The sequence below is a fragment of the Cibotium barometz genome, chromosome 29 (genome assembly GCF_041138505.1).
Source record: "Cibotium barometz isolate CiBa-2024 chromosome 29, ASM4113850v1, whole genome shotgun sequence".
Classification (NCBI taxonomy): domain Eukaryota; kingdom Viridiplantae; phylum Streptophyta; class Polypodiopsida; order Cyatheales; family Cibotiaceae; genus Cibotium; species Cibotium barometz.
Genome location: NC_141074.1, coordinates 46967617 through 47111795, shown reverse-complemented (window position 1 = coordinate 47111795; position 144179 = coordinate 46967617). Strand labels below are relative to the sequence as shown.

Below are 144179 nucleotides of genomic sequence, written 5' to 3'. Positions count from 1 at the left end.
TAAATGAAGGGCATGTGAAAGAGGTTCTATTTGAAAATCTACTGAACCTCTTTGTTACTTTGGCTTTCTCCACAAATAGCTGTGTAAAATCTGTAAGGTGACAAAAATCATGGTCTCCGATACGAAAACAATGAGCTTGAATTGACATTTCAAATTGCTTGTACTCATCTTCAAGAATGTCCTTTAGCTTCAACAAAACATCTGAAAGAGAAAACCTTGGATTGAAAATCTCCACTGCATCAATGTATATCTTCATATCATGACCATCTTGCAAAATAGCATTCAAGAGTTTCTCACTTGGGCTTTCTTCAACAAGTTCATGTCGACCCGCAACACCTTTACTCATTGAGATATTTGAGAAAAATGCCTGAAAAATTCTGATGAGCCAGAACGAAGCGAAAATGAAAGGTCCAAAAAAATTGGAATGCCTCTATCGCTTGGTGCGGGCTTTGACAATTCCAAGGTCTCGAAATAAATTTTTAGTTTTGCAAAATAGGGCTAGGAAGAGAATACGGTGCACAGCTTGATTTGACGCAAATAAGTGGTCCAAAACTGGGGAAAAAAATTGAAAGTGAGTTTTGAAAAATATATGTTGCGTGATTAAAACACATTAAATAGTGACCGTTTATGCCACGTGGCAATAATGATTACATGCCACGTGTACCCAACGGTACTTTGTACGACATATCCGAGGTATAAAAAGTTAATATTATTGAAAATATTCATATTTTTCTCCGACACTGTATCAAGCGAAAGCAGCCTACCTTTTATTTCCCAAACCTACTTTTCCCATATCAAGCGATTTCACAATTCCCTGCCCGAATCAAGCGATTACGCCTATCCGAGATCCTTGGATTCTCCTTATCGCTTCGTTCGAGACTTCTAGTTTTCTTTATTTCCTGCCCGAATCAAGCGATTACACTCATCCGATTCTCTTGGATTCTCCTCATCGCTTCGTTCGGGACTTCTACTTTTTTTTTATTTCGTGCCCGAATCAAGCGATTATCACTTTCCATTATCTTTGGATTCGCTCTATCGCTTCGTTCGGGCTACCTCATTTCTTTGTCCTATTATACAAATCGCTTCATCTGGTCTCTTTTTTAAGCTTCAATGGCAAGGACAAAGCAGACTGCAAGGAAAGTCTACCCACCATTGGAGACTGAAAAAGCTGAAGACAAGCCAGGACCTTCCAAACAAGAAAAGCCTCTTCCAAAGCCTCGTGCGAGGGCGACAGCAAGAAAGAGATTGAATTATCAGGTGAAGTCCTTAAGAGAGATAAGAGCAGCACAGAAATCTACAAGTCTTCTCATCCCTCGACTGCCATTTACTCGGGTTGTCAGGGACATATCAGAAAGGTTAGTTGGCAAAATGAGAAACACAAATCTTCAGAAAGTTCGATGGGAGACCCAGGCCCTCATGTGTCTTCAAGAGGCTGCTGAAGATTTTTTAATCGACTTTATGAATGATGGCTACATTGCTGCTGCATTTGCTCATAGGATCACTCTTATGAGCAAAGATTTGGTGCTGGTGTCCAGACTTAGATATAAGTTTGACAAAGCTTTGGAGCCTATTCCAAGTCAAGATATGAGAGCTTTTGAAATTCTTAATATCCCTCCAGCAAGGCAACCCAAGCAATCTGTTGTTATTGAAGATATTTCTCATCCTTATGATACAAGAAAAGCTCAGGATATCAAAGAAGAAGTTGAAAAAGAGAGAGAGCAGGAGAAAATTTCAGAGGATGCCATTCTTTCTCAGCAAGCTGAAATTCTCCATTCATCCAATTCAGAGCTTTATCAGAATGTGACAGGTCAAATGATAGTAGATGTGTCCATGCCTGGAGAGGATGAGGTGTATTGTGACATTGCCCCTGAGGACACAAGCATGCTTGTGAATCCTAATATTGAGATATCTGACACAGTCCTCTTCATCTGTCTGAGGTTTGTGTGGATTTGCTTTTGTTTTCTTGATGAATTTCTCAGAAACCATATTTTGTTGACATGTTTTGTTTGTGTCTCCAGATGTCTTATGAGGGATCTTCATGAATCAATGGCTGTGCAAGTGACAATTCTTGATCCCCTTGTTACACAGTGCCTTTTCAATAGGCAAGGGGATCTTGCAAGTTTTCTCAAAAACTTTGATATGCTTACCTGCAATTACATTGTGTACCCTTATGTTGAAGTGTAAGACTCATACTCAATTACCTTTTGCCTATTATAGACATGACAGTATTCATAACTCATTTCAGTACTCATATTATCACAGAGGCCATTGGAGTCTTATTATCATCAATCTATTGGATAGAGATGTGATCTTTATGAACTCTTTGGCATCCATCCATGGGAGAAGTAAAATGTAAGAATCAACTTTTCCATGGGTTGACCCTCAAATTTCTTGCATGATTTCAATTATTTGGTTGACCCTCAAAATTTTATGTTTGCAGTGCTGCCAAACTTATCTTGAGTTTTCTAGCTTCTACCTATGTAGACTACAAACTTGAAGATTTTAAGTACTTCAATCAGGAAGTTCCCTTGCAGAAAGACTCAACATCTTGTGGATGGATGGTTCTTGCTAATGCTTGGAGATTTCTTGAGTCAAGATTTAGAATGACAACACTTCCTGTAAGTTCATGAATGAAAACCATTGATTGATTTAGTGAATACATTTAGTGACCTGTTTTCTTACTTTCTTATTTTCTTTTGTCTTAGTTGCATGAGTATCCAGATTCTTGGGTAAGTTGGGTAAGGGAGAAGGCAGTGTCCATGGTTTTGAGCAGATCCATCAATCCATATGATCCTGATTCTCCCTTTCCACCTAATAAAGGAGCCAAGGATACAACTTCAAAGAAAAGGAAAAGGGAGAAGAAGGAAAGCAAAGACAAGGATGACTCATTCAAGAAGGAAAAGACCTCTGCCAAAGAGAAGAAGAAGAGAAAGAAGAGCCCTACCAAGAGCAGATCTTCCAAGGGGAAAAAGAGCCATTCTAAAGAGAAGAGCCATTCTAAAGTAAAGATCCCTCAGGCTACAGAGAAGATCCCTACCCCTCCTGTTAAATAGAAGAGCCCTAGCCCACTTGCTAAAGAGAAGACCCCTAGCCCACTTGTTAAAGAGAAGAGCCCTAGCCCACCTGCCAAAGAGATGAGCACTTCACCAGCTCAAGGGAAGACACCTATCAAAGAGAAAATCCCTAGTCCTCCTACCAAAGAGAAGAGCTCTTCTCCAGCTCAAGAGAAGACACCTATCAAAGAGAAGACCCCTGTCAAAGAGAGGAGTGCTGCTAAAGGTCTTCCTTTTCACTCACCAGTGAAATTTAAAATTCAGAAGCGTCGTTTGTCCAACAAAGGTAGTAAGAGGGCAAATGTTGGCTCTCCATTAAATTTCTTGTTCATGTTCCCCAAGAAGACTGCCAAGTCTCCAAGGCCAACCTCCACCAAAGAACCTTCTCCAAAACCAGACCCCACTGCCAAATCTCCCTCGCCAACACGTGAAGGTCTCAGAGAGGAGCCCAACTTACCACCATTAGGGGAATTCACTCTAAAGTCTTCCTCTCCAACACCTCAAGTGCTGAAAACTCCAGAACTTGAACCTCAATCAGCAAAATTTGATCGAAGCAAACAGACGAGAGAAAGATTCTCTAAAGATGCAGGGTCATCTCATGCCAAAAGGAAAGTTGATTTTGTAGAGTGATTCCACATATTGGATTTTGTTTTGTTCATTTTGTCCATATGAACACACCCTTTTTGGGACAAATTTCTGTACTTAAATTCAGTATCAATAATTTGATATTCAACTGTTAAACCTTGTTTTGTGTCGCGAACAATTTGTTAACCAATTTTGTGAAGAAGTCAAGACGAAATCTAGCAGAATATATTGATTACATTATTGGAGAAATCCTTTTCAACTATACAAACTTGCCCTTGCAAGTGGCTCAAATACAACTTTTTTTGGGAGGAGACATGTGATGCATGAGGTTACACTCTCCATCCTTGTACGGATAACAATATCATCTACTTTGAATCTATATTCAGGTTATATTTCATCCAGAAACTCAAGCGACTCTCTAACATGTTGTAGTCGCCAGTTTGATGTTACTATGAGTTTCCTGGGATCTATGAATGGATGGACTATGATGTTAAATTCAAACTCTGGACAATTCTCTTCAGAATCCAAAGGGACCCAACTACCAAGCTTGCTTTTCCATCTCCTATAGTCATAGCCCAAAACTAGGGATTGGCGACACAGTTGGTATGAGATGGACAAAGAATTTGGGCTTACTCTACAACTGATATTGTCCCCCATATGAAAAGTTTCCTTGGTACTCCATCCTTCTCCAAGTACAGTGTCCAGATCAGTCAGAGATAGTCTTCTATTAAGCCACATCGTTCTTGTCCTCTCCAATTCCATTGTTTTGAAACATGCCACAAAGACATGTATAGGCAAGAACCATTGAAGTTTAATCCTTCTTGAAATCCTTCCAGGAGACATTGCTTTAAGAATATCATCTTTGATTTTGGATTTGAAGCTTGTTATGGTATTTGGATCAGGAACTTTCCATTCTAGTGACATTATTGTGGGAATAGGTATGTCATACAATTCTCCATGAACACCTTCTCTTGATGGAACCCTGTATTCTGCAAAATACACAAATAAATCCACTGATTTGTAAAATGAAGGTGGTTTGTCTGCGTACATGACATCTGCAATCCCCTTGTGAATTGCTTTGAATGTGCCACTTAAGCTCTCAACAGGCTGCCACTCCACAGCTGTTGACGGAAAGATAACTGAAATGAAACAAACAACAAATATATCAGAAAGAGAAATATTGTGTTGTATCAAATAGATAAAGGTTTGTTGAATTACAGTAAGAATGGAGAATTGGATGTTCATCCAAGTTCAACACCATGTCTTTGGCCATGTAGACATGTTGAACTTTTGCAAGCCAGCCATTGTCGGTCACTTTGAATGCAAGAACACGACCTTTCCAATGGGATTTCACTTCATTTCGCTTGGTTCTTTTCACCCTGTGGGCACCTTTGCAAGAGGGAAGCATTGTTACCCAATCATTCACACGAAAAGACATGGGTTTCCAAACACCATCTTCTCTCGTGTTATGAAAATCACAAGAAGTTATATTATGAGAAGGACGACGTGAGGACGCCATAGAAGCTCACAGATAAGAGAAAAATAGTAAATCTTTTGAATAGTGAATCTTTTGAATAGTGAATCTTTTGAAAGTGCAAAGAAAGGAGAATAAACCATATGCCAAAATGAAGGGAAGGTGGAAAGTAGACGTCTGAAAAATTTGGTGTTTTGTCATTAATAGCGTTGTTTTCAAGGCCTGAAAAGAGGATTTCGTATCTTCATGCTTGATTTTTTGAAATAAAAAATGGAACAAGATGTCACTATTTTGGACCCAAACTTTAATGTTAGCCATCGTAAACGTCTAAATTTAGCCGTTTTAGCCGTTCGCCACTAAAATAGAACCGTTAAAAGGACATTTGGAGGAGACAAGAATGCCATACTTTTGTATACGTGTCAATTCACAATTGGACAATTTCTTAATCCTTAGATTAACAAACAGCCCTTTTCTAGCCGTTTTTGGCCCTAATGCATATATAGTGGATTTCCTACGATTCTCTCATCCTAATAGAGGTAGGGTGCAACTGTGAGCAATTTCCTAGTAAAAAGTTGCTTTGTGTATATTATGACCCCTTAAGCCCTTGGTTGGCTATAATAGCTAGAGGCCACCCCCTCATATATATAGTGGATTTCCTACGATTTTCTCATCCTAATAGAGGTAGGTTGCTTTGTGTATATTATGACCCCTTAAGCCCTTGGTTGGCTATAATAGCTCATATATAGTGGATTTCCTACAATTCTCTCATCCTAATAGAGGGAGGTTGCAACTGTGAGCAATTTCCATGTCCAAAACGTAGGCATGTCCACAATACTGAGAACAGGTGTTTCCCCTCACCAGTTTTTGTGGTCGGATGTAATCTATACAGGATTAACCACAACCCCACCTCCCTCCACGTGGGCAAAGGAGGTGGGGCTATTTCAAAATAACCACTCCTCCTGCAAGCGTGAGGAGGAGCCAAATCTCACATCTTCCAATGAAATTTTGAATTTGAATCTAAGAAGATCTCATCTCACATCTTTCAATGAAATCTTTGTATACATGCTTACATACCTATAGATACACACACTTATATATATTATGTATGTATGTGTATCTATAGGTATGTAAGCATGTATATATAAATAGTGTGCATGTGCATGTGCATGTGTGTGTGTGTGTGTGTGTGTGAGAGAGAGAGAGAGAGAGAGAGAGAGAGAGAGAGATTACATGTAAGTTGCATTTATTTGAGAGTGAGCACACCTCACCACTCATCCCTACCATTAAAATTTAATCTAAAATTTAATTAATTAAAATTATGTATATGTGTGTAAATCTATTTAAGTGTGTGTGTTTGTGTGTGTGTGTGAGAGAGAAAGAGAACGAGAGATAGAGAATAAAAAGTATCTTTTAATAAAATATAAATTAAAAGAGAGAGAAAGAGAATGAGAGATAGAGAATAAAAAGTATCTTTTAATAAAATATAAATTAAATAAAAAATATATATGTATATGTGTGTATACATGTGTGTGTGTGTGTATTTTTATTTACATTTATATATACATACATACATGTATATATATATATATATACATATATATATATATATATATATATATATATATGTTTGTGTGTGTGTGTGTGTTTAGATGTGTGTATGATATATCTATCTATATATTTAAAAGTGACCACAACTTATCACCCATCTCCGCACATTAAAATTTAATCAAAATTAATTAAATTATATCGATGTTTATATTTATATTTTTAAATACATGTATATATGTATAAATATATGTGTCTATGTATAGGTTTATGTATCTAAAATATAATATTGTATATACTATATATTTACATATGTGTATGTGTGCGTGAGAGAGAGAGAGAGAGAGAGAGAGAGAGATTGAGAGAGAGAGAGAGAGAGAGAGAGCGCTTCTATGTGTGGGAGAGTGTAAGAAGAGAGAGGTAGTGTGTGCATGCATGTGTGTATGTGTGTGTGTGTGAGAGAGAGAGAGAGAGAGAGCACGTGTGTATATGTGTGTGCATGTGAGAGAGAGAAGTTTCCGTGATAGAGAGAGGGAGAGGGTCATGTGCATGTGCATGTGTGTGTGTGAGAGAGAGAGATGGTTGTAGAGAGGGAATAGTTCTTTTCTGGAACCTTGGTCGGCCCCAGCAATCCGAGGGTGCAATACTAGTTCTCTACAACCTCAAACTCGCTTGCGTTTAGAGCGCGTGGGGTTTTTTTAAAGGCTCAAGCGAATCGCCAAAAAGCAGGTCTTTTTGCTTTTAGCTGTTGATGGTATATTTGGTGTGGGGAACAAGGCTTTTCATCTGCAGAACGAGAGGAGATCGGGATGACGAAGCTGGAACCCATGGGCCCCAAGGCCATCGCCAAGCGCGACAAGGCTCGAGCCCGCCAGAAGCTCAAGTGGTACTGCCAGAGCTGCAAGAAGCAATGCCGGGATGAGAATGGATTCAAGTGCCACTGCACCAGCGATGGCCACCTGCGGCAGCTGAGGCTGTTCGGGGAGAGCTCGGCGGCCTTCGTGGAAAGCTATTCAGCCATGTTCGAGAGCGCGTTCCTGGAGCACCTGCAGCGGAGCCACTCCCGCACCCGCGTGTCTGCCAACGCCGTCTACAATGAGTACATCGGCCACCGCCATCACGTGCACATGAATGCCACCAGATGGGCCACTCTCACAGAATTCGTCATGCACCTGGGCAAGGAGGGCATTTGCAAGGTCGACCAGACTCCCAAGGGCTGGTTCATTGCGTACCAGGGCAGTACGGCGGAGGCTCTGCTTCAAGAAACCCTTCAGAAGAAGCGGCGCAAAGCTGACATGGCCTATGAGGACAGGAAGGAGAGAGGCCTCCTGCAGCAGATCGAGACGGCTGCTCAGCAGACATCCATCATCCCAGCTATGCCTTCTCTTTCCATCACCCCCGTCACTGCAGACAAAGTTTCCTTCTCTCTCCGCCCTCCCCCAAAAGGCCAGGCCGTCATCGGCAAGCCCTCTTCTTTCCCACAGGAATCCGCATCCACTGCAAGGGCTGCCGCCGCTGTAGACTCCTCTGAGAAGCAGCAGAGGTGCTCATGCAAGGGCGCACCCAGCAGAAGAGCCAACTGGATCTTGGAGGGCCTGGTTGTCAAGGTCATGGCTCTCAACCGCTACTACAAGAAGAAGGGAGTCGTGCAAAAGGTGCTGGATGACAAGCATACTGCAGCAGTCCAGATGCTAGACACGGGTGACATACTCCACGTTGACCAGGCCGACCTTGAAACCGTCATCCCTCATCTTGGCGCCCTTGTCAGAATTGTCAATGGTACCTACCGAGGCTCCACCGCTGAGCTGCTCTCAGTTGACACCGCAAGCTTCTCCGCAGCTGTCCAGGTCGAGGGCGGCCAGGTTCTACCATCGATCGACTATGAAGACATCTGTAAGTTCGTTTGAGCCCTACCCTGGATGCAACATTCCAGTGCCTTATAAGCTCTGCGCCCTCTTTTGCACCGTGGCCCAAGCTCGGGTCACGGATTTCATGCTAACAAAAAGACTCGAATAAGCTTCAAAGTATAGGAATAGTGTTTGCATGGGAAACCATTGATTTCATGCTAACAAAAAGACACCTCAGCTCCAATGTACATCAGCTTCAAAATATAGGAATATACTGTTTGCATGGGGGGTTCGAGCTTCTCCAACCCCCCTTGGACTTGTTTCTTATTTGAATTTCATCTTTGATTTCGATCTTCTCTTACATAGCCATGTCTTTGGTGTGCTTGTGTGCATGTGTGCTTGTCCTTTGTTGGACATGTCATCTTGAGCTCTCTTTTGTTTCATTTTATGCCACTTTTTAACCAGATATTTATATGATATTTTTAGGGATATTTCCCATATTTCTTAGGCTATTTTGGGCATTTTTATTAGTCGTGGACATTTATTCTCTAGTGCTACTGGCCGCCTACTCTACATTAGATGTATATAAGCATAGCCATTGTGCTTTCATAATTCATTCAATACATTCAATACTTTTTAGTTCTTGGCTCAGTGTTGGATCTCTTGGCTGTCTACTCTCTCTTGTGTGATCTCTATTTGCTTCCGCTTCATATTCACATATTCTCACATGGTATCAGAGATCTTGTGCTTCCACAGATTAGCAAGAAGAGTTTTCAGCCTGTGTTTTTTTTTCCCCCTCTCTGCTCCCTTGGTGGCTGCATCTTGGAGATCTACTTCATCGCACAAATCAGCATTTTTCTGCTGCATTTTTTTTCCTAGCTCTCCCTCTCGTCTCCTAATTTTGTATTCTGGCCTTACCTCGGACTAACGGTAGCATTGTGCACTTGCTCCATTAGCCTCTCCCTCCCTTACTTCATCGTGCATTGGGTCGGCTCTCGTCTTCACCCGTGTGCCTTGATCTCCAGTAGGAGTATAGTTCTACATCTTTCTTTCACCTCACCTACCATCTAGGGAGGAGTGGGCCACCTCCAGGTACCTACTTGTAGCCTTTCTGTCGTAAATTCAAGAGGAGCATTCCATGGCTTCTAGACCGACTGTCATCTCTTCATCCATTCCTCAACTTCCCAAGGAATCTATCTTAGATGGAACCAGTTATCTTGATTGGGCACTACAGATAAAGACTCTCCTTCGGTATCATCGGTTATGGGGTATTGTTTCTAGTACTAATGCCTTTCTCGATGCTACTTCTCCTCAGGCTGAGATTGACGCCTGGGTTGACAAAGATGCAAGGGTTCATGCCTTTATCTTCTTCAACATAAAATCCTCTATTGCTCGTCAATTTGATGACAATGATGAGGAAATTGCAGAAGAGTTGTGGGATACCATCCAGAGGAGGTATCACCGTGAACTCTGCTCAAAAGGTAGCCTTGGATAATTAGCTCTCCAATTTGACGATTGTCAATACTGCAAACATCATGGATTTTGTTTACGGAGTTCATAACCATTGAGAAGAAGCAGTTGGTCTCTTTGGGGAGCAAATCTACCGACGAGGACTTTGTCAATCAGCTCCTCACCAAATTGCCCGACACTTTCTTTGCTTTTTTTGATACTATATCACTTCTTCCTTCTACTCTTGATCTACATATCATCGTTGGCATGCTTTAGGATAGGGCCATGAGAAAGAAGACCAGCCAGGGTACTTCCGAGACCCTTCTTCAGATTAAGGGCAAAAGCAGTCCAAGGTTTCCATGAGCAACAAAGGTGACCACAAATCTGCCAACAACAATCCCTCTCACAAGGAGCTTACTTGTCATTATTGTGGTCTCAAAGGTCACATTCAGACTGATTGTTGTAAAGAGAGAAGGTGGTTCTGCTAAGAAACCCTCCAATCAAACCTCTTCATCCACTAACCAAACTCAAAAATCCTTCCATCAAGGAGATTGTCTTCGTTGGTATTGACGAGCTTCCCTCTGACTCATGTTTTTTCCACCTCACGTCTTACGGATTGGGTGGTTGATAGTGGGTGTACTACTCACATGACTCCTGATAGGACCATTCTTCATCATGACATTGGTCCCAGCTCTTCGACGGTGTCTATTGGTGATGCTTTCAACTTGGAGGCCTCTTTGGTTGGTAATATGCAACTTAACTCTTTCCATGTTTCCAAGCTCTCTAGCAATCTCCTCTCAATTTTTCGGAGGATATGGTGTCTACTTCGACAATTCCATCCTCGAGATCATCGACACTAGCACCTTGCAGATTGTTGCCACAGGTATCTAGGAAGGTGGTCTTTATCGGTCGAAGGACTTTGGAGGCTCTTTGACTGAGTCCCAATCTCATCCGCTGTAACTTCTTCATAGCTATCATGCCTTGGTAGCTCATGTGGATACAGATTTGTGGCATGCTTGGTACAGGCATGTGAATTATACTTCTCTGTAGTTGTTTTTTTAGCAGATGGTCGAGGGTCTTCCACCATTGAAACCCTCTCACTCCACTTGTGTGGCTTGTCTTCATGGCAAGCAACACCGAGATGCCTTTCCTCATGAGCCTACTCATAGGGCTTCTCATATTTTGGAGCTCATTCATATGGACCTGTGCCGCCCCATGCGGACTACTATCCAAGGAGGAGCCAAGTACTTTATGCTTATTATTGATGATTACTCATGCAAAGTTTGGGTTTATCTAGCTTTCTCCTGCTTCCAAGAGTGGGTGAATTTGGTTGAGATTGCAACCACACAGAAGGTTTGACAAGTCTGCTTTGACAATGGAGGAGAATTCATTCCCAAAGCCTTTCATAATTTTTTCTCAAAGAAAGGTATAAGCCATCAATTTTTCACACCTCACACTTCTCAGTAGAATGGTGTGGTTGAACACAAGAATAGGCTTGTTCAGGAGATGGCCCGTACCATGCTTTCTTCTTCTGATCTTCCTCTCTCTTTCTGGGGAGAAGCTGTGAGCACTGTTGTTTACATCATCAACCGTTCTTCTCATACGACTCTAGAGGAGGCGTTTGCTCTTCTGTTTCTCATTTTAGGGTTTTTGTTGGGAGATGAGTTAATAGTCTTTGGGGGGGTGCTTTTTGCTTGCAGCCGCATCCTCTCTCCCACAACGGTCACACAACATTGGAGCATCCACTACTAATCTCTTGTTTGTTCAATGACCGCTTGGAATGCTTGCGTTGAGGGCAGCTTCAGCCTCCCTTGCTAGAGTAGGGACAAATAGTAGGTTAAAAAAAATAAAAATTATAGGTGCGTACAAGCAATTATGCAGGTTCAATGGCTCACCAGTGATTGTAGTTAAAGTGATTGATCCAACACCTTTGATAGGTAAAAGAGCATTGTTGGCACACACAATTGTGTGACCTTTTTCAATAGGCTTCATATCCTTAACCAATGACTTAATGGATGTAATGTGCTTAGAAGCACGAGAATCCATAATTAAAACATTATGAGATGCTATAGCTAAGCAAGAGTCCTAGCCATTAAAGAGCAATCCCGCAAAACTTGCTGGACAAAACTAGCTGATTCATTTGCTTTTGAATCTGCAACAACATTGTTGGATGTTCTATCGTTCTCCTTTTTCTTGCCTTTAGCTTCTTTGGCTTTAAAGCTTGGGACAATTTTCAATGACATGATCATTGGCCTTACAATAATGGCAAAATGTAGAGTCCTTTTTCTTTTTGGACTTTGAATTCCAAGAAGAAGAAATGGAGGAAGACTGTGCAGTTGGTTCTTTGAATTCCACTGCTTCTTGCCTTTCTGTTTATCCTTTGTGGAATAGGCTCGATCATTGCTAGAATCTTTAGCACATTCTCTAGCTTGCTCTTCTTGAAGAAGTAGAGCAATCGTCCTCAATGATAATCTGAGACTTGTTTGAAAATGAAGATAGGACTTTGGCAAAGTGTTGAGATCATTTCTTTGTCTTCAATGATCTCATCAGTATTTGCAAGTTGTTCTCATAGATCTTGGATCCTCGTCAAATACTTGTTCATGGAGCCACCTTCGTCCATCCTCTGCTCCATTTGCTTTTTGAGATAAGCAATTCTAGTGTCATTCTTTGCTACATAAAAAGCTTCAAGAATATCCCATGCTTGTTTAGCATGCCTGCAAGATTTGATATGTGGTATGATTGGCCTCTTGCAAGTTAGAGAGATCACAGAAACTGCTAGAGCATTTTTAGAATTCTCTTTCTTTTGTTCAACTGTAGGTTGGGGTGGTTGTTGTGTCCTTCTAGGTGTAGCAAGAGCTACGTTTGCTGGTCTGACTTCGTCATCAGTTACGGTGTCACATGTGTTAGAATTTGGTGCATCTAGTGTATTTGGGCAAACCCTATTTTTGGGTATTTTATGTAATTCTTCTTGTGTAGTAGGTCGTGGACCAGTCGGCGTGTTCTAGGAGCAGTCGGCTAGGTCACATATGCACTATATAAGGAGCAGTCGGCTAGGTCACATATGCACTATATAAGGAGGCCTCCGATATCTCACTTTAACAGTTTATTCCCTTGCACAAGTTCAACACTATCTTGCTGGCTAATTGCCATTGTAAAGCTTCTTGCTATTATAAAAGGTGATCTTGTCCACAAGCTCTCTCTACTCTCGCTCTTGTTCAGTTTATGCTTCCACCTGTGCATTCTTCAACATGCTATCATTCGCTTAGGTACAGGCTGCTCCATCCTTCTGCAAATTGCTCACTGTCTTCAATTGTGCCTTGCATTTTCTTCCATAGCTTCTCCCGGCTGCTGATCAGTGAAAACAGTGGCTGCGTTTCATTAGTTTGCTGCGTTTTTTGGTCTACCCAGCCTTCTGTTTGTTGTTGGCCAGCCTTCTTTTGGCTGCATTTCTTCTACAGAGGCAAGCTCTGAAGTTTTCTGGTCCAGCTAGAATTCTCCTTGTTGTCGGCCAGCCTTACAAGCTGCGTTTTGTCCGGTTCTTGGAGTTGTGGCTGTGTCTACTGCTTTAGCATCAGTTGTGGTGTGCTTCTTGCATGTGGTGTTGCCAAACAAGTGGCACTACGTCTCCTTCCTCCACGAGTCCCTACCCTTCCGGTAGGAGGTTCTTGGTGGTTTCTTGGATTGTTTTGCTACTGTCCAACCTCTCTCTCTCTCTCTCAGGTTTGAGAGGGGGCTGATTGGTTCTAGAGCCTCGTTTCGTTGGAAAGCACTTGAGAGGAGTCTTGGAGAGTTGAGATTTGTGTTCTTTATTACTGTGGATATGGCGCCCCCTTCTACGAACAAGGATGACAAGTTGAAAGGACCCAACTATGCCCATTGGAAGCTTCAAATGCGAATTTGGTTCATCCACAAGGGTTTGTGGGATATTGTTCAAGGCACTGAGAGGAAACCTGAGCGTCCTCAGAGCTTTAGGGGGTGGACTCAAGATCAAGAGGATGAATTCGTTGTGGAATTACAAGATTGGGAGAATCGAGATTCGAAGGCACATTCAGTGCTTGTGCAGACCATCACAGAGGAGGTCTCACCGGCCATGCAAACTTTCACCAGTGCTCATCAAGTATGGTCTAAATTAGAGGATCTCTTTCCTCGAGATTCGTCGATGAGGGCAGTTACCTTTCAAGGTAGCTCTATGTTTTGTTATTCCCTGTAGGCAGTTCTATGTAGTCGTTCCTCATGAAGACCAAGGTTATCCATGACCAGTTACTGGCTATATGTGTTGCTTTGTCCTCTGCTCGGCTGGCTGCACTTATCCTCACCAAGCTTCCCCTGGACTATGATGTGATTTTTTGATCTTTGCGGTGCCAAGTCACATCCACTCAGTTGGATTTCGATGATCTTAGCTCCCTACTCTTGGAGGAAGAGTCCGTCCTCGTTTCTCAGGGTAAGTTGAAGGTGTCTCTCAACAGTTCTGATCAAGAACTTTCCACAGTTTAGAAGAAAGGTCGGAGTCGCTGCTTCTATTGCGGGAAGTGAGGACATCTGTTCAAGAAGAAGGACAAGACCAAGGGCAAGTCTTCATCTCAGAAAAAGGGCAAAGACACAACGCACGGCAGTGATACAGATTCTAGTACCACTTCTAGGGCTCCCGGGCGCTTCCGGCTCGAGAGGACCCAGATGGTGTACTTCTCTAGTATATACATGTAGTTTCTCCCATCTGCTTCTAGCCAGAGAAGGCTTGTGGGCAGAAGAGGGGGTTGATTATAGCTCCACTTACTGGTGCATAGGAACCATGATTCGTAGTTCCATGCATTAGACATCTGGCAGGACATGGTTATCTTTAGTATAGCAAAGATTATGAACTGGATCTGCTCCGAGTTCATTGTTTGAGGCTTTTGGGATGTGATGTGTTTTTCGTCCACTGTTGTGGGGATTATGGGCGCGGTGTATCCAGCAGCTCATCATCTATTCTTGGAGTTCATTGCACACTTGTGTGTCCCTTGCCTTTCATGGATGTAGTATTGCGGTGGCGGGACATGAGATGTATACCTTCCTGGATGGGTTTAGCGGATACAACCAGGTTCTCATGGCACGAGAAGATCGGGAGAAGACGACTTACATCACACTAAGTGGGGGGCCTTTGCTTCCAATGTAATGACATTCAGCCTAAAGAATGCCCCGGCCACTTTTCAATGGATGGTACACGAGATCTTTGCGGAGTATTTGACTTCGTTTATGAGGACCTTTCTGGATGAGTTCAGCATATTCAGACAGAAGTGCTTGCACCTGCACCATTTAATGTTGTGTTTAACAAAGTGCAGGGAATCCCGGTTGTGTCTAAATCCGACCAAATATGCATTCACTAGGGGAAGTGGTATGTTGCTTGGGCACATTGTTTCAAAAGAAGGCATTGCCATGGATCCGTCTAAGGTGGAAATCATTTGAAAGGCGGGTGTACTGGCCAACACAAGCAGTTGGTCCGATTTCTAGGGTAGGTTAGGTGGCATAGTTGGATGCTCCGTTATCTAGCGGATGTGGTTGTACCGCTTAATGAGTAGCTCAACAAGGTTCCCATAGTGTGGTTGAGAAAGTGTGACCTGGCGTTCCGACGGTTGAAGCTGATGTTTGCAACTGCTCCGGTGGTCCACAACCCCCTGACTGGAATCTTTCTTTCCATGTGTTTGTGGATGCCTCGGATGTAGCCATTGGTAGTGTACTGATGCAGCAGGCAGAGAAGGGGTGGTTTCGGCCAGTATACTATGCCAGTCGGAGATTGTCCAAGGTGGAAAGGAATAATTCCACCACTGAACAGGTAGCATGGGCAATTATCTACTCTATAACCAAGTTTTGGCACTACTTGTTGGGCGACCGGTTTATTTTTCATGTGGATCATTCGGCCTTGCTGTTCTTGGTGAACAAACCTAATCTGGCGGGGAAACTAGCCAGGTGGATGCTTATTCTGCATGAATTTGAGTTCACAGTGGTCCATACACCAAGATCTAAACATGCAGTGGCTCTTAGGTCGTTCATGAGCACTTAAGCTAATTAGAGCGAACGGACACTTGTTTGATCTAACGAAGAGAATGCCATGTCTTTGGAGGCTGTAACAGGATGTGAGAAAATATAAAAAGAAAAAAAAATGTGCTTGCTCATTAAGGAGCATTTAGGCAATCAGACATGGCAACAATAGAGAGATTGTTAGGGAACACACAAGAACTGAACCCAATGGCTTACATCTTCGAGCCATTAAGATCTATGCCCCAAATGCACCTCTCACTACCATTTTCCATGCCAACAACAAGCGTGTCATTGGGTTTTACACCCCCTGTAACTTCGATCCCACACCGAGCTTTGGTCCCTTACCTAACATTCCCACCAATCTTATAGGTACAAACCTTTGTCAACCCCTAGATGCCCACACCTTAGATATACTGACTAGTCTAGGAAGGGGGGTTACCCAAGGACTAAGTGAGTCCCTACCCAAAAGAGCACTCACATACGGCCTCAGTGACTCATACAAACATACAGCTGTACAAATTTCCAAAATTATGGGCAAATACGATGGCACAACTGATCCTATTCAATTCATACAAATGTTTGCACAACGATGCGAGGCCTTTGGAAACCCAAACTGTCCCACTAAGGTACATGCGTTGAACCTATGCTTGGAGGGAAAAGCTAGTCGATGGCTCATCACAATGATGCCGGCAATCAAGACCAACTTCAAAACCTTGAAAATAGCCTTTATCCACGGTTTTTCAAGACAAGGTGATCGGTGGAGTGCAGCGGAAGAACTCTATTCAATTGAGCGTAAACCAAACGAAACCATTAGAGACTTTATCCTACGAATAAAACTCTTGGACTCACGATGTGAGTCATGGAAAAAATTAAACGATTTTCAATTGAAGAGATGTTTCATGATAGGATTAAAGAATAACAGCTTACACAACTTGATCATTGTATTTAACTTAGAAACATTTGATCAATGTTGTAAAGAAGCACTACGTTTAGATGACAACATGCTGGAAGATGATCATGTTACGGGATGTTCCTCATCTAAACCAAGTGAAGCAATGGCAAAAGAAAGATCATTCCTCGAATTCTATGCAGCCTTGCTTAAAAGCTTTCAATCAACATTTCTAAGAGAGGATGAATCCTTCATAGCCAAACATCCTTAATGCCTCTACAAGTGAGGAGAAAAATGCCTTGTGTTCAATGCAATCACTACGATCATCCCAATCCCCATTGTACTTCCATGCCCATAGTCAGTGACACTTTGCAACTCATCTGTGAACTATGTGGCTAAGATTGCCCAAGACGAGTTGCTTCAATGCAACTAGTCTCACAAAATACATCTCTTAACACATTAAGTGTACAAAACGAGCAATTGTTCATGGTACCCTTGAATGTGCTTACACGCTTTACAAGCCAAGGCATGAGAAACGATCAAAAGAATGCAAAAGACTACCTCAATATGGGTAGAAGAACATGCTTTAAAGCAGAATCCAAAAGAGAAAACAAAACCTTCTAAACCCAAGAAAAACAAGGAACAATAAACTATCGAAACCAAGGTTGAACAAGAGGACAGGGAAAAGGATCATGTGGAGGACATAAACCCAAAAGTGCCGAAAGCTATACATGATGCAGAAGCATCCACCTCAAAGGTTACCCCACAAACCCCAACTCCCATACGTGCGACACAAGATACAAAAGCCCAAAAGAGAATTCGATCTCGTCGCATGGGCAAATATAAAGAAGACCTAATGATCCAAAGAAAGTTAGAAGATGAAACAAGTTCTAGTACGTCACTAAGTGAGAATGAAACAAGTTTTGACTCTTCACCAAGAGCACTTAATAGACCAATCAAGAAACTAGAACCTGCCCAACCACCCCAAATTGAAAATCATGATCATATGACATATGCAGAACGCAAAAAGCAAGCTCGGGAGAGCATGCTTATTAGTATGGTTGATTTTCTTACAGGATCACCGGTTGTGATTGAGTCTCATAATGCCAATCCTAAAAAAATAGCCAAAATACAAAATCCATAGGAGTATCGCTTTCCCTTTCAAGAGGAAGATATACTCTCTAGAAGAGTCATTTGAGACAGATTGCACAAATTATGCGGTTGAAAAAGCACGTAAGGAATTTGATGAATCCCTTACAAAATTAAAGCAGTCTCTCAAAACCTCATTTGAAGGAATTCTCTTCTCTCATGGTGGTGAAGCCAGCATAACATCAGCACTTGCACCTTTAAGGGCTCAACATGAGTTATACCAAGATATAAAGAGCTCCATAGAACGAGATTGTGAGGATTTGCAAGTTTCCAAAGAAACATCATTTAGAATTGTTAGAGGACCAAGTGTGCCAGTGTACACATTGGGTACTCTTGAAAAAGCTAAGAGCCAAAAAGAGGATGAAAGTGAATGGGAATATGAAACAGATACGGGATCTAAAGCTGAAACAAAAACTGAAACATTCATGGTTTCTCTTGAAGATTATATCATGGTATGGTTAGATTTTCCTATAGAAAATGATGGTTAGATTTTCCTATAGAAAATAATGTTAAGCACAAATGCGCATTGATTAGCCCTCGAGCTAGTCATAACATCATGACAATAGATAGTTGGGTGTCATTGGGACAACCTTAACTCATCCCTACAGACAATGGTCTTGCAAGAGGAGCCAATGGACAAAAAATTGAAGTTTTTGGTTACTTTAGCTATGCTACTCAAACAATCTGTGGAGATGTGGAATTTACATTCCATATTACCCTAGATTTCCTTGAGTATGATGTCATCCTTAGTGGAACTTGGATACATGACTCGTATTCAATTGATGAATCCATTCAAATAACCACTTGAACACTCCTGCAAGCATTGTACAATTGCTATTATGGGAGGAAGAGACCTTGGAGGAGCTAGAACTTCCAACATATCTTACTCAAAAGATCCTTAGGATTCTGGTTGGATTGGAAATTTCAAATAAAATCACCACAGCTCAAGCATAGCTTTATCCAACACGAGAACACAATTTCATGACCCTCGAGTTATGGGATTTGTTAGGTCAACCAACACTTATGGCTCATCCTGAAAGAATTCCCTTTACACGACTTGAACATGCCATGTTTGGGCTACTTTGAACATACAATGTATATTGAAACTAAACCCCCTTACTTACTAAGTTTTTTGTGGGTTGAGTATGTGTTCGAAGTAGATTTATACTTGGGTCATAAATGGACTGTTGTTGCCCAAGCACCACTGTGCTTTGCCAGTGATAGGGTCATCATGATGGTTGAGTATGTATTGGAAGTAGATTTAATCTTGGGTCATAAATGGACTGTTGTTGCCCAAGCACACCACTGTGCTTTGCCAGTGATAGGGTCATCATGATGGTCCACGGCACAAAGTTAACAATACCATACTGCAAGGAAGAGGATCCAATCCTAATGGATTTCTATGATGTTGACGCAAAAAGTTATAAGCCTCTTCCACAAAAGCCTCTCTACACAATGACCTACCATCTGCATCAACGACCAACTCTAAAAAAGCATCTACTCCTTCAACCCCATCCTCACCAACAAAGTTCAATGCCAATACCTCGCAATCAGTAGCTATTCTTGAGGAAGTTCCCGCAGTGCAACCATCTATCTCTAACAAAGGAAAATCCCGGAGCCTATGCCTCTTCATCGACAAACCTCACCAAAGAAGAAAATCGGATACTTGAAAGCCTCATCATCAACAGCCACTGCATAAGAGACTCTAGCCTCATCATCGTCAAAATACCCATGAGTCTCAAACCTGCAACCTTAGTGCCAACCAATGTCAAGGAGGGCCCCAAACCTTCCACATCAACCAAAAAGAAAACTCCACCAAGACAACCAAAATCAAGGTATCTTAATGGTATCAAGATGTGGGTGGAGAAGCAGCTACTTGTAGCTCAAGAGGCTACTACGAAGGTGCCAATCAAATTTGGGTGCCACGACAGTCAAAGCCTTGTCCTCAACACAGCACTCAGAGACTAAGGAAAAATAAAAGTACTTCACAAACTCGTCCACAAAAGCCTATGCGAGTTCCTCAAAGAACTCCACCAAGTTAACAAGTGTGGGTACCAAAAAGATAACTATAAGCACAAGGGTACTACCAAGATAATATCAAATCTTGGATTCCCAAGCGCATCAAAAAGTCCCCTCAACCTATTCAAAGAAACAAACAAAGGCATCAGCTATACTAGTTTACAAGAATACTATGATGGTAATCCTATCAGATGGTTGCCAAAAATCAAACAACGTGAAGAAAGCCTCACCACCGACTTCAACCCCAATAGCTTCACCTAAAGTTTGACAAGAATGGAGGTGTAAGCAACACCAAGCAAGTCACTCAACTACTCATGCATTCAGCACCTACACAAGAGCTTGTGTGTTTAAGCAACCCCAATGGTAACCAACCAGCAGTCTTATCTACTGCCTCGATAACATTTGAGCCAAAAATTCAAGAATTAATTCCCACGTCTGCAATAGAGACTTATGAGCACATTAAAGACAAACTCAAAATGCTCTTTTCACCCCTTTGGATGTCAAGCGTAAGTGCAAAAGCTACGCAATAAACATAAGTACCTGTTCTCTAAAAAAGGAGAGTAGCCACAAGAACCTGTTGCTCATAAGGTGGTAGTAGTTAAAAAAAACACACACAAAAACAAGAGAGTAACGCATATGGTAACTCCCAAGGTTCTTCAATAGCCATTATATTTTGTTAAGCTTATCGCTTACTATTCTTTTGGTTGTATTAACGTAGCAGCTGCTCCATGAGTACATATCCATACTCATACATAGGAGAACATTTGCACCAAAGCCTCACCATCGGCAAATTCCAGGTACATCTCTGGATGGGGGGACCATAGGGGGCGAAAGCCTAGTCAATGGTACAACCCATCACTTGGAATTTTCCTTCAAATAACAAACCTCTCCAAACGATGCTACCATCTTCAAAATCAATGATCTCCAATCCTTAGTGAAGATATCTATATTAGCCTCGTAAGTCAACGTAATTCTTTCAACCTTTCACCAACAAGTGGCTACTTCAACACCATAGAGCAGTTCAATAAGAGTCTATATGACTCAATTCTTATACTTCATGTATATCTGCTTCATAAGAGCACCTAAATATACATAAAAACATTAAAAGCACATGGAAAGAAGCATGCAAGAATAGGTCCTACTCAACAACATTTGACAAGAATCCTGCCACACAAAGAGACATCATCGAAGGCCAATTTCTTCAAATGATGAATGTCATCTCAATGAATCAAATGAGGAACTGAGAATCACCATCTCGCTCTGATGATTCTGTCTACATTCCTCCGGATCCTTCCCTCTCTTCTCTCCCATTATTAACATCTCTTAGCATCCCCACTAACACAAATCACATGTAACCTTGCTTATGATTGTGCCCAAAAAAAGAAAAAGAAAAAAAGTAAGCAACAATTTTTTTTTTAAAAAGCATGCTCACACAAATATAAAATGCCATCACTCGCAAAAAAACCCCACCCCCCAACTCCATTAGGAATTCCCAATAAACCACTAACCTCTTCATTCACTAACTAGCTTTTTTTATTCCTTTCGAAGGAACAAAGACCATTGAAGGTCACTCAATATTAAAGCCATCGACAAAGCTTGCCCATTCTCCCCACACAAAGGTCTTCAACGCGATCACGAGGATGCGATCGCCCATAGGAAAGGCGAGATGCTAACCCATTCCTAGGGTTAACAAGATATATTGCCATTATCTTACATCAAGGAGTCATGGTAGATACACCAAAGGGTCTTACATTCAAGATATGAAGCAATGGTGTCCAAAGCTACAATTTGGATGGGCGCCCGTAATGGTGTGACACAGTATATATGGTGATTCCCGCTTCAAGAACGTATGGTAGCAAGTTAGAATGAAGTCCTAAGTGATGTACTTCATGGATATATTATGAGAGTAGTCATTGTAATAGCATTAGGCCTCTTATGAGCCTAAAGTGCTCGGCCAGGCACAGTTTAAGTGAGTGTGAACACTTGTGGCCATGTATATAAGTGAATTTCTCTCATAATACAACATACTCTCCCATTGTGCAATTGAGTCTTACTCTTGCTAATCCCCTTGATAATATCTCCCTAATGAATGTTAGTGAGTGTGTGTGAGTGATGTGATGTGAGAGGAGGGATGAGTACTCGTAGTGCAACGCGGCGATGTGACAACGCTGGGAGGTGCAATGGAATTGCTTCATAAGGAGTTGTAGAGCTTGGAGACCTCAAGGGTTATGAGCTCGGCCATTAGAAAGATCCTTCTCTCACGACAGTTGTGATTCACCACATGTAATCTCTTGGTGGATGTGTTTCAAGGGGAGTTAGGGTGAGCCATAACAGAGAGAGAAAATAGAAGCCCACCAATCAGCAAGAGGCTAACGTAATGTTGGAAAATAGCTAAATGCATATAAAAATACATTTAAAAATTTTATAGTATATTAAAAAACCACCGTATTCATCTAAAAAATAATAACTTTTTGGAGAAAATGACTACCAATGGCATTCAAGATGCCTGACAAAGTACAAGGCATATCTTCTAATACTATAGAGGAGGGAAAAAATTGAATGCTCTCCCACTTTTTTGGTCTTCTTCTTCACGTCTACTCTACTCATCAGCCTGTTCTTCTCTCTCTGATCTATTTTTTTAGAAATGACTACAACCCATCACTTCATATCATATCGGGCTTATTGTGAATCTGAGGATATTGATGAAACAATTCAAAGGCCAAGGAGACTAGAATAACAGTGCATTCAATATTTGTCTCCAATACAGTCAATGAGCAGAACTAATGGATTCAACTTCAAATAAGTAAGGGAACCTAGGTGCTTATGCAACCAAGAACTAGAAAGCTTTGAAACACTAAGAATATTTACAATACATCATGGAAGGGTAGAATCAAGGACTTCAAGATAGAGCCTAGGAAAACAAATATAAAGGAAGTTCTTGTGCAGCATGTCTACATGCCCAAAGAGCTTGTGCTTAGCAGAGCAGGGATGATACTTCATCCTTACCCCGACACAGATTAAATTGTAAGCCACTGACCTTTGATTTAATGCAATCTTGTTCTTTCTTATGTTTGCATTCTCTCATTCAAGTTCTCAATGTTTTATGTATGTAGATGTATATCCCTCCTCCTATGAAGAGTGGCAACCAATTGAGTGCATCATCGGGATCATGAATGTGTTGCATGCACACATTGGGCAGCAGCTGCAATATGAGGGGAGAAGTGCAAGAAACCTTACAGAGGCAGATTTTTTTTTTAATGACCACTTCTACTTTCTATTGGATAGAAACAACACCATTGGGCATTTGTAGAAGCTGCCTCTCGATGGAGAATGGAGCTACCATTAGGAAAAATTTGGACCCAAATTAGTTCCTTTAAGGATTTCTACACAGTCTCTCTCTACAAAAATGGGCACATGGTGAAAATTTTACAAATTAAATAAGAAGTGAGTGGAGTTTGGATATTTAGAATCTACTCTTCGAGAATAGGATGATGGAAAATTTTGTATATTTAAGAAATCTCCAAATTTGGTGATGATGTGACATGTTACATGCCACAACATCACCAACTTTGGGGACTTCTTGAATATGTAAAATTGCTCATCGTGCTATATGTCATTGGAAAGGTCTCGAATAGTAGATTCTAAATGTCCAAACTCTGCTCACTTTTGAGTTGATTTGCAAAAATTTCACCGTGTGCCCATGTTTATAGAGAGAGAATGTGTAGAAATCCTTAAAGGACCCATTTTGAGCCCAAATTTTTCCTAATGATAGATTGGTCCATTCATGATTCGTCTATTATAGAATCTATTAAGAGCAAGCTTTACACAGATGTGCGGTGGTCACTACAAGGTAGTATACCCACACGGGTAGTGAAAATGGTCTTATATATGCCAATAGTTATTTTTGTGGAGCTATTCAATGTTTGTCAAGTGAAAATTACAAAAACAATATTTTTTTGCAGAAATTTAGAACCTAGTTTCTTGGCTAAACTACTTGATGAGAGCTGGGATGGGAAAGTACATTCAGAAGTCCATTGTGAGATCACATTAGACATAGTAAATGTTAAGTATATGATAGCAACACAGGCATTCAAAAGGAGAACTAGTTCCAATGGATCAAGAAGCTGCAAGTTTGGAACACAACAAGGTGATAAATATTGAAGTTTATGATCAGACCTCAACCTTGTTGACACAGTCATTTCACTACGAGAGCTATGTAATCTACTGCAAATTGAGGAAGGATATTACAAATGATTGTATACATGAGCTCCCATCATAATATCTTTTCTTTCACAAAATGGAAAAAAAAGTGTTGTAGAGAAGAGAGAAAACAATTTTGTGTAAAGATCCGCAGAACAAAGTGAACATCATTCCTCTCTAACTATAATACTTTTGTAATTTTGAGCAAGAGACACTGACTGCCTTTTCAATAATAGACTATTATTGTCAAAGATGATCAATCTCTAAAATTGGGAAAACACTTCACTTTGGTTTACCACCACAAAATTGGACCTATAGATCTTATCTATTTTAATAAGTGTACATACTAAAAGAATTGAACTTTCTCCGAAAGAGTACAAATATTTTAATTGGCTTACATCAATTTCTTTGTGTGAGGGTCAGTACTGTGTGAGGGGGGCTCTTCCTCAATGTCTTTTGTGACCAGGTACAGATCTGTCGAGTTCTCTTTGTGTGAGGGTCAGTACTGTGTGAGGGGGGCTCTTCCTCAATGTCTTTGTGACCAGGTACAGATCTGTCGAGTTCTCTTTGTGTGGATTAGTAGTCTCTACTATGTTTATGTAAGGTTTGAACATCTCCCTAAGGCACATGTTGGTGGTGTTTCATTATGTGTGGGTGTGTGTGTGTGTGTGTGTAGGTTTCTCTCTCTCACATATTGTGCTTGTCTGTTTCACTCTAATATGCTCTCTTTCTTTCTAACTAGATGTTTGTTTGTGTTTTTTTGTTTCAGCAACAACAACAATAAGGACTTCTAAAGTCAATAAGCAACCTTCCCTGCGTAGTCTCAAAGGTAGGCTAAATGTAGCTATTCAAGCTTTACATTGCACATGATAGTTGAGTGTATAGAAGAAGGGATTTCCATAATATAATACTCATTATTTTAATTATTGTGTATACATACTTTTTCATGTTTGTTGGAATCTTAAGATTTTTATATTACGTTATTAGTCAAGGATGGGAAGGTTCTTGAACAATCGATTGGAGTGCATGTTGGAGTAGATTTTTCATAGCAGGTTGTTGCACATCATGGCGTTACATTGGCTTTAACGCCCCCTAATGAAGACCAAATTAAAAGTCTTGAGAATGTGAAGAAGCAATCCATAAAGAAGCGAAATGCAGTGATCCAAAACCTACTTCAATAGAACCCCCCAATAAGCACAAAAAATGTTTTCGACCCGTTCTAGTGTCCCCAAGCCGAAATGTCGCACAAGCAATTGTAGCGTTGCTACCATCTTACATTATACATTTATAAACTTCAGACCAATTTACATCTTGATCAAATTCTAAATGCTTTTCAAATCATTATTCTAACAAACATCATATTTATGAAGTTGAAAAATTATACAAAAACTAACTTGTCTGTATATGAAAACTCACTCGTCTATATATGCCAAAAAAATGATTTACAATAAAGTTACATTTAAATTCAAAGGAGCCTGTGGGGCAGACTGGGAGGTGGGAGATCAAGTGGGATTTTCTATAGGAGATTTCCAGGAGGGCGCTTCAGATGTGGGAGTTTGGGAGGGTGCTTCAGATTGTTGTGCCGGTGGTGGAATGGGAGGAATGGGAGCCCTAGGAGCTCGAGAGGAATGGGAGCCCTAGGAGCTCGAGAGGAATGGCATTTCGCAACAAGGCAATCGATTGCATCTGCCCAAAAATTGCAATCGATTGCATCTGCCCAAAATTGCCTAACATCAAAACTTGTATAGGATCCCAATGGTGGACTCTATAGGAACAATATAAAGCTGGATAAGCATTTAATGTAGAATACATAAGAAAACAAATACTAATTTAATAGAACCTACATCGTCTTGTAGCTGGATAAGCATTTAATGCAGAATATATAAGAAAACAAATACTAATTTAATAGAACCTACATCGTCTTGTAGCTAAACTTGTAGCTGAAAAGTCCTCTATAGGAGTAATTTCGCATTTAGACAGATCCTCCATCCACGTGTGGGAGTCAGGTTGTATTAGAGCTTCTACTCTACTCATTTGTATATCCAAAAAATTGTCTTGAATCAAAGCCTCCCAAGCATTCAACATTTTCTTAACATACTTGAAAAATAAGCTCATTAAATATTCATTATTTAAAAGTTTTAATAGGTTGGAGTTGCCAATATTTCTAACACAAACACTTACAATTGGACATGTCTGTGGTAGCGTGCCATCAAGTTGGCTAAATAACAAACTCTGGTGCGAAGGTCAAAAAGGACCAAGCTCCAATGGCTTCTGCAAAAACCTTAAAGGCTTACAAAAAGATCATTAATGATTTTATCATGTATAAAAATTATATTGGTACTTACATTTCATGAAGCCAAAAAAACAACATGGAAGGGATCCATGTAAGTAGGGAACCAATTCAGGATATTAAAAAAAGAGACATTTTGATCATGCAGTCGTGTCGTCAGTAGTGGGTCTAGCAAAGGCACATGACTCTGCATTGGAAATGGTAGATTTCCTATAATCATTATGCAAGAAAAGAAACATATCAACCCTACAGGATGAAAAGAAGTTAAGATTGTACAGATGTCTCGCTCTAGCTAAAATAAGAAACTCTTATGAAAGAACAGGCAACACGATTGAGCTTGTAACCTCACGTCGATAGTACTCTTACATCATTTGGAGAAAATGCAAAAATTCTGGTTTCTTGCATAGCATATAAACAAACACTAAAATTGGGGACGTGAAATCGCATCGCCTCTTCGTTCTATGCATCCAAGTTATCCAGCAATTGTTGTCTTTGAGCCTAGTGGCATAATGCTTTGAGCTGTTCAGCTGCTTACCGTTCTTGTTGTGCTTGTTATTCACCCATCTGTTCTCTCTATGCAAGTCTAACTCTCACTTTTGAGCTAAAACGAGTGTCCCACTCATGGGCCACTTCTTCTACTCTCACTCCATCCCCCTCTCTTCAAAGGGGAGGGATCTCGAGGTTCGTGAATTAAGAATAGGGAGAGGAGACAAGAGACGGTCGTATCTATAGTGCACTCGCCGAGGCAAGTGCATGTCTTTGTCCATGACAGTCACGCGATGTGCATGTGCTGCCAAGATGTAGCTATCTTGGGAAAACTCAATCAAAAAATTCTTTTCGTGCCTCTTGAAGAAGATAGGAGAGGGTTGAGGGTTGCCACCGTGCGTGGAGTCCATAATGTTCGCAAATGCCACGAACGAGTCTTTGGAAAAGTAGCTTAGCGATACATAACTACATACATCTCATTACCTATCTAAGCTCTGTCATCATGCCACACTAGTGGTAAAGCCTTCTTTGTCTGGAGCTTTCCTATAATTTGGAGGGCTTTGAGGACTAAGCCATCTTCTTTGCTACACTAGGATCACCAGTTGTCCTCCTAGCACTCTTTTTTGTTCAGACCATCTTAAACCACCACATAAAATGCAATAATGGATGAAATAAAATAAGAAAGGTTAGAAAAAGAGTAATTCTGTATAAATCACCACAACGTGAATAGGTCTTTTCTCGTATGCCAAAGGAGCACTATCACGTTGTGATGATTTGTAAGAAAGTAATAGTATAAAAATTATGAAATAACAAAAACAGATATTCTGAATGAATTATCTTTGTGTATTGAGATAGAATCACCACAATGTGAATAGGCCATTTCTATGTGCACAGAGACAGCCCTATCGCGTGTTGTGATTTGCGTTAGAAGTCAACTTGAAACAATATTATTTTTGTCCATTGAAATAGATTCACCACAATATTAATAGGCCATTTCTACATGCACATAGCCCTATCACGTTGTGGTGATTGTATAGTGTAGACTTTATGAAAGAACAAAAAATAGATATTTTGAATAAATTATTTTTGTGTATTAAGATATAATCAACACAACGCGATAGCCCATTTCAATGTGCACAGAGACAGCCCTAATTGCATTGTGGTGATTTGAAAGATAGATGTTGCATGACAAATGAAGATCAATACAAGGATGCAACAAAAAAGACACTTAGGGCTCTTGAAAAGAGTTCAAAGTTGTAGATGAATGTGGGAGGGGGCTTGACAATTATCCCACATGGGAACTTTTGGGAGTTCTAGAATTTTTGTATAAAAGGTGGCACATTTGAGAGAGGGAGCACACTCTTTGGTCATTTGGTTGAGAGGCTCATAGAGAGAGCTTGCTCCATAGCTCCTTCTCAAGTGCTCTCCCAAGGCTCTCCATCTCCATTCTTGTTTCAATCATGTACTTTCTATTCTTTACATTTTCAATGATATGAGGTTTTGGTCTACACTCTTGCTAATCTAGATTTCTTAATGATGTTTTGATTTGTGAGTTATAGAGTGCTTGTGATGAAGCCTGTGCTTGAAATAATGTGTAGTTGAGGCTTGTGTGATAGCTCTTTGCATATTAGGTTCCTTGCATAAGTTGCATTTGTGTGCTTAAGTGTAGCCTAATCTTGATGCTTTGATTATGTAAGATTGATTGCTTGAGTGTTGAGAAGGATTGAGTAGGACTAGAGGTCATTAGTGTGTGGTTAACTCTTCTTCTCCCATTCGGGATAGCCTCTATGCGCTAACCGGGTTGCATTCACGGATTGACAAGTGTGTGGGTTGGAGTGTAGCCTCCGCTATGCTATGATGTCCCAAACAATGGCGCCGCTGCCGGGGAACGCACACCTAAGTTAGTGAAGGGTGTTAACCATTACTTCTTACTAAGTGCTCTATTGATTGCAAAATCGTGGATTAGAGTAGATTAGAGTAGGGTTTGCAAGGGCATTGAGTGTGTGATCTCAAGGGCGCCTTGTGTGCTTTCGTTTTTTTTATTAGAAGCAAAAAAAAAAAAAAAATAATTAAAACCTCTTTGCGGTAGAGAAATCCCGCCATTAATCGGATTTAAGCACTCTCTGTTGTTGCATTGGTGACGGGGTTGGTGAGTGGGAGGTAGAACATTGGAAGCGGTTTTTTTCTTTCTTTCTTTTATTGTTTTGATTTGTTGCTTGTATTGTTTTGATTTGTTGCTTGGTAGAGAGGCGTCCGTAGCAAAGAAATATATATATATATATATATATATATATATATTGATATATATACGCTGAAAGCCAAGGCTTTGAAGCCGGCGTGAAGGCTGTGTAAAGAAGCCTGCGAGGAGAAGGCGAATTTAAAAATATATATATATATCTATATTTTTAGATATTGGCCGGTGGCAGCAGCCTGTAGAAGCGCAGCAGTGGGGGTCGACTGGCCAGGCCACAACTGAAAGCAAAAAAGGAAGGCGGCTGTTGACTGGCCGTCGGCGGGCTGCACGACCTGCGGGAGAGGTGTGGAAGGCTGGCCGCGCAAGAAGAGTGTTGACGGCAGCTGCAGCTGGCCACAGCTAAAGGCAAAAAAGTCAGGCGAGGAGGGCCGAGGGGCTTGGGCTTCTCAACGGTAGCGTCCGCACAGCAGGGGCTGCTACCTCGGCCGCACGAACAAGGCAGCGAGAAGGCGCAGAAAAGGGTGGTCGACGGTGGCGCAGAAAAAAAAAATTAAATAATAAAGTGGCCGTTGCGGTGGCCAACGCAGGTGACAAAGGAAGATGGCTGAAGCAACTGGAGGCGACTGGCAGTAGAAGGTGGCCGAGCGAAGAAAATAAGGCGGAGCTGTGGGCGGCGCTGTGGAAGCGTGAAGCTGTGAGCAGCCGGCAGATGGTGTGGACGGCCAACAGGAACGGGGAAGCGAAGCAGCAGACGGCGTCTGCAGTAGGCGAAGCTGACGGTGGCTGGAAGAGGAGTAGGCGACCGGCAGCAGCAGCAGCAGAGCTGAAGGCGACTGAAGCACGTCGAAGAGGAGGGACCTGCGTGTAGCTGCGTGGAGGTGGATCACCACGTGGGGTAGCATCGAAGAGGGCGAGCGGCGCGGCGACAAATCCGGGGCGCGAAGCGGTGGAAGAAGATAAGGTAGGTGGTATTTTTTTTTTAATTAATTTTTCAATGTTTTTTTGTATTTTTAAATAAAACAAAAACAAAAAAATATATATAATATTTTTTTATTAAAAAAAAGAGAAAAAAGATTAAAAAAACAATTAAATTTTTAAAAAAATAGATTAAAAAAGAAAAAGAAAGAAAGAAAAGAAAAAGAAATTTAAAAAAAAAGAAGAAAAAAAAAGAAGAAAAAGAAGGGAAAAAAGAAAACAATTAAATATTAAAAAAAATAGAGAGAAGAAAGGAAAAAAAAATATAAAAAATAAAAAAATTAAATTATTTGTTTTTTTTTAGGAGTCCATATTCTTTGCATATTTTTTATTTTATTTTTTCATTTCTGTAATTTTTAGCATAATTAGAGTGATTTGCATTGTTTTAACTTTTTGTTATTAAAAAGAAAGACAAAAACAAAACCAAAAAAAATAATTTTTATTTTTTGTATTTTGAAACCATTGTTCATTTTTTTCAATTTCTGTAAAGTCTTGCATAATTAAAGTAGCTTGCATTTTTTATTTTTATTTTTGTAAATGATGCATAATTAGTAAATTCATATTTTTTATATTTGGCACGAAATTTATTAGTTTAAAAAAAAAACCAACCAAAGGAGAAAAAAAACAAAAGAAAACTAAAGAAAATTTATAAAAAAAAAAACAAAACAAAACAAAACAAAAAAATAAAAAGAGAAAAAAAAATTGAGTATTTTTTAGGAGTCTACTTTTTAGCATAATTTGTAATTCTTCATTCTTTAATTTTTTGCATAATTAGTTTAACCTGCATTTTTTAATTTTTGTAACTTTGTGCATAATTAGTATCTTTTTTAGTGTGATTCATAATTTTTGTGTTAAAAAAATAAAAACATAAAAAAACATAAAATCATTTAAAAAAATCATAATTAAATTAAAAAAATATAGGATAGATAGTTACCCATATACTCATTTTTAGTTGCCTTTAGTGGTTAGGTAGGGTAAAATATATATATATATATATATATATATATATATATACATATATATATATATATATTTTTATCAGAAAAACAAAACACAAAAACCAAAACCAAAACAAACAAAAACAAAACAAAACAAAAACACATAAAAAAACCAAAACAAAATTATTTTGACCTTATGCACTTGCGGTCGGGACGTCTTGTAGATTCTGCCATAGGGCCTAGGGCACCTTCTAGAGTACCTACGCAAGAAAGTGGGACCCAATCGGTAGGAAACTTGGAAGATATTGCTGAAACCCTTTCTGAATCTCAATCCGATACCCTTTCCTCTAGAACAACTAGTTCATTGTCCATGGACAATCTAGGGCCGACAAATAGTCATCCCGTAGCCCCAAATAGGACACCCTCAAGATCCTTTAATCCATTTGAAGCCGACACCATGGGGTTAACACTCAATGTGAGACTCCAATATGTCTACACAAATGCTCAAGGAGCTGAGATCTTTAGGGACCCACAACAACGGTATCTTGTTAAGATCGCCGACATTTTCTCAGAACTTGATAGAGCACCTCTAGTCAATGACCAAGGTAACATGTACATGGGTGGAGATGGTGTTCGCTACGAAGTCACCTACCATCCAGAAAAGGTAGACAAATTAGGGGAGCTCTCTAAAACCGAGTTCTTAGACTTATCAGAACTTTCCAGAGCAAGGGAGTCTAGAGATGACTGGCTCATCGAGCCGGACATGCCTGGACCATCCAATGCCCAGTCCTCAAAGCCATCCATAGATGATTTACTCCTTGTAGATCTAAATTTGGAAAGGGATAGGAAAGGCAAGAGCAAACTGGATCAGGGGGCTGAATGCCAATGGAAGTTTGTACGACAAATTCCTGTGACAAAGGTCTTACAGGATGACCAACTTCAAGAGGTCTATAAGGACTCGTTAGAGGGATATTATGCCACAACTAGATTGCCACAGCTGGATCTTCCTCTAGCTCATGTGGTGGTAGTTGAGAAGCTTGCAGGACACATGAACAGAATAATTGATAAATGGGCCAATGAATACCGAACCTTAGATTGGAAAGAGATTCGGGAACTCACGTGGAAAGGACAACCATTATTTATGGAAGTGTTCTTAACAAATACAGCCAAACCAGGAGAGACAGCCTTTCTTGGAGAAATTGTTGCTCCTCCCCTACGAGAGTTCACTAGAGAGGGACCTTCAACATCTAAGTGGACCACTGCTAGTAGCCTAACTCTAGCACCAAGATATCGTCCTACACCAAATGTGCGACCACAGGTCACATCACACCAACATCTTTCTCACTATGACAATCGGAGGATAGGGGAGCCAACTCGGCCTCCTATAAATGCACCTCCTGAAATGAGGGTGACAAGATCTTTGGAGGGGTTTGGTGAGGCTGGTAATAGGGTACCCACACCAATTTTGGAAACATGTGGACCATCTTTCCAAAGAGAGGAACAATTCCCACAAGATCTTTGGAGGGGTTTGGTGAGGCTGGTAATAGGGTACCCACACCAATTTTGGAAACATGTGGACCATCTTTCCAAAGAGAGGAACAATTCCCACTAAGAGCGAGAGGCCGTAGGCCCTACGATGAGTATTCACGACAAGTAAGGCCATCAACTCTTCAGAAATTGGTAAAGAAGTATGAAGGGTCGGGAGATCCATACGACCATGTAGCAGCATTTAGGCAAGCAGTTCGAGCTGAGCAAGTTGCTGATAAGCATACTCAAATTGAAGGGTTTGGACTCACTCTTGAGGGAAAAGCCCTGGCTTGGTTTCAGGCATTAGAAGCTTCAGACAAAACTTCTTTACGAGTTTTGGAAGAGCGATTCATTGCTGCTTTTTCCTTGATGGGAATTCAACATGACACGGTAGCACACATCTACTCTTTCAAACAAGGCGAGAATGAGAGTGTTAGAGACTGTGTAAATAGAATGAAGCAGTACATTAATCGTTTCCCAGAAGATGAGAAGCCCGCCCAAAGTCGATTAATTTCTCTCTTCTTAAAAGGCCTTAAAAATTCGACACTGCATACACATCTCTATGCGAAGAAGCATACAAGTTTCAATGAGTGTTGCCATGATGCTATGGATTTCACCGATAACTTCAAGTTCCAAGATGGTTCTGGCCCTGAGGTGAAACCTAGAAATCAATGGGGTGATGACCAAAGTTCAGGGTCTAGCGCGCTAGTAAATCCTGACCAGATAGCCAACCTAGTACTACAGAGATTGGGACAGACCTATCGTCCACCCATGCAGCCACAACAACAGCAGCAGAGAATGAGGAATGTACTTCCTACAGGCCCTCATCTTTGTGGAGCATGTGGCGGTGACCATAAAACAGAGGACTGTAATACCTTTTCTCCTCTAGTCACAAACCAACCCACAAAGAAGTGGTGCCAAGCCTGTGCTTGGAACTTTACTCATACCACACAGGAATGTACTCGCATTGCGAGAATGAGACAGGAACGTGAGCAGCCGAGGGGTGGAGTGGCTCCACAAATGTATCAACAGTATACTAGTTTTGAACGTAAGCCACCAATGACACAAGAACAAGCACGACCTGTTCTTGGTGCTCAACCTCCTGCTCCAGGGACTGCTCCTGTGAGGGTTGTGGACTATGATAATTCAAATATGTGTAGAGACTTGGTAAACCCAGGCTATGTGGAAGAAGAATATGTATCATATTCATCCAAAGATAATATCTTTGAAAGTCCCGCATACCCAAGCCAAGCACTGGAGACTCAACCAGGGGAACAAAACTCTTTAATGTTGCTAGGCGGCTACCAACCTAGGACTCCAGGCCCCTCAGGTCAATGGCAGCCAAGGAAAGTAGAGGCCAAACCAATGGGCCCCTGTTATGAGTGCGGAGAACCCCATTGGGCTCGTGATTGTCCACATCGCTCAAGGCAAGCATCTCGGTCCAATACAACAGTACAATAGTTTCCACCAATTGAAAGATATTGTCTAGGGTGTTGTGTAGAACACTTCCCAAAAGACTGTCTGCTAAAACCACATGAGGAAGGCACCTCCCAACCAAAGGTCTCACTCAACCTTGTAGGCACAGTTCCATCACCACCTTCATCTGAGAATGAGGATGTTGTGCCACTTAGAGTCATGACTAGATCACAGACACAAAACGCCGAAATACAGACTGATGAGACACCTCGAACTAGGGATGCAAAAACAAATCTAGTGGATAAGACCCTACAGTCCAGTAGAAAAAAAACCACTCGGAGGAAGAAGAACCGAAACAAACAAACTAAAAGTACATCCACTAGTTCTCAGGAAACCTCTAAACAAAACATGAGGGATAGAACTTTTACATCCCAAGAAGTGCGTGAGGAACATCAACCTCAACCTGGGCCTAGTGCTAAACAAGATGAGGCTAGTACGACTGAGAATAGTTTTGGGGGATCTGTTTTTGTGGATAAAGTGAATGAGACTCTAGATGCCATCATTGATGCTCATAGAAGTCGCATTGCAGCTTTATCTGAACTACCCAAAAAGCTTCAAGAATACCCAAACCCTCGGGAGGAGAAGATCAATCTAGCTGTACATCAGCAACTCATTAGGGAAGCTCAGTCAATACTTGAGGGACCACCACCACCTATTCCTCGGGGCCCAACCTCTCTTAAGCCAACATTAGAAACCATACCGGAAGTGTCATCAATTAGAGAAATGAAAAGTGAGCTCATTTCACAAGCTCATAGCGAAAGGTCTGCACCAATTGACACTCCATTGAAAGATGAAATTCTGCCACCACCTAGCCTTGTCTTCCCATGCAATGATGAAGTTATTGATGCTAATGAGGACATGGCAAATGAAATGTGGGCCGCAGTTCATGAGAAAGTTCATGAGAACATGTCTTCTATTAGTTCGCCTCCATTCTCTGAGGTGGATTTTACCAGAGGCACGGAAAACAACTTTGGACGCCCAAGCATCCAGGAGGAAGTTCAAACAATTGTTTCTCCTAGAAGTAAGCATACAATGAAAACCTTACCATCATATCTGGGAGAATATGAGAACTGTTCTCAAACCTTGAGGATACCCTCCATGCATAAAAGGTTGACAAAGGAGAAAGATATGAGTATGGTGCAGGCTATTTTGTCAGCACCAGTGGCTTGTACCTTACCTTTGCTTGAGTTGATAAAGCTTAGACCTGAGTTGTGGAATGATATTGCCACATGTTTGTCAGAGCAGGTATTGCTACAAAAGGGTCACCATGAGTGTACTATACACCCTGAGACAAAACATGTTATGCCAATTCCTATCAACAAAGTAGGAAAATTTTGTGAAGACGATCAGGGAAATGCTACCCTCCCATTAGAAGTGCGAAAAGTATCTTCAACTGCAATACTTGATAGTGGCGCAGGAGTGGGCATTGTGACAAGGTCCATTTGGGAAAAATGGGGCAAACCAGCTATTAGGAGTACAAGGATGCGCTTGCAGCTAGCAGATGGAAGCTTAGAACGTCCCCTTGGGCTGCTTGAGAACATATTGGTCACCACATGTGGGATTGAATATGAGCACACCTTTGCAGTAGTGGATTTTGGAAAGCATCCAAACTACGAAGTGATATTGGGTAGACCATTCATGCGACAATTTCAAATGATTCAAGATTGGGGATACAATTACTTGTACCCCCGACATGATTCTGTCATCACAAGGGTCAACCTAAGGAATCACTCATATCGTGATGTAACAAGGTCTCCAATAGATGAGTTTGATTCTGCTTCATCTGAGGGCTCAAGAGTTACATTGTCTGATGGGCGAGAAGATCTATGGATGTGTGGAGCCTCATGTAGGGATTTCAACACTGAGAGACTTAAGGGTAATCGAAGTGTATCAGACGAGGCATACATTCCACAACCCTTCCCTGAGCATTTAATTGATCCATTAGAATGGAGTCATGTCCTTGCAACATTATCAACATGTGCTTTACCGAAGCCAATTCAATTTTGTGACTCAGATGGATATGATATTATTCCTATACGAATGGTACAACCACGTGCCCCTCTAGATGATTTGTACTATAGAGATACATCCACAACAGCTATGCATGTCGATGAAGTCTCAGTAGAGGATTTGACACTCGAATCTGCTAATGATGCTGATAAGGAAGATGGATGGGACTCTGATTTTAATAACGATGTGACAATCCCTGAGGAAGAGGTAGGAAAGGCACGCCTACTCTTGAGAGGAAGGGAGGTTCAGGTAGAGATCCCTCGAAGCCGACCTAAACGTAAATGCTGTAAGAGCCATAAAAGAATCCGTAGACAAGATGAGCGTGAACAACGTGAGAGACTGCAGAAAGAAAAGGAGGAGTCTAAGAGTGAAAACTCTCGACCACCACCTCACTTCTCAGGGAAGAACGAATATCTATACTATGTCCAAGCACAAGATAGTATCAAAGACCAAGTCAAACGATCAGATGGATTCCAAGCAGGGGAAAAGCTAACAACTGTTAGCAAAAATCGTAAAAAGACGAAGAAACAAAAATCAAAATTCAAGTCTAAAACCGATTCAAAAAAGAGTGTGGGAAGTGCAAAGACAACGATTGAACAAAAAAATCCGATGCAAGATAGCAAAGGAGAGCTCAAAACCGCATGGTCTTCAATGAGTGAAGACTCAAGTGGACAAGAACAAGGTCTAAATGTTCCTCCCAATTTCACACAGTACACTCTTCAAGATCGGAAGATTGTTCTTCAACAGCCCATGCGACAAAAACCAAGCGTGCCAGGGGTTTCATACGATGGTCCAGAGGATGCAAAAAAGATTGATATTGCTAAGCCGGGAGAAGAGCCTCGCTATGTGTGGATTGCCACAGACTTGTCCTTAGATGAGGAGAAGTTATTAATACAAACAATAAAGGAGTATCGTGATGTTTTTGCTTGGAGTTATAAAGACCTCAAAGGAGTTGATCCAAGCATATGTCAGCATACAATTCCATTGCGAGAGGATGCAAAACCCTCCAAGCAACGTCCTTATACCTACAATGAAAATTTTGCACGGAAGATAAAGGAAGAAATAGATAAGCTCTTAGAGGCAGAATTTATCTATGAGATTGAACACACTGAATGGGTCTCCCCTATTGTAGTGGTGCCCAAGAAAAATGGAAAACTTCGAGTATGTGTAAACCTCAAGAAGGTAAATGCAGCTACTGTGCGTGATCATTACCCACTTCCAATCACGGATCATGTTCTGGAACGAGTTGCAGGGAAAAAGGCATATAGTTTCTTGGATGGATTCTCCGGGTACAACCAAGTGTCAATTGATCCAAAGGATCAACACAAGACAGCCTTTGCTACTGAAGATGGCATCTTTGCCTATCGTGTTATGCCATTTGGTCTAACAAATGCACCAGCAACCTTTCAGCGATTAATGAGTCATGTATTCAAGGAGTACCTTAGGCAATTTCTTGAGATTTTCATGGATGATTTATGTGTTCACTCACAAGAGCGTGATGATCATATAGAACACCTGAGACTTGTGTTTCAAAAGTGTCAACTTTATCGTATATGCTTGAATCCTGACAAGTGCAAATTCATGGTAAGACAAGGAAAAATTTTGGGCCATATTGTTTCTCGCAATGGGATTTCAACAGATATGGATAAAATTGATGTCATTGTCTCATTACCTCGGCCTATCAACCCTAAAGGGGTACAAACATTCATGGGACATTGTGGCTATTACCGTAGATTCATCTACATGTATGCTGTCCTAGCCAGACCGTTATATGCTCTTCTTGTAAAGTTTAATTGGACTGATGAGTGTGAGGAATCCTTCGAAAAGTTGAAGCAAGCATTAGTGACTGCACCCATTTTACGGGCACCAGATTGGAACCAAATCTTTCATGTCCATATTGATGCTTCAAACTTTGCAATTGGATGTATTTTGGCTCAATCGGGAGAACACAATAAGGATTTCCCAATCTCATATGCTAGTCGACAGTTGAACAATGCTGAGAGGAATTACACCACAACAGAAAGAGAAGGATTGTCCATGATATATGCAGTGAAAAAGTTTCGCCATTACCTTTTGGCAAACAAATTCATATTTTTTGTGGACCATCAAGCATTGCTATATTTGGTGAATAAGCCTTGTGCAACTGGAAGGATAGTAAGGTGGTTTATCATCCTTCTTGAGTTTGATTTTGAAGTTGCAGTTCGAAAAGGAACAACTCATCTAAGGGCAGATCATTTGTCTCGAATCACCTCTGGCAAAGCTCCTGTGGGTGTGGATGATGATATGTTAGATTCAACACTTTTCCTTGTAGAGACAGCTCCTAGATGGTCTGAATCCATTTTAGAAATTTTGACAAGTGGGCAAATACAACTAGCGGGTCCTAATGTGGACCTATGGCGACCATTCAAGCTAATCTCAGGAAGATTATATCGTCAGGGTAATGATGGAGTGTTGAGACTTATACCTAACCCCGACCAATATGAGGAGATCTTGGAATGGGCACATGCGGGTATCGACGGAATCCATGCATCAGCTACCACTTGTGTGCGACGTATATCTCAAGATGGGCAATGGTGGCCTACCATGCATGCAGATGCTGAAACATTTGTTCGTAACTGTGCTTCATGTAAAATTCAGAAGCCAATTCATAATGTCACATTATTCCAAATTTCAACTACACCAAGTTGGAGTAAGTATATTGTGGACTATCTTCAGCATGGTCATATGGATCAAACAATTCCTAAACATCGAAAGCAGGCTATTAAAATTGAAGCGGCAAACTATATGCTAATAGAGGGCCAACTCTACAAGAGGGGCAAGGATGGCAACTTACGCATGTGTGTATGTGAAGCTGACTATCTGAAAATCTTAACTCATGCACATGCAGGTGTTGGTGGTGGACACTTTTCTGGCAATACCACAGCTAAGTTGATTAGGTGGTCCCCAGATGTCAGTGTCCTTTTATGTGGCACGTAAGTCCAAGGCAGTAGTAGAGGTTGTTCTCGGTAGATCGTGGTTAAGTGCTACCAATTGCTCATTAGATTGGAAGAATAGACAATACAAGTTGCAAATTGATTCTGATTGCATCTTGGGATCTGCTACACCACGAGCTTTATCGTGTCAAAGAGGTAATGTTTCTACCTTACCCAACCCACAATCAAAATCTGCTCTTGAAGCTCCAAAACAAATGATGTGGATAATTGATGAGTACTCAAGTGAGGGCCATGGCTGGCATGTTCCAACAACTCTAGTTGCTGCTCAAAGAAGGCCGGGCAAGAAGGAATTATCCATGTGGCTACCCAAAGATGCGTACAAAATTGTACCATCTAGTCCAGTTGCTAAGCCTCTTAAGAAGCACATCATTTCCAAGCCCAAACCTCGGATTGTTACTCGATGGGTCCCAAAAAATGTGCTCAAAGCACAAGGCTATTATGAGGGTGCAACAGCAATTTGGCTTCCAAAATGCCATGCTTTGACAGGGGTAAAAGAGTGTTTCAGAAAGATTCCAAAAGCCACAATTGATTGTCCATATCAGTGGGTGCAAAAGAAATCAACGCAAACTCTTCAAGAAAGAAAAGGTGGCTGTGATAGCACCTACAAATCTACTTGTGTTGATCTTCCTAAAACAAGTATTGAAACACCTGCTATCCCTATTTCTCCTTGTTTCACAATTCAACCAACAACTTGTGTACCTACGACAAGTCCAAATGAGTCTTATTTGAGCATAGATCCTGGTACTTCCATGCCTAAATCCTCTTATCTTGCTCAAATTCCAAGACAATTGCTAAAGTCTCCACCTCTTAAAAAGGATATACCAAAAACTAAAGATAAGGCAAAAACACTACAATTAAAGCTCTTTGGTAAATCAATGTTTGAATAATGTAGTTCCTTATGCCTTTAGAAGATGTGTTGTCTTTGAGATAATCTTGTTTTTGATTGGAATTGTCATGATGGATATGAGTGTTCTAAATTTCATTGTTCTACGTCCAGATAACTCCTGATGGATATTTGGCAAGATACATGTCCACCATGCATTGACCCCGATAGTACTCGACCAGATCATCGCGGGGGTTATAGTGCTCCTCCATTTCAAACACATTCTAGGTACTTCTATGCTCCCTTAGGTGAAAGTTGCTGTGGGCATCACTTTGTCACATTATTCTATCAACAGCATCACCCATTTCCACATTGTCAAGAGTGTGCACGGCTTGTATTAGAAGAAGCTTCACATATTTGTTGGATATGCCGCTCTTACTTTAGACGATATGGCACGGGCTTAATGAAGCAAATTGTGGGAGTTACACCCCAACGCCATAATCTTCTTAATGTGAGAATACCAGAGAGAGGACCACATCAGCGTAGATTACCTGAGGAGGTTCAAGCACAACAATGGAGGGATACAAGCCTAAATGACTTGCAACCACCGATCTTGCAAGCCCTCCTTCCCCAAGCCTCCACATGTCAATATTGGATCAATATGAGTACCTACATTGCGCAGTTCCAAAATCGAAACTGTCTGATTAACCTTCCCATAGAACCAATGCCATACTTTAGTGAGGAAGCACTCCTTCCTCTACCACCTTCTCCAGCGGCAGGTTTTTGTGAGGGGTTGTCTCTGCATCCTGAGGAAATTGATACCATCTTTCCAGCAGACGAGGACACGGATCCACCACCAGCGCAAGGGTAAGTTCAACGACTCCACAATAAGATCGACAAGCCAGGGCACTTTTCTCCCACTGGGTTTTTCCCCTCAGCTATATTCGGTGTTTGGCACCAATGGCAAATTTTATTTTTTTTCTTTTCTTTTCGTGTTTGTTAATAAAAATTTTGCAGAGATCTCCGTAAAAAACAAAAGCATCAAACACGCCCCAATAGTCCACCTATCGTGCAAACAAATTAGGAAGGGGGGAGACATGCTACGCTTACAAAGATCAAGGAGGAGCAATCTGTACCAAAATCAGCAATTCATCAATGCAAATGAACAACATCAAAAGGGCACTACAACAGGTGTATTCAGATCTTAATCTTTATTTCTTTATGTGCTCTTATCTTTCGAATATATGGTTTGCATGTTCACACAATGTTGGCTGGTTTAAGTTTTTGATTAGTTGTTAAAATATGGTGAGTGAGTTCTAGAGTCTTAGAAGACTTAGTAAAAGATATTTCTATTTAAAGACAGTGTAGGATATATACCAATGGAGTATGCCAAGTACTTATGTTTTCAAGGTATATTAGTTATCCCTAGTGGTAGTTACCTCTTAGATATGAGCTAGGTGCTAGGAGTCATAAAAATTTATGAAAATATACCCTAAAAAATATATATATATACAAAGTGAATTGAGACATGAAGTGTCTACCGCCATGTGAAATGCTTGGTAGGACCTGAGGTTGTCTTAGCACCTTGGGGCCGATGCCTTGGTTTCCATGGGGTGAACACTGATGTCTAGAAGCTGCAGAAAAAGACCTTTGAGGAATCTATCGCCTTGATGGATGTTGGTAGGACTCGGGGGTACACTATGGGCCCTCAAGACCGATGCCCTCATCTTCATGGGGTACTCCTTAGGTCATAAAAGAAAGAAAAAGGGTCTGTCGCCCTTGAGATACTTAGCGGTCTTTAGATTCTCTTGGCGGAGGTCTCTTGGCCATTGCTTGGGTCTCTTTGGGATAGAACCTTAATCTTTATCACCTTCTACACACATATCAAAAAAGAAAAAAAAAGAAAAAAAGAAAAAAACGAGAGTTCCAATCACCTTTGCTCATATTTAGGAGTAGGTATGCCATTTAGGAGTAACTTACATACTGGTAGGACATTGAGACTACGGTCATAACCTGCGGTGTACAAAGCACACTTGCCTTTACGTAGCACTATCTACTACTTACGTCTCACTTTGACTAGTCTTTACTCACCTATTTTAGTACTCATTAAAACTTTAATCAGCCTTGCACTTGTATGCTCACGTGTGAAATTATCATTGCTGGTTTTTCTTTTCTTTTCTTTTTTTCAATAAAGGACTTTACTTGTATCCATTGTTTTTTTTGTTGCAGCTCTTGCTATTACCGCGCTCGAGGACGTGCGCAAAATAGGAAGGGGGGAGTGTTGCATGACAAATGAAGATCAATACAAGGATGCAACAAAAAAGACACTTAGGGCTCTTGAAAAGAGTTCAAAGTTGTAGATGAATGTGGGAGGGGGCTTGACAATAATCCCACATGGGAACTTTTGGGAGTTCTAGAATTTTTGTATAAAAGGTGGCACATTTGAGAGAGGGAGCACACTCTTTGGTCATTTGGTTGAGAGGCTCATAGAGAGAGCTTGCTCCATAGCTCCTTCTCAAGTGCTCTCCCAAGGCTCTCCATCTCCATTCTTGTTTCAATCATGTACTTTCTATTCTTTACATTTTCAATGATATGAGGTTTTGGTCTACACTCTTGCTAATCTAGATTTCTTAATGATGTTTTGATTTGTGAGTTATAGAGTGCTTGTGATGAAGCCTGTGCTTGAAATAATGTGTAGTTGAGGCTTGTGTGATAGCTCTTTGCATATTAGGTTCCTTGCATAAGTTGCATTTGTGTGCTTAAGTGTAGCCTAATCTTGATGCTTTGATTATGTAAGATTGATTGCTTGAGTGTTGAGAAGGATTGAGTAGGACTAGAGGTCATTAGTGTGTGGTTAACTCTTCTTCTCCCATTCGGGATAGCCTCTATGCGCTAACCGGGTTGCATTCACAGATTGACAAGTGTGTGGGTTGGAGTGTAGCCTCCGCTATGCTATGATGTCCCAAACAATAGACAGTAAAGAAATTAACGTTATCAAATGAACAAAAAACATAACATTTTAAATACAATATAAGGGTTTAGGTTGTATGCCTTATCTTATCAACAGAGCGGGGGGAAAAGCTTTGATAGCAAGAATCGTCTGAGGGGAGCGAAATAAGCGAGCAAAGAAAAATTGTACGCATTGCCAAACATGGGGTATAAATATAGAAACCTACATAAAATAGAGGTGTATGGCTGCATGATAGATATTAATGTTGAGTCACATCGGCAATAATTTTTCACATGAGAGAGGCAGCTAAATGATGACATGTGCATATGTGACAAACACGTGGCAGTGGTATTATGGTAGATATTCTGAATGAATTATTTTTGTGTACTAAGATAGAATCACCACAACACGAATAGGCCATTTCTACATGCATGGAGACAGCCCTATCATGTTGGGGTGATTCCATATAATTTTTTATATGTACTGCATGCAAAATAAGTTTCCACATGTTTGAAGAGATGTGGTAGTGGTGTATTCATTAAGACATGTGTCACATTGACAATAAGTATACACGTCACACGTGTCATCACGTTTCCTAGGTAGCTGCATGAAGACATGGAAAAGTTTCCGCACATGTGATAGACGTGGTAGTGGTGCATTCAATGCTCATGCATATAAAAACGATAAGCCGTTTGTTCTGAGTTTTTAGCTACGTTCCGAGCCATTTGTTCTCTAAGTTTTTGGCTACATTCTAAGCCATTTGTTTGTTCTTCGGTCGGTCGTTCAAGTTGTTTCCTACGTTCTTCAAGCAACTCCAGCAAAATTCAAAGCTATCTGCACCCTTATAAGTATGTTGATGCCAATCCGTGCTGTTTTGATTTCCCATATTTTATTTTAGGCAATATCTTGAGTCTGTTCTGTGTATTAAGATTAATGGCATATGATTGTAGATAATATGCTACAAATCAACACAGAAAAATAAGGTTATGCATTACACAAAATACTTGCATCCTTCATGACTTGCTTAAATGTTTGCAGATTGTCTTGAAAGTCTTTTTTATCTTGCTTTGTCCAAGTTCTCAAACATCCTGAACAGAACATCAATTGACCACCAGACCTCTGCTTTGGCATGTCTTGATTCACCCTCTTGGTCTTTCACAGCATTATGGATATTCTTTCATTGATCATACTTGATTTTGCTAATGTAGTTCGATTTGTATAGCTTTCTTGTATTGATCGTTTTTTTTTCCAGGATTGTAAAGGTTTTGAAAGAAATCTTCTTGCTTTTACACCCCAAATGGGGATGGTTTCAATGGAACATCCTTCTCATTTGTTGACCTCTTTGTGTCTTGCAAAATACGAACGTTTCCCCCATGTAGTCCAATGTCTGAAAACACTTTCTCTAATGGTGCAATAGCTTCCTATCTCTCTTCCACATCCTTAATCTTCCAAGCAAAGCCAATGTACAGAAACACTAGTTTCTCTATGATATGGCACAGGGCATGCAGGGTACATATATGCACATTGACTAGAGGAATGAAAAATACAAGATGAAAGTTCTCATCAATCAATTTTTGGTTTGGTGGCCTTGCCCACCACTTATAATCTAGCTCTTTTGCAAGACCCATGCAAAAGAGACATGGGGACTTTGCATTAGCTCCCTTGCTACAATTAAATAAGCACTTGAGAGTCTTTAGGTCACCTACAAGATGCCACTCAACCTAGAAGTCTCCCTTGTTGTCTACACTAAGTGTTCTTGTCCCATTATTTGTTGGCTGATGACCAACCCAAGAATTGATGTAGATGAAACACCTAAAACAATGTTTCATGATCTTCTTTCTTGACCTGTATATATTTCAATAGATAATATCAGTATGCTATGCAAAAAATAAAATAAAATGTAAAGTTAATGTAATGTGATTTACCTCCAATGATCCAAGCCACCAAATATTTACTTCAGACTGCACACTAAAATATTGAGGTTTATCATCCTTGATGATCGTATCAAGTGCTCTATTCATCAGTGTTATTGTCACTCTTTCCACCTTTTTGGTTTGATAATCTCACATTCAAGCTTGATGACAAATTTAAGCAGACCTCCTGTCTCCTCGAAAGTTATGTCATAGAACTCCACCATTCTCTTCTGCAAAAGCTCCATATCCAGGAATATGTTATTGAATTCATTGTACTAAATGCTGCCACTTTCTCCATTGAACTCCTCTTCAATGTGGTAAGGTTTACCGATATATTGCAAGACCCCGACATTAAGCTTGCTCTTGGAAATCCCAAACATCTATAGGAGTTGGAAGTAGTATCCCTTTAATCTTGGAAGCCTTAAGAACTGAAGATTGTGACTTCTAAAGAGCATTGTAACCTTTACAAGTGACACCATTAGTATCCGTACCTTCCTGTATTTCTGATGTGGAAACTACATTACTGCTAACAAAATGTTCTATAATATCTCTTTTGACCAACTTGAACTTCTTTTCCTACATCAACTCCTTTGCCATTCTTGAAGTAAGCAAAGGTTTTAATTGCTTTGCTGGATGGAGATTGGGATTAATATTCTCCTTGTCAGGTTGCATTATAACCTTGTAGTTACAACAACGATAAATTCTAACATCTAGAAGATAATATTAACAAAGCAACTTCTTTAAATATATTTATTACCTGATTGTTTGAATTCTTTTCTTCACACCACAAGGTCTCAAAGTTTTTGAGCTTTCTCCTCCTCTGTCTTTCTCCAATGCTAGTGTCCTTTGCCCTATATCTCCTTACTTGTGTCCTTAATCTTGCAATTTCAATCTCATTTTCCTCCAATTTCTTTTTGAGGGCCTTGCAATCTTCTGTTGAATGGAGGAGTTTAGCTACTTGATGTTGTGAATAATGTCTTTCACCATCTGCATACGTAGCAATGGATTTGCAATATCTTAGCAATCCATGGACTCCATCTCCTGTAAAACGTAACAAAGTAGTTGAGTTTGAGAAGGAAGGATGGGAAGTGATCATAGGGTTGAAAGGGTAAATTGATCCATCACACCAAAGATCTATGTGCTACAACCCTACCATTCTCATATTTTCCTTAACGTTTCATGAGAGGATTGCATAGTTTTTTCTACGCTTTTAAATGGGCTCATACTCACTATCAAGATCAATGTGCAGATAATACTTTTTCTTTTTATCTTCTTGATTAATCTGGTTAGTTGAAGGGTTACTTGCATTGTAATCCTCCATTAGTTACGTGTAAAGATGAAAGAGGGTGTATGAAAGTGGTTTATTATTTAAATTTCAATTATACTGCCACAATGCTTCATTAAAGAGGAAAATCTTAGTGAAGAAGATTCAGAAATACGGTTGCAGCCTCATTAAATATCAAAATATATGGTTATGACAAGCTCGCAGCCTTATTCGTAAATAAGGCTATGACAAGCATCCAACCTTTCTTAAATATCATAATGGTAATTTGAAATAACATATACATTTTGATATTCGAACGTTTTGGTATTTTTTAAGTTTTCTCTATTGAGAGAAATTAGAAATTAGTGAATTTCTTACAAGGCCCTCCAATGCAAACAAGCTCACAATCTTCAAGACCAAACCGCATGCATCTTGGAGACAGCCTAGCATCTATCTCTACTGGTGTAGAGAACAGGTTTATAATCTTCAAGACCAAACCACATGCATCATGGAGACTAAGCCTAGCACCTATCTCTACTGGTATAACAAACAGGCTTATAATCTTCAAGACCAAACCGCGTGCATCTTGGAGACTAAGCCTAGCACCTATCTCTACTAGTGTAGCAAACAGGCTTACAATCTTCAAGACCAAATTGTGTAAGTAGCCTCTATCTGTACTTTGACTATAACATCACAATACCATCATCATGTTGCATGAACTATATGCCCAAATAATAATGCACCGAGCCCAAATCTATCATCTCAAATGACACATGTAATTCAGCCTTAAAGACTAAGATCTTCTCCTCTCATTAGCATGAAATCAACGTATAAAATGATGACCAAAAAACAATATTTACTCCTCTTTACATAGAGGTTACTCTCAAGTGGACTATTGCAAAAACCATTTGTAACCAAGTATGTGTAATTTCTCATACCATGCTCTGGGAGCCTACTTAAGGCCGTATAAAGCTTTTCTTAAACTGCATACTTTAAAATTCTATCCCTTCTCAACAAAACCACAAAAATACATTTTACCGCCTTATCATCCAGCTTATTTTGGGATACCTGAGGTTTCATACCTTGCTTTCATCATCAGTAGTAGTGACATCATGTTGGATCCTGAAAAGGCTAATACAAGGTCCCAAAGGGCACAACGGGGTGGGAGAAATATAGGTGTCGATAGGTACAATGGGGTGAGAGAAATGCATGTCTCATCTCATAATGATGGTATTATCTCCTCCATGATAGAGGGTGAGGACTCCATGTCATTGGAGTATATCTTGGATGTGTATCTATCGAGTGGAAGGTTGGGATCTGTGGAGGTGGGGGCTTCTGGCTTTCAAAAGGCTCTCTCTCTCTCTCTCTCTCTCTCTCTCTCTCTCTCTCGCGTGATTCATGGGCATGTGTGTCGTGAAAGGATCCAGAGATGTGGTATTTAGTCGGTGGCATATGCAAACCCTCTTTCCTTGCGGAGCTTGGATGACACCCTCTATTGTAGGCAGGTGTAACTTGAAGAAGTTTGTATTGGTGATTGGAGAAGCATCTCATTGAATCTGATTGCTTGGGTGGTGTCTTAGCATGACCTCTCAATGGTGATGAAGAGAGAGAGAGAGAGAGAGAGAGAGAGAGAGAGGAGAAAATTTCATTAACACGTGTGGAAGGCTAAATTGGTCTTTGGTTACGTAAATGAAGACTATAAAGGTCTTATGCCAAATGTGTGATCTGAAAAAGAAAGAAAAAACGAAGCATGCTACCCAACTTAAAAACTGAGGAGAAAAGATAGTGTTCATCTACTATGCCACCATAGTAGAAGACCTATGGTTCATCTACTATGCCACTAGAAGAATGAACACTTACAACAATGCCAGATTAGAGGTCATGGTATGTTGTTGAGGCTATGCTAATAGTAGGTGTGGTTGTTGGGTAGTTTGTTTTGGGTTGTAGAATTTTCATTTAAGAGCTTTTCCATCAAGGAAAACAATCCATTTGCTTGCTTCACATGATGCTCGAATTTGGGCAAGTTAAGTCCTCTCTTGCTTTGGTTGTGTTGGGTTGAGCTCATCTGCAATCCACACCTCCATACTCTTCAATTTCCTTGACTATACTTAAGGAATTCCACCTTGTTAGCTTTGGTACCATAGGAAAGGTCTGTGTGATAAGAGATAGAGAGAAATGAAATGATATATTAACGTCTCTAAGAGGCCATAGTGGCCTATGAGACCAAAACTGAGAGTATATCTGAAGTTGGTGTCTCATCAAAGAGAACAACTAAATGAGACTAAAAAGTACAATAAACTGATTGTCCTACAGTTATAAGAACAGAACTGTAAGACTCCGAGATGATACTAAGTAGAAAATACCTGGAAAATACTGAAAAATGTATATCAGGTAGATCCATGTTTGCTGATCAGTTGAAGTGTTGCCCTCTCCTTAGATCAAGTATCTCCGCCATGGGGCTGTCTACAATGGAGAGGTCGTAGAAGCGAGGTAGGCACCTTCGATGCCGAGCAATAATGGCTCTGTTTAGGGGAGAGAGAGAGAGAGAGAGAGAGAGAGAGAGAGAATAGGAGACCCAATGGGTTTATGAATCTTCCTATTGATTCCCATTCTCTCCCCTCCCTCCCCAGCCCTCCTTGGCTTTGTGAAATCCTTGCCCCTTTCTCGAGCTGACGCCTCGCCTCCCTCTTAATGCTTGCCTTCCCCTTCCACATCGTGATGGTGCTTTACACCTCCTCCCTGCTTGTTTGTGTTGCCTTCCTACCCTCTTCCTTTTCTCTCCACCTCACCTCCTTTGCTTCACCTCCCTATCATTTGTGTGATTCCTCTCACCTTGTATGACACTCTTTATTGTAGGTGGGGTGTAGCTTGAAAAAGTTTGTAATGGTGGTCTGAGAAGCATCTCGATGAATCTAACTCTTTGGGTGTTGTCTTAGCATGGCCCCTTGATGAGACAATGGAGAAGAGAGGGGTGTTCTATTAATGTCTGAAAAGACCAAAGGGTGTATGAGACCAATAGCATGATGATGTGTCCATGAAGTGACAAAATCATTGAAAAAAAAGTAATAATAAAACCAAAATATAGATGAGAGAAGAAACAATAGCCTTGGAATGCAAACAAAACAACCCATACAAAGGAGAGTATAGAAGTAGTTGAATGTTATAGCTATTTCTCACTATCTTCTAAAGTCCACGATTACCATGAGAAAAGATATGGAGAATTACCTTTATGTGCTATATGGTTCTTTGTCTAGGCTAGACACTATCCAAAAAGTGAGTGTAGAAAAAGGTGTATCTCACTAGTCAAAAGGGCTCACAATGGGCCTCTTCTCGTAGTAATTTGATTAGAGCAGCATCTGGTAGTTCATCATCAACTCAAGGTGGCAACTTCTCCATTAGGTATTCTCAACATGTGGTCTACCACTACATGTCATGAACCTTTCCTTACTGTGACAGTAAAGTCAAACTTCATCAATAGCAACAACCACCGAGTAATTTTTCCAACCATACAAGGTTTATTCACAAGATACAACAAAGCGGCTTAATGATCCACAAAGAAGATGAACGTATTAACCAAATAGTGTCTATACCTTTTCACCACATACACCATAGCATGTTGTCCAAAAAATGTGCTAGTCTTTCTATGCATTTAGATTACTTCAAAATGGCAAAAGCCAATTCTTGCCTGGAGGAAAAATAACAGCAATTGCCAAAAAATAAGACAGCCAAGAGCCTATTCCACGCAATTGTGTTTCAACTCACTACTAGTTATGAAATGATACCAACGGGCTCTAGTCCGAGTGGTCTAGCCCAAGCCATTCTACCCTACCCAAAAGAATGACATCCGTGGTGTGTGAGTGGTACAATGCTTTAACATGCACTTTTCAACCTAACCAATGGGCCATTTCCAATTGACAACTGATGGGAAGCTTTGACGTCTCTTCAAGAATGGGATTGATTGTGGCTATCCAGCCACCAAGTGAAACAACCAAAATACACGGATAAAAGAGTGAATGATGGCATTATTTAAAGTAGTGAATGGTGGAGACCCTAGTGAATCACTAGCCCCAATGAAGACACATAAGAAAACCAGATTGATTGTGGCTATAAGGCTGCCAAATGAAACAACCAATATACACAGATATAAGAGTGAATGATGGCATTTTTTAAACAAGCTAGATTAGTAATATACTCACAGATCCTAGTGAATCACTAGCACAATGTAGATATTAAGAGGAAGTTTCTTCATATACAAGACCTTGAATCTCGTGTAAGAGATTAAGGGATTAACCGCACGTTGATAGAAAACAGCATATACAATGTGTTTTCAGAGTCTTGCAAGTAGGGAATTTGCAGATGATCAATCAGTTTGTGAAGGGGAACCTGATTATCCATAAAACTGTAAGGTATGTTAAGATTGGAGATGAAGATATTTTCTTACGATTGGGGGGTGTTGATAGTTACTTAAGAGGACAAGCAAAGGAAATTAATCACTAACTTGGTGTAGGGAAAGGCTTGTGCAGCATTCACTTCTACGATGCAGAGAGATCTTAACGTCTATGAAATGACCACAAGGGATCTTAACGTCTATGAAATGACCACAAGGGTCTATAAGACCGAACTGTGCACCACCTTTTGATATCCACATGTCATGTGACATTTACTTTTTTTAAAGGACAGGATTTCGGCTTATCAGCCCCTTCCCCTTTCCCTTTGATTCGTGATTCCAGCACCCCAAAGATTGGCAGGGCTTCTGGTTCTGGTTCCAGCTCCATAGGCATTGATGGCTGCGAAGGTGACTTCGACTTGTTGGACCATTTGATTTCTGGTTCCGGCAGGGTTTCCAGTTCCCGTTCTTCTAGCATCGATGGCTGCCACTAGATGTCCGTGACAATGTAATAGTCTCCAAAGTGAAGGAAGAAAGAGGGACGCTCTTCAAAAGAAGCCATTCCCATTTCCTAGAAACTCATTATGGGCCTTTGCCAATGCCTCCACTAGGCTGAAAACTGGGAAGCCTCTCTGTCAAGTGTTGATGTTCTTGGCAAACACAACTTCCAGTCAAACTCCTCACATGCACCCGTGCACGCGCTCGCGCGCACATGAGAGAGAGAGAGAGAAATGAAATGAAATGATATATTAACGTCTTCAGAAGGCCAAAATGACCTATGAGACCAAAAAGGTTACAACAATTGGTAGATCTGATACAATGTCTGTGTAAGAAAAGCTAAAAACAACTCAACAACTAACTAAAACTGAAACAATTATGAGGAAAAGTAAGGTACTAGGAGCTCCTAATGGATAACATCTGGGAGGAAAACTCCAGCAACAAAGGTAAGCATCATATACATCACTATCCAAAGATGTCTCTCATCGGTCGATGGCGGATATCCTCAATGTCCTCCATGGTGAGTACTCTGACTGGACGTCTCCCATGCCGTGCTAGTATGGTCCTGATCCTCTGTTGTAGTCTCCGCCAGTGTCGAGATGGGCCTCTCATCTTGGGGCGCCTGGACCGGCCCAACTCTATAGCCCGATCAATCAGTGTACCTCTAGTGCGGCTATACTCTGGGGCTAGCTGCAATGCCTGCTGGCCTGACTGCTCAATCTCTGATCGAAAGAAGTCTGTAATCTGCCTCTGTAGGTGTCTCTCCCTCTCTCATCCCCTCCCTCTCAAGAGACCCTCTCTATGTCTACGCAGCTCCAGCAAGTATAATCCGAGGCATCTCTGATCCTGGTATCTCACGACTCTAAAAAGTGGTCCGAAACCCTCTCTGAACAGGCAGTGAGAACGGCCTCGTATCTCATAATATACTGGACAGTGACATATGTAATGTAACTTTGTCTCTGGCTCCATCTGGCACAACTGACAAATCCTGGCCTCAGCTGGTACTCCTCTGAATCTGTCAGTCTGAATCTCTAGCTAGTGTGAGGATGTGCGCATCTGACCAATAGCACACCGTACCCCATGAGAAAGATGAGTATCCATGTAGCTGGGTCTAATCACAAACCCATCCTCCGTGAGCTAGAGAAGATGATCTCTATAGAAAGCCATCTTCGTACCAAGCTCGTGTGTCCGCTGTATCCATGTCCTCCTAGTGTCCAACTGAGTCAAGTCCTGCCTGATAAGTCTGGTAATCTCTGCCCGTGTGAGAGAGAGGGAGGGTGCATCCAGGGAGTACTGAAATGGAGGTAGCCTGTCCATACTAAAGCCATGCAGTTGGAACCAAGCTGTCATCTGTGCATACCAACATGATCCGTCTCCTTGTGATGCCAACTGTCGTGATGACTCCAGGGCGAAGCAAGCATATCTGTCTCTAGGGAGAGCCCAAGTGCTATGTATAAAGGAGCCTCTACTACCAATGGGGGGGCAACCATCTCTGCATGGATAATATCATGTGGTACGGAGGCCTTGGTCCTAATCACGTGGGAAATCATAGAAACCAAGGGCCTCTCCATACATCTCCATTCATCAATGCTACCAGCTCGGCTGTGGTGATCCACTAAGAGTCCCCATATCTCCACTCCATACAGCATGGCTGAAGTGACCAAAGTGTCAAAGAGCCAGAGCTTTGTTCAAGGTTCCTGAAACTGAACTTGCGAACACATCCTCTCTAGTCTCCCCAATGCTGCATAAGCTCTGGTCAATCTGGTCTCCGCTGCTCTCCTCAAGGAAAATAGTGGGCCACTAAAAACCACACCAAGGTTAAGTATATGCATCTGTATACTCCACTGTCTCCTGACCGTATGTAAAGGTGGGTGCTGACCTCCTAACCCACTGTGCTGTGGTGTTAAACACCTTCACCTTGGTTTTACCAAGGTTAACAAACAATCCACTGTCTTGTGCAAACGTGTGCAATGCATCCAAATGACGCTGCATCCCCTCTAGAGAATCTGAGATCAGCACAATATCATCAGCATACAATAACAGCGGAATCTATGTCCCTGCTAGCTGTGCTCCTCTGTCACCCTCCCGCTCTACATAGTCTGAAACCTCATCCACATACATCCCAAATAAGGTGGGAGAAAGGGGGCAGCCCTGTTTCACCCCAATAGTGGAGTGAACCATCTCAGATATACCCTGAGTAGTACACACCTGCCCCACAACTATCCTGTATAAAGCCATGATTCCCCAAATCAGCTCTGTGGGCACCCTGTAGTCTGCACATCAGTCTGGCTCTCGGTACTGTGTCAGAAGCTTTGCGGAAATCCACAAAGCAACAATAAATCCTCTTGCCATATAATCTGCCCTCCTCAATAATAGCTCTGAGTGTCAAGATATGGTCAAGAGTGGAGAAACCTCTCCTGAACCCTGCCTGCTCTGATGCACGTATGCCCTTTCTCTCTGCCCATCTACTCAACTCCTGCTCAAGAATAGATGCATATAATCTAGCCAATGTGTGACCAATCATGATGGTACGATAATTCCCAAGAAGCATGGGATCCCCTGACTTGAAGATAGGCACAATCGTGGACATATTCCAAGTCTTTGGAAAACCCTCACACATGGCTCGGTTAAACATCATAGCAAGCTCTGCAAGCATATCTCTGGCATGAATAAAGTGTTCTGCTACCAAACCATCATGATCATATGCTCTCCCAGTCCTCATCCTGTCAATAGCTTTCCTTACCATCTCAACAGTAAAGAAAGCACACGTCTCTGGGCACGGCTCTGATAGGTCTGGCAGGGGCGGCTGTCCTGGTGCTGTGTACAGGGATGCTGCATACTCACCCCAAATCTCTGTGGAGGTAATGGGTGGTGATGGTGAATGCTCATGGAATAGTCTCCATGCCTCGCCTGAGTCCTGACTCATAAATAACTGATACAAATCCCTCTCTAACTGAGCAAGATAAGCCCTCTTCTTCCATCGCACTAGGTGCCGGAAGGTAATCTGTGACTGTCTGTGAGTGGTAACACCCATGAGCACCTCTCTCTGTAATCTGATCCTCATCTCTCTGCACTCCTCATCATACCAGCTGTTCTGGGGCATGTTCCCAGATCGTCTCCGTGTAGGCTGACTATGGGGATATGCCTCTAATGCTGCAGCATGAAGCGTCTCTATCAATATCTGAGTGAGCTCATCTAATGGCCGTCCCGGCTCCTCGGCACATAAGCGTCTGTATATCTCACGGTGTCAGTCTCCCTCGTAAAGATATAACGAGTGTGTGTGGAGACCTGTCCCAATGGAGCGGTGCTGAATTGAAATGTGAGAGTGAAGGACAAGATAGCATGATCCACTGCTATTCCAACCGGCCTAGTGCCTACCATAAAATCCTGAAAAGAGGGAATGAGACTGGGCTGAGCCATAACATAGTCCACTGTACTAGCACCATGCCGATGTGGAAAGCTAGTGAAACCGCCCGATGTCGGGAATCTCTGTAGGCCAAATAGTGACCTATGTGTGACCTATCGCGCACACACGAGAGAGAGAGAGAGAGAGAGAGAGAGATGAAGCTGGAGCAAGAGCAATGCGCAAAAAGTGTGAACAAACAAGACCAGTATATATGACACAGCGTGGGACCAGAAACAAATGGGAGAGCTTTGGAAAGGCAAGTAGGCACACTGAGGATTTACACCTATATATTAGGGCTTTAATAAAGCTGAAAAAAAAAAAGACTGTTATGTTACAAGAGGCTTGAACTAAATTAACTGCTGTGTGTTCCATCTCCTGGAGGCTTCCACCTGTTTTCCACACTAGGCTCTCTGGCCTCAAACCTTTCATCACCCTCTCCCCTTTGCAGCTTTCTCACCTTACTCCTTGCATCTGTTTCAGAGCTTCCATTATCTGATAACATCCTGTCAGCTCTAGAAGTGTGCCTCCTTTTATGCTGCCTACTATCATGCATGTCTTTTGATTCTCTATCTTCCTTAAAGGACCGACTCTCTCTCCCATCATCCTCAAAATTCTTGGTCCTTCCAAGCCCCTCATAATGTCGCCTATTATCATCCTGCTCATGGCCATCCTTTCTCCTCTCATGATGGTGCCTCCTATCATCCTCTTTGAGATTGCCTCTTCTTTCAGGCCTGTCGTGATCATGGCTCCTGTCAGCCTCTTCCTTGAAATCGTCTCTTCTTTCATGCTTCGCACGATGGCGCCTCGTGTCATCCACTTCCTCAAAATAGTCTCTCCTTTCATGTTTCTTATCATTTCGCCTTCTTTCACCCTCTTCCCTGTAATCGTATCTTTTATCATTCGTCTCAGGATGTTTTCTCCTATCATCCTCTTCCTGGGGATAGGCTCTTTTATCATGCTTCTCACGCTCTTCCAGGCGATAGCCTCTCCTATCATGTCTCTCATACTCTTCCTGGCGATGAGCTCTCCAATCACGACTCTCATGTCCTTCCTGGAGAAAGGCTCTCCTATCATCCTCTTCATGACACCGACTCTTATCATCCTCTTCATGATGCCTCGTACGATGCCGCCTCTTATGATCCTCTTCATGATGACTCATATCATACTGCTCCTTATCTTCCTCTTCCTCATGAGAGTCTCTCCTTTCATGTCTTCCATAGTACAATCTGTTATCATCCTCTTCATGATGAGCCCGTCGCTTTTCCTGCTGACTCTGACCATGTTGCTTTCTACCATCATCTTCCGGATATCTAGATTCTTGTTTGTATACCACCTTATCCAGAGCCATATCTGGAGACCTGTGTGACTGCAACACATCCACAAACTTTTGGTCATTTTTTAATTCAGTTACAGCTACAATATAATTTTTAGAACAAGCTCACACACATTCTCCTCCAGCGTCGTCTTGTCACCAGACCAATGCGATCTCCTCTTTGGTAGTTGGGGGGTCTGCAGAAAAACAACAATAATTATTGAGATTGCTTATTTTAACCTTACAAATCTTTTGACTTCAAAGGCTGACTGCAATCTCTGATACAAAGGAGAAGCACCTCAAAGCGCTGCATGTAGCGGCCTGGCAAAGGTATTCCAAGCCTTTCAAGCTCTTTTTCTGGAATAGGCCGCCTGATATAACAATATAGTTGATCAAACTCTCTCTCTCTCTCTCTCTCTCTCTCTCTCTCTCTCTCTGTGTGTGTGTGTGTGTGTGTGTGTGTGTGTGTGTGTGGATGGGAAAAAGAGCATCGGGCCAGGCAGGAGATAGGGTATACATTATTATAGTTCAATAATGGTTTCATATAATTATGATGTCCATGTAAACTCTAAGGATTATACATTGTCTTTTTTACTGGAAGATTCCCTTTGCCTCGAGTCTCCCGACACCCCCCCCCCATTAAGGGGCTACATGTTCACTATGGCCTACTCAGATGCCTTCCTGTTGAGGCTGGAGAGTTCTCGGAGATTGTGGCTCCTCTCCGCATTTGCGTGGTCTTCCACCACACCCAGGTAGTGGAGCGGTGGTCCTCTCTTTCCTTCTCAGCATCGCTGCCGACAGGGAGTAGGATTGCGAGTTTGCCTCCTCTGCCATCCACTCTCAGGCGGTTTCCCTAGCTCAGCACCTTGGAGATGGCCATCTAGTCGACATTGTCACCCACTTTTGGGCCCTGGCCCGCATAGAGATAGCAGGCTCCCTCTATGGAATGCTTTGCTGTATTAGCGAGAGTTCTTATTGGGAAAGTCCTGGGTGAAAAGCTATACAGGGAAGGGACTTGACTATTGAAGACTGTGATCTGCGCCTGCGAGCTCCGCCTCTCCCCCTCCCGCTGCTTCTCGCCGTCGCGCCCCCCTCTCCCCCCCGCCTGTCCCCCGCCTTCTCCTCCGTCCTCTCCCCCGCCTCCTTCCTCGCACCCTTCCTCGCCATCTCTCCCCCGCCTTCTGCCTCGCATCCTCCCCCGCCATGCTCCCCCGCCTTCTTCCTCGCATCCTCCCCCGCCTCCTTCCTCGCATCCTCCCCCGCCTTCTCCTCCTCCGCCTCCTTCCAGGTTTCCCCCCCCGCCATCCCCCCCCCCCGCCTTCTTCCTCCCTCCCTCCCCCCGCCATCTCCTCCCCCGCCTCTCTACCCCCCACGCCTCCTCCTCCTCCGCCTCGCTTCTCTCCCCCGCCATCTCTACCCCCTCCGCCTTCTCCTCCGCTGCGCGGCTCTTCCCCCCCGCCTTCTCCCTCTCCTCCCCTTCCGTCTCGCCCCTCCCCCCACCGCTAGCTCCCCCGCCTCAGCTCCCCCCCCCCCCCCCCCCCCCCCCCGCCCCGCCCCGCCCCCGCTATCCTGCAACCTTCCGCCTCTCCTTTTCCTCGCAGGGCTGTGTCCCTCCCGTTGGTGACCCCGGTTTCTGGCCTTTTCCCTCTGGAGGACTCCATGGAAGCCGCTCCGACTACCCCTGCCGATTCCGGTCTCCGTCTGGAGTTCACAGCTGAAGATCATCAGTTGTTTGTTTCCACAGTATCCGCTCTTGAGGCCTCCTCCTTGGTCTGCAAGATAGTGGGTAGCCGTCCGATGCGGAGAGAGCTTCGCGACCTTCTGCAAGGCAGCCTTGTTGGCGTGCCTGCCAAGATCGTCAGCGTAGATTTTTTGGGACGTGGCTACTACCAGGTGGATTTCGAGTCCCCCCAGGCAGCTCAGATGGTGCTGGCTCGGAGCCCCATTGCCCTCCGCTCATCCCGGGCGTTCCTGGCACGATGGACTCACGGTTTCGACCCCGCTTCTGACCCGCTAGCAAGCGCGACAGGTTTTCCCGTCACTATCTGTGAGGTGTAGGGAGACTTGGGATTTCTATCCAGCCTCACGTGGTGCTCTCGAGGGATACTTGACCGCACCGAATATCATGCATCTATATGGGGAGGAAGTGTAAGGAGCGGCGAAACACGGACCCATATCTAGGCACACTAGAACGCACTCACGCACCGGGTAGGCACATTAGGCCTCCCGGGTTGCGATGGGGGTTAATAGGTGCCATGTGCCCCGGGGGATGCCCTCCCCACCTTGACGGCGATCGTGCCGAAGCGGAAACGGAACCGACGGAAGGCCAGAGTTCAGTCCAGCGGCTGTTCCACCGCCACTCCGGGCCGGTGGAGATGGCGATCCTAGCTTCGCCCGCCACAGAGTTCTCTCCAGCCTCCCCTGGGGGGCCCCCGCGAGTGATGGGGCTCCCAGTGGATTACGGTTTTTTCAGGTGCCTCCAGCTGGATGCTCGCCCGTTCGAGACACTGGTCGCGCCCTTGCGAGTTTGCGTGGTGTGCCATCCCTCTCGTTCTCCTTCAGTGGTGAGCAGCATGGTGGCCTTCTCCTTTCCTCTCAGTGTTGCCCCAGACACAGCATGGGATTGCAACTCTGTAGAGGAAGTTTTGCGTGATCAGATACTGGAGTTCTCCCACCACTTCAGTGACTTGGGGCTCACGGACCTATTGCAGACCCGATTACACTCAGCCCGCATGAGCTTGTTTGGTATAGGAGATTGGCGGGCGGATCCGGTCCACACCTCAGTTGAGGCGGTGCTACTGATTCTCCTCCATGCCGCCCCGAGGGTGCAGCCTACCTTTAGATACATATATGCAGAGGATTGGTCTCACGCCTATGCCCTGGACAGGGCGAAGGCGGAGTGGGGCTGGACACAGAGACAGGTCACCCTCTTTTTGGAGAGACTTCGCACCCGGACAGACAGTGACTATTCTCCCTCCAAGCCGGCGCCCAAGACTCACAGAGTGGAGGGCAGATCATCCGGGCCGGCTGAGAGGGGTGAGCCAGTGGCGGCTGCTTCACTTGCCATAGCTCATCCATGAGGATCCTCTCATGGAACATCCAGGGTCTCGGTGGACATCGCTGCTACATTGGTCGGGGCAGACTTCGCCAGGAGATCCAGAGGGCTCTCGTTGGAGGACCCATAGATATCCTTTTCATCCAGGAGCACCACCTTTCTGCCGGGCGTACCCGCACCTGCGGGAAGATCTTGCCAGGCAGGAGTCACACTTTTTGGTCACCGGCATATGGCTCCCAGGGGAACCAGGGTGGAGTATGCATCTCAGTCAGCGAGCAGCTTCTATCCGAGGTTGTGGATTCTGGCACTCTGGTCCAGGGTCGAGCGCAGTGGATCATCCTTCGGGTTGGGGAAGACCGCATTGGCTTCCTCAACTTCTACGCCCCTAATGGGGCGACCGGGAGAGCCGAGTTTTGGAGCACCATTAGGCAGTCCCTCCCCTTGGCAGACCACTGGTGCCTAGGGGGGGATTGCAACATGCTGGAGGATGCAGAGGACAGGATGGGGGGCAGCCGGGAGACCATTCATGGGCCGGAGCTCGCTGCCTGGGAGGAACTAGTGCTGCAGGTGAGAGGCCAGGATCCGTGGACTCTCCCGGAGTTTGGCAGGTTGCAGGGGAGTTTATCTTTCTCGCGCTCGGATAGACGGGCCACAGGAGTTAACCTTTCCCGCATCGACAGGTTTTACATTGATGAGTGGGCTTGTGATAGAGGTGGCACTGTGGGCATACTTGCAGGCTCCTCGTTTTCAGACCACTTTCCAGTGCTTCTCCAAATCGAGGACCCTACGAGAGGAGAGCGAGGCCAGAGCGTCCGGATTCCAGATTGTCTCATAGAGGAGCCCGAGATTGCGACCAGAGTTGAGCAGATCTGGCAGGAGCTGCAGTTCAAGAGAGGATCGGCAGCCAGCGATCTTGCCAGGGGCTTGCAGGAGATCAGTCCGATGCTCAGACAGGCTGCCCTGGACCGTCTGGAGGCCTTCAGAGAGCAGGAGAGGAGCCTGCGGAGGAGTCTAGCGTCCCTTCAGAGACTCCAGGAGAGGGATCCTACGAGCCCTTGGATCTCAGAGCAGATGAAGTCAGCTCGCGCAGAGATCAGATCCATCGAGGAGAGGAGGGTGGAGTTCCGATTCCATGCTCGGGCTTCTTTTTGGACACAGGCTGGAGACAGAGTGACTCGAGATTTCTTTGAGGCGACAAGGCCTCGCTTCAGACGAGAGGGTCTCAGGCGTCTTCGGCAGGCTGATGGCCAGGTTGTGGTGGATCCCCCCAGGGTTCGGGCGATAGCCACAGATTTTTACAAGGGATCTGCTCTCTGCTGAGCCAGCAGATGACAGGGTGAGAGAGGCTCGGGAGGCAGTCTGGAGCTTCACGAGACCGGTTGTGCCGGCCCATTTGCAGCACTCCCTTCTCTCCCCCTTCTCGGATACGGAACTGGAGGAGGCTCTTCAGGCACTTCCTCGGGGCAAATGCCCAGGAGAGGACGGTCTCTCAGTGGCTTTCTTCCAGAGGTACTGGGGTCTCTTACATAGGGGTTTCAGATTGGCATTCCAGGAGATTATGGAGTCGGGAGTCGTGCCGGACAGCATGGAAGAGGGGTTGATTCACTTGATCCCCAAAGAGGGAGGAGACAGACTGGAGATTAGACAGTGGAGACCGATCACCTTGCTAGGCACGGCCTACAAGGTCCTAGCTAAGGCGATCAGCAGGCGGCTTCAGCCTCACCTTCCGGACATCATCCACTCCACGCAGACAGGCTTCATCCAGGATAGGAGCATCCTGGATAACATCTTCTCTTTCTGGGAGGCTACGGCTTTGGCTAGATTTCGGCAGGAGGATCTGGCAGTGCTCCTTCTCGACTTCGAGAAGGCATATGATCGGGTGGACTAGGCCTTCTTGGAAGGCACTATGGAGAGGATGGGCTTCCCCCCTCAGTGGATCCGTGGGGTCTCTGCACTCTACACATCGGCTCATAGCCAGGAGCTGATACAGGGCGTGCGCGGAGAGAGGTTCCAGCTCTCGCGCTCGGTGCCGCAGGGGTGCCCCTTGGCGCCCTTTCTTTTTCTTTTTGTGGCGGAGGCCATGAGCACTTTTTTGACGGCACAGGATACAGGTTTGCGGGGCCTCCAGCTCCCCATCCGCACCTCGGAGGAGCTCCTAGACTCGGAGTTTGCAGATGACACTGCTGTCTATCTTCAGGGAGGAGAGGAGAACCTCCGCCGCTTCGCCTCAGCCATGGACAGGTTTTGCAAAGCTTCGGGCGCTTTGATCAACTGGCACAAGTCGTGTGGGTTGTGGGTCAGTTCTATGCCCCCCCCGACTTGGAGGCCAGTTGATGGTTTTCAGTGGCTGCCGCCCGGCACTACAGTGCGCTATTTGGGATGCTATGTGGGCATTGACATATCTCCGGAGCAGCAGATAGCCCCCCTTCTTCTGTCGGAAGAAGCTTCTGTATTGGAGTACTGCTCGTTTATCTCTGGCTGGCCGAGTAGTTGTGGCCAACCAGGTTCTGCTTGCTACCATGTAGTACATCACTTCTTGCTGGGCCTTCTCTTGGGCGTGCATTGGCCAGGGCAGAGGCTCATCAGGAACTTTCTTTGGTCCGGTGGCGACGGGCGGCCCGCCAAGGCCAAGGTGGCATGGGCTGTGATCACTCAGCCGAGGGAGAGAGGCGGCCTGGGCATTGTTGATCCTATTTGCCAAAGCCGAGCTTTGCTTGGCAAGTTGGTGGTTCGTGGCCTCCTACCAGGCGCTGAGCCGTGGAAGGAGTTTCTTGTTTCCAGGATGCTCAGCCGCACTCCTTCTCTTAGCGGCCCCTGGACCCCCAGCATCAGGTGGATCTTTACAGAGCAGCAATCCAGAGGAGTGGGCCTTGGCTTCGAGGAGCGTTTTGCAGCTAGCCTTCTGAGGGCCTGGGCGCATCTGAGGCCGTCACTCTTCCAGACTCCCCCGGGCACCGATGAGGAGCGCCTGAGGCAGCCATTGATCTGGAACCCCTTGATCCGTCTTCCCAGTGGCCATATGGTTGGATCGCGGTCTCACGTGTCGTGGGGCCCGTTAAGCTCCGGCCCAGCCCAGTCCCTAGACGATTGGATTTGTTTTCAGCAGACCTGCCTCTAGAGGCTCAGGAGAGGAGACTCAGTGGGATGAGGGGCAGAGAGTTGATGAGACAGGACATTGAGGCGGCCATCCCCCGGGAGTGGCGGACCCCAGTACAGGACCCTCCACCTCCACAGTGGATGGGCGTCTTTACTCGGCATGAGATCCTTCTAGCGGTCTGCGGCACAGCGGAGAGAGTCGCCCCACTCACTTTCGAGGTGGGAGAGGGTGGCCAGCTTCAGAGGACACGACTAGATTTGGATGAGCTCCAGGGTTGTATTTTTCAGAGGGTGCGGGTGGTCCGCTTTCATCAGAGACAGTGGCATGTAGACCCCTCACCGGCGTCGATAGGGGAGGACTGTTCTTGGAGATTATGGGCTTGGGACAGCAGGCCTCTTATTCACCTTCAGTGGGATCCAGGTGAGTGGTTTTGGCGAGATCCCTACTCGGCCCCTACCAGCCCAGGCATCCCCTTTTTTCAGTACACAGCGAGGCTGGGGCGGCGGATTCAGAAGCACAGGATAGCGAGCACCCCGGCGGCGGCCGAGCATTGGCGGCGACAGGGGCTCTCCCCTGCCTTTCTTAGGGACTTCTGGCAGCGCCTTTGGGCCAGCTTCCGGCCCCGGAAGGTGACGCTTTTTCTCTGGCTCACAGCGCATAGAGGACTGGCTGTGGTGGGGGCCTGGCTAGCTTTTGGCAGACACCCAGCGTCCTGCCCTCGGTGCGGCCATGCACAGGAGTCGCAGCGGCACTGCTTATGGGATTGCCCACAGGCACAGCAGGTCTGGCAGCGCGCTCTCAGGATGGTTTTTGCAGGCTCGCCAGGTGAGATGCTGGTGACGTGGGGTGCGGTGGCTTGGGCCACGGACAGCGGCCCGGCCCTTGGATATGAGGACGTCCCTGGCAGTGCGACCATCCAGGTCTCTGACAGGGCGATGGCGGTGGTTCCGACGCCAGACTTCTCTTAGGCAGTCCCTCAGGAGGGGGACGGGCACAGATGGGAGATGATCAGCAGCATGACGGCTTGGCACATATGGAGAGCCCGATGCAGGGAGGCCATTGACCGCCAGGCGACTCCACCGGCGGAGGTCATACAGGCCCTCTTGGTGGACATCATTCACACCTTGAGAGGACACTGGGGGAAACTTCAGGGCGACTCGGATCGCATGAGAGGTCGCCGCAAGGCTTTCCTCCGCACTTGGCAGCCTGGCCCTTTCCTCATCGCGAGGGGCGAGGATGTCACTTGGCACTATAGGCCTCCAGTTTGGCTTTTCTCACCTCCCACATGTACTACTAGGTAGCCCCCCCCCAGAGAGCGGCCAGCCACGGGGGTGGAGCTCAGGTGTTCACTGTGTGTGTTTTTATCCCTCCTTGTGAGGTGAGCTTTGTAGCCTTATGGCGTTTTCTCATTAACTAATAGAAGGATCGTTTTTCCGGGAAAAAAAAAAAAAAAAAAAAAAAAGAGATAGCAGGCTCCTGCCTCCGATATCAGGATGGAGACATCGACGCCCCAAGCTTGGAGATGATATTGTGTGTTCCTCCACATGGCAGTCACTGTCCCTTTGAGACCCTTCTTCCGATTCCTTTATTGCGATGGATGGAGCACAGAACAAGCATACCGCAGGGCCAAGGTTGTCATCGATCCTCGGAATAGGGAATCGATTCTTGATGGTATTCTTGTTCAGCGCCCTGTAATCTATACACATGCGCCAAGAACCATCTTTCTTTTGCACTAAGAGCACACGTGAGCAAAAGGGTGATGAGCTAGGCTGAATCAACCCTTTATTCAACAACTCCTGTACCTGACTCATAATTTCTTCTTGTTGGGCTGCACTAACACGGTACGACGGTCTATTTGGTGGAGTACTACCCGGAATTAGATCAATAGCATGATCTTCTGGCCTTTCCGGAGGAAGTTCTCCTGGCAATGACTCGGAAAAACAATCGTGGAACTCACGTAAGAAATCAGTCCTGTCTTTATCTAATACAGACAAATTAGATTTAGACTCATCATCTTCAAGAACTCATCAATGAACCACTAGCCAACTTGATTAGAAATGAACTACAATGCCTCATATATATAGGCACAAGATGAACGGATCTCTAGAAAAGTTCCTCCACCCTTTCCTCCACCCAAAAATGTGTAAATAGAAAAAAATGGAAATGAATGCTATAAATCCCAAAAATGCCTAGAGGCTAAAGAGTGTGCCACTAGCGTGACACCATCTGGAGATGACACCTATCCAACATGATGTACTGCTGGGAACCCTGCTTTACCTACTGTACCACTTTTACTACCTACTGTACCTGCTAGAAACCCTAATGTAACTGCTATATTACTTGTACTAGTTACTTACTTGCTGGAAACCTTGTTGTACTTGTTGTACCGCTTGTACCAGCTGTTGTACTTGCTGAGTTTACTGTACCAACACCCGTATCGGTTGTATTTGCTGAAACAACCCTTGTACTTGCTATTCGTCCTGTACTGGAGTGTACACGTGAACTTGCTTGTGTGCTTGTGCCTGTTTGTGCACTCGTATTTGGAGGATTGGAACCCTAGTCTCTGCGAGAGGATGAGCCAGGCTCAATACGAGAGCGCATGTTTGTGCGTGGTCACGCACGACAGTTTTAGGCCATTTATTTCAACTAAATCTGCTCTACATCCACGTGTTTGTTCATTACGGTCTTCTATGGCTCGGCTTGTCACACACAAGCATGTGTATGGATGTCAATGGAGCATAGATGCTTGTGACAAGTCACAAAGAATTGGGAGTGAGGTTATGCTCACATAAAGCTTGAGGTTTTGACTTCTACTTTGACAAATCAAGTTTGAAAATTGTATTCATATGGTGAATGAATGTCATTGGAAATCTGGCATGCAATGTCCATGAAGCTTGTATCTTGAGAAATCCTTGGTAATAAAATCATGTTACAAGCGGGATCAACCCTTTTCGGCTATATTGCCAGCGTCATTTAAATTCATCATTGATGTCTTATTTGGTTTTTGTTCCATTTCATCTTGTTTAATAGTATTAACAGTTTAAGTGTGGCAAGATTATGCTCCAGGGATATTACATCTTTCCTTGGGACTCCAGTGTCAAGTAGCATTATGGGCACTCACTGTGGCTTTTCGGACAACCCCTGCCCTCCCCCTAAGTTAGCAAAAAAACTTGATGGGCACAAGCATTGCTCTAAATGAGAGCCCGGTATAAATAATGGAATTCAAAGTAGTATTCTTTTCTTTCACACATGTAAATTCTTCCAGTTTTTGCAGGTTTGATCATGGTGTGCTGTGAGTAACATGGAAACATCATAGCAAGACAGACTTACAAAGGTTTTCGAAATGGGCGATCTCGACCACCAAAACGCAATTGGCCTGACTCTTTACGTCCTCCCAAACCACCTCCTGTGTCAATTTGAGCATTTGTCATCCATAGACCATGCAGGCATATCAATCTAAATTGGACCGTTTCTCTAGATTCAAAGCAATCATTGGGGCAGCCAAAACAGAAGACAACAAATTTCACTATTCTGGATTTCCATATGGTCCTTTGACAGTCCCTGGAACAAGCCCTTGGAAGGCTTAGTCATCTTGACTACAATTTTCTGCAGGAGTTCTTATTGGAATGTGGCATCACAAGCACTACAAACATGGCTCAGGTACTTATTAGAAACAGCATGCATCAATACTGGTACGTCATGACAGAATCACCCTTAAATGGAAGAACTCTGCGAGAGGATTGTTTTGAGTCCATTTCACTTGATCATGACGTGTGTAGACCCAGAAAGCAACACAAAAAGACAAAAAGTAACATAAAATCCTAATAAGCAAAACCAAAAGTCGAAGTCAAAGTTAATTATAAAGGACCCTATTTGTCACGTGCAGACATGTGGACATAGCTAATCTCATGGCTAATAGGTTAGATTTAGGTCCCTAGCACGCTTTGGCAAGGAAAGAAGAAGCCCCAAGGTCAAAATACCAATCAGCCACGTCTTCAGCATCAGATAAGGTACAGTCAGCCAGGTTAAGATAAGGTACAGTCGGCAGCATTAAATGATTGGTGTTTGTCCTTTGTTGGCTGCACGTGTAATACCATGAGCCTATAAATAGCAAGCTTAGCCAGTCACTAGATCATCTGATCCCCACATGAGCCAGGTCAATAGTCAGTCCATAAGGTTACAAGTCAGAAAGCCAAAGGCCACAGCAATTGCACAGCCAAAGACATCTTTTTGTACCATATCAATATACTGAAAACACGGTTCATCTGTTCGATATCGGAGTGCACCACAAGTGATGATGGCAGCTAAGGAGGGTGGAATATTGCCATGATCCATAGAGAGAGCGATAGAAAGAGAGATTAAAAATCTCAAAACCGTGATTTGCACAAGTCAATAATCTATTATGATTGATAATAAAGTTTGTATCGAGTACATGCTTTTATAGGCCAGAAAGCCTTATCTTTGACACAGCACATGAAAGGGAGCAATGACACATGGCTAGGCCAATAACATCACTGCTTATCACATTCACACACAAAAAGGCTATAAGAGGTTGTTCACACACACACACACTCATTTACTCACATAAGTGAGTGTTCACACACACACACAAGGATTGTTCACACACACACGATGGATACACACCGAGACTTCGAAATACCCAACAAACCCCCCTTCGGAATCAAGGTGGTGTCTTATGAAGTGGCCTTCATAATTATGGTGATTTGGACCCTTGACTACAACACATGATACAAAAGAACACAGTGTGCCAACAGCTGTACTCTCATGACAGGCTTGATATGGGGCTTGACCACACATAAAATTCCTCAACACTTCTAGATCCCACACGCCATGGAGCCTTTATAACATAAGGCGGCACAAACACACAAATAAATACAATCAAGTTTCAGGGGACAACCCGGGCAGAGAACCCTTATCGACTCACACATAAATTCAAAAAGCCCAATCTGCATTTACCTCAAAGAGAGATAGATTAGCCATTGCAGTGTAGGCTTTGTTAGGTGCACTTGATGATTCCAACTTGTCCAAAGTATCTTCAAAATCTTCTTTTTCTTTTTCTTCTTTAGAAATAACAAGGTTGGCATGATTCTTCTCTTGTTCTTTTGCCAGCCTTTTGAAGCACCGTTCCTCCGTGTGTCCTAGTTTTCTGCGATATCTGCATTTGACAACTTTTCCTTTTTCCCTAGGTATCCAAATCAAAAGCAGAGTCAGCCTAGTCTTGAAGTGTGTGGTCTTCATCAAGAAGTATTGCTACCATATCCTCATAGCGCATGGTACGCGATACTTGAAGTGTAGACAAGACTTCTTTATACTTGGTAATTTCTTCAAGACTCCACACGTGGAGCACAAGCGATATCTTGCAGCTCTCGACGCAAGGACTGTACCCGCCACTTCTTCAACTCACCTTCACGAAAAGGTGAATTTTAGTAAGGGTAAACTTGACCCCACAACTTTGTATTCCTGGATTCATCAGTATGAAGCCTATTCTGCTACTGGCAGGAAGTCGGATATAGAGCAAGTTGTGTTAGCTAGTTGCTACATCGAAGGGGAAGCCATCTCTTGGTGGACACATTGGGCCCAAGAAAATTCCAATTATGACCTACGCGTGAGACCAATGTCATGGACCTCAAGAAGTGGTTTCTACCGCCTCACTATCTTGAGACTCTCGAGGATGACTATTGGGGATTGCGGCAAAATGCGCAGCCTTGAAAATAAAGTCACTCACCTAGCTTTACAATCGCAAAATTCAGATGAGGACAAACGAGGTCAATTCCTGTATGGTGACAGACTACTTGGAGGCTTTGCAACTTCCGTCAAGTTAAGCAAAAGGGGATGGCACGTGCATCCCGCACTTGGTTGCCACGTGGGCATTTTTGTACAGCAAATGCAAGGCCTGGACTGGTAAACTGGTCCCTTGTGAGCTCCAAAATCAGCCAGGGTTCCACTCTAAGCGTCCAGGGTCATGTACAAGTCTCGTACATGGTCTTGATAAGGTGTACAAGTCCCGCAGATGGAACAGTGCTAGTCCGTACTGCGAGTCACCCTTTGGAATGATGACGGGTGTTCCGGGCATTGATAGGCTTGTAGCCAAATGCAAGACACCTAGGGAGCATATAGTTGCATGTAGAAATGCATAAAGTGTAGGAGAAAGGGTTTACCCATGCTGCCCTACACTTGGGCCACCTAGGGCAGCCCATGAGCCATGGCATTGTCCCACAAGAGCCCCATAGCATTATTGGCCAGCTCTTACAGGGCATAGACCAAGTGGGCCAGCCTCAAGGGCCACTGTCGGCCAGCCTCTAGGAGTCATGGGCCGCAGTCGGTCAGGCCTAGAGAGCTGTTAGCAGCAAGGCGGCCAGCCTTATCAGTAGAAGAGCCAGGCGAGCAGCCGCCTTGGTGGCCACATGTGAAAAGCACTTGATATTCAAGTCGTGGGACCTTGCGAATTGGCCGACAGCCTTCTTCGGCCCACCAACCAATGATTAGAGCTTAATGATGATGATTATGGATCATGGCTCTGATACCAATGTTAGGTTATGGTTTAGAGGGCTTAGGGTGGATAGAAATGAGGATTAGACGTTATGATTAAGCATGGTGTACTCTAAACAAAAATGATTAGGCTAATGAACAAATAGTAACACTAATGACAAGTCCTCCAGCTTTTGACTACCTTGGGTACAATCCCTAACATTAACCCTGCCCCAAAAGGTGGCTAAACATGTGACATCCCCTCCTTCTAAGCTTGATGACGGGAATCCAATTGACATCATCCCTCTACAGTCTGTGGACTCCATCCTTGGCATCCTACTTCCAAAACTTCAGGTACTTTTGACCACACTCGTAACTTACAGACAGAATTATACTTTGATAAGGAATATTCAGCACCTTGGTTCCTGACGATTGAACAATGTAGCGGAGATAAAAGTGCAAGAGAGAGGGAGTGTGAGAGAGAAAGAAAGAAAGAAAGAAAGAAAGAAAAAGAGAGAGAGAGAGAGAGAGAGAGAGAGAGAGAGAGAGATATGAAATGAAATGAAATGATATATTAACGTCTTCAAAAGGCCAAAATGACCTATGAGACCAAAAAGGTTACAACAATTGCTGGATCTGATACAATGTCTGTGTAAGAAAAGCTAAAACAACTAAACAACTAACTGAAACTGAAACAACAACTATTAGGAAAAGTAAGGTACTAGGAGCTCCTAATGGATAACATCTGGGAAGGAAAACTCCAGCAACAAAGGTAAGCATCTCTACATCACTATCCAAAGATGTCTCTCATCGGTCGATGGCGGATATCCTCAATGTCCTCCATGGTGAGTACTCTGACTGGACGTCTCCCATGCCGTGCTAGTATGGTCCTGATCCAATGTTGTAGTCTCCGCCAGTGTCGAGATGGGCCTCTCATCTTGGGGCACCTGGATCGCTCCAGCTCTATAGCCCGATCAATCAGTGTACCTCTGGTGCAGCTATACTCTGGGGCTAGCTGCAATGCCTGCTGGCCTCACTGCTCAATCTCTGGTCGAAAGAAGTCTGTAATCTACCTCTGTAGGTGTCTCTCCCTCTCTGATCCCCTCCCTCTCAGAGACCCTTTCTATGTCTACGCAACTCCAACAAGTATAATCTGAGGCATCTCTTATCCTAGTATCTCATGACTCTAGAAAGTGGTCCGAAACCCTCTCTGAACAGGCCTCGTATCTCATAATATACTGGACAGTGACATATGTAATGTAGCTCTGTCTCTAGCTCCATCTCGCACAACTGACAAATCCTGGCCTCAGCTGGTACTCCTCTGAATCTTCCAGTCTCAATCTCTAGCTGGTGTGAGGATGTGTGCATCTTACCAATAGCACACCGTACCCCATGGGAAAGATGAGTATCCATGTAGTTGGGTCTAATCACAAACCCATCCTCCGTGAGCTAGAGAAGATGATCTCTATAGAAAGCCATCTTCGTACCAAGCTCGTGTGTCCGCTGTATCCATGTCCTCCTAGCGTCCAGCTGAGTCAAGTCCTGCCTGATAAGTCTGGTAATCTCTGCCCGTGTGAGAGAGAGGGAGGGTGCATCCAGGGAGTACTGAAATGGAGGTAGCCTGTCCATACTAAAGCCATGCAGTTGGAACCAAGCTGTCATCTGTGCATACCAGCATGATCCGTCTCCCTGTGATGCCAACTGTCGTGAAGACTCCAGAGCTAAGCGAGCATATCTGTCTCTAGGGAGAGCCCAAGTGCTATGTATAAAGGAGACTGATCGAGTGAGTGCCTCTACTACCAATGGGGGGGCAGCCATCTCTGCATGGATAATATCATGTGGTACGAAGGCCTTGGCCCTAATCATCCGGGAAATCATAGAAACCAAGGGCCTTTCCATACATCTCCATCCATCAGTGCTACCAGCTCGACTGTGGTGATCCACTGAGGGTCCCCATATCTCCACTCCATACATCATGGCTGAAGTGACCAAAGTGTCAAAGAGCCAGAGCTTTGTTCGAGGTTCCTGAAACTGAACCTGCGAACACATCCTCTCTAGTCTCCCCAATGCTACATAAGCTCCCACACCCACGTAAGTATATGCATCTGTATACTCCACTGTCTCTCCTGACCATATGTAAAGGTGGGTGCTGACCTCCTAACCCACTGTGTTGTGGTGTTAAACACCATCACCTTGGTTTTACCAAGGTTAACAGACAATCCATTGTCCTGTGCAAACGGTGCAATGCATCCAAATGACGCTGCATCCCCTCTGGAGAATCTGAGATCAACACAATATCATCAACATACAATAACAGCGGAATCCATGTCCCTGCTAGCTGTGCTCCTTTGTCACCCTCCCGCTCTACATAGTCCGAAACCTCATCCACATACATCCCAAATAAGGTGGGAGAAAGGGGGCAGCCCTGTTTCACCCCAATAGTGGAGTGAACCATCTCAAATATACCCTTAGTAGTACGTACCTCAGAGAGCGAGAAAAGAAGAACAAAGACAAAGTAGCCCGATTGGGTCCCAAATACCCTCCTCTAAAGGGCGCCCACCAAGGACTGGTGTATTTGCTTTATTGAATGATGAGAAAGACTTAATTTTGGTAGGTCCTCCTTGGCTGTAAATCTGCAGCGTGTACTGACCTGACTCTTGACCTTCAAGTTCACCTTGCTTAGACTTCACTTCATTGTCCTGGCCCTTGAAGCACTTCAGCACTTGTGAATGATCGGATGGTGAAAACCCTAGACTGGCCCATGCTTTTATAGTTCCCCTATATGCTACTCCATTAGCAATACCCCATTCTCTCCTCTTTGCATCAAAAAAAAAATCCTGCACATATCTGTTGATTGCTCACTCCACAAGGCATATCTTTGCAAGCCAATCATTGGGCCTTCTAGCTAACTCATAGGGCTTCTAGACCATCTAAAGGCTTGGCCAAATTCGAACAAAAATGGCATCAAAACTGGCTTTTACTCAGTGCTAAAACACAAGAGAATAAAACGTGAAATCTGTGCCTATAGGTCAAATTGATCAAAACCCTTTAAGACATCATCCATTGGGTCAACAAGCAAGCTACACATCAAATCTTGAAGGCTTTCATCCAATGGTTGGTGAGAATTAAAGGTTTTCTCAGTTTTCAGCATTATGTCATTACCAATCAATTAGTGCCAATAAAGTGTGTTTATTCTTGGCATTGAGGGTTCAAATTCTAACATTAGGGAGTTGCTATACATGCCATATCACTCTTTGCAAAACCCCTTTGATTTGGTGCGTGATTTGCAACCTCCAAAATACACTAGTTTTTGCCTATATTTTAAAGGGGAAGATTTGCACTAATCATCATTAAGGCTTGTTGTTAAGCATAAAACCTCTATCGCAAGGGATTAGATGCTGCCACTACAGTAAATCTTTGTTGGTAAGACCTTCCCACATCAAAATAATGGCATCTCACACTATGCATTTGGATAGGTTTGATGGCAAGGGGTTCCACACTTGGGTAAATGAAGGTCAAGTATCATTTAATGAAAGAGAGTATTTGGAGTGTAGTCAATGGATTCCACACTAGGCAAATGAAGGTGAAGTATCGTTTAATGAAAAAGAGTATCATTTAATGAAAGGTGAAGTATCATTTAATGAAAGAGTGTATCTGGAGTGTAGTCAATGGGAATGAAAAGAAACCTACCACTAGCGATGGAGAGCTTGCATGGGTCATTAAGGACGATAAAGCATTGGCTATTATTGCATTAGCACTTAGTGATAACTACATACATCACATCTCTAACCTAGAGACATCTCTAGAAGCATGGGACAAACTAGAGGAATTGTTTGGGGGCAAAGGGAAGAAATTCTAAAATTGCATTGAAGATTGAGTTCTTTAAGTTCAAGCGAAACTCTCAAAAGTCATTTGCTGCCCACACAAACCACATGAAGAGTCTCATGATGCAACTCTCAGCCATTGCAGCACCAACGGATGATGATGATGACGCAGTAGCAGTGCTCTTAAAGAGCATGCCCAATGAGCAGTATGGACACATCATCACAAATCTAAAGAGCCTCCTATCTCCAACACTTGAAGGGATCATCACTTCCCTCCAAGAAGAAGAAAAGAAGATCAAAGGAAGAGGTGGAGACCAAGCTTTCTTCTTCACAAAAGGTCCTTACAAAGGGCCACCCAAAGGTAAAGGTAAAAATTGCAACATCTGTGGTAAACCTAACCATGAAGAGAAAGATGCTAGTTCAAAAAGAAATGTAACTTTTGTGGAAAAAAGAAAAGGATTGTATCTTTAATAAAAGAGCATCGGATTGTATCTTTAATAAAAGAGCATCCTCAACACATCTTGCAACAAATGAAGAAGAGGCTTCCAAAGAAGAAACCTTGTCCAAGATTATGAATGGGCTTCCAAACATGTCAAAGGATAAGGTACTTCCGCAAAAGACTCACATGAAAAGCATTGTGAATCTTCCAATAACTTTAAAGCAAGCCTGTAGGACACTTCATTGATCTTGTCAACCACTCTGAAGGGTCCATAATATCGAGTAGAAAGCTTTGGATATGAACCCTCTCGTCCTAGCGTCTTTTGAAGCCTAGCTTTCTCAAATTTCAGCAATACCCAATCACCTTCCTTGACTTGCATGTCCTTTCTATGCTTGTCAGCAGCCCTCTTATGCTTGTCTTGAGCATAGTCACAGGGGACGGAGGGTCGGGACGCGGAAACGCCGTCCCGAAACAACATGGTGCTCTGACACGGACTAGGGACGGGCGGGACGCCTCGGGCATCTGCATCACCAGGGGACGGCGTCCCGGGAACAACGGAACCAGCGCACCTTGTCGGGGATGGGTCTGGAACGGGACGGCCGGGATGCCTTTTTTTTTCGCTGGTCTTTTCGCCGTCTTTTTTTCCGCCGTTTTTCTGCCGCTTCTGCCCGTTTTCTCACGTTGGTGGCTGCCAGTTGCGCCCATTTCCTCCCGTTGGCACTATGGCCTACCGTGACCCGCACCATGCATGAGCCTTGGAGCCGCCTATAAGGCTTGAGCTCTCCTCTCTCTCTCTCTCTCCCACTCCCTCTGGGCCACGGCCCACTCCGTCACTCTCACTCTCTCTCTCTCTCTCTCTCTCTCTCTCTCTCTCTCACCACCCCGTGAGGATGGGCTCCTACTCATGGATCCCCTGGCACCTATGGATACCATTACAACCCAGCTGGCATCACTCCTACACACGGCTGCATTACAGAGCTTCCCACATCATGTCCACTCAAGAGAGCCTCCAAGATCTGGGACTATGCCCCAGAACAAATGGTATGATGGCGAGTGCAAAGCCCTATACTCACGGCTCCGCATACAGAGAGCCTTGGGAGCCATCACAAAGCAGGAGTTGAGGAGAGAGATGAGGAGAATTACTCGCCGCAAAAGGCGGGCCTTCGCAGAGATACAGGAGCTAGAGATCTTTCATTTCTTCATGAGTAGAGATAGCCCTCTCTCATGACGGCACTTCAGAGAGCCCCGGACACCGACACCTATTGCAGACCCACAGACATGGCACACATGCGGAGGGCCTATACCACGCCCCACAGCAGCCACCTATACCTCAGCCACAGGAGCCTCGACCTACCACAGCTAGCTTCTTTACCCACTCGATGGTACAGGAAGCTATCCGCCGCCTACAGCATGGAAGGGCCGCCGACCATATGGGCCTGCACGGTGAGCATCTCATATATGCAGTAGATTCTTTGGCTCCTTTTCTTGCACACCTGTTTAACAGGGCACTAGCAGAGGGTTTGCCTGCGGAGTGGACGATGCACACCATTGTGCCGATTCACAAAACAGGGGATATGCTCGATCCGAGCAACTACAGGACGGTTATGGTTGGCCACGTGCTGGCCAAACTCTATGGTGCAGTGCTGGAGCAAGAGCTTAGCTTATATGCTGAGCGAGCAGGTTTACGCTCATCAGGGCAGGCAGGCTTCAAGAGAGCTTTCTCTACCACTGACCATGTATTCACTTTGAGATGTATGATTGATCAGGCCAGAGTGAGGAAGAGAAAGCTCTATTGCTGCTTTGTGGATTTCCGCAAGGCATTTGACACAGTACCACGAGAGAGGCTCTTTCAGCGCGCCTGCAGTCTCTTGGCATACCAGCAGATATGACATGGGGCATCTATGCATTATATGAGCACGTTTTTGGGCGAGTCAAATGTCCAGGAGGTATGTCCGAGACTATTGATAGCACCATTGGTGTGAAGCAAGGATGCCCACTTTCCCCCACGCTATTTGGGTTATACATTGATGAGGTGGCTGACTTCATTACACGGGGAGGCGGAGATGGAGTTCATTTAGCAGGTACCTCAGTACATATTATGCTCTATGCTGATGACATTGTATTAGTGTCTAAGTCTCCAGGTGGTCTACAGCAGCATCTACATGCACTCGATGATTTCTGCACACAGAGGGGTCTTACTGTGAACCTTGGGAAAACCAAGGTTATGGTCTTTCATACATCGAGACAGGGCAGGAGTCAGATGACATTCACTCTCGCAGGACGCCAGGTGGAGGTGGTGACATCATACGTGTACCTAGGGGTTACCTTCTCTGCAGCAGCCACACGCTTCACCATGGGTTCAGCAGCCAAAGCTAGATTCACACGGGGATATGCAGCATTGGCTATGCTAGAGAGACAGTGCCACCAGGCGCATTTTCACGAGCCCCGGACGAAGGGGTGGCTATTTGACACATTAGTCACACCAGCATTGATGTATGGAGCAGCGGTATGGGCGCCAGGCCTTGCTACCCATTGGTAGATAGAGAGACCACAGGCCCTCATGATGGCACGCATGATACGCAACAAACTGTCAGTACCTCATGACATTATCCGAGCAAAGTCTGCTGCGCCTCCTATGATGGTAGAGGCCATATTTCAGACTATATGCCTGCTAGACAAATTCAGAGAGATGCCACAGGACAGATTGTCATACAGAGCTTTTGAGGCATCTAGACAGCTGGCTGAGGCAGGAGACACAGGATCATGGTATGCACAGGTCACACATTGGTTCTCCTAGCATGGCCTAGACATGGATCATCTACCACCATTCCAGTATGACACGGATGCACCACATATCCGTCTCTCTCATACTGAGAGGAACAGAGTATTGAGAGAGGATCTATGGCAGCTCTATACACGCGAGACATGGATATCGCCTACACAGCCTCTTCAACCGAAGATGCTATACTACAGAGATTACTTCATGAGCATCACTGATGATGGATTTATAGAGAGGCCTAGATACATGGAGGGCTTTTTACCACACAGCTCCCGAGTGGCTATTGGTCAGCTTAGAGTTTCATCACACCGATTGGAGATTGAGACTGGTAGAGCAGCACGGATCCCCCGAGAGGAGAGGGTATGCAGATTGTGCAGAGAGGAGGTGGAGAGTGAGGAGCATTATGTATGCAGATGCAGAGCATATACAGCCATCAGAGAGAGATCCCATTTTATTCAGAGAGCCACATTCCCTACGCCAGCTCTTTGAGGCAGCAAACTCGCGCATACTGGGGAGATTCATTCTAGACAAACAACGCCACAGAGAGACATTATTACAGGCTCAGACAGCTCCAGAGGGGGGGCGACAGACACAGATTACTACATTTTTTCAGAGATCCATCCCCCTCCCAGCCCCTACACGGCAGGGAATTACTCTCCAGAGAGCAGAGACACTTAAAGCCCGCAAGAGAAAGAGGACAATTGGCTTTCGGACACCACGCCTATACCAGAGAGAGATGACAGAGATCAGAGCTCAGTTTCACAGAGAGGGTGCGGAGCGACTGGCTCGCTTCAGAGCACACCCAGGCATGTTCTTCAGGGAGCTGTGGACACCCCCTTTTTTTTTTTTGAGGAAACACAGAGCTATATTATTGAGTATGAAAAATTCCCCAAAGTGCCAGTGGTGGCCTACTGAGGGGGCATACAAACTGTGCAGTGAGAGGCGTGTAGCCTGTGAGCGGTCAGTGCTACATCACGGTGGATGATGTGATGTGTGCAATATGAACCACTGTGGGGGAGTGTACTCCCATCTAGCATGTCCTCCAACAATCCTGAAGAAGAGACCCGTGCGCCCCCATCGTCGAATGAAGGCCTGGTGTCTGTCCTAAGCTGTCTGTGAAGGCCGACAGGAATCATCATACATGGAGCGCAGTGCACGGATAAGATCGAGCCAAATCAGGACTAGAGTATCACATGTCGATTGCCGCTGTGGACACCCCCTTCACTGATGTATACCATTTTATACCCCCAGTATGGTACAGGATGGAGCTAGCTAGGTTGCATATCATGATTGTATACTCCATGCATATAGCTTTGCATTCTCCTAGTAGTAGAGCTCCATCCCCTTCACCACTCATTGTACTTATTGCACACCCAGATTCAGCTTTTTAGTTCAGTACTTTTTCATTTTGTTGGGATGACAGAGGATACCCCATACAGGTACTCCGATTTGTCTCATAGGCCGAGTTCGGTCTTTTGGAAGACGACAATAAAATCTTTCTTTCTTTCTTTCTCTCTCCCACTCCCTCACTCTCACTCTCTCCCCCACTCCCTCAAAAAGGAAGTGAAAGAGGATGCCCAAAAAGAAGGGCTCCAAATCGTCAACACCACCATTGAGGAGGAGCGGATGCGACATGCTCGTAGACTCAATGTGAGAGTCGCGGGGATTCCGGAGGTAGCCGACTCTACCCCCGAGGGGGATGGGCGGACACTATGCACACGACTTGGATACTCACATGAGGGACCCCCCCCCCTTTCCTCAAAGCTTGGAGGGCCGGGAAAGTCATGACAAAGAAGAGAGCTCTCATCATACAGTTTCAGGATGTGGAGGCACGCACCATCTTCATGAGGAAGAGGGTCATACTACGAGGCTTAGGGGAGCTCCTATTTTCTTGGATGATGATCTCACGAGGATGCAGCTAGAGCATAGGAGAGCTTGCATGCCACGAGTCTTACACGCGAGGAGAGAAGGCAAGAAGGCCTTCTATCGAGATGGTCGGGTCATCATTGATGGCCAGCCCATGGATTAGCGGTTTGGGGCCTATGGGACACAGACCAGGCCACTGACAGAGATACACATGGCAGTATGGAACTGTAATGGTTCACTATGGGTGCAGCCTGGGGACGACTAGAGCATGTTATGGTGAGGAGAGACATCATACTTCTGACAAAGACACATAAGAGCCCAGAGAGAGGGCTACCTCGAGTAGAGGGATTCCAGTGGGAGTCAGCATACAGGAGGACCACACGCCAGGGTACCTCGACAGGGTCGGGGGGAGTAGCAGTTCTATTCGGACGGGAGCTACAGGGGAGATTGAGAGTGGAGCACAGGACCCAAAGGCCAGATACATGTGGATCAGCTTACAGCTCTCACAGAACAGGGTTATATACATAGCCCTATGTTACTTTCCTCCATCAGGATCCTCCTATGTCATTACAGAAGACATGCCACACGAGGAGGAAACAGGAGCCTCGCCATACACTTGTCTGTCTCAAAGGATATTATGCATTATTCTACACTAGGGGAGGTATTTCTTACGGGTGACTTCAATGCCCACACACAGAGTAGACAGTGTGAGGTGTATGACTATGATGACATGGAGATCCTCCACCCTGTGGATCCAGAGGAGATAGGGGCTAGTCGGGCATTAGAGGACACTGGACCAAACAGAGGACATTATGGGGACCACTTACTAGAGTTGGGAGCCAGGCATCGTCTCGTTATTTATAACGGGATGCTACAGTGGCCGGGATCAGGAGGGCTGACATGCTTCCCAAATGGGGGTCATACACGGACCGGAGGCATAGTGGTAGACTACATTATGGGTCTTTGGAGGCATCACAGCTTGTCACCTCACTCTCCATCCCACCCTCGTCCTATTGGGGCAGATCATACATACTTGGCATTTTCACTAGCAAAATCACCAATATCACCAGCCCCCCACATACCGACGCCACACACTACCATCTACTTCACACATGACATGGCAGACATATACACTGGCAAAGTAGAGGATGGGCTTCTACTCATGGATCCCCTGGCACCTATGGATACCATTACAGCCCAGCTGGCATCACTCCTACACACGGCTGCATTACAGAGCTTTGTCCACTCAGGAGAGCCTGCAAGATCTGGGACTATGCCCCAGAACAGATGGTATGATGGCGAGTGCAGAGCCCTATACTCACGGCTCCGCATACAGAGAGCCTTGGGAGCCATCACAAAGCAAGCGTTGAGGAGAGAGATGAGGAGAATTACTCGCCGCAAAAGGCGGGCCTTCGCAGAGATACAGGAGCTAGAGATCTTCCATTTCTTCATGAGTAGAGACAGCCCTATCTCATGGCGGCACTTCAAAGAGCCCCAGGCACCGACACCCATTGCAGACCAACAGACATGGCACACATATGCAAGGGACCTATACCACGCCCCACAGCAGACACCTATACCTCAGCCACCACAGGAGCCTCGACCTACCACAGCTAGCTTCTTTACCCACTCGATGGTAAAGGAAGCTATCCGCCGCCTACAGCATGGACGGGCCGCCGACCACATGGGCCTACAGGGTGAGCATCTCATATATGCAGTAGATTCTTTGGCTCCTTTTCTTGCACACCTGTTTAATAGGGCACTAGCAGAGGGTTTGCCTGCGGAGTGGACGATGCACACCATTGTGCCGATCCACAAAACAAGGGATATGCTCGATCCTAGCAACTACAGGACGGTTATGGTTGGCCACGTGTTGGCCAAACTCTATGGTGTAGTGTTGGAGCAAGAGCTTAGCTTTATATGCTAAGCGAGCACGTTTACGCTCATCAAGGCAGGCAGGCTTCAGGAGAGCTTTGTCTACCACTGACCATGTATTCACTTTGAGATGTATGATCGCAAGACGCCAGGTGGAGGTGGTGACATCATACGTGTACCTACTAGGGGTTACCTTCTCTGCAACAGCCACACGCTTCACCATGGGTTCAGCAGCCAGAGCTAGATTCACACGGGGATATGCAGCATTGGCTATGCTAGAGAGACAAGTGCCACTAGGCGCATTTTCAGGAGCCCCGGACGAAGGGGTGGCTATTTGACACATTAGTCACACCGGCACTGATGTATGGAGCAGCGGTATGGGCGCCAAGCCTTGCTACCCATTGGTGGACACAGATAGAGAGACCACAGGCCCTCATGATGGCATGCATGATACGCAGCAAACCGTCAGTACCTCATGACATTATCCGAGCAGAGTTTGCTGCGCCTCCTATGATGGTAGAGGCCATATTCCAGACTATATGCCTGCTAGACAGATTCAGAGAGATGCCATAGGAGAGATTGTCATATAGAGCTTTTGAGGCATCTAGACAGCTGGCTGAGGTAGGAGACAGAGGATCATGGTATGCACAGGTCGTCACACATTGGTTCTTACAGCATGGCCTAGACATGGATCATCTACCACCATTCCAATATGACAGGGATGCACCACATATCCGTCTCTCTCATAGTGAGAGGAATAGAGTATTGAGACAGGACCTATGGCAGCTCTATACACGAGAGACATGGATATCGCCTACACATCCTCTTCCAACGAACATGCTGTACTACAGAGATCACTTCATGAGTATCACTGATGATGGATTTATAGAGAGGCCTAGATACATGGAGGGCTTTTTACCACACGGCTCCCAAGTAGCTATTGGTCAGCTTAGAGTCTCATCACATCGATTGCAGATCGAGACTGGCAGAGCAACACGGATCCCCCGAGAGGAGAGGGTATGCAGATTGTGCAGAGAGGAGGTGGAGAGGTAGGAGTATTATGTATGCAGATGCAGAGCATATATAGCCATCAGAGAGAGATATCCCATTTTATTCAGAGAGCCACATTCCCTACGCCAGCTCTTTGAGGCAGCAGACCAGCGCATACTGGGGAGATTCATTCTAGACATACAGCGTCACAGAGAGACATCATTACAGGCTCAGACAGCTCCAGAGGAGGGACGACAGACACAGATTACTACATTTTTTTAGAGATCCACCCCACTCCCAACCCCTACACAGCAGGGAATCACTCTCCAGAGAGCAGAGACACTCAAAGCCCGCAGGAGACAGAGGACACCTGGCTTTCGAACACCACGCCTATAGCAGAGAGAGATGACAGAGATCGGAGCTCAGTTTCACAGAGAGGGTGCGGAGCGACTGGCTCGCTTCAGAGCACACCCAGGCATGTTCTTCAGGGAGCTAGAGCTCCATCCCCTCCCCCACTCATTGTACTTATTGCACACCCAGATCCAGCTTTTTAGTTCAGTACTTTTTCATTTTGTTGGGATGACAAAGGAACCAGGTACACTGATTTGTCTCATAGGCCGAGTTCGGTCTTTTGGAAGACGTTAATAAAATCTTTCTTTCTTTCTTTCTCATTCTCTCTCTCTCAACCCACAAGCTTTCTCTAGGCTCTAGCCTCTATATTGGTTTGAACTTTGTCGGTGTACTTATTAGCGCCTGTTCGGTGTTTGCGCCAGATATTGTACATTTAACGTGATGCCTTGAAAGTTCAAAGTGTAAAAACATAAATGTTATTTTATTTAGTGTGCTTTGTAGTCAATAAATTGCATATTCCATATGCCGTCCCCGTCCCCGTCCCCGTCCCCGTTTCCTGCCTTTTGCCGTTCCCCGTCCCCGTCCCCGTTCCCGTCCCATGTGACTATGGTCTTGAGACCTTGCAATGGCTGTCCGCACCTGAGCAAAGGCTACATCCAAGTCACGCACATACTCATCAGCTCTGCAAAAATCTCACCCTTTGTGCAAAGGATGGATGGCAAGACCACTCTGCCATAAATAATCTCAAACGGGGCCTTTCCTATGGAGGCATGTACTATGTTATTGTAAGCAAACTCTACAAGTGGAAGATACTTCTCCCGGGCACTCTTTTGATCTGCCACATAACACTTCAACAAATCCAACACAGCAAAATTTGCAGCCTCACTTTGACCATCTGTTTGGGGGTGATAAGCAGATGAGAACTCAAGCTTAGTGCCCATGTTATCAAATAAAGCTCTCCAAAAGAGGCTCGTAGTCCTGGGATCTCTATCCCCAACAATGAACTTAGGCATACCATGAGAAAAAGCTTCACCATATGATCAACTTTTATGGTTTTCTTGACATGCAAGAAGTGAGCTTGCTTGCTAAGCCTCTCAACTATGGTCCAAATAGCATCATTCCCATGCTGGGATCTAGACAAATCCATAATGAAGTTCATAGTAATGCTTTCCCATGGCTGCGAGGGAATGGGCAAAGGCTGAAGCAAACTTGGAAATCTTTGCCTGTCAAATTATACCTTTTGACAAGTGATACATGCTCGTACACATGCTTCAATATCCCTTCGCATGTTGGGCCAAAAGAAATATCTCTCAATCATGCGTGTAGTAGAAATGATACCTCTATGACCAGCATAAGGTGGAGCATGACATTCATCCAATACCTTTGGACGCATGTCCTTCACCACACATAAGCAATTATCCTTCATAAGATAACCCTCTTTGATCACATAAGAGGCATGCGTATGACCAGCCATCAAATCAGTCCATATTTGGAAAAAATCAGCATCCAAATGATAAAGATTACGCATGGCAGATAAGTCCCCATGCGAAGCCACTGAAACTACAGCTATATAAGTCTTCCTGGACAAAGCATCTACCACCAAATTCTTCTTTCCCGGAGTGTGTACAATCTGAAAATGAAACATGGAAAGAAAGTTTGCCATTCTCATTTGCTTCTCCGAAAGCTTTATTTGAGATAGAAAATATCTCAAGCTTTGATGATCTGTCTTGACTACAAATTCAACCCCAAGAAGATAATACTTCCATATCTTTAAGGCATGAATTACAGCCAAGAGCTCTTTTTCATAAATGTCCACACGGATTTCGGCATCATGCAATCAACGGCTTTCATAAGCAGCTGCATGACCCTCTTGATTTAAGACAGCCCCTATACAGTTCCCACATGCATCACATTCCACCATGAATGGCTTTTGCAAATCGGGAACAATCAACACGGGCCCACAAATGATAGCATTTTTGAGTTGCAAAAAGGCATCTTGCTCATTCAAAGTCCATTTGAAGGTGGCTTTCTTCTTTGTAAGATCATGCAATGGCGAGGCAATGTTGGCAAAATGCCTGATGAATCGCCTATAGTATGAACATAACCCCAAAAAGCTACGCACTTGATGTACATTTTGCAACTCTGGCCAAATTCAAATGGTTCCAATTTTAGCAGGATCCATTCTTACACCCTCTTTGGATACGATGTGTCCCAAATAGTGTATCTCTGAGAGGAAGAACTCACTTTTCTTAGCATTTATGAAGAGTTTATGCTTTTGCAACTCTTCAAAGACTGTAGCCAAATGAGTCTTATGCTCCTCCTCATTCTTGGAGAAAACCAAGATGTCATCAAGGAATACACCTGTGAATTTACGATGGGGTCGAAAGATCCTATCCATCATATGGTTAAATGTTGCCGAGGCAGTAGTAAGGCTAAAAGGCATTACCAAGAATTCATACAATCCAAAAGCTGTCCTGAATGCAGTCTTATGGACATCCTGGGATACCACATGAATCTGGTGGTAACCACTCTTCAAATCTATACGGCTAAAACAAGCCGAACCATCAAGCTTATCCAAGATGTCATCTATGCGTGGGATTGGGAACCTGTTCTTGATGGTGAGCTTGTTTAGAGCTCAATAATCCACGCACATGCGGAAAGATCCATTCTTCTTTTGCACAAGAAGTACGGGAGAACAAAAGGGTGAGCAGCTTGGCTGAACCAAACCCTTTTCTAAGAGCTCATTAACCTGCTTCATAATCTCCTCTTGTTGTGCGGCACTCACACGATATGTGGGTTTGTTAGGTGGGGAACTACCTGGCACAAGCTCTATGCGATGATCCTCGGGCCTCTCAGGTGGTAGTTCTCCTGGCAATGCATCGGCAAAACAATCTTTATATGCATTAAGAAAATTCAGTCTATCTTGAGTCAATACATCCAGATTTTTGGGTCTCAGTGCATTAGTACTATATGGGGTGATATCATCCACACTCTTATGGCTACTTGGGCTCGCATTCACGGGCCCTCTCGTTCTGCGCAGGCGAAGCGTGTGATATTTATGAGGGAATGGGACCATGGCATCTTCTTTTCCTCTAGTACCACAGGTCTTACATGGCATCATGATGCTCCTCAGTGATTGATGATTCTATTCTCTTCCGGCTTATAGCTGTGATTGTTGTATGTTTTTCTCATACTTAATAGAAGTCTCTTTCTGAAAAAAAAAATACATCCACATTTACATTACTTTGTTCAATTTTGCCACAAACAAAAACCAAGTACGCGAAAAGACTCTTTTTCATTGCCTTATTAATTTGGATGTGAGATACAACTGGGATAGAATCCCCTTTCTTGCCCGCATCAATAACATGCATGCGGCCTCTATGCATAAATGTGATCCTGTTGGTTTTATATTCGTTGTGAGGCTCAAGCCGATGATGCCAAGGCTTGCCAAGTAATACATCACATCCATTGAGCGAGGCAATCAAGAAATTCTCATGATCCAAAAAACCCTGTATATGAATGCGCAACTTTTCAATAAGAGGCGTGACCTGCACCTCTTTGCCAACAAAAGCTGCCTCTCCTTCAATTTGGGGTCCCATGTCCCCAATCTCTATGCCCAAGGCAGCTGCCATCTGTGTAGAGATGAAATTATCTGTTGCACAATCATCAAACATAAATAGGGCGGACTGATCCTTGATTTGTCCCCAAGCTTTGCATACCACTCTCTCTTTGCCATCATGCTCGGTGGTACCCTGCACATCGGGTATGGCATGCACATTTGCCTTTGGTGGCTTGTCTTCATGCTTTTGCTTGCGGGTAGGGCATTGCCTTAACATGTGCTCTTTACTACCACAAGAAAAGCATTTCCCCTCTTTGGCATATTGCTCCCTTTGCTCGGGGGTCAAGCCAAACTTATTCTTCTTTGGTGCAATGTCTTTGGATGGGGTTCTTTCAGCTTTACCACCCTTTTGGGCTTCCTGAAAGCTCTTTTTAGGTGGCTATCCACCTTTTTGTAGGTTTGGGACAGCCCTCTCTTTGCCCTTGGAACCTCTGATCTTGCTTAATTTTAAGCACCAATTACTCCGTAGCAAGAGCAGATACTATGAGCTGTTGAAGAGTGTGTTTCGGATGCAATTAAATGCCCGAACGAGAAGCTGGTTGTTGCAATCCGGAGTGAAACTTCCTTTTCCTTTCATCCTCGAAGAGTTGCATAAAGGGAGTTACCTCAAGAAACACTTTCAAAAATTTATTGACATACTGCTGCACACTTTCATTGTCTTTTTGCTCAAGTCTATCCCACTTTTGGGTGAGAGTTTGCTCCGCATTAGGAGGCGAAAATTGGGCATAAAATCTATCCTTAAACTCTTTCCAAGTGCAAATGGAATCTTTGGTTGTCTTTTCAGTGATCCACCAATGGGCAGCTATCCCCTTCAAGAACATGCTTGCATGACAAATTTTGGACTTCTTAGTGAAGTCCTCGTCACTAAAAGCAATGTCAAACTATGGCACAAAAGCTAGCATCTTCGAGGCATCATACTCTCCATGAAAGGCATCAAATTTCACACACTTATCCCCTGCCTTGAATTCCTTGAGCTTCTTGGGATGTGGTACATGTTCTTCTCTTTTTCTCTCCCCCTTATCCAACAGGGCAGTCCTCTCTGCATGGGCTTCATGGGCAATCAAAGATGTTTCAAGAGGCACGGTGGCAAGTGCATTATAAATCTGTGGCCCCGATAAATGAGACCTCCCCAAATGATGCAATGTAAAACTCAATGGGCAAAGTCTTTCGGCTTGCATGCCGACCACTCTCTCCATGATATACCTTCTTTGAATCCACAAGGCCATCATGTGGCCCACTAGCTCCAACATGCACATACTTGTTGCCTCCTGTCCCATGAGAAATAGATGCATGGCGAGAACTGACTGATACCTCTTCCTTGTGTATAAAAGACCTCAACCGTTGCGATGCTGTGTCTCCCAGCTTCAAACGAGGTGGGTTCTTGAATACTAGCTCTCCATCCTCTCCTTCCTTGAGATACCCTTGCGGATGAGATAGCAGAGTGTCAACTCCCTTGGCTTCTTGCCCACTTCACGAGCCATGGACTCAAAGGTCATATCCACCATAGCATCAGCTTTCCTTGCTTCAATGACACTTTGTACATGGAGATCTTCATGCAAAAATTTCAACTCTTGCTCCTTTGCCTGCAAAAGCTTCTTCATGTGCTCCAATTCAGCCCTCAAGGCATTGGGCTCACCCTCATGCATAGGCTCTTTTCCACGAGATGGTTGTCCCATGAATGCACTGTCATAACCTCTCTCAAGAGGTTTATGCCTTCCAAGCAATGCATCAAAATCACGTGAAGCACTTAATTGACCTCTTGAATCTGGCACCTCCAAAGGATTGCCTTGGTTGTCCATTGAGTCAAGTGTCTGTGTGTGCTTCACCTCAAAACACTGTGTCTCCTCTTGAGAAAGAGAGACGACCGGTCTCTGATACCAATGTAATCGCTTGCTACAGGAGGCCTGGTTTAACTTGAGTCGGGAATACAATGGAGGTACCCTTCCTCTACCATGCAATACCTCTCTCTTGATTCAGCAGCAGCAAGAGTGTGTTCGGGTAGTAGGCACCAGGTAGCATGGACAGCAGCACCATATGTGAATGAAGCAACAACACCGGGTGTATTCGGGCAGTAGCACTGTATATGTGGAGCAGCTAATACCGGGCAGCACAGACTATATTCGGTGCAGCGAGCAGCAACACAGGTTATGGGCAGACAGCAGGCAGCAATATGGCTGTGTACGGACAGCAACACGGCTGTGTACGGGCAACAGTCAGCAACAAGGGCTGTGAACGGGCAACAACAAATACTGAAATTGTAGGTATTAATCGGTTGTTGCAGGCGGGGCAGCCGGCGTAGAAAAGGCAAGCGATGATGAGAGGGTGCTGTAGGTGGAGCAGCCAGCATAGAAATGGCAGCCGATGAAGAGAGAGAAGTCGGCCAACCATAGCAAGACAAGGGCTGGTTCTAGAAGCTTAGACCCACATCATGTTGATGCCGCTTGGATGAGTAGTCTTTGTGATGCAGATGAGCCTGACTCCTTTGAGGAAGCCCACGAAAATAAACATTGGATGAGAGCCATGCATGACAAGATGGATGCCATACATAAGAATGGCACATGGAATTTGGTTGTCTTGCCCTATGGCAAGAAAGCTATTGGTACGAAGTGGGTTTACAAGGTCAAAAGAAAGTCTCATGGTCCTATTGGCAAGTACAAAGCAAGACTTATGGCAAAGGGATATGCTCAACAAAAGGGCATTGACTATAATGAGACTTTTGCACCTACTTCCTAAATGACCACCATCAGACGTGTTATTGCCCATCATGGATGAAATTTTCATCAATCAAATATGAAAAAGCCTTCCTTAATGGGGACTTGTAAGAGGAAGTGTATGTGAGTCAGCTCATGGGTTTTGTTTCCAATTCTCTTCCGGTATTTTCTCACAAGCGTGTTAGAGCACAAAAAGATCCCATTCAGGGTCGCATCCCAGGAGGGAGGGGAACTTTCTTGTTTCTTGTACATTATTCTGCTTTGGGAAATCTCTTACTATGAGGATGGCACAAAGGGGATCAGATATCTTTGGTCCCTACACCAATCTTGACTAGCGTTTCATACGCTGAGCGGAACCAAGGTGTGAACGGGAATTTTCCACAAAAAAAAGCTGAAGCATTCATTGGCGAAGTTGAACCTGAAAGATGGCCACACAGCATGAGCAACATGGGATTTTTTATCATTTAAAGTGGCTTATAAGGTTTATAAGTTAGTGTGTTCACACATCAATAAAGACGGGCTGGACATATTATTATTTTGGGCATGGACAAGTGGACAAAAAGGAGGCGCCTACATGAAACTTAGGAAGCAAGCTTGGGAAAAACATAAAGTTGATATTTTTGGACAAGTTCACCTATTTTGGGCAAAAAGGGAAAAGCACTTCATATATAGCTGGTCGACTTCATTAAAAAGGGGTGGTGCTTCTCCTTTTATGCATGCGCATCCCTCCTCGGTCTATTAGAGTTTCTCATGTTTTGAGATGTGTTTCAGGAAAGTTATTTTTTTTGAAAGGCGTTTTCCTTGGAAACCATTCTGATACTAGAAAAGGCTGATAGGGTAGATTGGAGCTTTTTGGAGGGCAAAATGAGCCGGATGGGATTCCCCCCATGGAGTGGATTTATGGAGTCTTAGGACTTTACTCAACCTCATATAGCCAGGTTCTCATTCAGGGAGCCCGTGGCGACAAATTCCCCATCTCCCACTTGGTTAGACAGGGCTGTCCTCTAGCACCTTACCTCTTCCTATTCGTCGCGGAGGCCATGAGTAGTTCTCACCGCCCAAGAGACCGCGTCTTCCCCTCCGCACGCAGGAGGAGTTGCTGGACTCAGAATTTGCAAACAACACAGCAACTTTCCTTGCAGGAGATGTGGGGAATCTACAGAGATTTGCAGAGGCGATCAAGATTTTCTGCCGCACATCAAGAGCACAGATCAACTGGCACAAGTTGTGTGGTTTTTGGGTAGACTCAACACCCGCCCCAACTTGGTGACCAATTGAGGATTTCCAATGGCTCCCGAGGGGCACTCCAGTTCGTTATCTCGATTGCCAGGTTGGCATTGATATCTTTCCCAGGCAGCAGCTCGCCCCGCTTCTTCTGAGTATTCAAAAGAAGCTTCTATATTGGAGCTCGGCGAGGCTCTCCCTAGCAGGCAGGGTGGTGGTGGCGAACCAGTTATTTCTGGCCACCATGTGGTACATCCCTTCGTGTTGGGCCTTTTCTCGGGCATGTATTGGCCAGGTACTACGATTGATCCGGAACTTCTTATGGACCGGGAGTGATGGGAGGCCAGCCAGGGCCAAGGTGGCATGGAGAGTGATCATTCAGCCACGTCGCAGAGGGGGGCTAGGCCTCATTGACCCTGCTATCCAGAGCCGCGCCCTACTGGGCAAGCTGATTGTTAGAGGCCTCCTTCCCGATGGTGAGCCCTAGAAGGATTTCCTATTGGCCTAGATTTCAGCCCGCATTCCGAGTCTTGGGGCCCCTTGGCCGAAGAGTACCAGATAGATCTTCACAGCCCGTGGTTTTAGACTGGCTTTTAAGGACAGATTTGCAGCCAGTTTACTTCGTGCTTGGGATCATCTTAGGCCAGCCCTCAAAACACACAGCTCCAAGTGCCTCAGAGCGGCTTCAGCAGCCTTTGGTCTGGAACCCCCTGATCCGTTTACCCAATGGCCACATACTAGGGGCCCGACCACATGTTTCTTGGGGTGCCTTGAGCATGGGACCAACCAGGTCTCCCGCTCAAAAGATGATATATAAAAAGAGATCTACACAGATCTGAGTTGTACGATGGGCAAATCTAGCTGCAGGCATACCAAAAGGTTCTTGGCTGTCCTCCACTTGTGCATGCTCTAGCGCGTGAGAACTGCCTATCTTGCTGATCCACAACTTCTCTGGTCATTCAAATGCCTTAGTTGTTATTGCATTTGGTCTTGGCTCTCTAGCCCTTGGTCTTGGCTCTGCAACCATTGTCTATGAATCCCCATGAATGACCCTTGACCTCCCTTTATATAGGGATCTGATGGCAGGTCCAATTCAAGTCAGCCATCTATTTTCACACCATAAAACATCATCGAGAATGTAATAAAACTTGTTCATATTGTGCCCAATAAATGTCCCAACCATTAATGCACGTCCTGAAGGGCTGTCAAACTGCCCCAATCCATCCACACTCACCCTGAAATCTTGCCTAAGAGGTGGGAAGCATGTCCATGTGCATCCAGGTTAAGGTTCGCACATGATATCCCCTCCTACTAAACTTGGAGCACTAGGGCACATGATGCATCTTTGCTCGAGTTCTAGTCTAGTTTATTTGTAGGCTCTGCTCCAGTCTCGCTGGCTTTGTCTCCAATACTGCCTCTACTGGAGCTATTGTCAAAAAACACTGCTCCATTGGTAGTCTATACCAGATTCAGATGGACTCACTAAGCTCCTTGGAAACTAGCATCGGAACTGCCGCCAAGCTAACATCATGCTCCCCCCTATGGGATTCAAAGAGAACCACCTCCGCATCTCAGCCGACTGTACTTTTGTTAGATCTTCACCTTTGGTGACAACACCCTTCAGACGCTCCCCTTGTCTCTGAAGCTCTCCCACACTCAAGAGAACGCTCTGAGTCTTGGGATATACTTCAACCCTTGGGAATTCCACTGCTGTTTTTTCCGATGCTGCCATACGAGCCAGAAACTTATCCATGATCTTTTTGACGTTGCTGGTCATCTGTTTCCAAATTTAGGCCTTGCCTTCCTCTTCTTGTTTGAGCCATGCTTGACGCACTTCTTCAACTTGTTTTTGTTGAATATTGAATTCCTTCATCTTTTGTTGATGCCGAGCTTTGAGATCCCTTTTTTTATATGTATCAAGCCAGAAGTTCTTCATGCTGTTGTTTGTCCCTGGCTTGGCATTCTTCCTCTTCCCATCGGGGTTCATTTTAAATTCATTTTGGTCAGCAAGTTAGAGATGTCTGTACATGACCCTAAAGGGGGCTAGTTGCAGCTCTATGTTGAATATACTTTTGTCTTATGCTGTCTATGCATGTGGATGGTGAAGACTCGGATCTCCTTAAAACTGAATGGCAGAGTTTATGCAGTTAAATGGTGAAAGTTTTGGACTATTTGTGATTTTATGGCAGTGCAAACAGGCTTCCACACCCCTTGTATGACAAGGTACGCCTCATCCAACCTCCCACAGTGATCCCGAAGGCCCACAAGGCTCAAACATAGGATTTATGGACTTAAATTCAAATTTCCCTCAGTTCTTCAAAGACTTTTAACCTTACAGAACCTTTCCACACACACTAACAATGCTCAAGATGCACAATAGGTAGATGAAGAAGAAAGGACAACTAACTATACTCGTGGACTTTTTGTACAACACATGGCTCCAAACCCAACTCCCGTGTGCCTTGATGGAGAATGTTAATGGCTAAAATGGGAACTTGCTCCAGGGGCGCCTTGCTTGAGAGGAGGGAAGGGCCTTGCTAGAGGTGGTTGGAATAAGAAAGTAAAAAGTGAAAGGAGGGGAGGGGAGGGGAGGGGAGGGGTTTCTTTTTATAGACCAAGATTCATCCCGACCAGCAGTTTGACATTGTCTAATTATTATCCAACACTTCAATGCGCTAAATATAGTTTGGAGACATAGGGTTAAGTTGATTGTCAGGTGCACATTACACTCACCTAATCTGCGTGGAATCCAACCTGGCATCAATAATTGCCGGTTGTAATCCACCAAGACTTGACTGCCATCAATTTTGATATGATGAGCTGCCTGTAGAGCATGCACGTGTAACCGAAATTACCACCATGTACCAGAGTGAAAATATCATCATGGATAAGTTACTTGATATCATACTCACCTCATACGCATGCCGCATTTCTTTTTCTGTCTCATACTCTACAAATGCATAGCCTTGCGACGCTCCCGTAACTACCAAAATTTGTATAATAAGAAAAGACTACATAGGATAAGATATTATGTGGTGAACATAACTATTGCCAAGCTCACCAATGTGCCTAACAAGCCGAAGCTTCTTTATCCTCCCATATTTGCTCATAACCTGCAAGCACACCACTCAATTCCAATATCAAATACCAAAAGCCCTCCAGAGCTTATAGGATCTGTTGTTTGTTTTGGGTTATAAATTAGGGCCCACCGACTTGTAGCTTCTAGTTTTAAACAGCTTATATTACAAGTTAATATCAAACAACCTAAGCTAATGGTTTTACTCTTTTTGTAACTCACTTGGAATGTGAAAAAAGTATATCAGCCATCCAAACTTTTTACTACCATATGCACTAACCAGAACTACATTGCATACTACTCATAGTTGTCAAATGACAAACCCCCAAATGTTTTGAAAACTGTAATATCTCATTGCCACTTGAGCCTGCCATCAGTTAAATTCCAACATTACACATAGCTAGGATGTAAAAGGATACAACATGTGATGTATGCAGACAACACTTACAAGAAGTAGGAACTTTTATAGCCTAAGACTTAAACTCAGAATGCACAATATAAAAGAGATGGAGCAATTGTGTAGTACTGATGTGATACAAAAGATGACTGTAAACTCCACACGCATATGCTCTAGTGTAAGGAGCTCCAATTTTGGAGTACATAGTTTGACATGCATTATGATGATGACTAAACATGGTGCATGGGGGACACACACAAGATGATGCAGCAGGTCACGGACATCAGCCCAATCATGTGGATACACATGTATAGTCATCAAATTAGGGCATCTAGTGACCAGCAGTTTATTTGGGTTATTGTCAACCCATAGCTGACATCCAAACTTGGAGGGTCATTCTACATGGCCCCACTGATGTGGCACACATGGGTAGACATGGACACTAAACACATCCCTAGTATGTGTAGGGATGTCAGTTCACATGACCTTATCTCCTTGTGGGTGCTTTTGTACTAACATCAAATGCATTTGTGTGTAAGGCCTAGATTGAATCTCTCCGGTTAACATTCATTCTGCATTTGTTGAGTTTGGGAACTGTAAAATTTGTTGAGATAGGGAACTGTTTCTTTGTTTTCGTGTGGTCTCATAGCTTGTGGGGCTGAGATGATCATCTTCCTGCCCAAACACTCACAGCCTAGCTTTTTTGTCTTTAGGCACCATGGTCGCTATTACTTGGCTTGAGCATGCACTCTCATCTCAAACAGGGATCATTTATCAGTTAAGACTCAATATAGTAGTGCTACAAAGTTCTTGGGATAATTGTGTGCACTTAAATTTGTTCTGGTGCTTCATGTTACTGGTTTAAAACAGCATTCAAAATGTTACGGTTAATAAGAGTTTCTCTTCCCTTTTTAACAAACAATCCATGATGCATTCAAGCTATTGAAGTTAATGAAGGTTTGTTTGAGAAGGTTCAACCCCTGAAGCTTAAAATTCTGGAAAAAAAAACATCCCCCCCCCGCCCCATGGCTGTTCTCATCATTAAACATATGCTTCATTAAGTACGCATCACAACCTCACCTCTTGAAGTGTTGCTTCTGTCGTGTCTCTTGAGAGCCGCCCAACAAAAACAATACAATAAGGGTTTCCTTGAGCTTTAGAATCCCCTGTCGGATCATCTACAAACATCAAAAAAAGCAAAGTATACCATCAAAACATGTGAATCTCTTCAGCACAAATCACGCAAATTTGGTATGAAAGTTTCCTTTTTTCCTCAAGCACAACTTAGCTATGCCAATTATCCATTGAGTGTAGAGCTGAAAACGCTTGCTCTTAGTTACCTTTTACAAAAAGGTTTTACAATGGCAGCAAGCATGTTGAAAACATCACTACACACACTTGACCTGCCCACTGATACACCCCAAAAGACATATCTAGTTTGGCTTTAATAATGGGGCTGGGCTAATGCCAATCAGTGGCACTATCGATGGATTTATAACACTAAACAAGCATTAATAAATTGAAAGTTAATGAACTTGTGTAAAGTTCCCTCCTAAGTTAAGGAGTAAGTGATCTAAGTGAGTTGAATGCTTCCATCTACGGGAGAAGCCCATGGCTTGAGCCTAAGCCAGGCTCAAGCCTAATCTTTGTGCATCCGTTAATCCCGATGCTCATAGACATGGATATTCTCATTAGCAAATTCATGGGCAGATTTTGCAGCCCTACAAGCTCCGAGAAGTGCCCAAGAAACAGCCCAATGGTTGGGACACCTTTTGGGCATAGTTTGGACACAAAATATGACTTTTTGGACAATGTTTTGTGGGTAAAATAGACAAAACCGACTTGATTACGAATTCATACCTTTTTCCTATAAATAGGATCATTAGGCATTCATTAGGATCATCATTCAAAGATCAAGTGTCAAAGTCGGCAAGGCAGCAAGGACACAGTGGTGGATCAGCAAGAGCTTCTCTTGTCCGATTACAAGTAGAGGGTTGCAGGTATCTTTGGTATGCATCATGAAGCTGAGAATCAAAGATCATTGTATATATAGCATGTTTTGGTAATATTTAGTAGATTAGGTCCATCTCTCCTTCTCTTTTGTGTCTTTGCTAAACATAGGATTAGCGTTATCTTCTTTGCATAGCGTTAATCATGAGCACGCTTCCGCAACACATGTTACATTGGTATCAGAGCTTAGGTCATCCTAGGACAGCCCTTAGCTTATGTTTGGTGCATGCTGAATTAGGGTTTTTGAAATTAGGGTTTGCGTTTTAGGGTTTGCAGGCAAAATTAGAGTTTGCGTTTTTGCGTTAAATCTGCGTTTTTGCATCAACTTTTTGCTTATTTTCAGTATAGTATAGTGTTAGAAAGTCTAGTTTTATGCCTAGCATGATCCTGGGGAGTTTAGAAACCATGTAGAACTCTAGAGTTAGGGTTTTTGGGCTGATTACAACAAAAAAAACAGCAAAACAATATCATGAGTTCAAAGGCAATGGACGATGACTTTCTCAAGACTTTGCAGAGTCGTCGGGGACGGGAAGATGAAGAACGATACAAAAGGGAACAAGAACGCTATACCCAGTATGAACAAATCATCGCCCGGGCCAGGTTTAGGCAACAACTCATAGAACAGCTTCAAGAAGAGGCGCGTCAAGGCCAGCTTCTGTACGAGCAAAGATAGGCACAACTGTAACGCGAGGCGGACGCGTGTATTGGAATCGTATAAATGTAAACAAGATTCTGAGCACTTAACAATTGAGCATTACAACCACAAAGCTGAAAATGACAGTACACCACATAAAGGGGCCGATGATAGGCTGACCCCCCCCCTTTAGGTTATATTACCAAAAGAGTCTGCAAAGTACAAGATTATGGGTGCCTGGGGATTCACCACCAGCCTGCACCTGATTCTTCCAAATACATCATGTATGATTACATCTCAAACAAGAGAATCTGTAGGTACATCCGCCCTACACACAGGTACATCCGCCCTGCACAAGCCTCTTCACAGGTACATCCGCCCTGCACAAGAGTATCACAATCCTCACAGGTACTCCGCCCTGCACAGGATGTAAATGGATCTTTAGGCCCTATTTCCACGCGAGAAACTGATCCAGAAACCTGTGTTCTCCGCGAGCAAGTGTTCCCAATGCTTGCCCTAAACACCTGTTACACCAGGAATCCTTGAGACACATCCATGCTCACATATTCCATTGCTGTCCGGCCTGTTTTATGCAATAACCAGTCCAAAACAGCAGCTTTCCATCGCAAGAAATCCACCTGTAAAGGGTCCTACAGCCCTGTGGAGGTCCCTAGAGCTGTCCTGTACTGTCCAAGTTGACTTTGGACACCTGTAACCAGCCCAAAACTCGCAATAACCAGAAATTACAGGTCTGAAATTTACCAACCAGCCCTGTAGAAGAGTGTGGGGATCGATATCCAAGCTTGTGTGAGTCCGGGAAGCAAGCAACCAGCCCTGTAGCAACTCCCAAAGCTTCAACCAGCTCTCCAATGTGTTGAGTTATGAATAAAACAACCCAAATGGTCTCTTGAAGGAGGCGCCTTTCTCCAGTGCCACCTGTGGGGCTTGGTGGGTGCACAAACTGGCTGACATGTGTCCCCCATAAGGTGTCCAGGTAGGTGTCCAGCCCATACTGCTCCATTTGTCCTGTTTGTATAAGTTTAGGTCCAACCAAATGGGAAATGGCCATAAGCTGTCCGGACTTCATTAATTTTGGTCCAACCAAATGCGAACGCATTATAAGTTGTCCGGCCACTTATTAATGAGTGTGGACCTGCAAACCAATAAACTTTAGTAGTAAATGAAATAAGCTGTAAATTGAGTGTGGACGCACTTACCACCTGCAAAACCCATAAGCCCACAATTTTAGGCCCAAACAGGAGTGCACACACGTGTCCACAAGGTGCCCGGGCGTCCCCGGTCCCTCAGACTTCACAAGCCAAAATAACAAGCATTGTCCACGCAGCAAGACAATGTCACACAAAGTAAAATAAAGTTATGGCATGCATCATTTATGCATTGTGCATATGTAAACTTGGAGAACCACCTATCATCATTCTTGTACTTGAAAATATTCCGCCTGCCATCATAACACACCATGTGTGCATGGCCGGAATCCACACGGGCACCGCCTGAAAGTCCACAAATGTCCTGCCATGTCCTTGGACTCATATGCATCCACTCATATGATCCATACACATGCCCAGGTATAATACATACATGCATCCGCATGTTTCTAGGCCTGACACGCATCCGCATGTCCCTAGAATATAGGGATTTGTGACATCCCCCCGGCTTCTAATCAGTTGACCGCAACTGAAAAGCCTCCAGATAGGCCTTCAAAAGATCTGGGTAATCCTCGAAGTAGGCCTCATCCATCCATTTCGCATCCAAAGCTGAATAATTCTTGAACTTCACAAGGTACCTACGAACAAGTTTGCCTCCCGCAAGCTTTCGTTCCTTGTGAAAAACAATCTGTTCAGGTTGAAGAATCTCTTCCAGCTCATCCACCTCGGGTGGGTCTTCCAAAACCGGCTCAAACGGTGTCGGTCCCACATAAGGCCTCAATAGGCTCACATGAAAAGCATTATGCATGTTCCAATGATCTGGGAGTACAAGCCGAAATGCAACATCATTGATCTTCTCCAAGATCTGAAAAGGTCCATAGTACCTGTTGGAAAGTTTAGGATACTTTCCCTCTTTTCCTGGCCTCTTCCGAAGGCGTGCCTTTTCAAATTTCAGCAAGACCCAATCACCTTGTTTGAATTGTACATCCCTTCTATGCTTATCAGCTGCCTTTTTATTCTTTGTTTGAGACCTCTCTATGGCTGTCCGTACCTGTGCAAATGCAGTATCCAAGTCTCTGACATACTCATCTGCTGCAAAAATCTCATCCTTTGTACGAAGGATGGGTGGTAGTACCACCTTGCCATAGATAATCTCAAAGGGCGCCTTGCCCGTAGAAGTATGTACCGTATTGTTGTAGGCAAATTCCACAAGTGGTAAATACTTCTCCCAATCCGATTTACGGTCGGATACATAAGATTTCAGCAAGTCGAGGACGGCTGAATTTGCTATTTCACTTTGCCCATCTGTCTGTGGATGGTAAGCTGATGAGAAGTTCAGCTTTGTACCCATATTGTCAAACAATGCGCGCCAAAATAAGCTTGTGGTTCTAGGATCTCTATCCCCCACAATAGATTTAGGCATGCCATGGTGTTTGAATATCTGTGCCAAAAACATCCTAGCCATATGATCTGGCTTTATGGTCTTGCGCACGGGAATGAAATGTGCCTGCTTGCTAAACCTGTCAATAATGGTCCAAATAGCATCATTTGCCTGTGGCGTCCTTGGCAAATCCATAATGAAATCCATAGCAATGCTTTCCCATGGTTCATTTGGTATAGGCAAAGGTTGAAGCAATCCAGGTGCTTTATGTCTGTCAAATTTGACCTTTTGACATACCATACATTCACGTACATATGCTTCAATATCCTTGCGAATATGTGGCCAAAAGAAATACCTCTCCAAAGCTTGTGCTGTGGCCAAAATGCCTCTATGACCTGCATATGGAGGAGCATGGCACTCATCCATAACCTTATGGCGAAGGTTCTTTACCACACACATACGATTTTGCATCATGAGATATCCATCTCTTATGGCATAAGATGGGACAGCAATACCCTCTTGCAAATCAGCCCATACATGTGCAAAATCCTCATCCAAATGATAAGTATTACGCATATCCGATAAGTCCTCATGGTATGCAACTGTAATAGCATGAACCTGTGGTCGTCTAGATAAGGCATCCGCCACCACATTCTTTTTCCCTAGAGTGTGTAAAATCTGAAAATGAAACATTGAGAGGAAATTTGCCCATCTCATATGCTTCTCTGAGAGCTTACTTTGAGTCAAAAAGTATCTCAAACTTTGATGATCAGTTTTGACCATAAAATCAGTCCCTAAAAGATAGTGTTTCCAAATAGTAAGGGCATGAATTACAGCCAACAACTCCTTCTCATAAACCTGTAAGTGAAGCTCTGCATGTTGCAAGCGTCTGCTCTCATAGGCAATGGCATGTCCTTCTTGGTTCAAAACAGCCCCTATGCAGTCCCCACTTGCATCACATTCCACGACAAAAGGTTTGTGCAAATCCGGAATAATGAGTACCGGTCCCGAGATGATTGCACTCTTCAACTTTTGAAAGGCATCTCTCTCTTCTTGTGTCCATTTAAAGATTGCTTTCTTCTTCGTTAAGTCATGTAACGGAGCAGCAATGAAAGCAAAATGCTTGACGAACCTCCTGTAGTAAGCACATAAACCAAGGAAGCTCCTCACTTCATGGACTGATTTCAGCTCTGGCCATTCTTGCATGGTTTGTATTTTTGCGGGATCCATGCGCACACCATCCTTTGATACAATGTGACCAAGATAGTGAATCTCTGGGAGGAAGAATTCACTCTTTTTTGCATTTATGTAGAGCTGATTTTCCTTAAGCTCTTTAAACACAATAGCCAGGTGCTCACGATGTTGGGCTTCATTCTTTGAGAATACAATAATGTCATCAAAGAATATACCTGTGAACTTTCTATGCTTTCTGAACACCCTGTCCATCATCCTGTTGAAGGTAGCGGGTGCATTTGTAAGACCAAAAGGCACCACCAAAAACTCATAAAGACCAAAGGCTGTCCTGAATGCAGTCTTGTGTACATCTTGAGGTGCGACTCTCACTTGATGATACCCACTCTTGAGGTCTATTCGGCTGAAACATGCCGAACCTTCAAGCTTGTCCAAGATGTCATCAATACGCGGAATGGGAAACCGATTCTTGATGGTTATCTTATTGAGGGCACGGTAATCAACAGACATCCTGTAAGTACCATCCTTCTTTTGAACAAGAAGTACGGGCGAGCAATATGGCGAGGAACTAGGCCGAATCAAACCCTTTTCCAAAAGTTCATTCACCTGTGCCATAATCTCTTCTTGTTGACTAGCACTCACCCTGTATGGTGGCCTATTAGGTGGAGAGCTACCGGGAATTAGATCTATGCAATGATCTTTCGGCCTCTCTGGTGGCAACCTTGCTGGCAAAGCATTCGCAAAACAATCTTTGAACTCATTCAAAAAGTTAAGCTTGTCTTGATCTAATGTACTAACATCAACACTAGAATGTTCAATGGTATCACGTACAAAAACCAAGTAAGAACAAGCTGATTTCTTTATTGCCTTATTAATTTGTACATGGCTTACAAGAGGTATGGTACTTCCAGTAGTACCAGCATCTATAGAGTGCTCACGGCCTCTATGTACAAAGCTGATTTTCTTCTCTTTGTAAGCCTTAACAGGCTCTAAACGGTGATGCCAGGGCATCCCCAACAAAACATCACAACCTGTAAGAGGAGCCACTAAAAAGCTCTCATAGTCGAGGTAGTCCTGTATATGTACACGGAGCTTACCAATGACCGGAGTTACATCAACCTGTTTGACCTCAAAGGCGGCATCTGCATTCATTTGCATTCCCATGTCTTCCACATTGAGACCTATGGCGGCAGCCATCTGTACGGATATAAAGTTATCTGTGGAAGCATCATCAAAAAGAAACAAAGCGGGTTGATCCTTCAATTTGCCCCAAGCCTTGCATATGACTCTACTCTTGGGCTCATGCCTTGTATTACCCTGCACATCGGGTACAACATTCACAAGAGGCTTTTGCACATTAGGCTCAGCATTCTTAAGATTCTGTGGGCATTTAGGATATATATGATCTTTACTGCCACACTTAAAGCATTTTCCAACCTTCATGTACTCTTCCAATTGCTGTTTTGAGAGCCCAAAATTGTGGCGTTTACCCCCCGGCTTCTTTTCGGAGTCATCCTTTGCATCTCGGCCATCTTTGGGAGCATTCTTAGGTGGCTGTCCACCCTTTTTCTGGTCATAACCAGCCCTGAATTTGCTCTTGTTTTGACCTGCAAATGGCTTATTTGTGGGTGCTTTTATGTGCAAGTTCTCCGCAATCATGGCTGAGTGTATAAGCTCTTGTATGGTCTTATTTGGGTACACTCCCAAGCTTTGTTGAATGATGTGATGGAGCCCCGATTCAAACTTTCTCTTCTTCTCGTCCTCTCCAATCTTCATGAAGGGAGTAACCTTGAGAAGAACTTTCCAAAACTTTGCTATGTAAGAAGCAACGGACTCTCCCTCATCTTGGGACAGCCAATCCCACTCCTTGCGTACATCCTTTGCAAAGTTTGGTGGTAAGAATTGATCATAAAACTGAATTTTGAAAGAAGACCAAGTTGGGGCAGCACTTCCATCAAGTATTTTTGCACGCCACCAATCACTTGCCGTATCCTTGAGATGCATTCCCACATGCCTGAGCATAGACTTTTCCGAAAAGTCTTCATTGCAAAAAGCTATCTCAAACTGTCTAATGAAAGCAAGTGCTTTGGTAGAGTCCATCCGTCCCTGAAAGTTTTCAAACTTTACATCCTTGTCACCGGACTTGAAATCTCGAGGCTTCTTCCTTCTATATGCATCCCTATGTACATCCTGTTCATCTGCATGATGATGATGCCGCGATGAAGATTCACGATCCCTCTTCGTTCTCTCTTGAGTCACGCTCTCCAAATGAGTGGAAAGCTCAACACGAGAACGGACATGTCTTCTTGGAGCAAAGCGGTAATGAGTAGAGGATCCCTCATCCTTACTCTTCTCTTGACCTGCATCAGGCCTAGCACCAGGGACTCTTGTCCTTTCAGCATTTGGCACTTGCTGTGCTCTTTCTGCTTGTTGTGCATCATATGCATCACCACGGGCAGCCATGAGGGGTGGCTTCTTGAAAGCCAAACTACCATCTGCTTCAGTGTATACATCACCCTTAACCATTAGGTATGCAAGTGCAAGCTCTCAGGGTTTCTCAACATCCATTTCCTTTGCAATTGCTTCAAAAGTGACTTCATGGACCGAAGCCTTTGCCTTCGCAGCCAACACCCTTTGTACATCCGGGTCATTTTTCAATGACCTAAGCTCTTCGGTTTCAGCCCTATAGCGTCGCACTTGACGCCTCAAAGATTCCAAATCAGAATGCATAGTGTCATGAGTACCTGCATCTCCATAGACATCATTGCCTGCAGCATCTCTTGCATCCTTTGTACCATGAAATTCACGGTCCTGTGTGTTCTCCACACTGTCAGAAATGTGGCTGTCCATGACACTCAAATCAGGTCACCACTTATGATTCCAAGCCTCAGACCGTTTTCCAATGAGGGGAAAAAAACTGAGCTCTGATACCAATGTAACGGGAGGCGGACGCGTGTATTGGAATCGTATAAATGTGAACAAGATTCTGAGCACTTAACAATTGAGCATTACAACCACAAAGCTGAAAATGACAGTACACCACATAAAGGGGCCGATGATAGGCTGACCCCCCCCCTTTAGGTTATATTACCAAAAGAGTCTGCAAAGTACAAGATTATGGGTGCCTGGGGATTCACCACCAGCCTGCACCTGATTCTTCCAAATACATCATGTATGATTACATCTCAAACAAGAGAATCTGTAGGTACATCCGCCCTACACACAGGTACATCCGCCCTGCACAAGCCTCTTCACAGGTACATCCGCCCTGCACAAGAGTATCACAATCCTCACAGGTACTCCGCCCTGCACAGGATGTAAATGGATCTTTAGGCCCTGTTTCCACGCGAGAAACTGATCCAGAAACCTGTGTTCTCCGCGAGCAAGTGTTCCCAATGCTTGCCCTAAACACCTGTTACACCAGGAATCCTTGAGACACATCCATGCTCACATATTCCATTGCTGTCCGGCCTGTTTTATGCAATAACCAGTCCAAAACAGCAGCTTTCCATCGCGAGAAATCCACCTGTAAAGGGTCCTACAACCCTGTGGAGGTCCCTAGAGCTGTCCTGTACTGTCCAAGTTGACTTTGGACACCTGTAACCAGCCCAAAACTCGCAATAACCAGAAATTACAGGTCTGAAATTTACCAACCAGCCCTGTAGAAGAGTGTGGGGATCGATATCCAAGCTTGTGTGAGTCCGGGAAGCAAGCAACCAGCCCTGTAGCAACTCCCAAAGCTTCAACCAGCTCTCCAATGTGTTGAGTTATGAATAAAACAACCCAAATGGTCTCTTGAAGGAGGCGCCTTTCTCCAGTGCCACCTATGGGGCTTGGTGGGTGCACAAACTGGCTGACATGTGTCCCCCATAAGGTGTCCAGGTAGGTGTCCAGCCCATACTGCTCCATTTGTCCTGTTTGTATAAGTTTAGGTCCAACCAAATGGGAAATGGCCATAAGCTGTCCGGACTTCATTAATTTTGGTCCAACCAAATGCGAACGCATTATAAGTTGTCCGGCCACTTATTAATGAGTGTGGACCTGCAAACCAATAAACTTTAGTAGTAAATGAAATAAGCTGTAAATTGAGTGTGGACGCACTTACCACCTGCAAAACCCATAAGCCCACAATTTTAGGCCCAAACAGGAGTGCACACACGTGTCCACAAGGTGCCCGGGCGTCCCCGGTCCCTCAGACTTCACAAGCCAAAATAACAAGCATTGTCCAGGCAGCAAGACAATGTCACACAAAGTAAAATAAAGTTATGGCATGCATCATTTATGCATTGTGCATATGTAAACTTGGAGAACCACCTATCATCATTCTTGTACTTGAAAATATTCCGCCTGCCATCATAACACACCATGTGTGCATGGCCGGAATCCACACGGGCACCGCCCGAAAGTCCACAAATGTCCTGCCATGTCCTTGGACTCATATGCATCCACTCATATGATCCATACACATGCCCAGGTATAATACATACATGCATCCGCATGTTTCTAGGCCTGACACGCATCCGCATGTCCCTAGAATATAGGGATTTGTGACAACAACTCAAGGAGACATGGACACAGTTCATGGCAGCATCAACAAAGGCCAAGAAGGAATCACCTAGGGTTATGAAGCAGCCCATGATCGAGAGCGTTTACCCCGAAAAGAGAGCTTCTAAGACAAGAGTTCTCGAGAGACGTGATCACAGAAAGAGGTGTTTCCAAGGAGGTGCCATTACCCGGGATGCACATGCTAGAACCAGAACCAGAACCAGAACCAAAGAACGAGCAAGTGAATATTTACAAATCCTATTTAGAGCACGATGAGGTCAACCTGATAGTTCCCAATGAGGTGGATCTCTCCAAATCCTATTTGGAGGAGGATGAGATCATCTCTTTAGTTTTAGAGGAGTTTTCAGAAGATCCAAAGACCAAGCCAGAGAATTTGAAGACCAAGTTAGAGAGCTTGGGGATTGAGCCGATGGATATGAAGTGCAATCTTCAATTGGACCGGAACGAAATCGGAGCAAAGGTGTATGGATTACCCCAGTGCTCCAAGCTTAGCAGGAGGGGATGTCATGTGCATCCGTTAATCCCGATGCTCATAGACATGGATATTCTCATTAGCAGATTTAGGGGCAGATTTAGGGTGGATTTTGCAGCCCTACAAGCTCCGGGAAGTGCCCAAGACATAGCCCAATGGTTGGGACACCTTTTGGGCATAGTTTGGACACAAAATATGACTTTTTGGAGAATGTTTTGTGGGTAAAATAGACAAAACCGACTTGAATACGAATTCATACCTTTTTCCTATAAATAGGATCATTAGGCATTCATTAGGATCATCATTCAAAGATCAAGAGGATCCATTTGTCAAAGTCTGCAAGGCAGCAAGGACACAGTGGTGGATCAACAAGAGCTTCTCTTGTCCGATTACAAGTAGAAGGTTGCAGGGATCTTTGGTATGCATCATGAAGCTGAGAATCAGCAAGATCATTGTATATATAGCATGTTTTGGCAATATAGAGTAGATTAGGTCCATCTCTCCTTCTCTTTTGTGTCTTTGCTAAACATAGGATTAGTGTTATCTTCTTTGCTTAGCGTTAATCATGAACATGCTTCCGCAACGCATGTTACACTTTGAGAGGTGGTTCTTGATGGCCCTAGCCTCGAACTTGGGGGTGCTCCAGTGTGGAGCTCCATCGCTAGGTGGCAAGCTAGCCAATCCCCGACTTGAGTGGCCTGGATTTATCAATTTATGAAGTGCATTAACAAGCTGGGAGATTCCCTTGATACACAGCATGTAATCGCTAGTTTACCCTAATCCCTTTGTCTAAGGTTACCCTGATCCCTTCGTCTATGTTTCATGTGATAAACTCATTGATATCCAACTAGATTGGGTCCATCACAACCACCACAGAAAGCTAAGAATAACTTGCCAACATTTCTCACTAAACATAGATACCCTAAAACTCTAACTGAATTAGTGTGGGAACTAATTGGGCAATGCATGTTAAGGTCCACTAGTTTCCAACTTGGCCCAAGAGAACCATAACCCCATTCTCAAGCTAGGCATCCCTCTTTACCCACCATTCTCAATGGGCCACCATCAGCCATGCATTTTTGTTTATGCCAATTGTAAGCGAGTGTCACAATAGACACCACTTTAGGTGCTTAGAACTTAGGTTAAAAGTGTGTGATTTGAAGTAGCGACAAGATTGAGTAAGGATTTAAGCAAAGATGCCACGAGGAGAGGGTCCTTCGCCTATATAACCATGTGCTAGATTAGTCCAACCAATAGAAGATCTGAATAAGTTGATAACTTGATTAGGATTAAAGAAGTGACATTCAAAGTCAAAGTGAAAGATCCTATCCAATGATGCTTAGTAGATCATGGTTAAAAACAGCAAGGGTCATTCAAGACTAGGACTAAGACAAATTGAGTCCCTTATCCCTTTACTCCGCACATCCCATGGCTATGAGTCGGAGAAGATACTCTCTAGGGTAAAGGACCTAGGGTAAAGTATCTTCTCTAGGAGAAGATACTCTCTAGGGTAAAGTTCCTCACGATGTAGCGCCCAGTTGGTTAAAGGATTGGAGTCCCAAGCATGATGTAGGTGGACGTACCAAAAAATCCCTTTTTTTAAATAGTGAAGAAAAATGTCACCTACATCCTATCAGATTTGCACATGTGGAAGCACAATTAGATGCGAGAGAGACACAGGAGTAAGAGAGAGAGAGACACGAACAATGCTTGACTTGATTAGCAATGATAGGTTGGTTACAATGGGAGGCAAAGGGTCACTTGTATACATACAAATGGGAATTGCCTGACTCAACAATGTTAGAGAACAAAATAATAAAATGCCAATAAAGGCTACGAATTCCCACACAAGTGTGCAGTGAACTCCAAGAATAGATGACGAGCTGCTGGACACACCGTGCCCACAATCCCCAACAATGGACAGAAAACACATCACATCCCAAAAGCCTCAAACAATGAACTCGGAACAAATCCAGTTCATAATCTCTGCTACACAAAAGATAACCATGTGCTGCCAGATGTCTAATGCTCAGAACTCCGAATCACTGTTCCCATGCACCAGTAAGTGAAGCGGTAATCAGCCCCCGCTCCTACCCACAAGCCTCCTCTAGCTGGAAGCACATGGGAGAAACTGCATGTATACTAGAGAAGTACACCATCTGGGTCCTCCTGAGCCGGAAGCGCCCTAGGAGTCCTAGAAGTGGTACTAGAAGAATCTATATCACTGTCGTGTGTCATGTCTTTGCCCTTTCTCTGAGATGAAGACTTGCCCTTGGTCTTGTCCTTCTTCTTGGACAAATAATCCTTGGACAGATGTCCTCTCTTTCCGCAAGAGAAGCAGTGACTCCGAGTCTCCGACCTTTCTTCTAAACTGTAGAAAGCGCTTGGTCAGAACTGTTGAGAGACACCTTCAACTTACCCTATGAGACGAGGCCGGACTCTTCCTCCAAGAGTAGGGAGCTAAGATCATCAAAATCCACCTGAGTGGATGTGACCTGGCACCGCAAAGATCGAGAAATCACATCATAGTCTGGGGGAAGCTTGGTGAGGATAAGTGCAGCCAGCTGAGCAGAGGACAAAGCAACACCCATGGCCAGTAACTAGTCCTTGATAACCTTGGCCTTCATGAGGAACAACTACATGGAACTACTTGCAGGGTATAACAAACCATAGAGTTGCCTTGCAAGGTAACTGCACTCATCGACGAATCTCGAGCAAAGAGATCCTCCAATTTAGACCATACGTGATGAGCACTGGTGAGTGTTTGCACAGCCAGTGAGACCTCCTCTGTGATGGTCCGCACAAGCACTCAATGCGCCTTTGAATCCCGATTCTCCCAGTCTTGCAATTCCACAATGAATTCATCCTCTTGATCCTGAGTCCACCTCCTAGAGTTCTGAGGACGCTCGGGCTTCCTCTCAATGCCCTGAACAATATCCCACATACCCTTGTGGATAAACCAAATCCGCATTTGAAGCTTCCAATGGGCATAGTTGGGTCCTTTCAACTTGTCATCCCTATTCATACAAGGGGGAGCCATATCCACAGCAACAAAGAACACAAATCTCAGCTCTCCAAGACTCCTCTCAAGTGCTTTCCAACGAAGCGAGGCTCCAGAACCAATCAGTCCCCCTCTCAAATCTTAGAGAGACAGAGGCTGGACAGCAACAAAACAGTCCTAGAAACCACCGGGAACCTCCTACCAGAAGGGTAGGGACTCGTGGAGAAAGAAGAAGATGTACAGCCACTTATCTGGCAACACCACATGCAAGAAGCTCACCACAACTGATGCTGAAAACAAAAAACGCAGCCAATAACTCCACAACCTGCCTCTGAAGAGCAAAATGCAGCCTGTAGGGCTGGCCGACAGCAGCAAGAGGGCTGGTTGGACCAGAAAATGCAGCAAGGCAGTGAAACGCAGCCACTGTATATGCTGATATGCAACCATAGAAGCTATGGAAGCAAAACGCACAGCAGAATAGAAGACAGCAACCAATTTGCAGAAGGATGGAGCAGCCTGAACCTAAGCGAATGATACCATGTTTGAGAATGCACAGGCGGAAGCATAAATTGAACAAGAGAGAGAGTAGAGAGAGCTTGTGGACAAAATCACCTTTTATATTAGCATGAAGGCTTTACAATGGCAATTAGCCAGCAAGGAGTGTTGAACTTGTGCAAAGGAATGGATGAGCGCCATCTTCACGAAAGCGGCGGGCGGTTGTATTCGCTCAGGCGACTGCTTCTTCCACCTCGAACCGGCGGCTGTTCTCCCTTCGCTACAAGCGGAACAAGCTGCAGTCAGCCGCTTCCTGCTCATACAGGCTGTACTGCAGTCGGCGACTCCTCCTCGACCAGCAGGCCGCGTTGTATCCCCAGCAGACTGCCGCCAGCAGATGGTGCTACCTTTGTAGGCGCCTGTGTGCTCTCCTGCGCCTCTCTTCCAGCAGGTTACCTTTTCCACTGCAGGCACCTACACTACCTCCATCTCCTCTTTGCAGTCAGAGCGTTCATCTGCAGCCAAGCAACTATATACTGGTTGCTCTTCCACGCCTCTTGAGGCTGAGCCACCTTCTCCTATACAACGGGTGGCTGTGTTCCTACAGCGAGACTTTACTTCTCCCAAGACGGTTGCTCTATCGCCTATTTGCACGAGGTTGCACTTCTTTTCCATTGGCGGCTACAAGAAGACTTCACATCTCCTGGGTGGCTACATCTTCTACACAAATACCACGGGTATTGGTTCTCTATCAGCCATCTACAAGTAAGTGAATTTCAGATTTAAGTAAAGTATTTTGTGTTTAAATCTGATAAGGGATTCCCGACTCCCAATACAGCCAACACCCGTTCGGTGCCGGGTTGTCCAAGCTCTATTGGAGAACCTCGGTCCAAAGGTGCTGAGATCGGGCGAGCCAGGCGTTAGTACGAGAGCGCCTGTTTGTGCGTGGTCTCGGAACACCAGTGAGGCGCTCTCCGCGGAGTCCAGTGAAAGCACATGACCGTAGAGACTGGACCACACTAGTGGTCGTTCTGCTTCGAGTATCTTCTTCGAACATCGACTTCGAGCATATTTGTTTGGTACTGTTTTCATATATACATGGACATCATCTGGTTCTTGGAACCCATGGAGCATTGTATTTATTAAATACTCCCAATAAATATATCAAATATTGAGGGGGGGGTTGGCCCGTTCCGGCCCCAGTGCTGGTGTCCATCTTTCCATTTCATTTTCATTTCAATTTCAAGTTGTATTAAGTTGTCCATTTCAAATTTGTGGTTTTAAAGTTGTGCTATTAAGCGTGTGGGTGTCCAACGGAGTCTTCCCACTTGACGGGATCGGTTTCATTTGTCTTCAGGCTGAAGGATCTCAGCCAAGGGAAGCTGTCCAAAGTCAGTTAAGTCTAGGCTATTTACAGCCCAAATCTGCAAGTAATCACCTGCCACCTGCCTGGCTTTCCGAAAGGTCCCCGTGGAAAGAACATCCTCATCTACGGGAGGTTCTTTGTCCCGAACACTACGAGACATCATAGCATAGGTTACCTGTTCAGTTTCCTCTGACTGACGAACACAAGAACCACCAACATCAGTACTGGAGAGTTCCTGCCAACTGCTACCATCTACTGGCAAGCTCCCGGAAAGCCGGCACCTGCAGCGTATCCACACACAAGTGGCCATTACCAGACTGCCACTCATCACAAACCTGAGGACCTGGGAGAGAGAGTGCTGAAAGCTTGTACACTCCATTCTCCACTCCACCTTCCCAAACCACTTGGCCTGTTGCTTTGTCTCGGAGAGCAACAAAATGCTCATCAAACTCCACCCGTACGCCAGTCTTGCAAACCTGATGCACTGACAACAGATGAAAACCAAGTGCCGGAACATACAACACCTGAGAGGAATGCTTCCCCCCTCTGCCATCGGGAACTATCTCCATCCTGCCCTCACTGTGAACTGGGATAGTGGATGTATCCCCGGTAAGAATATGACCAGAAAGCCTGCAGAGATCCTGTAAACCGAAACGGGAAGGAGTCATGTGCCTTGAAGCACCACTATCGAGAATCCACTCCCGAGTATCCGTTGCGGAGAGTCCTCCAATCTCCTCCCTGCTTGAAGAAAATGAAGCATCGGTGTCCATCACCTCCAGGTGCACAAAAGCCAGAGTCTTCATGATTGCTGCTGAGGAGTCTTCACCCTTCTCGGTCTTCCGCTTGGGACACTGCCTCCAATAGTGGCCTTTCTCGCCACAATCATTACAGGTCCTCTCTGCCTTCAGTTTCTCGTGGTCAGCGTCGGACTTCTTCTCAGAAGACTTCTCCGATGAAGCCTTCCCTTTGCCCGAGTTACAACCTTTCGACCGTTGGCCAGTTAAGGCCTCCGAACCTCCACCCTGAGGAGGGTTCGTGAATCGTTCCTCCTGGTCCAGGACCATGGGCACAAGCTCCTCCCACGTGATGGTGCTGAGCCTGCCACTGGTAATCAAAGAAAGTAAAATGCTGAGTACGAAGAGGGCAAGTGCAACAGCAACGTTATGGCCATGTCCTCTGACGATATCTCCTTCCCAGCTTGAAGAACTTCCTGCTGAAGAGCCTGCAGCTTGTTAATATGCTCCCGCATCGTCGACGACTTTGCAGGGCTCATAACCCGCATCTGTACTTCCAAGGAAATCCTCTTCATGGGCGATACCCTGTTGTAAAGAGAAGCCAAATGCTGCCATATACCTCTGGCCAGCGTCATATGCTTTGCATGATTGATTACCTGTGGTGTGCAGTTGAGAAAAATAAACGAACGGACCCTGGCGTTGACACGATCCCACATCTGTGTCTGAGCCTCCCGGTCCTTCCGGATCAACGGTAACTCCCCTTCCTCTACTTCCGGCCGTGGAACACCAACAACGACGAAATCTGCGAGGTCGTAAGACTCCAGAACAGATTCCATCATAACCTTCCATATGCCGTAAATGCTCCCGTCCAACTGACGGTCCACCGGGAACGTGGGGAGTGTTGGGATCTTCACGTGCCTCTCGGCCATCTCAAACAGATCTGCCATTGCGGGAATGTACTCTGAAAAGGGTGGGTAGGTGGGAACAAAGAAGAACTAATACCTGCAAGTGGCTGTCCAGCAAATCAGCCTGCCGTCCTCTTGCTTCTCCTCTTCCCGAACAGTCCAAAACAGTCCACCAATCAGCCACACAACAGTCCCCCTCTTGCTCACACAAATCCCAAGACCTATCTAGAGCCTAGGGCTCTGATACCATATCAGAATACGCAGCGGAGATGATGACCAGATCTAGGACACGAGCAAAAACGCATGCAAAAAAAATACAGCACAAGAGAGAGAGAGATGTAGGCGTGTAACTCTGCTCTGATATACACAAGAAGATCCCGGTATGATACACAAATGGTATGGGGGCTGGGGGCCTATTTATATGCCCCCAGATGAGCAGTCGGCCTGCTGAAAAAGGCTCCACGACTGCATCATCAGTCGGCCAGCAGCATGCATCCAATCGGCCAGTCACTAAGGGTCCACGACTGGTCAAGTACAGTCGGCCAGCTCTAGTACACACATCTGATGTAGTCGGCCCCCAAATGGATCCTCCTGCCAACTCAAGGCTGCCTCCCAAGCCACAGAAAAAATGGAAAAAATAGGGGAAAAATGCGGAGAGTGGGGAAAAATGATAAAACACCTCATAAGGGCGGGCACACCCACAACAAAGGCCCTGGTGTATAAAACTAGACAGGAGATGACTTCTAACAGTGTGGGGTTTAAACCTTCAATGAAGGCATGGAGCTCGTCTGCTGGGGACAAAGAATCAATCTCCAGTATCAGATTAGTGAACTGCGAGATATAAAAAGCCAAAGAACCAGTTTAGTCTAAGTGGCATAAACGAGTTCGAGGTTGAAAATCCGCATTGGCAGGAATGAACTGCATACGAATGACCCACTCAAATTTTTCCCACGTCGTAACCGTTTTTCCAACATGTTGTCGCCGTTGCCACCAAAGTAAGGCAGTATCCTTAAGTAAGGATGCGGCAAATGTAATCTTCTTGGCATCGGTAAGGACCATCACGTCAAAATACAAGCGAAGTTTGTAAAGCCATTGTTCAAGTGTACGCTTATTGCGTTGTCCTCCATAGGACTCAGGGGGTGTAGCTTCCAATTTCTTTGTTTTACTAGCTTGCAAAAGACGATAGAGTCTTAACATCGTCACCTTCCATCTCAGGGGGAATGTGTTAGAAGTCATTTATACACCAGGGCCTTTGTTGTGGGTGTGCCCGCCCTTATGAGGTGTTTTCCCATTTTTCCCCACACTCCGTATTTTTCCCCTATTTTTTCCCATTTTTCTGAGGCTTGGGAGGGCTGCCAGGTGATGCCAGGAGCACCCTTTTGCTGGCCGACTGGATCTACATCAGTCGTGGGCTTCAGGGCTGCTGGCCGACTGGATTTGATCAGTCGTGGGCACTTGTTTTGCTGGCCGACTGCATTTATGCAGTCGTGGACCTTTTATCAGTCATGGGCCTTTTCCTTATGCTGGCCGACTGCCCTCTAGGGGGGTATATATAGGTCCTCAGCCCCCATACCTCATTTGTATCATTTCTCGGGATCTTCTTGTGTATATAGAGCAGAGTTACACGCCTACATCTCTCTCTCTCTTGTGCTGTTTTTCTGCCTGCGTTTTTGCTCTTGTGTTCCCAGATTTGGTCATCATCTCCGCTGCACATTCTGACAGAATGTTGTCTTCATTGTCTAGTACTGATGCTATAATATCGACTTGTCACGTGCATCCTGCACTTGGATGCCACCTGGACATTTCTGTACAGAAGGTGCAATACCTGGGATGGTAAACTGGTCCCATGTGAGCCCAGTCCGAGACGAGTCAGCCAGGGATCCATCCTAGTTGTCCGAGGTCAGGTGTGCATTGTCCTGCACAGGAGTCCAAGGTCAGGTGTGCACTGTCCTGCACATGAAACAGTGCCAGTCCGCACTGTGAGTCTCCCTCTGGAATGATGTCAATGATTCTGTGTATCTAGTATGGTACTAGATGCCAGATCATTGTGTAGGTAGTTAGGGTTTGCTTTTAGGAAAAGAGGCCAGCCCATAGGGCTACCCCAAGTCCTTGTGTGGGCATGGGGATAGTGTAAAACCACCCCCATGAGGGCCAAGAAGGCCCTGGCTGAACCCACCAGCCATGGAGGGGCTGTAGGACAGCCCCAGGGGCATGCCAGGGGAAGCCGACAGCACATCCAGCATTATGATGGCTGTAGGGCAAGTGTGGGGCAGCCCACACAGGCTGCCCAGCCCTCAAAACAGAAGGGATTCAGTGCCCAGTCCCTAGAGAAATCACGCGCATAGTGCCAGCCAGTCAAAGGGAAGAAAAGCGCAGCTTCTAATAAGATTTTTCTAGCATTTAATGCTATTATTGCAGTCGTGGGCAGAATATAAACTGGCCGCCTAGATCAATGCTGGCCGACAGCTGTTTATGGAGTAGTATAAATAGTGAGCCCACAATCCATTTGTGTCATCTCGTAATTCACCAAGTGCTCAAGCAACCAAAGGGCAGCCAAGGGCTTGCTAACGCAAAGGGGTGAAGGACTGTAGGTCAAGGGCAAAGATTTCTCAGCCAAGAAAGGTCAAGTTTTCGTGTTTTTTCTTTCAGATTTACAACATTCTAATAAAGCAAATACACTATCCGTGGTGGGGGCCCTACAGAGGGTATTACCGTATTTGGGACCCAATACTAAATCCTCTCCTCTCTCTCTCTCTCTCTCTCTCAGGTACCCGAGGATATGCAGTGGGGGATATATGCTTTGTATGAGTCTGTTCTTGGATGACTGTCATCATCCCAATCTTTTCCCGAAGTCCCTCTGTCATCCATCCATCCCTGGCAACCCTTTTCTCTGAAAGCCCGGCCCGGTCTCCAAAACCACTCTGTCTCATAATAAGATCTATGCATCTGTTCCATCTAGTCCACAATCCATTCATGCCCTGACTCTGAACACTGTCTTGGTCTTCATTCTTGAGAAATGAGTCTGGCACTCTCACATCACCCTTGGAGGATACACCTCCCTTGGGACCGTTGCCCGAGAACCTATTTGGCTCACAGGACTGTCATCCCCTCTGGCTTTGTGGAACACCACCAACAAACCTCCTCGGAGCTCTTCCTGATTCTGTGTTCCTTGCCTTGGGCTTCGTATCCGTGTACTTTCCTGTACCTTGGACCTGTACACCATCATATGGGACTGATTCAGTGTTTAGCTTTGCTGAGCCTGATGCTCTGATACCAATGTAAGGGAAGAAAAGCGCAGCTTTTAATAGGATTTTTCTAGCATTTAATATGCTATTATTGCAGTCGTGGGCAGAATATAAAAGTGTGCGTTAATTCCGTCACGAAAAGTGTGCTGATTTCTGAGCATTGAAGTTACCGATCTTCCCCGAAGCTTCCACATGTTACACGACTGCTGGTACAAAATTCGTGTGAGAATGGCGATCCGTCTGCAACTGTTGGATCTGAGAAGCCAATGTGACCATGGACTCATGAGGTACATGGACTGGTGTACAGCAAGTAAAATCGTTGGTACATGTACAATGGTGGTACAGCATGTATGAATGCTACTAGAGTAAGTACAATGGCTGGTATAGCAAGTACAATGGATGGTGCAACAAGTACAATGACTAGTACAATGGTTGGTAGAACAGGTACAATGGTAGTACACTAGATACAATAGCTAGTATAGCAAGTACAATGGCTTGTACAACAAGTACAATGGCAAGTACACCTGATATAGCAAGAATATTGCCATAGAAAAGCTAGAGATGTAGAGTAACCTTTTGTAGAGGAAAGTGAAGTAGTGTAGAGACTCTACATTAGAGTGGTGTTGCAGACAATAATGTGAGCAACCAATATGGTAGAGGCTAGTTTGCAGCAAGAAAGCCTGCTCAAATAAATAGAGAGGACTCCAATTTATAGATTTGGGGCTCTCATGAGCTAGAATGGCAAGTAAAAGCTATAATGACAAGTGGAGAGCTCAGGTGACAAGTGTGAGGCCACTTGTCTCACTTTAAAACATAGTCCTGCAGATTTAATCTTGGGGCATAAATGGACTATTGTTGCCCAAGCACCACTATGCTTTGCTAGCGATAGGGTCATCATGATGGTCAACGACACAAAGTTGACAATACCATACTCCAAGGAAGCGGCTCCAACACTGAAGGATCTATATGATGCTGAGTGCAAAAAACTACAAGCCTCTTCCTCGAAAGCCTCTCTAGTCAAAGACCTGCGTCAATGACCAACTCCGACCAAGTATCTGTCAGAATATGCAGCGGAAATGATAACCAAACTTGGGTAGACAAGAGCAAGTAGACTGCAAAAAATAAACAGCACAAGAAACACAGAGAGATAGGTGTGTAAACTCTTCTCTATACACAAGATCCCGAGAAAACTGAATGAGGAAGTGGTGGGGGCAAGGGATCTATTTATATGCCCCTATGAGAGCAGTCGGCCAACACTGAAGGCCTCCACGACTGCATGTGCAGTCGGCCAGCATAGAAAACGTCCACGACTGCATGTACCCAGTCGGCCAGCAGTCCAGAAGCCCATGCATCATCTGTGTGCAGTCGGCAGCCACAGGACTGCAGTTGGGACAGTCGGCTAGCCCTCAAGTGCTCCTGCCAACCTCTGGCATCCCTCCCCACCATAGGAAAAAATGGAAAAAAATGAAAAAAAATAGGAAAAAATATGGGGAGTGAGGAAAAATGATAAAACACCTTATACAGGGCGGGCACACCCACAACAGAGGCCCTGGTGTATAAATATAGACAAGAGATGACTTCTAACACCCCCTCTCAGCTCCTGGCTGTGAAACCAACCCAAGGGAGCTGGAGTGCCGCCTTCAACCACCATCTAGTCTCGGAAAGCTCGCCTCAATGCATCCACATTTAAGTGGCCAAAACGAAAGTGCCACAAATCTCCGACCTGAGAACCTTTCAACGAGGAGAGTGCAAAGAGCTTGTAGATACCATTCTCCACACCGCCTTCCCAAACAACCTGGCCAGTCTCACGGTTCCTTAGAGCAACTGAATGCTCCTCAAATTCCACCCGAAAGCCAGTCTTGCATACCTCATGCACTGACAGAAGATGAAAACCCAGAGCAGGGACATAAAGAACACGGGAAGCATGCTTGCCCCCCTTGCCGTCGGGAATAATCTCCATCCGGCCCTCACTATGTATCGGAATAGTGGAGTTATCGCCAATAAAGATGCGACCTGACTGCCGTTTCAGATCCAGAAAGAAGTCACAGGATGGAGTCGTGTGCCTGGAAGCACCACTGTCAAGAATCCATTCCCGGGTATCCTTCACGGTGAAGCCAACTGCCTCCTCGCTCGAAGATGATGAAGCATCGGAGTCCACCATCTCTAAGTGCACAAATGCCGGAGTCTTTGCAGCTGAGGCTGAGGAATCAGCACTCTTCCCTGTCCGCTTAGGGCACTTCCTCCAATAGTGGCCTTTCTCACCACAATCATTACAGGATCTTTCGGCCTTCAGCTTCTCTCGTTCTGAATCAGGCTTCTTCTCAGAAGACTTCTCCGGTGAAGCCTTCCCTTTGCCCTTGTTGTTATTCCGGCCTTTCGACCGTTGGCCAGTTAAGGCCTCCGAACCTCCACTGTGAGGAGGGTTCGTGAAACGTTCCTCCTGGTCCAAGACCATTGGCACAAGCTCCTCCCAGGTTATGGTGCTGAGCCTGCCACTCGTAATCAACGAGGAATAGAAAGCAGAATACTGAGCCGGCAAATGGGAAAGCAAAGTGATGGCCATATCTTCAGATGATATCTCTTTCCCAGCTTGTAGGACTTCCTGCTGAAGGGCCTGCAGCTTGTTAATGTCTTCCCGCATCGTCGAAGACTTTGCAGGGTTCATAACCCGCATCTGCACTTCCAAGGAGATCCGTTTCATGGGTGATACCCTGTTATACAAAGAAGCCAAGTGCTCCCATATGCCTCTCGCCAGCGTCATGTGCTTCACATGATTGATCACTTGTGGTGTGCAGTTGAGGAAAATAAATGACCGGAACCTGGCGTTGACACGATCCCACATGTGTGCCTGTGCCTCTCGGTCCTTCCTCGACAGTAACTCCCCTTCCTCAGCTTTCGGCCGTGGAACCCCGATGATGATAAAATCAGCAAGGTCATATGACTCCTGCACCGACTCCATCATGACCTTCCAGATGCCGTAATTGGACCCGTCCAACTGACGATCCACTGGGAACGTGGGGAGAGTCGGAATCTTCACGTGCTTCTCAGCCATCTCTAGTAAATCTGCCATCGCGGAGAGTAACCTGAAAGGGTGGGTGGGTGGGGAAAAAAAATCTGAAAACCTGCAAGTGGCTGTCCAGCACCTTAGCCCGCCTTCCTCTTGCACCTTCTCTTCCCGAACAGTCCAAAACAGTCCACCAATCAGCAGCCTAACGCTCCCCCTCTTGCTCAGAAAAACTCCCAAGATCTATCTCAAGCCTAGGGCTCTGATACCATGTCAGAATATGCAGCGGAAATGATAACCAAACTTGGGTAGACAAGAGCAAGTAGACTGCAGAAAATAAACAGCACAAGAAACACAGAGAGATAGGTGTGTAAACTCTTCTCTATACACAAGATCCCGAGAAAACTGAATGAGGAAGTGGTGGGGGCAAGGGGCCTATTTATATGCCCCTATGAGAGCACTCGGCCAGCACTGAAGGCCTCCACGACTGCATGTGCAGTCGGCCAACATATAAAATGTCCACGACTGCATGTACCCAGTCGGCCAACAGTCCAGAAGCCCACGCATCATCTGTGTGCAGTCGGCCAGCCACAGGACTGCAGTTGGGACAGTCGGCCAGCCCTAAAGTGCTCCTGCCAACCTCTGGCATCCCTCCCCACCACAGGAAAAAATGGGAAAAAATAGGAAAAAATACGGGGAGTGAGGAAAAATGATAAAACACCTTATACAGGGCGGGCACACCCACAACAGAGGCCCTCGTGTATAAATATAGACAGGAGATGACTTCTAACAGTATCTACCCCTTCAACTCCATCCTCACCAACAAAGTCCAATGCTAAAACCTCGCAATCAACAACCATAATTCCTGAAGAAGTCCCCCAAGTGCAACCATCTATCTCTAAAAAGGAACTCAAAGGAGACCTTATGTCAAAGGTGCTTTGGCAAGTCCCACCATTTGCTTAGCTTACGGACGTAATGATGGGAACGGAATTTCCATTGGGGATTGTCCAAAAATAGTAACCCTGCTAGATTTTAGGAGTCTTTTCCTTTGTATTCCACCTTCTTAGAAACGTATGTAAGCACCATGTAGAAACATGTTTCAATGCTAGATCTCTCCCAAATCCTTGGGAGCTCGCAATACATGCTTTTCACTTGACACTTGAGCTCCAATGCCCATTTCTGTGCCCAAGAAACCATCTCGGGCGCTAGACCAATCTTCGCGAGCTTGATCTTTTGTACTAGATAATCCTTCATTCCCAAAGCTTGTACATTCATGTATATTTGGGCCATCTCGGAATCCACCAAACCCTTTTTCACACTAGAAATGTCTAGGCTAGTCAAGTACACGCTTGATCCAAGGGTTGCAGAAGCAAGAAACCATGCCAAAAATGTGTATGTACCGGTTATGCTAGCCTTCTCCTTTGAGAGAGACCAGCCGGAGGAGAAGGGCATCCTCCCCTTTTGTACATCTTGACTCTCGTTCCCATTTGGGGACAGGTTTGTACTTAGCCATTTTGGCTGTTTTTCACGGTAACTAATAGAAGGATCTTTTTCCGGGAAAAAAAAAGGTCCAACCATATTCAGGTAGTATGGAGTTCTTGTGATAGCATAAATAGATTGTCAATTGGCTGATACTATTCAAGACTAGAGGTAAACTTATTTAGCAACATCACATATCCACCTCCAAACTCATTATCCATGTACAACAGCAGGGGCTTCTTCCAAAACATTTAGGTGATACAAAGCTCGCAAGTTGATAATTTGACTTTAAACTATCTTTGCAGCCCTTGACAAGCTTCACAGCTATGTGGTTGTGAACATAAAGCTGGAGATTTGGACATAAAACTCGAGTGTAACAGCTCTAACACCTTGCCTGAATTATGCTCACCCTGTTGCTTTGATACATGGTAGAGCATGAAACCATGGATTCGAAGAATGCTGTCCCCGTGACAAAAAGGTCTACCAAAATCCCATTATACGCTCACTCGAGCAATAGTGGGTGTCTTGCTATGCCACCAGAAGATACAATGAATCAATCTGTTTCCTAGAAGTGACAAGATAGGGTTTAAATTTTTTACAATTGGATAAGATCTGAGGTCAAAACTAGACTCAATAATTCAATAAGCAGTTTCCTCTGGCTTTTAAACTCTCTGCCCATTTAGCTTCTATACAGGTGTGTACCTTTGCCTAAAGAGTATCCTGGCATCCTCAACCATGCTACAGGTTTGCTCTGGAATAAACTTGACTTTTCTCACCAAAGCACACTTTGATCCTCTCTATGAGATTACTTTCCCAATCTGCTCCTCGCCTGGATATGAGCCACTGCCAAGTTCTCTCCAGCATAGCTCATCAGCACCTAATATTACTCCACATGTATGCATTTGGCCAGTAGAAGCACCAGCTCATGTCCACTGCAAAGAGGACATGATGCATGTGTACTATTGTCCAAATGAAGGAAGACAAGAGAATAGGTTGTCATTGCCTTGCTCTGTGAGATGATGAGAAAGCCAGCACACCCCTCTTCATGTTGCAGTTGACACATAGGTGTTAGAGAAAGCTTTCCAAAAGGTCGAAGTCTTGAGTGATCTCATGGACTAGTCATTAGAATGGTTTTGTGGTCAGTCCACTGAATCTCTATCAAGGTAGGGAGAAACAGCTTTTGAGAGCTCAAGCCATGATAGCACAAGTCCTCCGAAGAGATAGACATCCCCCACCCCACAGACCCAAACCCTCCACTGACCCAGATCCTCCACCCGCCAACTCCAAATTCGAATTACTTCTGCGACATAGAGAGGCACCACCACAAGTAGTGGATATTGAGGCCATGTACTCGGTCCAAGAGGAGGCCAACCATAGTCACCGGAAATGGCCGTTTCAGTCCCTAGAAACGCATTTCTCTGTTTCAGGACCCCATCCGTTTCCATGGCCGTTTCTCGTTTCCCAAGTGCTATTGTCACAGGATACGGCCATTCCCACCCCTAAAAACTCGTTTCCCCGTTTCCATTCCTCGAACGTTTCCATTCCCGTTTCTCGTTTCTGGTGACTATGAGGCCAACACATTTTGAGTATGGACATTGTTAGCAGTCATCTCCTGTATGTATATTACACCAGGGCCTCACTTCCATGTATTTTTCCCATTTTTCCTAAGGTGTGTAGGGCTGTCGGCTGACTTCTGTGTTGCTGGCCGACTGTAGATTGGCTACCCAACCTGATCAGGTGTCCTGGCCGATTGGCTCTTTTGCTGGTCGTGAGCAGCCCAGGTGCTGGTCGTGAGCTTTTGCTGTTGTCGACTTGTTTTAGACTGGACGACCAGCAGCCTGGGGCCATATAAAATGGCCCCTTGCCCCCCACACTTCCTAGTTGTATATTCGGGATTTTCTTGAGTGTATATAGCAGAGTTGCGCAGCTTCTCTCTCTCTCTCTCTCTCCTTCATCTGCGTTTTGCTCTCTACAGCAGTTGTCTTCATTTCCGCTGTGCATTCTGACATGGTAGCAAAGCCCCAAGTGGCTTGAAGCTTGGAGACAGTGGGACGTCGAAGGTGCTGATTGGAGATTGTTTGGGCTATTCGGGACTTGGAGATCAGGTAGAAGGCGGCCATCACCGTTGGATAGCCACCTTGCATCTTATTTGCAACCTCTTCTTCCTTTTTCCCACGCACCCTCCCTTCACAAGACCTTGTGAACCCTTGAGATGGCTGACTTGCTTGAGATGGCTGAGAAGCACATGAAGATCCCAACACTCCCCACGTTCCCAGTGGACCGACAGTTGGACAGGAACAACTACGGCATATGGAAGGTAATGATGGAGTCCGTTTTGGAGTCTTATGACTTGGCTGATTTCATTGCTGTTGGTGTTCCATGGCCGAAGTCGGAAGACGGGGAGTTACCCTCTATATGGAAGGAACAGGAGGCTCAGGCACAGTTATGGGATCGTGTCAATGCCCGCGTCCGTTCTTTCATCTTCCTAAATTGCACACCACAGGTGATCGATCATATAAAGATATGACGCTGGCTAGAGGGATTTGGTAGCATTTGCCTTCTCTGTACAACAGGGTATCACCCATGACGAGGATCTCCTTGGAAGTTCAGATGCGGGTGATGAATCCTGCAAAGTCGTCGACGATGCGGGAGCACATCAACAAGTTGCAGGCTCTTCAACAAGAGGTTCTCCATGCAGGGAAAGAGATATCGTCAGAGGATATGGCTATTACATTGTTGTTCCACTTGCTCTCTCAATACTTAGCATTTTACTCCTCTTTGATCACCAGTGGCAGGCTCAGCACCATCACGTGGGAGGAGCTTGTGCCAATGGTCTTGAACCAAGAAGAGCGATTTACGAACCCTCCACACGGCAAAGGTTCTGAGGCCTTGACTGGCCAACGGTCAAAAGGCCGTAACAACAACAAGGACAAAGGAAAGTCTTCATCGGGGAAGTCTTCTAAGAAGAAGCCCAGAAGAGCGTTGATTCTTCAGCTTTAGCTGCAAAGACTCCAGCCTTTGTGCACTTGGAGATTTTGGACACAGATGCTACATCTTCTTCGAGCGAGGAGGCAGTTGTGTAATATGCGGAAGCTCCGGAGAAAGATCGGTACTTCAAAACTCAGAAATCATCACTCTTTTCGCGACGGAAATTAACGCACAAACTGAAAGGAGATGTGCAGAAAATAGAGAGAGAAGGGGAAGATGGAGAGGACACAGTATTGGGTCCCAATTACCCTCTGTAGGGCCCCCACCACGGATGGTGTATTTGCTTTATTAGAATGATGTAAATCTGAAAACAAATACAGAATTCTTGACCTTTTCTTGGCTGGAAAATCCCTGCCCTTGACCTTCAGAAGTCCACCCCTTTGCTTAGCAATCTCCTTGGCTTGTCTGGCCCTTGATTGGCTTGAGCTCTTGGTGAATACTGAGATGAATGATGGGATTGTGAACCTCTCCTATTTATACTACACTTCAGCAGCAGTCGGCCAGTATAGGAGCAGGCGGCCAGCAGAGACAAGTTCCCACGACTGAGTAAAATCAACATTAAATGCTCCAAAAATCCTAATAAATGCTGCGTAAATTCCCTAGCAAGCTGGGGAGGCTGGCGCTTGCTTCTAGAAGGCTGGGCATAACCTTTGCCCACAATCCATGGGCTGGGCAGCCTGTATGGGCTGCCCCATACTTGCCCTTGTGACATGTGAGTGGTTAAGACCGTAGTAATCACAACCTTAGTCTAACTAAACTGCACTTAATGATGTTTATGAGAGAGACAAATATGTGTCAATGCAATGCAGCTATATTAGATGATGAATGCGGTTACAATGAGATCCAAATGGATCTATACTGCTGAATATGCTGCCTATATGCTGAATATGCTGAATGAACTGAATGAACTGCTGTCCACTATCTTTCCCTTGTCTCCTGGGAAGGAAACGCTGAAGGGATGCTTTGGAACAGATGCTATGCTGACCTGATGAAGAAACGCAGATGCTCTCCAACACGGGAAGGTGGATGAGGCCGTCTGCAGGAGTGAAATCCTTTGAGCCAAGACTCCATGTACTGCGGGAACTGAATGGCAAATACCTGAGTCACCCCTGACCTGCCTCTGGAAACCTTTCACCTACCATCTCCGTCGTTCCTGAAGCTCTGAACCTCCTGAGGCGATGTTGGAGCAAACTTCTGTCTTCTGTGGAAGAGAAACCCCCTGCTGCTGCCAGTTGAAGCCCAAAACTTATGTCCTCCTTTGATGATGGATGTCATTCTTTCCCAGAGAGTTCATGGGCAACATGTATGCCTTGCAGATGCAAGATGGACTGCTAAGATGACTGCTAAGATGACTACTATGCAAGCCATGTGCAACCCTATATGCTGTGCAAGAATGCAGATGGATGGGTTACTAATGCAGACCTAAGGAAAATCCCTAAGGGTGGCTTGCAAAATTTTGAGAACTGGGTTTAACTGTGCGGAAGCGATTATCATGATGTCTGACTGAATGACTGATGAACTGAACATGCTCTAAGGCTGGTTACCCTGTAACGCTCTGATACCAATGTGACATGTGAGAGGTTAAGACCATAGTAATCACAACCTTAGTCTAACTAAACTGCACTTAATGATGTTTATGAGATAGACAAATATGTGTCAATGCAATGCAGCTATATTAGATGATGAATGCGGTTACAATGAGATCCAAATGGATCTATACTGCTGAATATGCTGCCTATATGCTGAATATGCTGAATGAACTGAATGAACTGCTGTCCACTATCTTTCCCTTGTCTCCTGGGAAGGAAACGCTGAAGGGATGCTTTGGAACAGATGCTATGCTGACCTGATGATGAAACGCAGATGCTCTCCAACACGGGAAGGTGGATGCTCCATGCGTTTGCAGATCTGATGGCTGAACTGAATGCGTTTGCTGAAGATGATGGTGATGATGATGCGTTGCTGAATGCTGATGCGTTGGCTGGTTATGCTGCTCCCAAAGCTTCCTGGAGGAGATGCGTTGGAGCACACTGGGCTGAATGCTGCTATGATGGACTCGTTACTGTATGCTGATGATGATAGGCTGAAAACGCATGATGATCCAGATGAGGATGCGCTTCAATGGCTGAATGGAGAGGCGCCTATATATATATGCATGAATGCTGCTGGTCGGCCAGCATAAGTGTTGTCGGCCAGATGCCATGTCCACAACTGCTGTCGGCGGCCCCATAAATGCCTGTAAAATGCCTATAAAATTGCATAAATGCCAGTAAAATACCTGATGACTCCTAATGATGCTAAAATGATGCCATGTCACTGTACACCTCACTGGTGTGCACGTGACAACCCTACAGCCCTCTGAAGGCTGTAACCTCCTGAAAATAGCCTTATTCTTGTCTTAGGACTGTCCTACAGCCCTTCCATGGCTGGTGGGTCCAGCTTGGGCCTTTCTGGCCCTCATGGGGGTGGTTCTACACCATTCCCATGCCCACACTCAGCTCCGGGTAGCTCTATGTGCTGGCCCCTTGTCCTAAACATAATCTACTCAGTGATCTAGCATCCGGTACCATACCAAATACACAGAACCACTGACGTCATTCTAGAGGGAGACTCACAGCGCAGACTGGCACTGATTCATGTGCAGGACAGTGCACATCTGACCTTGGACTCATGTGCAGGACAATGCACACCTGACCTCGGACGACTGAGATGGATCCCTGGCTGACTCGTCCTCCCGGACTGAGCTCACACGGGACCAGTTCACCATCCCAGGTCCTGCACCTTCTGTACAGAAATGTCTACGTGGCATCCAAGTGCGGGATGCACGTGACAGGTTGGCTTCACTGCCAGGGATACTCTGGAGTGGATTCTTGATAGTGGTGCTTCCAAGCACATGACTCATTCACGTGAGTTCTTACAGGATCTTAATAAACGGCAATCAAGTCGCATTTTCATTGGCGACAATTCCACCATACCGATTCATAGTGAGGGCCGGATGGAGATCATTCCCGATGGCAAGAGGGGGGAAGCATTCCTCTCGTGTTCTTTACGTCCCCGCACTTGGTTTTCATCTGTTTGTTGTCAGTGCATGAGGTTTGCAAGACTAGCTTCTAGGTGGAGTTTGAGGAGCATTCCTGGCCGATTGTAGATTGGCTACCCGACCTGATCAGGTGTGCTGGCCAATTGGCTCTTTTGCTGGTCGTGAGCAGCCCAGGTGCTGGTCGTGAGCTTTTGCTGCTGTCGGCCTGTTTTAGATTGGCCGACCAGCAACCTGGGGCCATATAAAATGGCCCCTTGCCCCCCACACTTCCTTGTTGTATATCCGGGATTTTCTTGAGTGTATATAGCAGAGTTACACAGCTTCTCTCTCTCTCTCTCTTTCATCTACGTTTTGCTCTCTACAGCAGTTGTCTTCATTTCCGTTGTGCATTCTGACACACATGAGGTTCTTTTGCTGCCTACTATATTGTATGCCCAGATCCTACGTGGTACTTTGGTCTTGTATTTTCTTGCCACGGGCTGAGGGTAGAGAGCTATACGCTCTCAGTTCTAGTACCAGCTTTAGCTTTTCATTTTTTGGGCCTTCCCCCCCCCCCCCCCCCCCCCCCCCCCGAAATAGATCCTTCTATTAGTTAATGAAAAACAGCCACGATGGGCTAAGTACAACCACAAAGGGCTAGATACAACCTCGCCTCATGTACATTGCGGGGATCAAATCAAAAGGATAGAGAAAGATGCACTTCCCCTCCGGATGGCCGCTCTATGAGGAGAAGGCTATCTCATACAGGGGGAGGGGGAGGGAGGGGATAACCACACAGGTGGTCTGTAATGCCAAGTGGGATAACCTCCTCTATTTGTGAGAAAAGGGCCAAGCTGCCAGAGCCTCAAGAAAGCTTCCCACCGCTTCCCATGCGGTCAAAGCCACCTTGCAACCGAGAGATGGGAGCCCGGTGGAGGGATGCTGCAGTGCCCGTTGGGGGTGTTCGTGGAGCTCGATGGTGATGCGTCTCCTACGTGCGTTAGTCTTCCACTGCGCATTCTGAGTCCTGACAGCTCCTGTGTGTCATCAGCCAAAGAAAGAGAGTGATCTTTCGAGGCCGAAAACTGTCCCAGCGTCTCTTCCAAAAATATGAGAGGAAGCACTATGAGAGACCTTGTGACTGCCAATATACTGCTACTGTCAGGGTGCCATCAATCTCTAGCATCTGAATCATGTGGCCTAGCCGCATTGTATACGCAAAGAAGGGCGCATCCAAAGTCTCCTCCCGATCAACGGGATCGTGCCAATTCCACTCGCCCGAGTCCTCCTATCGGTGCATGAGAGGTCGGCTCTCCCATATCCATAGCCGCCAGAATCTCTCCTTGGCCACCTTGGTCAGTGAGGGGTCTATTTGCCACTCTCGTGCCTGAAATCCAATCACCCTCACCCTCTGTAAGGTGCAGCCACTGAAATCCTCAAAGGGGGGCTCAGGAACCAATAGAAAAACTAAGCAAACCACTGTCCTCATCCGCTCCGTGGACTGCCACAAGAGTATCATGCCTAGTAAACATGCCTAGCCACAGTGAGGGAGTTGGATCTGGGATAGGAGTCAGCCACTCTTGAGGAATATCAGAGTTGATGTCGATGTTGAGCCTATCTCTACCCCGGATCCCTGTCAGGCCTCTCTCCTACACCTCCAGGGGTAACTGCCTGTGTGCAGTCCAATCTCCAAGGGACCTGGCAAGTCCTATGCTCAATGCGCTCCATGATACATGAGGTCGAGCCTCCAACATGTGGCTACTGGGTAAACGAATAAGGGGATTCCAAACCAATGGCTGCTGAAGCCGCTCCTCTGAGACTACCGGAGTAATCTACCTAAGGGCCGGCCTGAGGTGATCCCAAGATCAAAGCAAACTTCTGTCCTCAAAAGTTGGGCTAAAACCGCGGGCCTGCATCTTTGTGAGGATCCATCTGGTACTCTGCGGCCAAGGGCCCCCTAGACTCGAGGTGCGAGGAAGTCCTTCCAAGGCTCGCCACCGAGGAGGAGTCCTCTAGCAATCACTTGCCCAGCAGGGCACGGCTCTAAATAGCAGGGTCAATGATGCCTAGCCCCCCTCTATATTGTGGCTGAATGATCACTCTCCATGCCACCTTGGTCCTGGCAGGCCCCCCGTCAGCCGGCCCATAAGAAGTTCCAAATCAACCGCTACACCAATACATGATCGAGAGAATGTCCAGCAAGAAGTGATGCACCACATGGTGGTAAGAAGAACCTAGTTTGCCACCACCACTCTACCAGATAGAGAGAGCCTCGCAAAACTCCACTACGAAAGCGTCTTCCGAAGAAAAGGGGCGAGTTGCTACTCCGGAGAGATGTCAATGCCCACCTGATACCCAAGATAGTGAACTGGAGTGCCCCTTCGGATCCACTAGAAAGCCTCAACTAGGCGCCAAGTCGAGGCGGGTGCAGAGACTATCCAAAAACCACACGACTTGTGCCAGTTGATCTATGCTCTCGATGCACGACAAAAGATCTCGATCGCCTTCGCGAATCTCTGGAGATTCCCCACATCTCCTGAACAGTAAGCTACTGGGTCATTTGCACAAACTCTGAGTCCAACAGCTCCTCCTGAGTACGGAGGGGGAGACGCAATTCCTAAAGCCCCGTCTCTTGGGCTGAGAGAAAACTGCTCATGGCCTCGACAACAAATAGAAAAAGGTAAGGCGCCATTTCGTGGAGGTTCATAACCTCCCTCTCTCTCTCTCTCTCTCTCTTTCTCCTTATGTGCTGATATTGTGAGCATGGAGCGGTGTCGAGAGAGAGAAAAGATTATGCCGGCTATGTAGTCTGGGAGCAATAATCTCTCTCTCTCACACACAAGCTCTAAGCCAAGAGATCCCAGGTTCAAGTCCCATCCTACACTTCAGTGCCCTCGTATCGATCACATGTGGTCCACTGGCTTGGCCATGACACTGAAAGACATCTCTCTCTCTCTCTCTCTCTTACACACACAAAATTATTTAGCAAGGTAATCAACAAGAAAGGGGTGGTGAAGCATACAAAGGCCAGTGGAAGTCGCAAGCATAGCTCGGTACACTCCATTGTCGTGAGGGGCTATGTCGGTTCCATCGATACTACCCGCCTGGATGGGGTGGTAGGTGTCGGAGTAGAAAACAGCGTTTAAGTCGTGAGACATCCTTGTTCCTGCGGACTACGGTATCCTTAACCGGCGGCCGTCCGAACCCTCTCGAGGCCCGCCCGCACAATCTTTGCATAAGCAAGCTCCCAAAAACAGAAGAGAGCCCTCCAAATAGATAAGCCAAAAATGTTCCAAGAATTTTAAAAAACAAGAATAACCAAAAGATTAAAACAAGAGAAAAAAATTTCTAAGTGCCTTCCTTTGTTGAAGAGAGAGAAGATGCTAAGAGAAAAGTGGAGCCACCAGAGAGAACCAGATAGGAAAATGTCTTTCACCTAAGGCCAGTAGGCTAAAAATGAGAACCTAACCCTTCCTTTTGGCGATGTAAAAGTCAACTTCTCATGAGGTTATCTACTTTTGTTTAGTGACGAGCAACCTTAGGTTTAACGTGAAAACAGGTAGTTTTTCATAAAGAATGGTCAATCTCTCCTATTTAGCCAAGAAATTTCACATCAAAGTCTTCTAATGAAACATCACATGCAAAGTTGGGTACCTAAAACTATAATCTAATCGAATATCCAATAATTGAAAGTCCCTTCTCTTATATGTAGCCAAGAAATTTCACATCAAGGTCTTCTAATGAAACATCACATGCAAAGTTGGGCACCTAAAACTATAATCCAATCGAATATCCAATAATTGAAAGTCCCTTTTGTTTCGGTACAAAATCTATGTGCACGTCCTATCCCAGGTTTGGACAGGTAGACTAAATGAGAGTAAATTGTTTGTAACTCTTACATCATTACTCGTATGATATTCCCACTTTGCATATCATAAATTCACATAGCATGGAACACTGTTTGTAGACAAAATAGGTAATATTTCTTAAAAATGAGAAACATTTGGCATCTTTCAAAGATTCCATCAAAAAAGTTCAGTTTTATACCTCTTTTTAAAAGTGGTCTACGCATGCATACAACACTACCAAAAAACGATAATATTTTGGGCACTTTATACATTTCTTACAAAAATTGACATGAAAAAAAAGACTTCATTTTGCTTTCTTTTTGAGATTATAATTAAAAATCTAACAATAAGTTTTCAAAAAACATGCCAAAATAGAGACAATGTTTATTATTTCCATCTTCAATCCATTAAAAATGATACAACTATAAAAAGAAGCTATTTTCTAAACATATAGCTTATGGCATAGTTATGGTTCCTCATAATCATTGCTACACCATCACTAGTTGATGTGCCTTTCCCTAAGAAAGACAAGGCATCCTCTTCTTCACTGTCCACAAATACAGTTTTTTTCTTCTATGTGTACACTTGAAGCTTAGACTCCTTGGGTCATCTGCCATGTTAGCATGATTGAGGATGTGTACAGAGTGCAACTATAAAAAAATTATTTATATGATTATATTACAAAAGCTTTATCTTGATACAATTATTATCTTAATTATAAAACCCTATTTTGGCTCTTGATGAGAGTAGTATTAAAATCCATTTTGAAGCTCTTGATGAGTTGAATTGTTTTTATTTTATCACCAATAAATCTGTAAAAGCTCATCCAAATAGTAGATAGTAGCCAATAAAATCTCAAAATTTTTTAAAAATTCTTATAAATAATAGAATTAAAGAAAACATATGCCTAGGATAAGGTGATATAGGTAGAACATAGGTTTAGGGCTAAGGACCTGAAAAACACATATGGTCACAACCTTTGACTACAAATTTGAGAGAAGGTTATTAAAAGAAAATGCTTGTCTATGTAACCTTTGTATTATAAATAGTATCGCTACAATGTAGATGCCAAAAATTCATGATAGCAGAAGAGCTAGATGAGATAATCCATGATGACATGTAATCCATTGATTTTGATCCAGATGTGCAAGGCTCCATTGATTTGGAAATCCACGAATCAATTGATTCGTCAATCCTAATTTTTGTTCTACAATTCAATTTTAAAGCTGAAGAACTATAAGCAAATACACATGGTGGGACCATCTATGTCGAGAAGGGGGGTGCATATGTGAGCCTGAACCTTGCCATGCCTATGTGCAGTAGTATGCTCTCCAGCATACCTTGAATCTACCGTGATCTCGTGAAAGCTCCAAGCTCTTCTCTACCACCATTCCAGAAGCCCTAAGCTCCTCTCTTTTTTCTTTGTACACAAAGACAATGTCGCAAGCGAAGATTGCATCTCTCCTCAGCATCCTTCGCATGTCCTCAAAATAATTATAACCAAAGTTCATTCTACACTACCCTTAGACATACCATCTCTCAACATTCTTCACATGTACTCTAAATATTTATAACCAGAGCTCATTCCTAACTACTCTTAGATACCATCACCTACATTCATGATAATGGCTATCTGGATCAAACATCAACATATGCATACTATGAATTTTTGCCACCACCATATGTACATGATATAGGCTAGAATTTCTTCCCGCCACCCTAATCCATATTGCATAACAAGAATTTTCTTCATGAAAACAAATACCTATGTGGGTCGAAATTTACACCCATAGGCTATATGATGACTGCCTCTAAAATTGTCCCGTCAAAAAAAATATTTTAATTTTCTACACTTTTAACATGCTTAGGTTTACTCAGAGCCTCCATAGTTACCATCTTCTACATATATATATGAATAGAAGTCTAGCTTTGCATACCTATAAGTTGACCTCTTTAAACTCTTATCATTGGTTGTATATCATGCCCACTACCTGCTTATAAATAATAGAGCAAATAATTATGTCATGCAAACTGTCAAGATAAGTATATACTAAAGGCTTTGCTATTTGGGTCTAGAAATAGACTCAAGGATGTTTATAAAACTTTTCATAAATTATGGAGCTTATGTGATTATGTATTCTAATATTTTTTAAGCGCTTGTCAAATAATGTGCATATTTATGCATAGTGGTAGAATTTGTCCCAAGAAAGTCCATTAAAAAAAGTGTCTTATATTCATGAAATTTATAAAATAAATTTTCATTTGAAAAAGATTGATATTTCTTTAAGTTATGTAGACTCCTATGTCATTTTGTAAGTTAAGTTTATTTTTATGTCATAAACAGCAGCAATTTATAAATCTATGAAGGTCATACGTGTTCTCAATCTTGAAAAAATAGCAAAATTCATGTAATTTTTAAATTTATACATGGAATTCTAGATGTATTTTTAAAAAAACTATGTTTTTAAGCCATTTTTTAGATTTCACACATTTTGGGAGGGATTCTTTTTAGGTAACCCTCGTCAGTTACCTATTTTGCTTGCAATAGTGTTATGGAGCTTAACTTGATTTATCAAGTATTTTTTTATGTGATTTTTTATTTCTTATACTATTTAAAATATATTAGAATTGTTAAAAAAAATACACCTTTTTGTCCTCTCACCACATCCACCATTTAAAATGCTTAATTTGTATGGATCTATTAATCATTGGATTGAAAAAGATTACTAGAATGTGGATCTAAAGCAGATCTAACAGTTGGGTTTTTGTAGATATAATTTGTAAATTTTGTTTTGATTGTTAGAGACCTAGTAAATCAATTATAATTTAATTATCAAAAATCAAATATTGAATCTTTTGATCTAAAAACTCTAGGGATTATTATGCTTGTTACCATGGATTTATTAAAATAAAAAGGCTTAATTTGAGTATGAGAAGTTCTATTTTCACTCATCCCAAGTGAAAATCCCCGTATTGTGTCCACTCTCCCCTTTTTAAGTCTAAAACTAATCCTACTTAGGTTTGAAAATCCAAGCTCGGTAATATACAAAGCCTAAAGATCATGCCATGTGTGAGCCTTGGGTGCACACAAATCTTATATGTACATACCACTTTATGCAGCTTGGAGAGGATCCACAGAAGCACCATGCCACCTCCACCCTCCATGTCAACATAGTCAACCTAGTTGACTTTCTACCTCATCATCCTAGTGATCATTAATGCCATATTATGTAGTCACCTTTGCATATGCCACCTCACACTTGGTGACATGGCATGCCACATCATGGAATGCCATGTCATCATGCATCCTTCCACATCATCCCTCTACATGTCAACCTCTGTAGACATGGAGAGTAGCCACATCACCGATAATAGTGCTATGTGGCAAGCAGGTGCGCCACATGGCATGCACACCTGCCACATAGCACCTCTCTCCCCCTTTCCATTAAGTTTTTAATATTAAAATTTTAATTTTAATTTTTTTAGTTTTTAAATTACTTTAATATATATTATTCTTTTAAAGATAAATAAAATAAAATAACTAATTTCTAGGGATTATTTTTACAAATTATAAAAATGGGTTTAGTATATTTTGAAAATATGTATTAGTGCTCCATAGTGTTTTTTATTTCGGGGTTAAAGTAGTTCTTGTAGATGTTTTTGTTTTATTGTTTAATCTTTTTGCATCAAAAATCAAAGATGGTGCTTGAAATTTTCTTATGCACCTTTGTCATGTGTATGTTATGTAATAATTGTAACTTTGTTTGGGTTTAGTCTATTTTGAAAATATGTATTAGTGCTCCACAATGTTTCTATTTTAGGATTAAAGTAGTTCCTACATATGTTTTAGGTTAAAGTGGTTTATGTAAGTGTTTTAATTTTATTGTTTAATAATTTTGCATCAAAGTTTCATAGCTGATCTATTGTTGTGCAGTGGTTTCAGGATTAACTTTGTATAAGATGGTGCTTGAAATTGTCTTATCCATTATTTAGGATTAACTTTGTATAAGATGGTGCTTGAAAATATGTATTAGTGCTCCACAATGTTTCTATTTTAGGATTAAAGTAGTTCCTACATATGTTTTAGGTTAAAGTGGTTTATGTAAGTGTTTTAATTTTATTGTTTAATAATTTTGCATCAAAGTTTCATAGCTGATCTATTGTGGTGCAATGGTTTCAGGATTAACTTTGTATAAGATGGTGCTTGAAATTGTCTTATCCATTATTCAAGCCAAGAGCTTACCTTAACCTTGTCGAAGCATGTGTCGTTGGGTTTTGCCTTAGAGACGTAATCTGCAGCTTCCCAATGTGGGTATGCTAGCTCATCCACCAATGTGTCCTCATTGCATTGTCACACCAGAATGCTCCTTTGCCAAAGGGATGAAGGAGAGCTCTCAATGCCTATAAGGAGGCAAGAAGAGATGGTCCTTCGCAATGGCTCTCTCACACAAAAAGCACGGGAAGAAGAAGCTAATGGAAGAGGAAACCTACAATCACACCTATTCAAGCAAGCATCCAACTAGCAAGCATGAATTTTAAAGCATACAAGCAAGAAAGCAAAGGGAAGAAGGAGAGCTCACACGTAAAGTATTATAAGGAAACGATTGTGTATTTCTTAATATTAGAAAGACTTATATACAAGTGACTAGTTTTCACACTAAATTGGCCAAATTGAAAAATAGTTTGGTCTCTATTACTCGTCTTAAGCAACCATGTCCACTAAGTCCATAGATTTTTCCCATTTAAAATTAAGCACATGATGGTAAGGATGTTGCATATGTTCTAGTACCATCTTACAAAAGATAAGTGCCCATTTGCATTGGTAAGATGGCAAAGAACAATATGGTAGGTTAGGTAGGGGAAACCATGTTAATCTACGAAGTAATTAACATACCTCTTTACTAGTGGTGACTACATCCTTGCATCACCCAAGTTGGTGGTGAAGCTACTCTCAAGAAGTAGATGGTCCATGATATGTCATGGAGTTGGCGATTGAGGTTATGTCGTATAGTTTGGGATCGATCCGCAAATAACCAGATGCAAGGTAAGGTGATAGGAAGCTTTGGGTAGCCTAAGCCCCCCAAGGGTAACCTCAAGGCCAACCCTAACTAATTCCTCAATTTGGATACCCACACTTATTTCCATGGAGAGATATTTTTTAGTGTGAAATTTTTCATTGAAATCATACAAGTACAAAGTGGCTATTTCTTGTGGGCCAAGACAACAACAGTTTTATGCTCATTTCCAATGCCACGAGAACCGTGGTATAGAGGAAACATAGTAGGGTTTGGACTCAAGCACTATAACCCTTGTTCTCGATGCCAAAGCAACCACTAGCCCTACAAATCATGCCAAATGTTCCTGAATTGACACATAGTTTATTACCCATTTATCAAAAACCCTTACTAAGGGGAATGCATAGACTGCCACCAACACCATACCCACCTCTGGTATTATCGCGAGACAACTGGTTTTTTGTGAAAACACACCAATATAATAATTCATATGAGTTATCTAGAATTGTGAGTTATATGAGCAATGCAATTCATATGGATATCACGAACAAGGGATGAGTTATATGAGAAATACAATTCATATGGATATCTATAACAATCCCTAGCCATTAAGTATGCCTCTTTGTTTAAAGTTATGGTGCACATGCCACGCAAGCCCACCTCTTCAATTTTTCCATTATTGTAAGGGCTAATGCCATGTTGCCGACGAGTGTCCTCATAAAACCAACAAATGTAGAGAGACTTCAATAACATGTCACGCAAGCCCACCTCTTCAATGTTTCCATTATAAGGGCCAACACCATGTTGCCCAATGTTCTCATAGAGCCGTCACACCAAGTACCATAGCTCCATCCCTGATCCAATGCCAAATCCCAATGTCAATCCATACAAAGACACATGTTACAAGTGTGGATTTGAACATGGTTTTAAGGGGTGCCCTGATAGAGTGGGTGACAACTCACGTAGTGGTAGGAGCCACTTCTATAAGGAGGAGTTATTCATATAGTTCCTCTTAATGCCATGATAAAATAAGTTACGATTAGTTACGTTAGTTAGATTAAGTCCTAGGAAGACCCTTGTTCTGTGTGGGAGGGAATCAGCGGCGGCTGTGTCGCGTTAAAGGAGGAAAAAAGCAGTGATACTATGGACCAAGTGCAAGTCTCTTATTTGATCTGACCATGTGACTTTAGGTTCGGTCGGATCAGTTTGAATAGTTAAGACTTTGACTCGTTAGATTAATTCTCCCGTTAGATGATTTTTCTTGGCGGAATCGCCCGTGCCTTCCGGGCAAGGGACGTTTTTTTGGGTTCGGTTTCGGAGGAACCGCCGGACTAGTCTCTTGTCCGGATATCTGTGGGCGAGGCCTCGAGTACGGATTTGAGGCATAAGAGTAAGCCCCAAAGGCTATAGTAGCCCCTAAAAGGCTAATGGACTAGAACCAGAGGTCCAAAAGAAGAAAACATTAAAGAGCAAGCAAGAAACATAACACACGGTTAGTTGTCAAGGGACAATGACGTTGTAAAGTGGTTCAGACAAGAGTTTCAAAGAGATAACAAATGACCTCCTACTTAAAACCACTCTTCTTCTCAAAGAAAAGTAGTCAATAGATTACAAAAACCTTCTAAAGAAGCCCAAGAGCTTATAGCCCTTTGAGGATTTTTCTTTCATATAAATTTCAAGGAAAATTCTTATCCGTTTGCAATTATTGGGAAATTGAAGTATAATCATTGCCCACCAATAATTGTACACCAAACCTATCATAGGCCAAGTCATAAAAGTATGTATCCCAAACAAGTAGTCCTATTTCATAGAAATAAAATATGTGAGCCTAATTCATATAAAAAATAATGTGATTCATATAAAGAATATGTGCAGTATATGTGAACATATAGATGTAATCCTACGTACGTGAGAGCTATACATGAACCTCTAGACATAAACCTACATACGTGAGAGCCATACATGAACCTACATATGTGAGTCTTCATATAGAACCTACATATGTGAGTCTTCATATAGAACCTATATGTGAGTCTTCATATAGAACCTATAATAAACGAGTACTAATAACTGCATAAAAAAATTTTCATAGGCCTACTTCATAAAAGTATGTTCGCTAGGTACGCATATTTCATAATACAAATAAAATACGAGAGCCTGATTCATGTCAAAAATGTGTTATTCATACAAAAAATACATGAGTTTACATACGTTAACCTACAAACATGAGCCTACATATGTGAACCTATAGACATGAACCTATATATGTGAACTTACAGATATGAACCTACATATGTGAGCTTGAACCTACATACATGATTCTGGAGATGCCTACAGACATAAGTCCAGACACGTGAGTTTGGAGGAGTGAACCTAGAGACATGAGCCTAGCAAAAAAAAAACTTATTTCCCCATAGCTTAAGCAAAGCATACATGTCTAAAACCAATTTTAGACACGCTTTAGGAGCATCAGGTCTCTGAAATTTGTTTTAGACTTACTTTAGGAGTACTTATTAAGACCTTTTATGCAAACCCAATCTGGACTAAATGCTGGAGTTGAGAATACAGTTAACTAACTATAGTATATCAAATCATAACTTCCTCTCAAACCAGACTTCCTTAAACCCCTAATCCTTTGATCCCGGTAATGATTAACACTTAATAGAGTGCTCGCCTATTAAAAAGACTAGACTCCTTTGGATTCCCCTCAAGGGAGGAGCTTTGAGGTGGGAAGAAATGATCCAACAAAATGTACACATGAGTGGAGGAACGGTGGAATACCTCAAAACAAGAGCCTTCGAGCTCCAAATTCACTAACTGGCTCTTTAAAAATGCCATAAACTCCATGACAAAAGGACATTAAAAACTACCCTATCTTTGGGAAAATCTCCAGTCAAGCAAGACCAGGAACCTCAAGGTGTGGGAGGTCGGTGTGGCCGCATCCATCAAATAGTCCACCTCCTCTCGATGTTGGGGCCTAGTCTTTAACTCGGATAAAAGTTGCTCCAACTGAGTGACGGTGGCATCCTTCGCATCAAGGGCTCTCAAAAAGTCCTTGGGGTGCTCGAACATTGTGGACTTCATCCACCATGAGCTATTGGCAATTGTGGGCCATGGTTTTAGGTCTTTGAAGGGCAACAATGGCATGGGTGAGCTCCTCTTGGGTTTTATCTCTTGTGGGTCAGGCCCGTTTGACCTCCGTGTGTGAAGGACCTCCTATTCACACTGTAGGCGATTGATTTTGGAGTCAACTTCGAAGGCTTGGACCTAATTATTCGGGCAATGGGCGACAATAGCCTTTTGGGTATCTAGTTGGGAGAGCACCAAGAGGAGGGCTTTTTGGGCCACATTTATGTGTTCCTTCCACCTAGCCATTTATGATATCATGTTGTTTGCCAAGTTCTAAAGAAGGAAGGAGAATGCGATAAGAAAATATGGTAGGGAAGAGTGTCTGGGAAAAGCTGAGGTGAGCTGCCTTGCTAGATCCAATGGCAGTGGGCCTTTGTGATGTTTACTACTTCACTTGAGGTGAAAAATGGTTGGCTCTCAAAGTTAATGGCTCTTCTAGCACCTTTGAGGATGATGTGGGATGGATCGACATGGGTGGAACTAGTTGCTTGGACCTATGGTGGGCTGCGACGACCTGGTGGGGTTATCCTATGAGGTTTATCTTGATAAAGTCTATGAAGGTCTCATTTGTCATGGCCCCTCTCGGTCCTACTTTTTCTTCTTGTGGGTTGGTGTGTTAGTGGGGTGGGATGTGGAGGGGATTTTCTTGGGGTGGTGGCACCTTGGTAGTTGTAAGGATCAAGGAGTTTCTCACAACTAGTTGCGTAGTAGAGAGTACCTTGGTAAGGATTATGGCTACCCCACACTTGTTGGTGGGGTTGGCAAAATGTAATGGAGCTTGTGACAAAAGTGGTTAGCCCAGTTGACGAACTGACTCAGCTTGAGGTGAGTGAGAAGGGAGAGGTAACATTGGTTGTACCTATCTGCCTAGTTGATGACCTGACCCAGCTTGAGGTGAGCGAGAAGGGAGAGGTAACATTGGTTGTACCTATCTGCCTAGTTGATGACCTGACCCAGCTTGAGGCGAGACAGAAGGGAGAGGTAATATTGGTTGGTTAGCATAGTCAGGGTAGGGTAGGGGTGTGGAGGTCCTAGCGGTCCACTTGATGCCATCCTTGTTTTACGGGGCCCCTAATGATGTTTGGGACCATGCCATATACACCTTGAGATTTTGGTATGGTTCTATGGCCCAAGGTAGGTGCAAGGCCTTGCAAACCACATCAAGAGTGAGGGCTAGGGTGAGGTCGGCACTTATGGCATCTTGGATGGTTTTGGTACCACAAAGATGTGTATCATAAGAAGAAATGAAATGGAAACAAGTGGTGAGGTCGAGGCCCCAAGTGGGAAGAGCAGCTAGGCTACTAAGTCCACGCCACGTAAGATGTTCCATGACCTCTGAGATTGTTCTTTTGTGACCTAGTAGCATTCCTAGGTATGGTAGTTGAGCTTGTGCTCAACCTTCCTCTCCGACTGGATCTTGTTATGGCTGACTTCTCCTAGCAGCAACTCCATGCCAAGTGGGGAGAAGTCGGTGGCGCTACTTGATACTCTAGGAGCTTGGTGACTTTTGTGGCCTTCCTCTTCTTGGTGGGAGTGAGGAATACGATGTCAAAGGAGGTCTCGGATGCCCCAGCAGCAGTTGGTGAGAGTATAGGATGCTAAGGGCTAGAAGGCAAGGAGAAGGTAGGAAAAAATTGGCAAGAGTTTGGCTAGGTGCAAAGAAAAAAGTGGGAAATGAGAGGGGCACCTGTGTTTTTGTAGTATTTTACGTAGGAATGTTCGTATATAGTGGGTACATACATTTGCAAGGCCGTTGTTGATAACGTACATACATAGAATGGCGTACGTGCATTCGGAGCTCCAAATGTGTGTGCTAAGGTGTGAACATGTGTGTATAGCAAGAAACATGTGTGCATAGATGTGAACATGTGTATGCAGCTAGAAATGTGTGTGTGAAAATGGAAACGTGCATGCATAGATGGAAACGTGCATGTGCAAATGGAAATGTATATGGAAACATGCGTGTGCAAATGGAAATGTATATATGTAGATGGAAACATGCTTGTGCAAAAGAAAACGTGCATGCATATAGGAGGAAACATGCATGCGTAAGTGAAATCTATGGAGGAGTTATGAACGTGTGTTCTAAGCTAGGAACGTGCGTGGCCAAGTGAGTGAGAATGTGCATGGCTAGGGACTTATGAACGTTGAACATGTGTTCCTACTTAAGGGAGGTGAGAGAGAGAGATAGAGAAGAAGGAAATGGAGATAATAACCTATAAGCGCACACACACAATCAAGCAAGCAAGCAAGCAAGCATAAGCGCACACACACAATCAATCAAGCAAGCAAGCAAGCATAAGCGCACACACACAATCAATCAAGCAAGCAAGCATAAGCGCGCACACACAATCAAGCAAGCATGCATAAGCGAACAAGCTCACAACCATCCCCACACAAAAGAGAAAACTCAAATGTGATAATGGGATGTGTCTCTTTTCATATTTTTTCAAGTCATTTATATACAAGAGCTCATTTTTTACTGGCCGCCCATTTGACAATTGGAGGCCCAAAACTAATTATCTAGCTCTAGCTCACGGCCGGCATTACACATAACGTAAGCTCGGTCATCCCATATCTTTTACATGAAGTACTTAGTGAAGTTTTACATAAAAATGTGCTACATGAAGTGCAACCATGCTTTTGATTTAAAAAAAATAGTAGGAATAACGTTAATCATTGTGGTGGTTAACAAGGAACAATTGGAAAACTACAGATAGAACTACCTTGTTGCAACTATGTGCAACCCATGAAAACAACTAGAATCATCACAAGAAGTATATGCTTCTCTTCCGAATGGTGATTTTTACAAAATTCGGATACATATATATTGGCCACAATAAATGTCATGGGAAAGACTGGTACAAAGTTTGTAGAACCTGATGAGATCCGAATTACAATAATATGAATGTTAGGACCCTCAGTAATGAACCAGTATGAGGAGAGCTCTTTAGACGAGAAGGGAACTGAATTTGGTGAAGAGAAAGAGTCCTCCATTTCAGCCACAAGGTGGAAATGGCTGAAGAAGAAATGTAACCAAGCAAATTGCATAACAAGATTCTATGAAGAAGACCCATGGATGCACAATGACTGAGATATTGTAAAGCTTTTGAAGTTCATGAAAGGAATTTTCTAAAAATTGGGGAAATGAATTAAGTAAGTTAATGTTACTATCTTCGCACGAGTTGGTGTTTAGACAAGGTCTCCCTAATAAGCTCTCAAGGTTAACAAGAAGAAAGCAAAACAAAGCTTTGACTGAGGCAGAACAAGAAGCAAAAAAACTTTGACAAGAAGGGAGGAGAATGATGAAGAGATTGATGTGGAAGATTCCTAGCCATGTTAAATCCTTCAATGTTTATGAGAGGAAGGTAGTTCATTTATGGGCATGACGCTCTTCGAAATGAAATCAAATAGGATCCTCACACGATGGACCTCCCGATGTGAAAAGGTGAATATTGTAGAGACTGGTGGGCGAGGACCCCAAACCTATTTTCATTGCCAACGGACCTTGCTCTGCAAAAAGAAGCGTCATTGATAACTCTATTAAAAGAGTTTAAGGATTGTTTTGCTTGGAGTTATAAGGACATAAAGGAAGTGCCGCCCAAAAGTGGTGTAGCATACCATCCCTATCATGGAAGGTTCGAGGTCACTCAAGCAGCGTCCATACCAAATGAATACTAAATATTCAGAAATTATAAAGGAGGAAATCGATAAAATCATTTTTGTGGATTTCATTTATGAAATTGAACACTACCCAAGAAAAATGGGAAGATTTGTGTGTGTGTGTTGACTTGAAAAAGGTGAACGCGGGAAGCTCCGCGTGCGTGTTGAGTTGAAAAAGGTAAATGTTGTGACTCGTAGGGATCATTACCCACATTGCCATACACAAAACATGTTTTGGAATAGGTGGCAAGAGCTGAAGCTTATAGTTTCTTAGATGGGTTCTCAGGATACAACCAAGTGTTCATTGCACCTGAGGACCAGCATAAAATTGCCTTCACCACAACTTGAGAAACTTTTGCATATAAGGTTATGCGATTGACAAATGCTCTTATAACTTTGCAAAGATTAATGAGTATAGCTTTCAAGGATTACCAATAGAAATGGTTGTAATTATTTATTGATGATCTATGTGTACACTCACACAATGGTTTGTTGACCATGTAGCTTGCTTGAAAAAGGTATTTGAGAGAGGTTGATTATATCACATATCCTTGAACCTTTGAAATGCCAATTTTGGGTAAAGCATGGAGTAATACTCGGGCACATTATGTCTAAAAATGGGATCTCCACTGATGATAGTAAGGTAAAACTCATCTTAGAGCTACCACCACTTAAACGAATTTCAAGGGGGTACAACGATTCATGGGGCATGTTGGCTATTACGGAAGGTTTACCATATTTTATGTTGATATCACCAAGCCATTGTATAAGCTCTTGATTATATTTGAATGGACTGAAGAGTGTCAACACAAGTGTACAATGAATTGAGCTAGCTAGTGCAGCCATCTTGAGACCACCAAATTGGGACCTTGTGTTTCATGTGCATATTGATGCATTAAACTTTGCCATTAGGTGTGTTTTAGCACAGCCAAGGGAGCATAAATTGGATTACCCAATATTCTTTGTGAGTTGATAGCTCAATGATGCTCAAATGAGTTATTCCATGATTGAAAGGGAGGGACTAGACATGGTGTATGTAATGAAAAAATATTGTGGTGGATAATAAGTTCATCTTCTTTATGGATCATCAAGCTTTATTGTATCTAGTTAACAAGCCTTGCATAACAGGCCAAATTATGCACTGGTTGTTGTGGTGCTATTGATGATGTTTGACTTTATGGTCATTATAAGAAAAGGATCACAACAGGTGCTGGCACACCACATGTCACGATGGGCGGATACCTAATGGCAAAGCTACCCCACTAGTGTTGATCTCATGAATTACCGGATGCTGCTCCATTCAAATTAGATTTGGTACCGGAATGGAGTGAAGAAATATCCGAGTATCTTGCCTATGGATTCCCATAGGACAAGACCTTAAATAAGGCTAGGATGTGACAACTTATTAAGTTAGTCGCACCTTATTAATTAATCACTCTGCTGGTGAATTGTATAAGTTAGGCAAAGATCACGTATTGAGACGATGTGTCAAGAAGGATGAATTTTTTACCATCTTGGAAGAATCCCATAGTGGAATTGCCGGAGGAAATTTTGTGGGTGAAGTAACTGTAACAAGGAAAATCTTACAAGCATGATTATGGTGGCCAAACGATGTTTGGTGATGCCATGAAATTCGTCAAACACTGTGACAAACGTCAATGCTTCCACATTCCCCATGGGCAAGACAAAATGCCATTAGTTTCAATCATTGTGCAACAACCCTCTCATAAATGGGAAATAGATTTGTTGGACCCATAAGCCCAACTATAAGACAAATGCAAGCCTGGTATATAATTATGGCTATGGACAATTTCACGAAATGGTCCGAGGCAAAAGCTACATGAAAAGCAAACGCTCCACAACGACTAAATTTTTATACAAGCACATCATATCAAGATTTGGCTGTCCCCTAGAGCTGTTTAGTGAAAAGGCTCCCATTTTATGAATGTGGTTATTGACCACTTGTTGACAAGATTTATGGTGATACACTTCAAGTCTTCACCCTACTACCCTTAAGCTAACGGGGGCAGGTAGAGAGTACAAATAAAGTCCTTTGTGGTATCCTAACCAAGACTATGGAACCTAGCCGAAATGATTGGGAACATAAGCTGATAGCTGTGGCTGCAATGTGGGCCTATAGGACCTCGTATAAGGTAGCCCACGGGACAAACTCCCTTTGGCTCCCCTACGGAATTGAGACAGGATTTATGGTGATACACCGTAAGTCTTCACTCTACTACCTTCAAGTTAATGGGCAAGTAGAGAGTACGAATAAAGTCCTTTGTGGTATCCTGACCAAGACAGTGGAAGCTAGCCAAAATGATTGGCTGGAGAGTACGAATAAAGCCCTTTGTGGTATCTTGACCAAGATTGTGGAAGCTAGCCAAAATTATTGGGAACATAAGCTAAAAACTGCCACAATGTGGGCCTATAGGACCTCGTATAAGGTAGCCATGGGACAAATTCCCTTTCAATTCGCTATGAAATTGAGATAGTGATGCCTATGGAATATTTAGTGCCCAGCCTGAGGATAGCTATCAAAGAATGCTTAAGGGAGAATGCTCTAGCAAAAAGATTGGTTGAATTAGAAACGCTCGATAAGACTAGAGTGATCACTCTACATGGCTTTGAATTGGACCTTATCTTGGGCACCCATACCTAGTTTTTTACTTGATGTTGTAGAGCGGTCTTCTTGGGTTAGACCCCATTTTGGACTTCCTTTTCTATACCCCCTTTTTGTGGCTAGATTGGTTGTGGTGTTTGGGGTGACTGGTGGTCGTTTGACACGAGGTTTGTGCCCTAGAGGCTGTGCCGCGGGATTTCATGTTAGCCTTGGATCTCAATGCCATCAATTTTCTTAATTCAAGCTGCATCTTGGGGGTAAGTTCCGCAACTCTGAATGGCCAGAATCCGTGGTATTTCAATTTTTTCCATTTGGAAGAACCAACTCCATACATAAGTACTAGGCCACCTTTTCATAGCTTCTTAGATTTTAGGTTATGGTCAAACCATTGTTTTACGTCAAAGCTTTTTGACGTAAAAGACGATTAACTAAATCAATTAGCAAGACTAAGCCTGATGGGAATGGGAGATGGAAGTGAGTACATGCTAAAAATGTGGCTGGGGAAATGTGACTAGGAAGCCACAAGAACCTTCCCAACCCGACGTCAAAAAAGATGCCAAACAAAATAATGTTTAATTGGTACATTACCCTACTCCCTACCTCAATGGAAAAGCTACCCTAGTCCGCAATCAAGAACATAAGTCCATGGCAGAGCTCCCACTAGAACCTATGATAGATTCGATGGACTAGCTAATTTAATGGATGGAGAAAGAGCTATTATGTTCCACTAACGAGCTGTAGAAATTACATTAGCATGCTCCCTCTACATCTAGAGTTTCATCTAGATATTCCAAGGCCTACCCCCCATGAAATATCTAGCCTGGAATGCCCCATGACTTAACACAAGAAGCCTCGAAGGACTAACAAGTTTTATACTATCTGCCTAACTCACCATCATGATTCTGTAAAATCACGACCATGATTATGTAGAATCATGTCACGTAACTTTGTCCTATCCTCATCATGGAGGGCCACAATCAGTTACCCCATGTCTCCAAAGCCCCATCTAGCCCCTTTTTAGTCGTGATTCTCATGTCTACATAATCACACCTCATAAAATGATATGAAAATTATCTCTACACAAGCATGTAAGGTTATATGCCTAGATTCCATAGAATCAAGTCCATCTTGGCAATATTACTTTGTGTGATTCTTGATAATCACGGCTAGATTTGACGTGATCATGCTAACCATTGCTATGATCACTTCATAGCTCAAATCCCAAGACTATTAAAATCATGCCACATGTCATCACATTAATTCACCAAACCATCGTGATCCCCAACATACTTTTTCAAATCTTTCTCTTTTGATTTCACTATTTTCCTAGAGCTCTTCATCTCACTGTGTGTTGCTCGCTTACTTTCTCCCTGCTTGCACTCCCTCTCACTACCAGCACCACATCGCTCAGGTTGGACTCATAGTCCGCTGCTCTTTTTTGGTTGGTTGATTTTGTTTGTTTGTATTCCATCTAGTTCCATGAAATTGTTTTCCAAAACCCAGTAAGTAATTTCATGGTAATGAATTTCAAATCCTTCCATGTTTTTTCACATGTGATATGAAGGTCTATCAAATCTTTTTCACCCTCATGTCAAATTCTAAAGTCTCTAAACACTTTCCTACACCAACCTTGACCTGTCGTGATTCTGCAGTTTGTAGAATCACGGCATCTAATTTACGTGACTGTAAAATCATGACATCTGAACTAGGTGACAACTAACAATTACACATTCCCCTCGCACATTCAACTCCTTAATGTCAATTTCTGAGGGTAAATTTCACCCCTTAGAAAATCGTGATTCTGCAGACTATAGAATCACGATGCTGTCTGACACAACACCAATCATGCTGCTAAAGAATCATGTCACGCACCAAATATCACATCATGGATTAGAATCATGCTTGTGACTATTTTTTCATGCGTGAATTCCACATCACCCAAAAAAATCATGCCCACAAATTCACGGATACGAAATCTTGTATGATTATTCATCACTTGTTTGATGTGTCTGAAATAACTTACCTTTATAGCCCCGTTTGAAGCACACCATCATGGGGAGGAAATAATCAACAGTACCACAACCCAATAGAAACAACAATAGAGGGCAACAACACACCCAGCTGACAGTCCTTGATCCTTAGCCGGCACAATTGAGCACTTCAACACCCTCCCAATCTCCCTATTCAGTCTACCTGCCTACTTAGACTATCCTCTCAATTCAGCTTTCACTTCCTATACCTTTTATCCACACCCAAGAACCTGTCTTAACCTTTCAGCTGAGTCTCGGTTGATCAAAATAGTTTCAACTACCACAAAACTGGCTAAAAAACTACCTCCAAAGTCCTCTACTTGTTCGTGGTCAAAATCTTGTCCTCTAGGCTTCCAAAATATCCTCCTGGTCAGAATCATGTCCTTGAGGCACCTAAAATATCCTCCTATAGCAACTACCCTCAAATCCTTGTCTTAGAAGCTCTTAGAATTAGCTAGCTTCCCTTTCTTGACACTTCTCTGACACCCTTCTGACTGTTCTACTTGAGACAGACCTAGCTGCCCGAAATAGAGTAGACTGACCTTTGCGTTAGATAACTTCTCCACTGCGTCCCGCTGTGCTAACAACTCTAACCCCTCAGGATGCACAAAACTAATCAAGATATCACATTACAGGATTTTTGTTGACTGCAGCTGACCCACAACTGCCTCTGAAATGATTGTAGTCTGACAAGGTTTCTGTGGTAGTAGGGAGATGCTTGTTGTCAGCGAGAAGGGCTAACAAATCATGCTGTGA

General features: G+C 44.1%; 1 protein-coding gene and 2 pseudogenes across 3 annotated transcripts; 1 reads left to right on the top strand and 2 right to left on the bottom strand.

Annotated features, from left to right (window-relative positions):
- Nucleotides 1-7334: 7334 nt before the first annotated feature.
- Nucleotides 7335-10293, top strand: LOC147622273 (KIN17-like protein pseudogene; annotated as a pseudogene).
- A 44325-nt stretch (nucleotides 10294-54618) lies between these two features.
- On the bottom strand, nucleotides 54619-126383 carry LOC147622271 (RNA-binding (RRM/RBD/RNP motifs) family protein). Of its 3 annotated transcripts, XM_086823371.1 has the most exons (9): nucleotides 126138-126383; nucleotides 92540-92637; nucleotides 91048-91099; nucleotides 90899-90969; nucleotides 90720-90810; nucleotides 65150-65225; nucleotides 55966-56038; nucleotides 55802-55864; nucleotides 54619-55721 (listed from the first exon to the last, which is right to left on the bottom strand). In XM_086823371.1, the coding sequence occupies exons 1-9, from the start codon at nucleotides 126271-126273 to the stop codon at nucleotides 54708-54710; spliced, it is 1674 nt and encodes a 557-aa protein (XP_086679497.1). In that variant the 5' UTR covers nucleotides 126274-126383; the 3' UTR covers nucleotides 54619-54707. The 3 variants fall into 3 exon arrangements, with proteins under 3 accessions (XP_086679497.1, XP_086679498.1, XP_086679499.1); XM_086823372.1 differs by lacking the exon at nucleotides 65150-65225 and having other exon boundaries at nucleotides 126138-126342; XM_086823373.1 differs by lacking the exons at nucleotides 54619-55721; nucleotides 55802-55864; nucleotides 55966-56038 and having other exon boundaries at nucleotides 65146-65225; nucleotides 126138-126342.
- On the bottom strand, nucleotides 69419-70368 carry LOC147622272 (uncharacterized; annotated as a pseudogene).
- Nucleotides 126384-144179: the final 17796 nt, after the last annotated feature.

What these genes read in the sequence shown, in the direction of transcription:
- LOC147622271 (XM_086823371.1), bottom strand. Translation starts at nt 126,273, where the DNA reads ATGTCTCACGACTTAAACGCTGTTTTCTACTCCGACACCTACCACCCC. An exon ending in AAATGCGGCATGCGTATGAG is followed by an intron (nt 90,811 to 90,898) that starts GTGAGTATGATA and finishes CATGCTCTACAG; the next exon opens with GCAGCTCATCATATCAAAAT. An exon ending in TTGGATTCCACGCAGATTAG is followed by an intron (nt 65,226 to 90,719) that starts GTGAGTGTAATG and finishes AAATTGACACAG; the next exon opens with GAGGTGGTTTGGGAGGACGT.